Below are 109,712 nucleotides of genomic sequence, written 5' to 3'. Positions count from 1 at the left end.
CTATAGTATATGTGCATTTTTTTTGGAATAAAAACACGAGAGAGCATATCTAATCATTAATGCATGGGTTTTCTTAATGCTAGACTCCAAATGCCCGCGAAATATATAAATTCAAAGTCATGGTGGAATTAGGTTCTAACGCAAGCAAGGGGGACAATGTTGAAGATGAATATGATACGGGTAGAGTTAGAAGATTGGCGCACACGAATAATTTCTAACATAGGCATGCTAAAGGTCAGAATAAGTTCGTCATATGCAAAGCTCAAAAGGACAACTTAACTTGAGATGGGGTTTCCTAGTGATAGAATCATAAAGCGTACAAAAAATATAATTTCAAAGTCGTAGTAGAAATTGGCTCCACTACAAGCAAGGGGAGCAAGGTTGAAGATGAATAAGATGTGGGTACAATTAAAAAGACTTAGCATATATTAGAAATGATGTGCTGGGATTTCATATCTAATACAAGTACACTAATATAAAGTTAAACTATGAGTTCATCACATAGAAAGTTCCAAAGTCAATGATGCTTATAACTTAGGCATTATGGCATAATGGATATTGATTGCTACATGGGTGGATAAAATAATGCCTTGTACAAGTTGATTTGAGGCAAAGTTAGAAATAAAGAATGTAATGTTGATATTTGGTTTTGACTCGAACTCTAAGTGAATATACACGAGCAGATCCCCAAATGTTCATATTACTAAAGGGTGTTTACCTCACTTGATGTTTGACATGGGTGGACGTGATGCTGAGAGCCATCGTAATGACTCTACCTCAGGGTCTATGCAAATACTCACCAAATCGATATTGGATGGGATGTAGTGGTTGTGGTGTTTCCAGGTCTCATGATCTCTTCATGATAGAGGTGCATTGCTCTAGATCAACATCCATAGAAAAATGATCAAATAGAAAAATGATCAAACTTACTATCATAAATAGATAGATCCATCACAAGCATCAACGCAAGAGCAAACACGATAGATAGATAGATCATGAGCATGAATGAGAGATAAATGGACGAATGGTGAGGATCAAACTTCATCATCTTAATTGTACCGTATATATAGATATATATATATACATTATCAAAGTCGACAAGAGATAGACATGGCCGAAGTGGTGGGGTCGGGCCCATGGCGAGGATCAAGCTTGGGTTCTCTCAGTTTTTTAGGTGTAAAACCACGAAGCCCTCAGCCATAAGACACTAGAGACGGATGTAGACCCATAACCCGAGCCAGTCGCAGGGTCGGGGCGAAAGCTCCCAAGCCTAAGGTGGGGGCATAGGCCCTTACCCATGGGGAAGATCCAAATGGGGAGAGACACTAGGAAATATGCTCACCTTTTGGTTGCATTGCAGAATACCATGTTGTCATGTTTGTTTGGAGGAGCCCCTTCTTTTTTCTGACAATTCTAATGAAGAACAGAGCAAGAAATGTGGGAGGAGATGCTATTGCAAAGAGGGTTTTTGTCAAACTACCCTGTTTCCAGAGATGTTGTTTACTCTCTTTTGCAAGGCTATTACAAAGAGTGCGACATTGCCAGTGGAAGGAACCTTCACTCCCTCTTGGTTATGAATGATTTGGATAAACTTGTTGTGTTGGGAGACCATCTCATAAGGCTTTTCATAGCATGCGGTACCTTGCTTGAAGCAAATATAGTGTTTTGTTCACTATCACAACCGAGCATACACACCTGGCAAGCCATTATCTCAGGACATACCGTTCAGAATGAACATGGAATGTCCATCCAATTGTATGAAGATATGCAACACGAAGGTATATGTCCAGATGAGTTCATTTTCTCATCAATACTCAAGGCATGTAGTAAAGTAAAGGATATATCATACGGAAGATGCTTGCATAATGACATTGTTTTGATTGGTTTGGAGAGTAACGTAGTTCTTGGAAGCTCATTGGTTGATATGTATGTGAAATGTGGACATATTGTGGATGCTCGTTCAGTGTTCGATTCTATGCCGAATAAAAATATAGTGTCATGGGGTGCTATGATGGCTGGATATGTGCATTACAATGAAAATGGTTTAGCTGTACTAGACCTCTTTAAGTCAATGGAAGAACAAGGTATTCAGCCTGACCAAGCTACGATACTATGCACATTGAATGCATGTAGTGGTACCAGAGAAGTTACGTGGGGCCGAATCGTACATGCCAAGATTATTGAGAATTCTCTCTCTTCTGGCCCTGTGCTTGGGAATACATTGGTAGAGATGTATGTCAAATGTGGGAGTATAGAGGAGGCTCAAAATGTGTTTGATAAACTCTCTGATCGACGTGTAGTCTCATATGCTGCAATTATTCGAGGATATATTGAGCTTCGAGAAGTAGCTATTGCGATGCAACTATTCAGGGACATGTTACTCGAGGACATTGAAGGGAACGATGTCTTGTTTTTGCACATAGTGAAAGCATGTGGTCAAGTAGGTGTTACAGGTGTAGGGAGGCTCTTCCATTCACAAATAGTTGAGAATGGACTTGACATGAATCTTATCATTGGGAGTGCTTTGATTGATATGTATGCCAAATGTGGGAGCCTACAAGAGGCCCATAACTTGCTTATACTAATGCCACACCGAGACGTTGTTTTATGGGGGATTATAATCTCAGCGTATCTGGAACTTGATCGTGGAGATGTCGTACTTCACCTTTTTAAGGAAATGCAAATAGAAGGTATCAAAGCGGATGAAGTCATAATGTTAGGTGTTGTAAAGGCAAGTGGTGATACCAAAGACATTGGTTATGGTAGGTCTATGCATGATCAAATCATCAAAAATATGTTGGAGTTGAAAACAACTCTCGGGAATGCTCTTGTGGACATGTATGTTCGATGTGGTAGCCTAGACGAGGCCATGAACACCATTGATAGACTGCCTAACCGAAACGTGGTAACTTGGAACGCTCTGATAGCAGGTTGCGCATGTCATGATAATGATGCTTTTGCTCTCAATATTTTCAAGAAGATGCAGCAAGATGATGTAAAACCAGATGTGTTTACGTTCTCAACTTTGTTAAATATATGCAGTCGAATAGGATCGATTCAGCATGGTGAAATTGTGCATGAACAAATGCTAAGAAGTGGAATCAAACTAGATGTTGTCATTGAGACAATACTAGTTGATATGTATGCTAAGTGTGGATACCTCAGGGATGCACAAAAGATTCTAGAGGCAATGCCACATCGAGATGTAATGTCATACAATGCATTGATTTCAGCATATACTCAGCATGGACATTGCAAAGCGGCCATTGAATGCTTCAATGGCTTGCGGAATCGAGGGCTGAAGCCAAATGCAGACACATACGCCAATATTCTAGCTGCCTGCAACCATTCTGGTGCACTACTGGAAGCTCATTCTTTTCTTAAGTCCATGAGAGATGAGGAGGACATAGTACTGGGTATTGAGCATATTAACAGTATAACTGACCTTCTTGCACGTTTAGGATTGCTTAACGAGGCTGAAAAGCTTCTCGAGACGATGCCTGTTGTAGCTGGTATTGTTGGTTGGAGGTCTTTGCTTGCTTCTTGTAAAACTTATGGAAATCCCATGTTAGGTAAACAATGTTATGATGAAGCAGTTTCAATTGAGGCTGAAATTCAATATTCAGCGCTAAAACCTGCATGAAGTTTTTTTTAATTCCGAAGATCTTGATGAGACCATTCCCAAAAGGAGAGGAGCCATTTTCCACAATCTTCTTTTCTAAGTTAAAATTACTGTGATGCCTCTAACAATCTACACGACAGACATATAAGATTGCTTTCATGTGAAAGACATCTACACGTCAGACAATATGAAGAGAAAGAATCTGCCTCTGTATATGGCATGTTTACATTACTACACAAACCTTCATGTTGATCGCCGAGGGAGAAGAAAACAATGAGTTTGTGCTTGACAAAATTATCCCCAGACAAACCTCAAGGTAACTATTTCATGTATAAAATTTAAAGGGCAGAACAAAGAAATAAATCTTCATGTATCAAATTGGTTTACTAGTTTGATTTCAACTATTATTTGTGTAGTTCTCTTAAGCCAAATTTTGTGTTATGTTCTAAATTTATTTTCGTCTTCATGCAGTTATTTTTCCGATCCTGAGCTTTCAGAACTGCAATCAATATGCTCGGAAGGATACACAAAAATCTTAGTAAATAAGCGATATACTGATTTCCCCCTATGATCTGCATTAGAACCTTGTGATTATACCATAGAACATGTTGAATTAAATATTTCACATTTCTTCATGTAATTTGATGTCCAATGTCATTTTATGAGTTATTACTGGCTTGGTGAATCTAAATGCAGTTGTTCATTCTTTTTTCATCTTTTCCTCATTATGTATCTATATTCATATTTTCCATGGATTCATGAAAGGTATGAGTTTCAAACCTCGATTGGTGGTGTGCGCATTATGTTGAGACAATTTATTTGTTGAAGTTTATTTTTGTTATTTAGTAGTCTGCCTTGTTTTGCGAAAAACAATAAATAATAATTATTGGTTATTGATGTTTTTCACCCTGTCACGATCGAAATAACTTACACAAAAATAGACAACCATTAAAGAGAAAGGCTCACCAAATTGTTATATTTTTGTTAGACTTGTTGATATAGATAATATACATTTGACTACTACATTTATTCTGCACTGAATGCTGTTGGAACTTCTTGTGACTTTGGTTTGTATTTGCCACTGGATCTACATCCATTTCTGGTCAAGCCATCTCATAACTTATAAAAGACTTCCGGCCGTTGTTCGTCAAGAGGCTAATTTTCAAGGATTTCAGTTTTATATTCTATAACTTCACTTCGCTTCGCTTCAATCATTTGTATTATATTTCAATTGTAAAGAAGGTATTCTATATGTCAATTTCTTAATTAGCCAAAACAAATCATCCTAGCAAATTAATCCTGAAATTTTGTAGATGGCTGTTAACAAAAATACAATATCTTTTTCTATCCACTCATTGATTTTAGCAATGTTTTTGTGATTATTTACTTGCAATTATGCAGTGAAAAGAGCATTACGAAGAAGAATTGATTTCAAAGATATAGAAATTACATTGCTGGCAACAAGGTTTTTTCAGCATTGTTCTATTTAACCCAAAACCAATTCATAAAGGCATGAGTAGATTGAATATTAGTTCTTGAATTTGTAACCCTTCGAAGATACGTTTGCAAGGTAATATTCAAGTTTGGAAGCTATTAGGAATCTACAGTGTAATTTTATCCAATTTGCCACAAATTTTTACAGACAATAAGAAACAGTGGTGTCGCCACCATATTGCATCACACCTATAAGCACCCTTGGTACAGAGATTTAAGGGTGGCCAAATATGGCTCAAAAAGGAAGTGGTTCATTTATCCACTTGCTGAGATTTAATTCTCAGCAATTTGCAATGAGTTATTAAATGAGACTCATTGAACGTACAGCCCTTTGAAGTCCACTACTCAAACTTGCAAAATGCAAAACTGAACAATGTGTGGGGATTCAAATCTGTCTTCTTTGAACAAGTTTATTAAGATCACTTCAGGATGTATGGGTTAAGAGCATGGTCTTTTGGAGTCTAGCAAACAATTTCACAACATAAATACCGTGCAGTTCTACAAGATTAAGATCCCTGAGGATATTGATTTATTTACAGATAACCATTTAGATCTTTCCAAACAGTCTTGAAATCCAAGTAGTGAGAAATTTGATAGAATTAGGACAATGAAGCGACCTAATATTTTATATATGGATGAATCATAGTTATGAAGGGAATCAATACTTTTTCCTAGAGAGGTAGCAAAGAATTAATAAATTTAAAAGGCTTAAATATACAGAATGAAGTAAAGTACAGATCATTTACCGCTAGTAACGTATGGATAATTTAAGACTTCTGATTGCTAGTTATTATAGCAAGTAGTAACTATTAGTAGTGTGTACTTATTCAGTAGATATTCAAGTCCATTTACCTGAACTCAGAATAGTGCAGATATAAGATAGCAATAGATGCGCCTCATCTGAAAGAGTTAGTACAAAAGAACTTGAAAGGGCCTAATTTGCTGTTTGCAATCCATTACATACTAATATTTATGATGAGTGTGTTCATGTTGCCATGAAATTAAGCAGGTTACTAACATGATAAAATTTGTCTAACCTGCTGATTGAGAAACACCAGATATATAATATATCCACACATCTGCCAATAAATAACTTAAAAGAGTAAATATCAGGTGATGCTCCATAAAGCACGAACATCACCATTGACCACAAATTGAATGTACATGGGCTAGTTATTCAACGTGATTGCGTACAAGAACACATTTACAGACTTTTAAAGATTCTTACTGCATACTGTTAAAGAAGCTTTCAACATGAGGGAGTGGGACTGACCTATGCTTCAGTTAACATCTCTACCAAACAGCATTGTAAAACCGAGCCATACATGAAAACAAATTATTACACATCCTATAAAATGTTTTAAGAATATTATTAGCATTGGATCATTGTTGCATTGATTCTACCCTGTTCGGATACCTTTGACCTCATCATAAAACCCAAAAACAAAACTAAGCATGAAAAACAACTTGTTATTGATTATAAAACCAGGTGACAAGACTAAGCATGGAAATAACTTGTCTATGCTCCAATACATGTAATCCCAGTGGTAAGTTAAGCATGGAAATGAACTTGCTAGCACATCATACGCTTCAAGAATGTATACAATCAGTGTTGATTAAATAACATCTGACAACACTGTGTATCAACTACGCTCTGATGCTTTAATTTCAAGCATGGGAAAGCAAACTGTTAACACATCATGGAATGTTCCAAAACAATCATTGTTAACATTGAAGCGTTAACATTGAAGCCATTGCATTGATGGTGAGACAACTATGCTGCAGTACATATAGACTCGTTGGCAAACTAAGCATAGAAAAGAAAATGTTGCACATTGCAGCATGTATCAAAACCACCTGCGTTAACACTGGATACAGGACAACGGATACTTGCAGAAGAGGATCGTACTGTATAGGAATGATGCTAACTGGCATGATTTGGAAATAAATAATTTTCAATCCCTTATATAGGCATACACATCCAATGGAACGTTATAATAAGTTTGCTTTCACTACAACAAGCCTCGGTAGATGACACCCTCATAAGTAGCAATTATACAATGTGAACTACAACACAACTAAAGAGAGACAAAGCCTTTGAAAGTAGTAGTTAATACAATGTGAACTACAACAACATGCCTATATAGTAGAGAAACAGATCAGTACCTCAACCATTAAGCAAGATTAACAAGCCATGACAGCACAATTGAAGAGGAAATTACCAGTTCCAGTGACCCTTGAATTGACAAGTTTCCATTCTGGAGCTGAATCACTAGGACGAGGTCGCCATGAAAACACGGCCACTCCTTCTCTTTCTTCATTTGATACACGGTGCCCACCTATCACAAAAATCTCATCACCTAAGGCTTTGAAAGCTAGACCCCATCCATTGCAAAAATCTGCCCTAACCGGAACAGATCCAAGAACTTTCCATGTAATACTTTTCTTTTCATAGACTTTGAGAAGATTGCTTGAGCTATCTATAGCATAAAGCTCGTTTCCTGCAACTGCAACCAAAGGTGGTGAAGGTTCAAAAGATGGAGTAGACGGTGGTATAGGATACATATTCTCAATTGTTCTCCAAACATTCTTTTCAGGGTCATACTCTTCTCCACTTGTAAGAGGTTCATGTGTAATAGATTTACCCCCGATGACATAAAACTTCCCATCCATGAAGAAACCAGAGCATTTATGCCTAGGGGTAGCCATAGAAGCTAAAGGCTCCCAAATTCCTTTGATTGAATTGTATCGTTCTGCTGTATTGAGCACATTAAATTGCATCCCACCAACAGTGAAACCACCCGCAACGAATGCATATTGACCACAACTAGCTGATGCAAATAGACATCGAGAATTCACCATAGGAGGACCTCGATCCCAACTATTCAATATTAAATCATACCTATAGCAAGCAAAATCAAAGGCTTCTCGGCCAAGCCATAGCAAATGGCTACCTGCGGATAAAGACTCCTTATCTGAGAGGATAAAATTTGGGTCTACATTCGCATGATGAAGGTTTCTCCATGTATTTTGCTTCGGATCAAAGGCAGCCCATCCATTGTTTCCACTTGTATATATGCAAATCCATTGCTGCAGAATCTTATACTCTTGTCTGAGTTTAAGAAGCAGAGAGCTATGAACTAGATCTTTGTGCCTCCGAGATACCATGGAAAGCTTCCAATGTTCTGTTACAGGTAAAAAAGCAAGGCACCTCAAGGCAGCAGAATCATCCATACCTGGAAGATAGGATGTATCTGAAGCTTCTCCATTACTTTCAACATTTTCAATGTGTTGTCCTGAACTTTCTTGGTATCGGCTAGAGCTATTAACTTCCATATTTTGCTTTCCTTTGAGAGAGATCCCATGGATTATCTCAGTCAAAGTTTCTACCAATGAAAACAGTGAATCTGATTTCACCGAAACTGTGTCGACTTGGCTCGTCTGAGATCTTTTTCTCTTGCAACACTTCCTACAACCCTCTATTTCATCCCTTGATTTTTCATTATTTTCATCATCTCCTATGTGTTTACCAGAAACTTCTTGATGTTTGTCATAAGATATATACATGAGAGGACCTATTTGATCTATTCCATTCCTAAATTTTCCATTATTTTCACAATCTTCAGCATGTTTTCCAGCATCCATTTTATGTTCATTATTAAATGTATACACTTCCATGAGAGACCCTTCTTGGCCTCGAACATCCACTGTATTGTAAGACTTGAACGAGATTACAAGGATAATCTCTCTTAATATTGCTTCAAACAAACCTCCTTTCACAGCAACTGTAAAGATCTGATTTAATTTAGACCTCTTTATCGTCTCCTTCTCTCTTCTAACCATGGACTTTGCTTTATATTCATCTTCATCATCATCTTTTCTTTCATCATTACTGTGAGGATCATGCGTAATAAAATCTGTGTGAGAGATGCCATCGATTATCTCTTTGAAGGAACTTTTTTTAGCTAAAACTGTACACATCTTGTTTTTCTTGTACCATCCTTTTTGGGAACTCTTCTTACAGTCCTCTACTCCATGGATTATCTCTGCCAGTACCTCTTCAAAACGACCTTTTCCATCAGATAATGAGGACATGTAGTTGATACTAGACTTTCCTCTCTCAGAACTCTTTTTAAACTCCTCTATTGAATGGACTACGTCTGTCAATATATCTTCAAAAGAACCAGCTTCTCCATAAACTGAAGAGATCTGTCTGACCTTAGGCCTTACTTTGTCAGAACTCTTCTTAAGGTTCTCTATTCCATATGATACCCCGGTCATTATCTCTTCAAAAGAACACATTTCTTCAGAATCTGAAGAGAATTGTGTGCTCTTGCACCTTTTTCTCTCAGAACTCTTCCCGATGTTCGATATTCCATGGATTATGTCTGTCAAAATCTCTTTGATATAATCTATTTCTTCAGAAACTGAAGACATATGTCTGGTACTAGATATTCCTCTCTCGCCCTTCATAGAATCCTCTAATTTTTGGATTATCTCTGTCAATATCTCTTCAGAGGGACCTGTCTCTTCATGAACGCATGAGATCTGTCTAGTCTTAGGCCTCCGTCTCTTGCATAATCTATTTCTATTCTCTCCCTCTACTCCATCCCTTGTTTTCGTCTCACATGCGCGTTCTATTATCGCTTCTTTTCTACAGATCTGTGGTAGAAGCAAGAATTGAACTACAGAAGGCAGTTTACCTTGCAGCAAAAAGCAATGAAGAACAGGAAGGAAACGACCTTTTACTTTGTCCATCATTGAAAGGAGAGTGTCTTTAGGGGAACCGGAAAGTCCAGGGTTTTGAAGTTCGACAATTCGTTTTTCTGGGTACACGCTGGACCTAGTGTTGAAGCGTCTTCATCGCCATATCTGTGCTATCTCGGTTTCGCTCTGCGATGTCTGCTAGGGTTCTCAAAGTCCTAGTTGAAGGTAGATCTCTAGGCTTCATCTTCTTGGCTTAGAATCAAAGAAAGCCAGAATCGGATTGTGCACAGCAGACCTAGAGTTTCTGATCAGAAACCCCAAGCATACTCACAATAATATAGAAAGAGGAAACAGATCAAAGGCTTCTTCACATCATACTTAGGATTTCTCCGCATAAACCTAAACACCCCTCCGGGGGGAGGGGGGGGGGGGGGGGGGAGAGAACAGATCCAGGGTACTGCCGCAGATCTAGGGTGTAGAAATCCTAACTTGTAGTGGGGGCGGCACACGGATGTGATAAATAAATCAAAAGCAGAGGGCTAGGAATGCCGAGCAGATCTGGGATTCTTGTCCGAGGAGAAACACGGGGACACAGAAACTGGGCGGGGGGGAAGAAGAAATCAAATCTAGGGTTTCAGAGAGAATCTAGCGTTTCTCTGAGCAGAAACCCTAACTAGACTCTAGAGGAGGAGGAGGAGGAAGAAGGGAACCCTAGAAAAATGGGCAATAAAAGAGAAAAGAGTAGGAGAAGAAGGAAGAGAAGGAGAGAGAGAGAGAGGTGGAGATGGGATTGGGAAGGAAGACTTGAGAGAGAGAGATCTCTCAAATGGACATGGGCACCATACATACATAAATGCATACATACATCCATCCATCCATACATACATACATACACATACCTACATGCATGCATACATATGTACATTACCAATGTGTTCTTCTGTCTCGCTTTGGTCTGGCTTTGGGTCTCATCCGTTGAAGGCGGCCAGGCGGCCATTGTATTGCCTCATTCTACCAAAGCTCGATGACCCTTCTGTCACTCGTTGTGCTCTACCACTTGCCTTTATTGCCTTGACGCAAGAATAAAAAGTTTGCCATCCCTTCTCTTTTGCGTTACTTGTACTATAAGTCTATGACATTATGTCGTTGATTGCACCGCGTTAATTGTATCGACGTAAAGCTCTGTGGTCGATCGTGTCGTGTTAATTGTGATGGCTTAACGAAGCTTCTGGCCCTGATTGTACTAACATGATGAGGTTTCATTATTGATGTTATTGTGCTAGTACTATTGTACCTCGTGATTTATATTCGTTGATTGTATTGTGAAATCATTTTATTGATCATATCGACTTTATGAAGTCCTTCCACAAAATATACTTGACTCTTTCATTGCTTGTACTTTCATGAAGTCCTTTTGTTAATCGTACCAAGTTCGCGAATTTGTTTGATTGATTAACTACACAGTGCACACATGCAAAGGGGGGGATGGGGGTTCCATTTTAGTTTTAAAGTTGAATGCCATCAAATTATTGTCAGGAATGAATTTAAAGCTGAGATGAATGTTCGACGAGTTCTAAGATCGACGAAGTTTTCCATATCACATCACTCTTTTCATATCTGATATTCAAGAAACGTTAAACAACATCTCAACTTTGCTTTAAATTCATGCCTGGCCATAATTTGCTTTAAATCCAACTTTTAGGTGGACACATCGCCGAGACCACAATAAAGAAAGTCGGACAAATTAATCGGGTTGCATCCATTCTCTCAAACAATCATCGCTTTGAGTAAACAGCATAGATAGTTGGACATTTTAGTCGGGTTACATCTATTCTCTTGACCGATGTCTCCCCTCCCCCTCTTCAAAGAAAAGAGGGAGATGCCCTCCAACGCCTACTCAACATGCATGTGAATCGCACGCTAGTGACGTTATTGAGTCCGTGTATTTACATTCCTATGTAGGCACTATCTAAGTAATGCGCGAGTGAACCAGAAGTCCAACTAAACGCGACTAGTTGTCCTCGTTGAAATATATGAAGCTCAAGCTTAGTAGTAGCAATAGCCAAACACTGTTTGTGTGTTTTACATTTTTGTTATGTTTAGAAAGGACAAACTCTACATTGTATTGTATGCTATATGCATATTGCCTAAAACCTTTAGCACACAACATTGCCAAATGTGTCCTTCGTTTATGAGCTATTGTGGATCAAGTTTCGTTTAAGATAAGTTGTAATAGCTCTTATCATAGATGGGCTAGTGTTTTTTCAAGATTGGAAGTACTCTTCAGTGTAAAGAGGTATTTAGAGGATGTGACCTTCCATTCTTTTTGATGCAGATAATGCAAATCAATTGTGTATGTCACAAGAACTAGTAATCAATTATCCTTATGCTATCACACACAAGATAAGGGTAATAGGACACAATGATCGCAAATGGTATATTGATCCACCGATAGAGGACATAAGGTGACATTGGAAGTTGCGGGTGTTGGCAAACGACCTTTCTTTAGATTAGGTTGGGACCCATTTGATTATTAGTGGATATATCCATTTATTGGTAACAACTTTAATTGCTTCCAAAAAAATTTACAGTTGGGAAGACATGTGCCCTTGAATAGTCATGATGTGTTACCAATTGCATTTCAATATTGGAGTCAACAAGGTATTCCTCGAAGTTTCTTGCTAAGTTTTGGATTAACATATGGGAAAGAAAACAATCACAAAGAGATATTCTGTGTGCAGTGGTTACTCGTGCATCAGGGCTTTGCTTGTTGGTACATGGCTATGTAAGATGGCGTATCATCTACTTGTGCTCATTGTCATTTACAAGTTCAAACTCCCAGAAACATTGTCCATGGGCTTGCATCGAGTCTCGACTGGTATGACAACGCCTCCTTAGAATATTTGCTTACTATTTTTCCTCATCGGTATTCACATGGGGCATGGTGGTTTGGATGTCGCTCGTCCGCTTTTTTTTCCATTACGACGCCAAATCTATGGACCATGGTTTTCGCACCAAATCTCAAAGTGTACGTGCACTTCCATTAGTATCTTCGCAATTTTTAGGGATAAGGAAGGAGATACAACCATATTGGGAGATACTGAGTCATACTACTGCATATTACATCTGGAAGGCTCAGCGGTTTCTCATTTTTCATGAAGTAAGAGCGTCACCAATTGAATCGGTAAAAATTATTTGGTGGGACATAGCGTCGATGGGATTTGTACCGTTGGAGATTCTGACAATAAAGCCGCCATCAATTTCTTAGAATGTGGACAACTACTCCACTTATGGCCTCAGAAGAATGGCACTCTTTTATTTGGCACTTTCAGCCACCAAAATGGCTGTTTCGTCCGGCCCCGATCACATACGAATCAAAACTTTGTAAATTGTTTACACTAATGAATGGACATCTTTTGTGGGGATAACGAAGAAGAAGAAGAAGAAGAAGAAAAGCTCTAGTAGGATTTATTGTGTTTTATATGCATCTAAACAAAAAAGAGTTTCTGGCGGGAAAAACGACTCTCTCTCTCTCTCTCACACACACACACACACAACACACACACACACGCACTCTCTCTCTCTCTACACACACACCTATCTCCTCCTGCTGCTGCAGAGAAGTCTCCATCGCCATCGCCATCGTTCATCGTTCATCATTCATCGTCTCTTCTCCTCTTCTTCTCCTCCTCACCCTCCTCTCTTCCTCCGGCGATCCTTCGCAAGGAAGCTCGAATAACATACGGTCATCACATCCATGAAGAAACGCTCATCTTCCTCGTATTCTTCAAGAGCTTCAGGAGCATAAGAAAGACTGATCTTCTGTGTCCGAGCTTTCTTGCCTCCTCCTCCTTTCGTTTTCTCTCTCTGCAGAGCTCCCCTCCTTTTATTGCAGCGTCTAGAAGGAGGCTATGGCGGAGCTCGAATATCATGAGCAGATAGTAGAAGAAAGTAAGGCTTTCTCGTATTCCCCAGGAGCCTTTGGAATTCAGCAAAGACTATTTGGCATGGTTATGAACAAAACAGATCAATCGATTCTGCAAGCCATGGAAGATCGATTAACGCACCCATCTTCATCATCGATTTCTTCTTCTTTGACAGAATATGTCAGAGCTCTCTTCTCAGGATTAGCTCCGTCTGCTCGTCGTGATGATTCTTCTTCAAGGCCCGTTTCTCTCCTTTTCCAAGTCGTTCTGAAATTGCTCGATTTCCTGCACGAAGCAAAGATTTCTGCGTCAGATCACAATGTTATTGAATGTATAGACTTCATAGTGCAAGAAATCGACATTATTCCTCAGAAATCATTGCCTTCCGTGGTGGAGAAAATCATAAATCATATGGAAAACAGTAACGATGATGATGGCCCGAGATCTGATGAAGTTCTTTCTATGAACCTTCTTCCACGTTGTTTCTCTATTTTAATGGCTTCGACTTCGTCTTCTGACACAAGAAATGTTGAAGTACCTGATCGAAATGGTATCAGATTTACTTCTGTGTTTGGACCAGATTATGTTCGTTGCTGTCTGAAACGTATCATACTATCATCATCACAATGTTCAAAACCTGTTCTTGCAAAGATAACAAGTATGCTTTGCGACATTCCTCTAACTGATAGTGATTATATGGAGCTCATTGATTCGATCTTTGTACAAATGAAGAGTGTTGAACCTCTAGATCTTCCATCACTTGTTTATCAGCTCTTACTTCTCGCATCAAAACAAAGCAAAAGGATCATTCTCCTCGGAATTCTTTCATTCTTCAGTCATTGTCCTCATTCATCAAAAACCTCTCCATTGACACAGAAATTATTATCTGGAAATAATAATAACTATAAGACAAAAATATCAGCCGAATCATTCCGACAAATTGAAGGAACCATTATTCTTCACATCAGTTTTGCAGTAAAGCAGAATCCCTCTTTGGGTCAAGAAATACTGTCTCTAGTAAGAGGTCACGTTCTTCCACTCAGATCTTTTGTTGTTTCGGTGATTCTTTCAATTGCTCGCATACAAAGATTTGAAGAGATTGCTTTGAACCTCTTGAAGAACGCTGTAATAAGGTCATTTCAAGATTCAAAATTGTGCAAGTAGGTAAATTCAGACTTAATAATGATAACACATGATCAGTCTGACATAGTGTTTTAATCATAGAATTTGGTGTGTTTTAATCATAGAATTTGGTGATTACTCGTATATACACATATCATCATCGATATGATTTTGACATCGTTCTTTTCTTCTCACTATGCGATGATTATGCAAATGTACTAAGTGATTGACAAAGTACCTTTTTTCCCCCTATAGTGTGCTGAATTTGTTATTGCACATACGAAATTATATTACTATCAAATAGGACTTTTTCCTTTGAACGTCATGTTTTTCTTCTTACGATGTGTGCATGAACATGTATCATCCTGCAGTTTGATTATGATAGCATTATTTTTTTCTTGCAGTGTGGTGATTAGATAAACATTTATCATCATACAATATGATTTTGACACATTACTTTTCTTCATAGAGTGGAATGATTGCACACATGAACATAACATCATCATGCAATATGATTGTTTTGCATATGTGAATATATATCATCATACGATGTGATTTTGACTTGGTACTTGTCTTCTTACCATGCGTAATTATACAGATGAACATATCATCATGCAATATGGTTTTTTGACATAAGAGTTTTCTACATATGTAATCATAAAATATGAATTATGATAGTACTTTTCTTCTTACAATGTGGCGATTAGACACATGAACATATTTTATCATACAGTGATTGTTCACGCAGAACTTTCTTCTTTACAATGTGGTGATTGCGCTTTAACATCAGAAAATGTGATTTTCGATTTAGTAATTTTCTTCTTACATAGTGCTGACTTCACATTATAGTCAGACTGCACTTTTGACATGGTACCGTTCTTCTAGTGTGATGATTTTACACAAATACATTTATATCACACTTTTATCATGCTACAGATACTCGGTGTGTGCACCAGAGGAATTGAAGAAACAATGTATGGATGATGTCCATATATTGGAGAATTCCTTCATTCAAACAGTAAGTGCAACATTCCTTCACAAACATTAAGGCTTCAGATGAAAGATGCTTATTATTGCATAGAACAAGAAATCAATACCTTAAACAATATTTTTGACCTTTGATTTAGGTCCGGAACACAGCATTTGGGTGGGATCACGTGATACCTAGCCTTGTAAAATTTGGATTTATATTGATTGAGAGTACAATGCCAGGAGAATCTTCTTCATCTGATCGTGTTATCAAACATCAAGAACAAGTTTGTGGCTGTCATTATTTGGGAGCTCTTATCTTGCAAATTTCTTTTGAAGTTCATGACATATCAAGGGATGAGGTGATTCTTCTTTTGAAGTAGTAAATATGCTCATATACATGTCTAATTAGGTATTGGTGTTTGTGTAATGATTAAGATGAGGAGATTCTTCTCTTAAGCTGTATATACACACATAATTTTAGTATAAACTGATGAGATGAGGTGATTCTTCTCTTAAATGGTATACATGCACTTACATGTGTCTATACTGCCTTACAAATCCATTATTTTCACATAAACTAGTGAAGTGAGGGGATTTGCACCCACAAGCGTCTACACTTTCCTATTGAGAAATCATTTAAATATAAACCAAAGAGATAAGGAGATTCTTCTATAAATAGTATTTAAACCAGTGATATGGTATGTCTATACTGGCCTGCTGTCACTTTGTTTTATATACACTGATGTGAATGTAATAAAAGATAATCTATCTCTAGTAACCTCATTTTTTTGGGCAAAATTTCAGATTATTGAACAAAGTAAATGCCGAATAATTGGTCTAAAGCCTGAACTAAGCTCACCAATCATAAGGTTTGCATTACTGAATGTCATTTCGTGATTATTTTAATCAGAGTGAAGAGATCTCTTATGTACATATGTGTATTTTTTGATGAACATTAGAATGGTGGGTCAGCTAGTGCAGAAATATCCACATCTAATGCTAGAGCATGTAGCACGGTTAAAGGAATGTCTTGATTATTATACATTTCTGCATCCAATTGCGGCATCATCTCTTTTACATAATATATGCCCACTATTTCATCTGAGTTCTGATTTACAGGTTAGACTTTGTAACCTCATAATTTTGTTCAAACTTTTCTTATTAAAAGACAAATTAGTGCTCATAAATACTACAATTTTTTGATGCATTACAGGGATACACTGTTTTAGTGCTTAGAAAAGCCATGTTCGGTAGAGAAGTTCTGACCAGAATGACTGCGTTGCAAGGGCTATTTGACTTACTAGTTGCTGAAAGAACTTCTCGAGCACAAAAAGATTGTGATTCGTTTCTGAACTTTTCGAGTGAAGCTAGTTGTAGTCAACAAGAGACTGTGTATAGCAAAAAGAGTTTTAGTTTACTTCACGAAATGAAAGGATTGCTTTGCAGGTGCCTTCTTCAACAGGTTAAGTCCTGCAAGAAACCCTAGTTATGTCTTTTATGGAACAATATATTAGTGCAGTGATACACCAGAAAAAAAACAATATGGATGAAAGAATTTAAGGATTAAAGAATCAAGAGATATAACATGAATGATCAAGAGAATGAATAGATGATTTCTTGAAGCCATTCTTCTTGTTTTGCAGTCGAAAATACGAGAAGGCGTGTATAGGGGTCTTATCAAACTTGCCTTAGTAGATCCTATTACTGTGGACAGTGTATTGAATCTGCTTTGGTCACACTTCTGTAGATACTATAACACTCATGAGGTTAATTCTTTACTCTGTGTTATGATTTGAGTAGATATTGTGAGACTCATCAAGTAGATTTTGACTCGGTGTAAAGATTTTTGTTGATATTGTAAAACTTGTGAGATAGGTTACTCACTTTTCATCCTTGTCTGATCAATTTGTCAAAAGTTGTATCATTTCATCTACATACGTGGATTTTCCAGGATGTGGATCCCATACTAGATGTGGAACGTTGTGTTAGAATCCACAACAACAATGTTATTGTTGAAGAGCCACTTGATCGGATGGTTTTTCTGATTCACAATCTGCTCATACTTCAGCCTCATGAGCAAGAGGGACGTCAATCATTTACTGAAACTAGTTACGACTTCTCACTGTCACAAGATCATGAAGTAAAGATTTTAATGTTCTCATTTAAATTTGGTAAATTTTCTCTTGAATTCTTGAATATGGATTAACATTATAAGGCTATGACACATTAGGTGAATCGGAAGTCTGCTGATTCTTCCTTTAGGGATTCTTTTCTCAATCTTCGTAAGAAATTGCGACAAAGTTCACTGCTAGGTACGTCTAATTCTTTGATAGATGTCCTACTCATTCATATCTCAAACAGTGCTGAGGCAACAATTCATTCAATCTTCCCCTGTTTGCATATTATTCAGATTTAAACATTGACAATTCCAAGAATTTTGCACCTGAGACCACAGAAGGGAAGCTTAATCTGGAAAAGGTCCGCATTTTTCTTGGAATCTATGAAGTGCTAATAGATGCAGTAATCAATGAAGTGACAAACTTTGAAAATCACCTTGATGAAGAAGTAGAGACAGAGTTGCAACAATATATTTCTTTATATGATGCATTAGAACAAATAGTACAGAAAAATGGAAGCGGTTGTAATAGTAAATCAAAGCCGTTTGATGCTGTGAATCAAAATATATCTGGAAAGCAATTTTCAGGTCTTGTTCAAAACCAAGTCGAATTAAGAACACCATTTCTGAGTATTACAAGTGCTTCCTATCTTCTTCAGCATGTACAAAAGCTTAATGCTAGTGGGTTCAATAATAACACTGCAAATACATCTCAGAGTGTTGATCTGCAGCAGAATATAATGGCATATAAGTACAAACTTGCTTCTTTGGCAGTTAAGACTTCTCTCCGACACATCAAAGCAATAACCTCTAATACTAATGATCCAGATCATTTTCTTGTTGGATTCAGAGAGCTTAGTGGGGATTGGAAAATGCTAGGAAAATCCATCCTAGATACTCTTACTTTTGCTGTGACAGTGTCATCTGCTGCATTTTCTTGGCCAGTTGAGAAAAAAGAAAAAGAAAAACAAGGAAGAGGTCGAAAGACAACCGATGAAACTCGAGATGGATTGATTTTGATCTTGGTCAGATGCTTAGATGAGATCTTTAGATTAGCTGTGAAAAGTAATTGTGTAATGGAAATTTTGGGTTGCATATCCGCTGATTACTGTGAGGGAAGAGTGATAGAATCTACTGATTATGATAACTTCAATATTGCAAATGAAACTTTGAAGGAAAACAATATTTTACATCATTTCTTACTTGAGAAAATACAACCGATTTTGGAGCAACTTCTACATCGATCACAATATCGCGAGTTTGAGGTAACTTAAAGTTCCATCTTCATCTTTTCCTCCATGTTCTATGAAGTATGTGTACGACTTTAGCAATTGATACTTAAATAGCATGTCTGCGTTCATATTGCATAACTTAAAATGCTTGGAGATGCATGAATATTAGGGTGAAGATGAGCTTGCATGGGATAGTTTTTTAGCATTCTGAATTATTGCCTAAACAATACTTATTTTTTCAAACCTGTGATTTTATGAAATGGAATTTGTAAATCCATAGTTTAATTGGATACTATTGGTTTCCATGTTCTCATTGCAGATATCTCAATTAATAAGGGTTTCTCTGGTTCAAGGCATTGCATTTGCTTTGTGTTTTATCATGTAATGTCATGTTGATGCATTCTATCAGTGTCTGAAGTAATAAATCCATGTCCTCTCTCTAGAAATAGGAAACACTGAAGTGAGAGAGCTTCAAAGTTCAATCATTGTATTGTGATCAGGTTCTCTCTGGAGTATTGCTATGCTTGGGGAGCATACTGGAACCTCCTAAAATGAAGGTTCATGGATTATGGGCCCAATCAAATTCTAAATCCTTAAAGTTAACACATAATGGGGCGGCCAAAGCTCTGATACGGTTATCTGTCTGCCTCCTACCATCTCTAGATGATCTAGTTTTATCACAGACTCTCAGTGAAGAGCTTGTGAAGGTGATGGGAACGGATGAAGAAGAAGCAATAGAGATTTCTGATATATACCACAATATAAATTCATACACAAAGAATTGTATTGCTGGTTTCTTACTTCAACATGTTGAAACAAACTTGAGTGATATTGAATGGATCATCTCCAAGCTTAAACTACATCCTACAATAAAAACCTCGGATCTTTCGGAGAAATTAATTCTGAAGAAGCATTCTGAATCTTCTCGTTTGAAATCTGAAGCTGCATTACACACTAGATTAGAAGCCCTTGTGATGACGCTTTCAAATTTTGCACAAATGAGTCCAAGTGGTAAGCTAGCTGCAGTTTTCTAAATGTTCTAAATAAAAAGGACCAAAATACCCTTAATTTGCTAAGTATGTGCCAGAACACGAGGTTTCAAAAATAATCAGAATATCATGTAATAATTTTTCTGGTAATTTTTATGGAAAAACTCTCAAATATACTTAATTTTCTTTATTTCCATAGGAACCCCTAAGTTTTCATTATTCCTCCTAATGCTGCTTGTCAACCCATGTGAGAGAGAAGGGGGTGAAATTTGCTGTATAATTGCTCTTTCAGGGGGATGCTATTTTTTGTCTGGGAAATAATGAAAACTGAGGAGTATTGTTAAAATAAATTTAAAACTCGGGATTATTTGGAGTGTTCTCTAAAATTTCGGTATTGTGATATATACCCAATTAGTTTGTTGTATATTCGTATTTTCCTCTAAAAGAAATCAATTTTTAATAGATTTAAAAACTCTCATGACTAATACTGGGAACTATATAGGTGCTGTGGCCGATCACTTTCTCAAGGTCACAATGAAGCTCTACAAATGTCTAGCTTCAGCAGCAAAGGGTTACATTGCTCCAAAAGGATTTAATCAGCCTATACCAAGCACCATATTTCAGATGCTTGCAGAAAGAACATGCAAAAGATTAACAGCTCCTCTGTACAACTTCATGGCAGTTATGCAAAGGGTATGGCATAAATGTATTTGGGTTGGGTTTAGAAACTGGTTTTGTTTTAGGAATAAAGTGTTAACTAAGCACGCGATAGTAAAGTCACAGTAATAAGCGTAATGCTATTGGTTTCTGGACATTGGGGTTGACTTCTAACAGGCCTTCAAAGTACACAATATCAAAGTAAAAGTTTGACGATCTCGAAGACTTTGAACCGAGAACCTCAACTTTGTAAACCACAAAATGTACTACTAAACCCTAAAGGACCCAAAATGATTTATTCTAATATTTTATTTGTAATTATAATATATAGTGACATATAAAGGCAATGGACTTTTTGGCATCGTTAAAGATGGCTGTTTTTTTAAGATTAGATCATATTCTAGAACACACAATCTTATGTTTTTATAAACCGTCACATTCATATATTAAATTTGACGTAATAGGATTTGAATGGATGTTTGTAAGCAATGATGCTTCCATGTTGTGCCATACAAATTATAATTTTACATATTGTTTGTAATTATAGTGTTTAATGTAGATATGTAGGAAATGCTTGTACATTATGGCTCAGCGTTTTGGAATTGGTATTTGTGGTTTAATTGATTAGAATTAATGTCATGGTGGGAGCTCTGATTACTGCTTTCCCGTTGATTTGTATCAGGAGCAACAGGAGAATAACCAAGGAAAAGGGTCTGTAAGCAAAATCAAACGTGAAGTCAGAACAATACCAAATCTTGTTTTTCATATAGAAGACTATGAACGCTATCTTATCCAACTCAGCAAGCTTACAAAGGTGAATTTACTAAGGCATGCGAAGAGAAGTACCGCAAGGGATTTTAAGATATTGGATAAAGGAAAGAAATGTAAGCAGTCATCGACAGATGATGTTAAAACCATAGAAGAAGGGATCACCGGTGGAGAAGTAGAAGTAGAAACACTACAATCTGAGAGGGGTGAAGAGTCTGAGGTGCAAGATGAGTCACATGATGAGAGTGGAAGTGAAAATGGAGAAGACGAAGAACATGAAAGACCCACCATTAGAATCAGGAAGCCTATGGAGAAGAGGGCTAGAAAAGTCATTCCACAGGATTCTAATTAAGATCAGATCAGTCTGTATTAGGTTCCGAAATCCTATAGAAAAGAGGGGTCCAAAAGCACCTGTGTAAATTTCTGAGTGTAGGGTTAGAAAGCAGCATGACAGAATTCTGATGAAGAAATTCCCTTTGTGTAAGTGTCTATCTATATGAGATTGAGAGAACCCCAGGAGAATTGGGTCAGAAAAAGCAACAGTATAGACTTTGATAGACAACCTTAAATCTGTCTGTATCTATGTATATCATAATGACACGATTGAGAAAGCCAATGGAAAAAGATGGCTAGAGAAACAACAGTGGATCATTATAATACTCTCTATTAGTAGGTCTGCATAATAGAATAGGGGGTTCCATAACACTAAAGGTTCATAATAATTATCAATAAGGCTGGCAAAGAGTTAGCAATCACATGTGGGAAGCTTGTGGAGAAGAGGAGGGCTTTTAGACCCTCTGGCTGATGCTACCAATCACATCATTGATTGGGTTGAATTCCCTTAGTTTGGACTATGAATCATGATTTCAACAAATGAGTAGAAAGAACGTGATATGAAATAGCATCAGAATTAGTGATATTTAATCAAAGAGTACTCAAGGTGAGTTGTAAAGTAGGCAACCTCTATAACCTTCTGAAATTGGGCTTGCAAAGGACTACCACAATTCTGGCGTCGAAAAGTGTTGCATTCATATACTATTTACAATCCAACATACTTGTAATAGTTATTAGGTTAGTAATTGGTCTTGCCCCCATATATTGATTTTTCGCCTCAGCCGAAGTCACCATTTTTTATTGTGCTCTTAAGTAAATAAATTAAAAGCTTAGCAATTTCTATATGTTTTTGGGTAGGGTTGGATTAGATATTTAGGAAGTTTCTTGACGTAATGTTAATTTACCATCGATATGAGGGGTCTTTTGGATATTTTTCCTAGGTCCTGATAACATCATTTAACTTTTATTTTCGACCATTGAGGATGTAATACAACATTATTTGTATACTTTGTTGAACACAGTTGCTCTTTTAATTGCATAATAATGAGGCTTTGTGTGTTCTTGAATCATGTTAAATTCTTTTTATGGGATACATACCAAAATGGATGGTATATTGGCTATTCTTACATTGCTTTGCAACCAATGTAATAAGCTCACACAAATTGCCTCATTGTTTTGTGGTCTTTGGATCCAACTACTTGCTGGACATGAAATTTCAAACTTCGTGGCAAATTTTTATAAATTTATGGAACTAAAAACACATTCTTCCCTTGGATGAACATTCATGATTGTTTACCAATGTGTCTAGTACAACTTTAACATCTTGTAAGTTCTAAAATTAATTCCTCTGACTAATGCATCATGTGTTGACTATACTATTTGTAGTCTTGATGCAACAACCATTCTCCTCTTAGAGTAATGTGGACGTGGAGTAAGAGGAGATTGGTTGAAGATGTGCTTGTTAGAGTGGTCAATGATGTGACCAAGCCAACATATTTTTGTAAATATGCACAGATACAATTGCTCATTGGCCAACTGAATTTCCATGTTTTGGAGTTTGATTTCAGTCCATAACTCAAGTGAACACAACTCAAGTGTACCCATAATGATTAAATAAAGTTACAAAAGGTACCAAGCACATATACCACTTGATGAATGAAATGTACTCTAACCATAGATTCATTGTAAACCTTCCCCTTTATGCAATAGGTTGTTGGGCCTAAAGCCTAATTCATCTACTAAATTCAATGCTCACTATTAACAATTGGCAACGGTTCGGTTCGGCTCAGTTTGAGAGTGTCCAAATTGAACCGTTAGGTAAAAATCCAAATTGTTAAACCATTAAACTGCAAATTATGAAATGTAAGAACTGGGCTTAAAAATGAAAAGGTTGTTCTAAAAAACAAAATTATGAACCAAACCAAACTATTAAACCAAACTGTTAGGTAAAAATTCAAATTGCTAAGCCATTAAACCGCTAAAATCGTAATTTCAACTTAGGTAAAAAAATTTCATTATTTAAAAATTAAAGATTTTTCCTAAAATGTAAGAATTGGGCTTAAAATGATAAGGTTGTTTAATAAAATTAAATTATTAAAAAAATTTAAAAACCATCAAACTATTCAAACCACGGTTTCAAACCGTTAAAACCGAACCGTTCACCCCCAAACTGAACCAAATTATTTAAAACAACTTGAACTTGAACTAAACCATTTTAATCGTTAAACCGCAGTTTCATGGTTTAGTTTAGTTCAAACCGAACCATTGTCGATTGTTATGAGTCACTATAGGGTTGTTGGCACATGTTCCCATCCAACATTTCTTCTAGCAATGTTGCATTGAAATGGACATTTTAAGGTGTATGCGTAAGAGTGAGTGAGAGAGGGGTATGCGTCAATACAAATACGAATGAAAACAAAAATGGAGTAAGTTTGTTTTTTTCCGAATACGGCAAAATATGGACATGATGGTACTAATGGAATCGAAGGCTTTTTTATTTGTTTATTTATGAATATGATAAAGGAAGAAAGCAAAAAGGAATAGAACGGGAGGGGTACATGCGGAAGAATGGCGACAAAAATTTGGCTGAACGAGACAAGTGAATGTAAAGAGCTTTCATTTTGTGTAAAGAGCAAAGAAGTAGCAGCTAGAAAGAACTAAAAGCAAAGAAACAAGAAACATAGGGAGAAGAAGAAGAAGAAGGAAGAAAGAATGAGAGGGGGGGGGGGGAGGAGGGGTATTTCTGATAATTAGGAAAGGCAGAAGGAGGAGGGGTATTCTGCAGAAATACAGAAAACCATCCACAGTTTTCTGGTTGATGTATTATTCCTCCACACCCAGCCACTCAGAGATCCTTTCTGTGTGGCTATGGCGATGGAGTGATTATCCACGCCCTCACGAAAGAAGAGAAAAGTAGATAGATAGAGATAGATAGAGAGAAAGAGAAAGAGAGAGTGAGTGTGCGCGTGCCTGCGTGGTATCACTGTAGTGTCATGTCTCTCAGATACAATCGATTTATTTAGAGAGAGAGAGAGAGAGAGAGAGAGAGAGAGAGAGAGAAACTCAGACAGATCATCATCATTCTCTTCTTCACCATCTTCATCATCGGTATCGCCATCTTTATTGATTCCATGCAGAACTTGACCTTACTAGATCAAACACAGAAGAGATACAGAAAAACAGAAAAACGACGGCTTTACAAGGAAGCCCTCTACTTCACATCATCTTCTTCTGATTTACCAACATTGTCGTCGGCACATACACACACAAACCAGAAAACTAACCGTCTGGCGAACAAACTAACAGACAAGAAGAAAAACAATGGATTGTTCCTCTTATCTTCTCTTCCCTCTTGAGGCGAGATTTAATGAAGTTCTTCGAGGTTGCCTCTACTGTTTGGGATTAGCTTATTGCTTTCTCGGTCTCTCTGCCATTACGTCTCGGTTCTTCCATGGAATGGAAAGCATAGTTCAACAAACACGTGAGAAAATTGTCTTTGATCCAAGGTCTGGAAGGAAGTTATCAGTGAAACGAGAGAATGTGTGGAATTTTACTGTTGCAGATATTACTCTCTTAGCATTTGGGACGAGCTTTCCTCAGATCTCCCTTGCTACTGTTGATGCTTTCTTAAACCTTGGGAATGCGTATGTTGGAGGTTAGTTTATCCTTCCATCAAACTAGTTAAAATTTACTGTTTTTTACATTTCTCTATTTCTTTTCATTATCTTTGTCTGACAACGGTGCAATATTCTCATGTAAGATATTTGAAAGAATGAAAATGTCTTTCTTGCCACCATCAGTGTCTTTCTTAAACTTCAGGAAGTAAATTATACCATCACCCATTATTAGTGCATACATTGAAGAACTACATCTCCATGTTGAAATACTTCAATAGGTATTAAATAATCAATCCTTAATCAGGTGATGATATCGTGTTGTACACATGTCAATGTATGGTGTATAGATAATAGGAGAATGGGACACTGATATATCCCATAAACAAAAATTCTATATATTTCTTAGTATTCCTTATCATTGGTAATGACACGGTGGGTCACAAAGAAAAATTTGATTAATAGGATGCTGATGTCACTATATACCCTATAATAATTTATGATACTGTATATCTCCTAATGTTTTACCTGATTGTAGCCACCACAATCATTCAATTACGTTAAATTTGTGTCACCTTTATAATGAGAAGAAACAACATTGTAAATTCAGAAATGAAGGGCGGATGCATTTGCGTGAATTTGGAGTGTCTATCTGGTGCACCAATCAGAACAACAAGAGCTCATGAGAAAATTATTATTGTATGTGTATATGAATTGCCTTGTGTGAAGATTTATTGAGCCGTGCATTTTGTTTATGATATTATATTATGTAGTCCTTACCATTTGTTTTATGAATGAAGTTTATGATTCTTCTTATATTCAATCTTTTTTAGGCGTTGGACCTGGCACTCTTGTTGGTTCTGCAGCATGCGATCTTTTTCTAATACATGCTATGTGTATAATCATACCGAAGAGAGGTGCAATCAAGAAGGTGGCAGATCGTAACGTTTGGGCAGTTGAGCTCGTTTGGTCACTCTGGGCTTATGTATGGCTTTATATCATACTCTTGGTTAGTGTCTCATTGTCTCTCCACATTTGAGTCTGTTTCTCATGTTTTGTGTGGTATCATGAGAAAATTGAAGTAAGTTTTTAGGGGAGATTTCTTCCTAAATGTTTTCTGTTAGATGTGAAAGGATGTTATATAAGAGTTATTTATTTGTTATTTCATAGAAACTCTCTGTCTCTGCAAAAAGATACTTTAGAAAACATGTGAACCAAACGTCTTTGGATTTTTTTCTTATGTAGTAAAAGGAAATTTCAAGAACCCATGAATGCATGTTTTCAAGTACCTTTTTCTGAAATAGAATCGGAAAGTAGGATTTCTAATGGGATGACCTCAGCCATGAATAGAATTCACTAATGAGGATGAGGGATAGCCAATCAAATTGAAGACAACACCCTAGGCAAGAAGTATTGTGATATAGTAGTTCAGTTCAAATTGAAGATAAACTTGTATGTAACAATCGGCAACAGCGAACCGAACCTTGAAACCGCGGTTTGAACGGTTATTTATTTTTATTTTTTAAATTAAATTTTTTTTAAAAAAAAAAAAATTTAAAAAAATTGTTTGTAAACAATATTTTCATTTTTAGACCTTATTCTCACATTTTAGGAACATCTTTAAATTTTTAAAAATTAAAATAATGAAATATTTTAAATTTTAAAAATTAAAAATAATGAAATATTTTAAAAATTAAAAATTAAAAATAATGAAATATTTTAAATTTTAAAAAGTAAAAATTAAAAATTAGACCTAAGTTGAAAACCAAAACCGAACCACGAAACCACGGTTTTAACAGTTTAATGGTTTAACGGTTTGAAAATGTTCTAACAGTTTGGTTTAACGGTTTCGTGGTTTGGTTCAGGTTTTAAAAATTTGAAACGGTTCGGTTCCAAATCAGTTCGGTTTTGACCCTCTCAAACTGAACCGAACCGTTGCCGATTGTTACTTGTATGCAAAACAGTGTAATAAAGTAGTTGAACAAAAGGCGAGACTTTGCTGATCATGTTCTCTAATATAATAAATGCAGTTGACATATTCTAAAGTGGTAGTAATAGGCTTATCATTCCTCAAAGGGTTACATTAATTTGGACACATATCTTCGAGCCATGTTAACTCAGGGTTTTCTGTTATTAATTGCAATTGAATGAGTTATTGCATTTGTTCATCTCCTTAATTTTATATGGATTTGAGTTTGGCTTTGATGACGAGCAAAACAACACAAATTAAAATATTAATTTTAATATGTATGTTTTCATGAAGGTTTGGACACCTGAAGTAATAACCATTTGGGAAGCAGGATTGACTGTCATGCAATTCTTCCTGCTGGTATTACATGCTTATGCTCAAGACAAAGGCTGGCCTTTTATATCCATCTCAATGTAAGGGTATTTGTTGGTTTTTGGAACATCTAAATCATCTTTCAGTCTCATGTTTATTATGGTTTCTATTGCTAGCTATAACAAGTTGACTTTATGATTACAAAGGAATCTCTTGCTGCAATAAGAACACTCCCACAATAGTTTGGTAAAATATAAAATATTTAACAATAAAGAATATAGAGCCCACATTTATATGCTTTTGAGCTAGTGAATGGAGTGCTACATTGTGCTCCAAAATCCTTGCATTGGATATCACCTTGGATTGAATGGCATTTAATATTTTTCACGGATATGGAAAAGGAAAAAGGTTTGCTATTAAAAGAAATGGTACTCCAAGGTGACATAATATATCTACATGAAGATCTCACACCAACTCATGTAGCACACTAAGGCATTTAATATTTTTCATGGATATGGAAAAGGAAAAAGCTTTGCTATCAAATGAAGTGGCACTCAAGGTGACGTAATTTATCTAGATGAAGATCTCACACCAATTCACGTAGCACATTGCAAAGATAACATACCGCAAGTGTTTCATACAACTAAGAAAGGAAAAGGGACTGTTTGTAGAGATGGCAAGGTTATTATTCCATAGAAGAGAGCTGTGTGACAGTGTAGGGCCTATGAGACCTTACACATGACAATATGGAATTGTATTGTTTATCTCAGGACAGATATAATGTGTTTATGGCATAAGCCATTGTTGTGCTGTCAATAAACACATTATAATATAACGTGTTTATTTCGTAATCCATTGTTGTGCTGTCAATAAACACATTATATTGGCATTCGCTCTTCCCGTCATGTTTATTTATGTTCTTATTTATGATTTTCATTAGACATTGGCAACAATAATGTTAGGAAATTCCAATTTTTCTTATGCATAGGAGAACTCCAAATTTAGCTTTTTGTTTATTTTATACCTTGAAATGATGAAATTCATGCAGAGGCTTCTAGACAACTGTATACCTTTATGTACCTCTATATGTCATCATAATTATTGTAGGCATTTGTAAAGAATGCCAGAATTATTTGGAAATTGCACATGAATGCTAATATTTAATGTAGAAACTTACTAAATAGGCAAACAATTCTGTATTTCTAGTGAATCTGGAATCTTGAACTGGACTTCTAGACAGTACAATCAGGTCCGAATGTGAATGTTAATTTGCAATAAAGGGATACTATCAACTGATCTAATGTTTGGCAAAATTAGATTGGATCAAAAGAAGCGTGAGAGCTGGATTTCTTCTGATGCTGGACAAGGTAGTGAATTTCTTAATCCACCCAGTGAAGATAATTCAAGGGATCCTTCTGGTATTGAAGAACCTACTCTTATACCTACTGGATGCTCTTATGATGTATCCATCCATGAAGGTAAGCGAGTGCTTTTATGTAAAGATCCAATTTGTTGTTCTTAAGGCAAATTCTGTGACCTTCATTACAAATTAGATATATTATAAATGACTTTTGACATTATGCAGAAATCACAGATAAAAAATCTTTACAAGGTGACAATGCATTTTCTCTTTTAGTCGATAAAATCACTGAAGCCACTAATGTCGAGGATGTGCATGGTTGGACGTATACAAGATTTCTGTGGAAGCAGCAATTTTATAATGCTCTCACTGTAAGTAAATACCATTAGCTGATCATTTCGTTTCCCAATATATGCCATTGTACATGGTGATTTCATAAATTTTGTATATTTATGATTAAGATTGGATGTATATTGGTGATTAAAATTTTCTAATGTGGACAACCAAGTACAAGGACCAATTACAAGATAAGGCTGCATCCAAATGCTATTTCGAATGGATCCAAATGTTCAGAACCATTTGGAAGCGTTCCTAAGTTTTCCATGTCATATATAATATATGGAAATTATCCTGTTTGGTTTATGGGGTAATACATATACAAATTTCATAACCCTATCTTTGCCCAGTTTGTTGTCTTATTCAGACCAATCTTGATTGGCATGTACCACATGAATGCATATTGAAACATATTCACACTTTTTAGCAATGCTTCATACTACTGCGAAACCTTAAGAATAAGATGAAAACTAACAAAGAATATTTGCATGTCTGATTAGAAGTTCAAAATATAGGGCATAACGATGTCTACCAATGTCATGAGAGACAACAAATGGAACGGAACTGTGGGAGGGAAAACCTAAATAAATGATGTAAATTGGAAGTTGATTGTTCAAATTTCTGCTGATAACAGATAGTTCAGAGTATCCATAGAACCCAATGTTAAATCCAAAGAGGTCTATAGACACTGTACAGGCAGACCATGGCAAATGGCTTTAGGTTCCATGGAGAAAAGCCAAATATAGGGCATAACAATGTCCCCCAATATCATGAGAGACAACAAATGCAAAGGGACTGTTGGAGTGAAAATGTAAATAAATGATGTAGATTGGAAGTTGAGTCCTCCAATTTCTGCTCATAACAAAGAGGCCAGTTTTGACCTATGGGACCAGCGAGAGAGAGAGATAGAGTAGTGTGAGGGCTCTACGAGCATTACTACTCATATTGTTAATGAGATAAGGTTAGATACGATCAATAGGCATTCTTGTCTTATATTGAGAACAACATTCAAGGTTGACATTTGCAATGTATTATTCTAGCTTTGTCCTTTAGAATGATTCCACCAACCTTTCCTCAATCATTACATAATGCATAACATTGCCCGAAAGCTCTAGAAGATCCACACTCCATCTTTTGAGCCATTTTCTTACGTCAACAACCCAACCGGATGAGAGAATTTTACTTTTTATGATTCTTTTGTAGCTTATATCCAATATTCGAAGCAAGATGTGGTAATCGATGATGTGGCATATTCTTGACTTTTGTAATGTATCTATATACTCTTTGGAGTGCCAATATCTCTATGGGCAGAACACCTATTTCCAAGAGCATAACCTGGTAAGAGGTAGTCATTTAACTCCTAATAGCCTCCTTAAAAATGTCTTTTGAATATCTCAATCTCATTCCATGGATTAAGAGAGATGGTGCCACCTCATACTTGAGTTACCATGGCATTGAACAACAATAGTTTTACTTTCCATCCACAAGTATCACTTTGGTTGCATCGGTTCTCCAAAGGTAATACGATTTACGTAGAGAGATAGAGAGAGGGGGGGGTGTGGAAGAGAGGGGGGGGGGAGAGAGAGAGAGAGAGATATTAACGTCTTTTAAGAGGTCAAAATGGCTTATAAGACCAAACATGGGATTACATTGTAAGTGTTGTCTCGTCTTTGAGAACAACAAATCAAAATAAAATAAGTATTACTCAAAAAATATAAAAGTAAATAATATGAAAACAGATGAGGGAATTTGGTTTTCGACAGATGTGAGATTCTCAAGTTAGATATATTGTAACTTTTGTCTTCGAAAGATCTCTAGCATAGGTCGATACAGAATGGAGAGGTCTCTTAAGCGAGGGAAACACCTGCGATGGCTGGAGATAATGGCCTTTATCTATCGATGACAAGGGTGCTACGGAAGTGGTCCATGGAGCCGGGGCCTACGTGCACGACAATTTGCCATTGCCCGATCTATTGTAACCCCTTTGTTATGTCCTGGTCGGGAGGAGCCCATTTGTGTATCCCTTGATTGACTCGTAGCATTAGTAGGAGTGATGGGTCTAAAGAAAGTTGTGATTGTCCTTTGTGGATGATCTTGTGTGGCTGTATTATTGTCCTTCAACAACTTTTCCCTATATTTCTTGAGTTCGAGCAAGAAAAGTCGTAGGCACCGTTGGTCCTCATATTCCATTACCTTGTGTAGTGGGCCAAAGCCTTGTTTAAAGAGGCAATGGTATCTCCCTCTTATTTCATAAAAGACACTACAGTGACAAACATAGTGTTGTTCAGATTCCACTCCTTGATGACACAATTGGCAAATTCTTTCTTCTACAGGTATACGTGTATATCGTCCTATCTCAATCTTTAACTGATGTGATGAAGTTCTTAGATGTATGTCCATATAAGGTGGCCTGATGATGAATCCATCCTCTGATGTGTGTAAGAAGTGTGTCTTGTAATGGGCCATCTTCGTACCAAATGAAATCTTGGAGCTGATCCATGTTATCTTGTTATCCAAGTTAATAATATCAGTTCGGATCACTCTATTCTTTTCCACTTTGGTCATATTTTAGATGGGGAGAGTCCAAGGTATATTGGAATGGGGGTAGTGCATTTATACTCATGCCACGTGACTCAAACCATTGCTACATTTGATCATACCAACAATGAATGTCTCCATTTTTGGCCAATTGTCTTGATGACAAGTGCCAACCTTGGGTACCTTCGTTTCGGGAGTTCCCAAAGATGGTGGATACATTTCAATGATCGGAACAATGCCTCGGTGATTATAGGTGCTGCACCCATCTCTGCCCGGATTATATCATGCGGCATCGATGCTTCACTCCTTATCATGTGAGCAAGCATTGAACCTCGTGGTCTCTCTAAATCTTTCCAATGATTCGCCTTGTTAAGACTCGGTCCCCATGTTTCTACTCAATAGAGAAGAGTTGGTGTGACAAGTGTATCAAATAACCACAACTTAGTTCGTGGTTATTGGAACTGTTACAATAATTGATATATGTGTTCATTACTTTAAGGAGTTGATTGGCCCACAATTGTTAATGAAAAATAAGGTGAGTAGAGCACATCATGAGTTTTATAATGTGGTTTTATGTGCATGACCTCATTAGTCATGAATTGGATGCGGATTTCACCGAGGATGAGGTGAACATAGCTTTAAGGCATCTTCCTAGTGGTAAGAGCCCTGGTTGGGATGGCTTGACAAATGAAGTTTTTCAGCGATATTCGAACATTTTAAAGGGGGCCTTAACTTTGATGTTTCAACATTCGTGGGATTTTGGTCATATGCCTCGAGCTTGGAAGGTTGGTCTAATTAAATTAGTTCCAAAGGTGGCGTCTCTTGAGTTATTTCATCAATGGAGACCTATTTTCTTTGATGGGGGGGTTGTATAAGATATTTACAAAGGTCTTGGCAAATAGATTACAAAAGTATTTGCCAAAGTTGATACATCCCGCCCAATATGGTTTTATTGCAGGTAGGAATATATTGCATAATGTTTTGAAACACTCATCAAGAATTGATTATAGTGCAATGCTTATGATGATGTTAATTGGTCCTTTGTTTTTGGGTTAATGCATACAATGGGCTTTGGACCTCGTATGTCTCTCATATTTTTATTAGGACAAGTGTGGTGTCTTGAGTAATGCTTAATGGGGGAGTTACATCAGATATTTCCCTCACAAGATCCGTTCGTCAAGGATGCCCTCTTAGCTCATTTTTGTTTGCTATTGTTACTCATCTCTTCTTACTGATGTTATCAAGGCTTGCAACAAATGGTGACATTGTGGGTCTACACCTTTTGTCTGGAGGGCAGCTAGTAGCACAAGATGTGGTGTCTTGAGTAATGCTTAATGGGGGAGTTACATCAGATATTTCCCTCACAAGATCCGTTCGTCAAGGATGCCCTCTTAGCTCATTGTTGTTTGCTATTGTTACTCATCCCGTCTTACTGATGTTATCAAGGCTTGCAACAAATGGTGACATTGTGGGTCTACACCTTTCGTTTGGAGGGGAGCTTTGGTTGATGATTCTTTTATGTTTCTACAAGCTTCACGAGAAAATATTGAGAAGGGGATGTTTGTATGGAACAAATTTGCATTGGCTTTTGGGTTACATATTAATTGGAGGAAGTTTAGTCTCATATCATGTACTGAAAGGGATTTGGAATATTTAGGATGGCAAGGATTCGTAGTGAAGAAAGGCTCTATTTTTCGACACTTGGGCTATCCATTAGGAATGAATGTTACAAATGGTCAATTGATTGAATGGATGTCTAGTAAGTTGAGGGATAAGTTCATGTATTGGAAGTCACAATCTTGGCCATTTCATGTACGCTTGAAGGTTGTACAATGTATTATGGAACCCATGATATTATATTAATTGCCATTGTTGCTATTGACAAAGAAGGCTTTGCATTCTATTTTGCAACCTCTTCGATATTTGTTGTGGAAGAAGAGGGATAAGATGGGAATCACTTGGGTTGCGTGGAATCATGTAGCAACCCCTAAGCGCTTGGTGGAACTGGAATATTGAACTTATCTAAGCATATGATGGCTCGTAGATTTTCATTATTACAAGACATGTGTTCAAACTCACAAAATGGATATCTATTGTTCAATATTTCATTGAGAACAAGGGTTTAACACATGGGAGGACAACGATTAAGGCTTAATGGTGGCAATTACTGAATATATGTATTTCACTTAGGATTCCGGGCTCTACATGTGTTCAACACGTGGTTACCTCATGGCAAGAAGCACTCTTGTTATGTGTATGGAAACCATCATCTAGTAGAGAGCATTGTAGTTCTTTGCAAAAAGAGTTGCTTGTGTCTTCTCAGTTATTATGTTGGCCAGGAAAAGAGAGATTGCGCTCTCAATTTAATCGTTTGTTTCGTTTGGGGGTCAAAGAGGTGGGAGATATAGTTGAGGCTACATCTCAAAGAATTTTGGAGTTTGTTGAAGCGCGACAATAACAACGTCAGGTAACTAAGTTGGTAGGGAAGAACCAGGTTAACTCGAAGGTCCTAGTATTGAGAGGATTATTACGCATTCCGCCTAATTATGGGTTTATTTGGCAACAACTACAAAATATTCCATTGATACAAGGTCCCTTACCTCTACAAACAAGCGAACAACTGTGGATTGATTGGTGTTTAAAGGGTCAAACGTTGTTGTTACAAGTGACTACCAATTTTTTGTATCATTGCTCTGTTGAGTCTCTTGGATGGTTATCATCTAAGGCTGAAGAAGAATGGAGAATACGCAAATCTGATCATGGGTGGTGGCAGATCTTACAACGTAGTTGGCATTCTAAATTTCCACTTGTAGCAAAGCTCTTTATTTGGAGAGTTTTGATTGGAGGATTGGCTTTGGGATTAGCTCTAAAGCGTCGTGGACTAGCAACGGGTAATTGGTTTGTTTGCACTGTTCAAATGGAAGATAGTACTCATCAATTTATACAATGTCCGATTACTTGTTAGATTTGGAGTTATATTTCTCAAATTTGGCAAGTCTTATCACGATGTTATTTGACACCTAGACAGTGGGTGTTTGCACAATTTACACAGGTTGACCCAAAATCAGAGATGGAGATCGTTTTTCTATTTCTGAGATATTGGGGATTGCGTCATAATTGGAATACGCAACGCTTTTGTATTCGATGGTAGACATGGAGTGAAAGCATATCTATGAAAGTTGAAGGGAGTACTAATGTAACAATTTTCTTTATTGGAGCAAGTGGAAATTCTTTCCTCGGTGGAGTGTTCGACTTGCCTATTGGCAATTCAACATGTTCCATAACCCATGTAGTGTAGTTAGTGGGTGATCATACTCCATTGTCACACCCATTGTAAGTAGTGTTTTTTACACACATTTGTTAACATAATTGTGTGTTTTCACCGAGAGAGAGAGAGAGAGAGAGAGAGATTCTTTTTGTTACAGCTAAATGGAAGGATAACTAAAAACCAGAAAATGTCACATGGTCTAAAATTCATGTATGACATATTGGCATTTCCATGGGTATTACTCTTCGCATTTATTCCCCCTGCCAGTTTGTGTCATGGTTGGGCCACATTTCTGTGCTCGTTAGTCTTCATAACTGGCATCAGTTATGTGGTGACACAACTCACTAATATGATTGGATGTGTGACAGGTAAATGTTATAATGATGATGTATAATCTTATACTTAAGAATCAATTCTTATAGTTCTCTGTTATAGGGATCAGTGCCTATGTGATAGCTCTAACTGTGTTGGCAACGGGAACTTCATGGCCTGATCTTGCTGCAAGTATGATTGCAGCTTATCGCCAATCTACTGCTGACTCTGCTATTGCAAACATTACTTGCAGGTTCATGATTATTTTAGCTTTACCATATTTTTCTATTTGAGCAAGAAACACCAAAATACCCTTGACATTTTGGATACTTTATGTTAGAATCACCAAAATACCAAATACCAAAACACCACAACAGTGAAATACCCTAATTTGTGGATGAATTGGGGTAGAAACACTGAAACATTGAAATGCTAAAATGTCCTTAAGTTTAAAATATTACCAGAATACTGTATGTAGCACAAAGTTTACTGCTATAGATGGGTATTCTGGTAAATATTGGAAAAACTAGATTTGGTGTTTTGTCCTTTACTTTATCTTAGTGGTGGAACATATTCCCAATCAAGGGAATTGAATTCAACACATGGAAAAGCCCAGTCAATTCCCCAACTCCAGTAGAAGCAAATTTTACTATTCTAAAATGGGAAATAAACCAAAACTTAAGAGTAACTTTTTCTTTCTTAAAGTTGGCCTATGCATAACCTTTCTTTATTGTTGGAACACATAATGCAGCAATTCAGTCAATATTTTCATTGGAATAGGACTGCCATGGCTCATCAGTAGTACATACAACAAAGTTGTGATGAATGATGTTCTCCGCGTTCCTTCGTTGCAGTTGGGTTTCATTTTGTCGGTTTATTTTATCACATCTCTTTTATGCATAGCTGTATTGGTTGCAAGAAGGTATTTCATAGGTGGTGAACTTGGTGGACCTCGGAATTGGGCATGGGCTTCTTGTGGCTTCATTCTTCTTTTGTGGGTTGCCTTTCTTTTATTATCTTGTCTTAGAATATACAACATTATATAATATATATGTATGTATGTATAGAACAATTCAAAAGGCATGTTATTTTGCAATGCTTCTAAAAGAACAAGAAAGTGATTGTCAAAATGGCTGTTACTTTGAGCTGAATGGTGTGAATTAAATGTTATGTTGTTTGGAAATGTCAATAAAGTTTTTTGTGGCTGCGGTGTCACACATTATGAGTTGATTGGCTAAGGAGAAGGTCAGTGGATGCAAATATATTGTTGATGAATTTAAATTGAATTGCAATTGTATTCTTGGATTCATCAATGAATATATTGTTGATGGGTTTTATCACCAGTTATTATTGAGGCTAGAAGAGAAGTCACTGAACTAGGTAAGTAGCAATGTGCTAGATCTTCACCATAAAGAGAGGATTATTAGACCATAAAGAGGATTTTCTTGTGGAAGAAATTTTTGAAATGTCAACAATATGTTTTTGGAGGGGGCCTCGTGGTGTATGAGCTTTAGTGGCAGTTTCATAATGTATGGAGCAATTTTGCTTGTCTTGTTATTAAACAGGAAACCTGAACATCTTGGATATCAGTTTTGCTGCTTATAAGGAAACATTGGTCAAGACTGGAGAATACCCTCAATGAACCTTCTGTATCCCTTGGTTTAATTTCAGATTTTCCTTTGTAGACGAGTTCCTTCTTATCTTTAAGCTCTTTATGTTTGTCTCTGTTGTGGAATTTGTTTTGTAAATAAACAATTCTGTTTCATTATTCAATGACACTTGAGACACTCTTGCAATAAGAGGCTTGTGATGTTCTGTGGAGGTTTTAGAAATACATTGGTTACTACATCTAAGTTTAGGATTTCGAATTGGCAAAATTTACATTGATGTAAATGAATTATCCATATATGAAGGTTCATATGGATGATAATTGAAGCTAGACTTACATTTAATTAACTTCTATTTCTTACACTTGCTTTTCTTTTCTTTCCCTACCCTTGTTTGGAGGTGGAAACAAATAACCTTTCATTTATTAGTTTGGGGATCCTTACATTAATGGCGAAGAGTCAATACTTTTGGGCTTCCACCTTGGACCTATTGAAAACAAAAAACCATCAATAATTGGAAAACCACAAATTGTTAATGAGCACCATAATTCAAATTATAATTTCCACTTACAATGCGAACGACCAAGGTATCAAATAAGAATCAACATTGGGAAGGCATATGAATGATATTAATTTGATGCATATTGAAAGTCCTCAAGCTTTGTCACTGGTTAATAATTTATAAACACAACCATTAATACAATATGTTAAAAAGGTCAAATTGCTAATGCATAAACTTTCAAAAGAAAAGAAATAGATTGTCTTTATTGGGGCAATGTGAAAAAGAGGCCAAGTACTGAAGGAAGATGATTGAAAGTACTATTATTAACTTAATTCATAAACTTAGCCAAGCCTGATATAATCAAGGTAACAAAGCAATTCGACAAGACCAAAATACAAAAACATGCATAATTATAGACATTATGATAAAGGGATAATTATTGGATTGATTTGAGCCCAATACCCAACAAATGAAGGCAGGACATTAATAAACTTAGACCCTACTATACTCAAGAGGACTTAATAGTAGTGAAGGTGAAGATGGGTACTTGCTAGTGCTATTGATGGTGACTAATATGGATAGGGTATTGAGACATAAGAGTTAGAATGTTCGGTTTTCCACCATGGCACCACACATTACATAACCTTTAGGACATATATGGTTTTCTAAGTCTAGCAACTTGAAATTTACTAGCTTTATTTCACTTCAAACACCGAGCATGGACCTATCTTATATATAGTCGGTACGTTTTACATTAGTATGGTTTGTTTCTTGGTTGCATCAACATGATCTTGGTACATCACTTATTGTACTGCTAGGCATTACTATGAATAACATGATCTTCGAACCTTGCAAATATCCTCACACATGCGGGCACATCGGTAGTCACTCCATTCATATGGCATTTTTGTGGTTCTATTACTTAGGCTCCTCTGGGGCGACCACGACAATAGGTGGGGAAGTCAAGAGTGTCGGGTAAGAAGAACACAATCACTCATTCACACACACACACACACACACACACACACACACACACACAACGTTTTTGATTCTTAAGAGAAGCCTTCCTTTAATTCAGGGTAAATCAAATCCTTCTTCATCTTCTCATTCTTCTCTTTGTTTACTTGAAGTGTGAGGAGCAAGTTATATTATCAATCAAATACACAGAGAACACAACACACACGCGCGCACACACACACACACACACACACACACACACACACACACACAGCGGACACACAGAGAGATGTTTGCGAAACGAGAAGGAAAAGACGTGATGGACAAGTCTATGGCAGAGAATCAGAAGACAGGTTTCTCCTTTTCTATGGAGACTCTGTCTGATTTACAGAAACAGATGGGCAAGAAGCAATCTTTTGAGAGCTCTGTCATTTCTCTGTCTCATTTGGTCCTTGATCTATACCCTTCTTCATCTCCGTCTGATAAAAGACTGGTATGTGGCTTTTGGTCCTCCTATGTTTTTTCCATGCTTCTCTTTTTCGCTGGTATTTATTCATTTATTGCATGTTTGCTTTGGTGTTTCTGTGAAACCTATGGAAATCTGTAAATAATTTAAAAAGAAATTTGACTACGTAGTAAAAAAGAAAAACGTTGTTTAGCATAGCTCTCTTAATGTTAGAATTTGTTTCAATTTGTGATTAATTTTTTTGTTCTAGTTTCTCTAGTGTGCTCTTCCTTAGTCATTGTTTTGCTACTTTTATTTACATTTATGATTTAATCTAGTCAAAATTTATAATCTATAAAGTTTTTAAAATAGAAGTATTTTCTCGCCTTTCTTTCTTTTGCTTCAGTCAGTTGTTTTTTTTTGTGTTACTATGTGCTGAACTACATTGGTCATTACAAAAATTTAGAAATGCTCATTCATAAAGTTTTGTAAAGTGCTTGAGCTATCCTGAGGCACAATGCCGAAAAATAGGACATTTATGACAAAGAACTTGCATACAGAGTAAACAGTATTTGCGAAAAAATTGTTTAGATAACTCTTATCAATATAGGCATCAGAGGCATACAATCGTGAATTTTAAGCTCTCTAACCTGATATTATTTTATCTCTATCATGATTTTGGTTCAATGCTCTTTTTTTTTTAATGATTCAATCCAACAGTAAATTTTTATCCTATGTTTCTTTGATATGAAACGATCACAATCACAATCCTGTCTTTGAATCTCATATCTTGTCTTCCTTAATCAAATTCTGCTGGAAAAAGCAGGGCCAAAAGAAACAATTGCTTAGTTGGAAACCCGTCTAGTTTGAGTTTTTTGGGTCACTTCTTGAGAACATGTGCCACTTGGACACAACCCAAAGGCAGGAATTAGAGTGAAGTTATGGATGCATGTATGATGTGGCACAAAATCTACTATATGGACTGAGGTTTGTAGAGGTAGTCAGCAAGCTCATGGAATGAAATTTCGGATGTACAAACGAGATTTCTATGCTGCCATCCTTAAGAGCAGAATCTCTCTTCTAGAAACTAGAAGAAAGGAAATAGAAATTTTTTCCTCTGAAAAGTTTACAAGTACATATTGAAAGTAAGAGCTATGCCTCGAAAATTGTCTCCCGAAGGCTGCATGAAAAATTGGATGATTACTACAGAAAAACCACATGAGCAAATTCCTTTCATCTACCTTGGTTGTAGATTCCTGTAAATGCTTTGCAAGATGGCATGTCAAAGATTATTTGAAAAGTTTAAAGCAATGATAATGACGTGAACTGGGAATTCTGTTTTACAAAATCCTTGATTCAAAATGAACATATGATTATTGATGATGATGATGCTTCATCCTAATGAATAAAGAAACTCAAAATTATACGCACCAAAGATAGGTTGAGGATTGAAAAAGACTTTAACCTTATGTCTTCCCCAAGTATGATGTTAAAAAAGGAATGCAAGAGGAAGAAGTACTTTATACTGTGTAATCACTCATGTAATATTCCTTAAAAGATTGGAATGATGGCTATATCATCTATTTGACATTTATAAAATAATCCTAATTAAGAGGCTTTCTGTGCTCATCATTTTCTCAGACAAAAATAGACAATAGATATGGGGATGATCCCTTAAGTTTAAATGAAGTATGGATGTATTGTACTATCTAATAAGCTGGTCAGATGGAAGAAAAAGAAATGCATACAATATTTTGATTCTTCCTCACACAAGGATACAATGGTTTTTTCATACTAAAAATGTACGTATGACATAATGATTCTAGAAAATTAAATATTGAGATGTGATGACATATATTCACACAATATTATCCATCTGATGTTCAGAGGCTGCTATCAAAAGTATGCTTTGAGATGTTTTGCAATGTATGTGCTCCTATGCCCTTAGCTCTAGAATTTCGTTATGTAACAAGGTTGTGTGCTCACATCATTGATGAAGCCTATAATAAGGCATGCCTCTTGTCTGTGATGTCCATTCTGTACCATCAGGCACACTTGTACAAACCATCGGTAATCTCATACTAATCTTTTAATGGTAAAATGGCTACTTTCTTTTTCTTCTTTTGTAAGACAGAAAGAAAAATATCTCTATACAATGCAGATATATTCTACAGTTTGCAGAGCAGGAACTCTATTGAAGACTCGATACACTGGTATAGGTTTTTGGATGGCAGGTTTACAACTATTTGAGGCAACCTTAAAGGTTGCAATGAACAAAGATGAAAAGGAAAACATGAAGTCCCTCATTGCAAAAGCTCATGAAATAATTGGAGATTCCCAAGAGAATGCTTCCATGCCTCGATCAGTTAGGGGTGGAGGTATATACATCCTCATAACCTAAAAATAAAGTAAATCATCGTCAGCATCATCATTATTTTCTTCTTATTAATGATTGAGGGGCTAATCATTAATGTTTGGATGGAGATAGTACTATTAAAACTGTATAATTAAAAAGAATTGAAATTTTACTAGAATACCCCTCAATTTTCATACAATACTCCTCGTATTTTCAACATTCCCAAAATATTGTTCTTTCATGAGACCAAAGTAGAAACTGTAGAGGGATGGTGAAGTGAATTTTGAACATCTTTAAGAGTGTTAGTGAATGGTTACATGTTAAAATTGCAGAGAAAGCAATGACGTGTTATATTATGAACATCTTTTAAGAGAGCTAACAAAAGGCAACATCTTATGGCATGTTATATTAAGATCTTCAAAAGGCCAAAGTTAATTATGAGGTCGAAATTTACATCTATGTGGATCTCCCTGAAAATTTCTGAGAGAGGCTCTCAACAGTAAGAGATATTGTCAAGAGGGGAAATGTAGAGAGGAGTGTTTTGGAGATTGGACAAATGAAGTGTATTTTGGTATTGAATGCTTTGATTAAGAAAAAAAATATATATTGATTTTGATTAAGGAACTAACCATTAAATGCTTTTTGCAATTGAAGGATTTCTTTTTGAGGGACAATTGACAGTTGATCCTGAGCCTCCTCGCCCGACATGGATGGTTGCTCAAAATGTCCTTGCAGCACTAGCATCTGAACAAGAACGAAGAGGTGCTAATCTTGGGCAAACTTCAGAAACCGAATTGCCGCAATTGGAAGAGTTGTTAACTCCAGAAATGCAAGAGTTGATGGAAAGAGTGAATGGTGTTAGTGACTTTGGTCCTGAGCTTGAGGAAGTTATTCAAGCTTCTCTCCAGGTAAGCTCTTTTTTTGTGTACAAATGATGTATTTTCCCTCTCCGATGATTTAAGTATCATTTCTTCGTTTGTAGAATAAAATCTCTCCAACTGAAACAAGGAACTAGAAGATTAGATAGATTTTATTATTGCCTTTGGACATTACTTATGACCTAAGGGAAATGTACGGTTTTGTCCCAAGGGATGGGAAGGCTTTTGAGGTGGGTATCATTTATTAATAATGTAAATCAGAGCACATCCGCACAAATTGGATAGAGCATTTTACTAATGAAAAATGCTTAGATTGAGGAGCTTAAAACATGACAATATCCATGGACTAGTGATTGGAAACATTGAAATAAATCTGGTCGTTATGTACATGTAGATCATCCAGAGGATGGAATTAGTGATCATCTAAATAGGCTAATAGCACTTCTGTTGGCAGACCATTTAAGAAAGATAGATTGTAATATACACAGATTGAATAGGAAACTAGTGCATTTTACTCTGTTTGAATACATGGATAAGGTTTTCTTGCATACAATACTCGAGGCATGTGATATAGATAGAGGGTTTAATTGTAGTGAAGCGTCCTCAAGCTAGGAGCATAGAATAAATTACCTGAATTGGCTGTAGTTTGGGTTTTTTATGCCCTTCTCTTTATCTTTTAACAATATTTGCATTCAGTAGGGATATACACAAACATACATATTCAATAAGAAAAGTATGCTCATGAAAATAATCACCATAAGGGGGTTTTAAAATAACTGTTTGTTCTTTTAATAGCCAATGAAAACGCATAGCATATAGAGGATTTTTACTTGAACTAACTCTCTTTAGCTCATTCATTCTGCTGCTTGCAAAAAAGTCTAGGAGGTTGGCCTAGCACCGCGTGGAAAGCCACCGGCTTCGAAAGAAGAGGTAGCCAAGTTGGTTGTGAAAGATGTGACAGAGCCATTGATAAAGCTACTCGGCGAAGATGCTGAGTGTGCCGTTTGTAAAGAACACTTTATACTAGGTGCCAAGATGCAAGAAATGCCTTGTAAACACTTATTTCATCCGGAATGCTTGAAGCCATGGCTGGTATGAACCTTTATTTGACACGTTTTTTATTCCTGATGTAATGTGCATTATTTAAGTTGTGTGTTTGTGATGGATGGCAGGATGAGCATAATTCATGTCCAATATGCCGGTATGAACTCCGGACTGATGATCATGACTATGAAAGTAAGAAGGAAAGAGACAAGGAATTTGAGGAGGAGAGAAAAGGTGCCGAGAATGCACTCCCAGGTGGAGAGTTCATGTATATCTGATGATATGCTAGCCCAATTAATGTATCTACTCTGCATTCATACATATGTAGAGATGGTATTTCTATATACATTCTTTAGGTGATATTTTTACAAGCACTCTTTAAAGGGGTGTTTTTCCATACATTCTTTCATCCTAAAAGCAGAATAATCGCAGATGTTTTCTTGAGAATTGCCTTTGCTTTAACTTGCTACTCTTACCGTGTATCAAATCTTCTGAATTGCCCATCTTTTTGTGTGACTAGGAGCACATAAAGGCTACATTAAATTAACAATGCTCGGGTGTTCTGTGAAGCCAAAAAATTCATCATATATGGGGAAGATTGTAGCATTTCCATCACCTTTTGAGCAATCATATGTAATACAGCATACATGCGTTTAGTCGCTAAATTGTTAGTTATATCTCAGAAGATCAAACTACCCAACTTGCTGAAAAACGATTTTGTTCTTTTTTTTTGGAGAGACAGTTGGAAACTTATAGAGAAGCCTTATTTAAGGCAAGTATACTCCCGTGCAGAATTTATCAACATAAGACCAAACCATCCATCTACTCTACTTACAAGATAATTGTTGCTTTGTCTGAACTGCTCAAGGATGAAGTGAAAATACTTCGACTATCATGTGGTAGAATTATAACTAGAGCTCCAATATATGTGCTTTCGGTTTGAAAACTCTATTACTTTGGTTTTTTAATGCCAACTGAAGTTGCTAATCAAGTAGCTAGAGAGAGTAGAATCATAGGTGTCACAATCTGAGACACATTTTTCCATGAATATTGCTGAAGTTCCCATTGAATGCTCGGTGACTTCCGTATATTGATGGACCAATGTCAAACAAGTTTTCACCCAACGCAAGAAAGTAACCATTCTTGGAGATTATAAAGTCATAATTGTGATCATTTTAGGTAGGTTGTAAAGGTATAATTGAATTTCCAAAAGTAGTATCTATCCGCTCTGACATTCGAACCTAGCAAGCTCATTAGAATTCTACTTTGCACCTCTAAATTTTTCTATGTAAGAAGAAAATGTAGATGTAGATAAAAATGTAATTTCCTATTCAATAAAATGTTCTTTACCTTGTAATGGTATCTCTAACGAATGGGAATTTTAAGAAGATATTCATTTCCAGAAGAGGTCCGTAAGTGGATGTTTGAACTAGGTATAGTTTAGTTGAGTTATACCAGAACATGACTTGTTACATTAATATGTTTGTGATCTTGGAAATATTGGACAAAAATAACAACGGTAGAGGATTGATTAGAAGATGATATCTATAAGTGGGTCGACTCTTATAAAGTCCTTGGGAGTGCAATGGCTTAAGGTGTGGATTCCTACATGAAGCTTGAGTGTCTTCAACCTCTATGACAAATTGTCAAGATGCCCCTTGTCTGACTTTCCGACCTTATCCGAATGGTGGTGCTTTCGGTGTGCTTACATATACCTATGCTCCATTTTTTATATATCGTTTTCTAGCCTTCAAAAATTAATGTCTACCTCTACATGGAGAAGTGCTAATAAAACCAAGCTAGTTTATTTCTTTGCATTGGTTTAAGTATACTTTTGTCCTCATTTCTAGTGGTTGCCACCCTTAGTATCATCTATTTCATCTATGGAGGACGTTTTCTTTATTCCGTCATGACCAAGGTCAATTGGAACTTGTCACATGCCTTTCTCTTCCAACATTGTATCATATATTGTGTACTTTAAAGGGGAAGAGTTGTGAACTTAATGGGAGGCTTTATGAGATCAAATATAGGTTTGTGAGCTTATGAATTTGAATCTCAATCACATGTTTAGTATGGGAACATGTGTTGTGTTTTAGCAACGTGTTCTATGAACCATTTGATTTGTATTTTGACAATGTGCTAGATGGAGCACATGGTTACTGTTTGAAAAACATGTTCCAAGAGCACATGATATGTCCTAGAAATGTGCTCTATTGAACATTGTATTGTCTTTTAAGTTGCATGCCATTAGAGCACATGATAGACAACTTTCTCTATAGGGCACATTGTCTAATAGCAATCTTTGAGGGTGTGTGGTGTCAGGATATTCTATTGATCGTGTGTTGGGTTTAATTGGTTGTGTGGTTGGTGGAGCACGTGGTCATTTCAATCCCTCACTCACTCTCTTTCTCTCTTCTATAGTATTGCACTCCTCTTTGAATAAATAGCTCATTGGTACATCGGTGATACTAGTGCTTTTCCATGGGGTTGAAGTATGGAAAGAATATTAAATCATTTCTTTATTGATGTTTCCCCAAACAAGATACAAATTGCATACATACATCATACATGCTTCTATTTCTTGAGATCAAACCATTTGACTACATGATCACATTGATTTCCATATCATAAAAAAAAAAATCATATATAATTCTAAAATGTCAAAACTTTGACACAAAACCACATATAGTTTTCTTGTGACACTATTGACACAATAACTTGAAGTTTTATGAGTAAGTAGAATGGCTAACAACATATTTTGTCTTGATGTGTTTTAGCAAAAAAAACAGAAATGGAATGGCATGAAAACATTAAAAGGGGGCCATAATAATTTGAAACATGAGGAATATACATACGTCTACTTTAATAAGTATTAGGGGGCATGCTAGAGTTCACAAATGTTTTTCTTGTTTGATGCGTGAGCCACAATTTGTGTCGATATGTTTCAAGCCATTATTTCTTGTTGACATGTTTTAAGCAACAACTTGCTTTGATATGTTTTCAATCGACTATTTGCAATGTCTCAATCCTATTTGTGTTGATTTGGTTAAATCCACTCTTGACGTCAATATTTTCAACCCACTTGTTGTGTTTATATGTTTCAAGCCACTGTTTGTGTTAAGACATTTCAAGTTGTTATAATGCTAGTCGTGTTGATATGGTTCAAGGCATTTGTTTATATTGATATGGTTGAAGACATAGTTAGCGTTTGATATGGTACAAGGCATTGTTTATATTTGATGTAGTTGGAGACACTGTTTGTGTTTGATATGGTTCAAGACACTATTTGTATTAAGATTGTTCAAGCCTATATTTACACTAATATGATACAAACCTACTTATGTGCTTAATAGGTTTTCAAGGCACTTTTCGTGTTGATATGTTTCATCCATAATGTAAGCTAATATACTTTCATTTTGATTCTCTTCTCTTCTCTTTACCAAATTTACTTATGTAAACAAAACAAAACAAAAAAGAGGAAAGGAATCAAAGAATCCAAATTGTTTTTTTAATGGACAATAACTTGTGTTCATGTTGCATATATTTGTTGATAAAAAACTCCAAGTTGCTTCAAAGATTTATCCGAATCCAGCCATTATCACAATTCATACGGGATCGTGTGAAATGATCTATCTATCATAAGTGCATACATGTTAGTACATATATGTATGAGATATAACACCACAATAAATGCAGCATATAACTCACAATCATACAACATTCCCAAAATTAATCTTTGGTTTCTCGAGAAATAGTTCTAGCATGGGACGTAATAATAACAAGGCCACATTCATGTCTACATAGATGAGACAGAGGACAAAGATGACAATGGCCATTTGGAAGCATATAGCTTTTGAGGATGCATTTGACAATGGAGTCAAAAAATAGGAGGTCTACATTGAAAGCTAACAAAATAAGTTATCCCAAAGTTCTACTTACATTAAGTAGAAAGTAAGAGACGATATGTACGTAGTCTCATATTCTTGAACTCAACCAGGAGGTGATTCCCCAATTTATATACTTGTGTAGTCTGTTTGTAAAAAACTCTCCTAACTAATGGGAATGTAGCTCCTTTTTTGGAAAAAAAATTGTTCTCCCAAAGTTTTTGATGAATTCCGAGTGAAAAAGGTTGGGGCAAATCATGGCGTGAGGAAGCTGCATTATTAAGGCTTAGATTCCTAAAATTTCTCCTAGAGGTGTTAAAAAGATTGGTTGATCAATATCACTCGCTTTCACCAATTGTAATTCCATTACCCTAGTAGTAAGTTATAACCTCGGGCTACTAGCCAAGGTCTTGGCTTCAAATCCCAGTTTTCTCAACTCGCTATTACTCTATACATGTCCTCTTAATTTATTAGATGCCATTGTAGAATGTAGGGGGTTATAACCTCGGGCTTACTAAATCAAATAAATGATTCTTCCATGCTATGAATTATGGGAAGGATGACGTACTTGTTGGGGTTATCTTTCTAATTTCTCTCACACTAGGAATCAATGCCGAGCCTCAAGTACCTCCATCAATAGTCCCGGGTATCTCTAGAGGGATCAAATCCATCAACTATGTCCATCAATGGAGGTATAATTCTCTCCTAAATTATCAAATACATCGACTATCTCCATCAATGGAGGTTCATTTGTCTCCTAAATGACCAAATACTTCAAACTTTGTCCCTAAATGGAGTCTCAACTTTCTCCATCAACAGAGGATTCCCTCCATCAATTGAGTAGGTTTAATTATCTTTGAAAGGATCAAACACACTGCCAATATAGTAGTCTCAAATATCTTTGTCAATAAAGGAGGCATTGCTTATGCATTTATGTCCCTTTGCTTGCTACAAATCTCGTTTCTTCCTTAAAACATACATTATCTCGATCAAGGGAATTTGTTATGGGTTCATTTCCATCATTTGACACAGAACAATTGTTTTTTCTTAGCAGTGGATAGTACAGAGGAGGAATCATTTCCATCATCTCACTCAGAATCTCTCAAAATCTTGATTCTACCATAACCATGCATTCAAAGCTAGATCGAAAAGAATTGGGTCTAAATGAAGAGGATTCAACCCACACTCACTTTGATCTAAATGAAGATTGGATACATGAAATGAGTACCTTGTATACCTTTTAAGGTTTACATGAGTACAAGGATGATGACGGTGATGATAATTGAGCAATCTTTCAAACGTGGCAAATCATTTTGATTTAACAGTTTCCAATCAAAGATATGGTTGAAAATATATGCACATTTGATTTCTCTAGGATAATATGATTTTTGCTTTGTTAAATGTGAGGATATCCGTCTAGCCAACCACATGGAACTTGATGAAAACGTGGTTTTCGCCCTAACCAACCACACGACATGGACATTGGCGATAAAGAAAAACCTTTAAACCAAATAGAATTAACATTTGTAAGCTTAGTACATAGAAGGAACTACACAAGGTGAATCATAGGTTTCATTGCCATACGCAAGACTTTAAAGTGTAGTACAGTAACAGAGTAGAATAATTTATTTTTTTAACTTGAATTATCCTTTGGAAATCTTCTGATACTCTTTGGTTAACATTTGAATATCTTCTTTTATTACTCCCATTACAATATACACTGCAATCAATTCTCACTTTTTTAAGTAGGGTATGTATATTATATTTTTGTGCTTCGCAAATGCTTTGTGTTCATGCAAACAAGCATCACATTCATAAGCAACCATATAGAGAGTTACATTTGCTTTTCTAATTTTATTATATATAGTTGGGTGATCAAACTCATGAACAATCAGTGTCATTGGCTAGGAAACTGTTGCTGATATCATACAAACTTATGGTGATCAAATTCGTGAGCAAGGTCTGTTGTCGCTAGAAAAATTACCATCCATATTCATATGGATGCCCTATGTGGACAGCACTTGAATATCAAAGTTTTTTATTTCTAATCAAGAAACTAAAAAGAAATACCTGTTAGCGTAGAAAGGCTCAAAGAACTATCACACGGGGAAAGGGCATCCTCTAAACTAATCAACAAAAGAATCCTTAGAGACCTAAATAAAAGCTTAAATCTTAAATATGCTGAAAATTGTTGGAGAGGAGTGCTCATAAAACTCAAAAACCAAAGTGTTAACTCATCTTCGCCCAATGATGTACACAAAGAAGCTTCTCAACCACAACAACAAAAAAGCTTCTCAATAACATTTGGAAAGAAGACACCTTTATCTTTAGAGTATAGCTGTGTGTGTACATTTCTATAATCTTTACAGATTTCAAATGCAAAAAGAAAACGAAAAAATCTTTTCGTTGAAACGTAAGAAAATTTCCTATTATCTGGAAATTCATACCTCAGAAAGTTGGCACACTAGTATGTAGAATTGTGTTCAAGGATTCTTCTTTCTTTCCTTTTTCGTTCTACAAAAAAGTTTCCACAAAAAACCCTAACAAATTCTGAAGTCTTTAGAAAGAGGTTGGTTCTGATAAAGTTCTGAAACAATGACCTGCTATGCCCCTTAGTTGCTTATTATGTGTGCCCTTTTCCAAGAAGGAATTGAAGTCCGAAACCGAGTTTTCAAAATCAGACTCTGTTGTTGCTGCTCTAAATTTGGCATCTACAGCTTCCCTTTTTAGGTAACTATGTGGTTCTAAAGATGAGTTCTCCCCAGCAAGATCTAATGATGAACTTGTGGTCCTTGATAGAGCTTCCCCCGATGACGATGGCGTTCTGAAGCTCAGATCAGCAACAGGATTTCTATACTTCATACTCCCACTTGGAAAGCTATTGAATCTTCTTGAACCAGCAAGAGATTCTTTCAATTCATCACGCACTGATTGCATATGCACAATACCAGAATTTGACGACAAATGACTCTCTGATGGTGGTACAGGAACATCCCTCTTTTTTGAAAAGAATTGCCATCCCCCCACAAGAATAGCCATGATTACAAACAAAGGACTATTCCAAAACTTAGTACCCGAATGTGCATGCTTGTATACAGGCAAATTAGACTTGTAGATACCAACGTAGCCACCTCCAAACCCTAAAACTACCAATCTCTCTCTATTGCAAGCCATGAGCAGGTGGTTATTACGCCTTGGAATCTCTGTGCTGAGGAAACTGAGCACTATCTCATCTATAGGAGTTGTGAAAAGCAGCTTTGGTAGATCATGCGAGGTGGTATTATAAACAAGAAGCTCCTTGTTGGTTGCTACTAGAAGATATCCTTTGATAGCTTGAGGAAACACCTGTCCTTCTACTTCATGTCTCCTTCTGAACCTCACATTGCATTGAAAGCGAAGGGTATCACCAGACAAAGCCACATGTATTATGGCCCCTTCAACAGTGAAGCCATGAGCTTTTGGACGGCCAGATGCATCAAATGCATATGATAGAACTCGGGAAGCATTCAATCCTTCACATTGCCCACCTTGAATGGATAGACTTCTCAAATCTACAGATGCAACACCATTCTCTGTGAGAAATAGTAGCCTTTGTGAATTGGGAGATCGTAAGAAAGTAAGGGGTCTGCTTGATGCCCTTGCAGCCCCATAAAATGTACCATTTTCTCTAAAAACCCGAATATTCCCACCAGCATCTGTGGCTAGAACATAACGCATTTTTCCAACTCTATACACCTCAAGAATTGTGACTGTGCTATTAACTAAATCATCTTTAGATCTATGGATTACACCATCTTTCCCTTCCCCTTGATCATCAGATGAGATCAATGCTGATTTTATATCATCCTCACTATGGGAGGTAAGTGATTTAATGTGTACAATACAAAGGTTATTCCTATCATCTCCATGTGAATGGACCCTATGTGGATCTGTTTGAGAAAGTTTGTGTATGAGCACAGCACCATCAGCATGGCCGGTTAGGAGCACAGTTTCATTTCTTCTCGTAAAAAAAGAAAGCATAGCTGTGATGGGATGAGGAGACATTGTCAAGAAATCAACCAATAAATCTCCATGCAATGAGAAGATATAAACTCTCCCTGTATTCACACCCACAGCAACGTACTTACTTAAACCCTCTTCTCCTTCATGAGGGAGAACATGCAAACAAGTTACATCTCCTTCAACTTTTACCGCTGATAGGAATTGGAAATGCTCAGACCAAGCTGGTTTATATCTAGCAATAGTCATTCCTCCATGCTCGTATTTGTTTTTCTGCTTTATAGCTACCTCCATTGAAGATGACATAGAATCCACTATTTCTTTACTTGTTTCTTCATTACCTGCATTTTTATCATTGACTTTTATACCTGTTTCTTCTCCACTTGAATCTTTATCGTTTACTTCTACACCAATTTCTTCATCATTCGCATTCCTATAAGAGCTTGATGCTTCTTGTACTTTTCTCTTTGTATGAATAGAAAAGCTCTTCAGGGAATGAACTTTTTGATCTAATAATGGCAGAACAAACTCGTTCTCGAGCCTTTCAGTCACTTGTTCGAGTTTTCTGATGATTCTCTCAAGATTTTGAAGCTGGTCCCTCTGCTTAAGTATCAGAATGTTCATTTGTTCAATGCTTCTTCTTTGTTCCATACATGCTTGTTCATTATTAGTTTCATGGAAACCCCTGGAATCATCAAAATATACACAACCATCGGAACCAGAAGAAACCATTCCTGGAGCTCTCCCTGTATCAGGGCTAGGTTTAAATCTCACGCCATCTCTTTCATCATCAAAAAATGTCTTCTTTTCATTATTAGTTGGGCTAAATTTCACGTCATCCCTTTCATCCATATCCAACCCATAATCAAAAAGGGTCTTTTCTCCATCATAATTACGGTTAAACCTCACATCATCCTTCTCTTCTCTGTATAGAGCATCAACATGTGGCTTTTCTGGCATCACTTCTACACCATAGTCAATAGACCCAAATTCTGAAGAAGAAGAAGAAGAAGACCAAACTGACGCAGTGAAGAGGGACAGCAAGATGCCCCCTAAACATATCATTTTGATGGTCATTCTTACCATAATCTGGTTGCAGCGGAAGCTCAGAACACAAAATCTATGCGTTCTTTTTCATCTATATATAATAGCCATAATCCATCTTTTCTCTGCATATATTTGGCTTCAGCTTTGACGGTGGAAGGATCTGTTATACAATCAGAGGCAGAAGGTGCCATGGCCAGAACGGAACCGATGCTCTCTCTCTCTCTCTCTCTCTCTCTCTCTCTCTCTCTCTCTCTCTCTCTCTCTCTACCTCCTGCTCTCATATCTCTCTCTCATAGACACACAGAAATTGAAAATAAGGGAGAAAGGAGAGAAGAATTCTGACCTAATTTAGGGAACCCATATCTGTTGCCGAAGGAAATTGCTAGTTCGCCATCGCCCACCAGCAGCCATAAGCGCAGAAATGGAGATCCAATTCCATGTTACAAAAGAACAAAATGAGAGAGAAAAGATGTTCCTGGTTTGTTCTCCCTTCATAAGGTTTTAGTCTTTAACTTTCACATATTGATATGTACATATATGATTATCTATCTATCTATCTATCTATGTCTATCTATGTCTATCTATGTCTGTATCTATCTATGTCTATCTATGTCTATCTATGTCTGTATCTATCTATCTATCTATGTCTGTATCTATCTATCTATCTATGTCTGTATCTATCTATCTATATCTATCTATCTATGTCTGTATCTATCTATGTCTATGTATCTATCTATTTGCAACTACCAAGCTGTGATCTCCCCCCTCGCTTGCGAAAGTCACCCTTGGATTCGCCCCACAGTATCTAGGATTGATGCCGTAACTCTGTTTATTCATGCCTACTTTGTTTCGCTTTCAAAAGGATTCCATGTAACTCCTTTGTTCGGTCTTGGTATTTGGGTTTTTCAAGTCCTCATGTATTAATCGGAAACGTGGAACATGTAGAACTAGGTGATGAGAGTTGAAGGTTTTTGTTGTGTTCGTTCTAAGAGGAATATCGACGCACCACATAGTTGTTGCAGTCCGAGGTATTTATTAATTAGTCTATTTTGCACCTTTTTTAGTCTACCAATCTCTGATAAACCCAATACATGCAATGGGTTGTATGGACTTACATTCCGCACTAGCCAAATGAGGAGGTACTTTGTTGTATAGATGAACATGGCTACTCTCTAGGTGTCTACCTTTGAGCTCAATGATGGTATATGAAATGAATGTTGGAATATTAGCAATTGTCAATGACCCCAAATACATTCCCTTTTATTATGCATTGTCAACAAGATGGTGTGTTAACGTATGGGCATTGTCACATTGTTCATCTAAAGAGGGTACTTTGTCAACCCAATGGACTCCTTAACACATCTTTGCAAGGTGCATCCATTCCTTCAATATCCTTTCAAATTGATGATAAAGTGGTAAGTTGAATTGACCATCTTTATAATCTAGGGTGTCAAGAGATTGATACAGTGGTTATAGACAACCACGTGGTTGGACACAATAAATGAAAGAATACCCAACTATGCTAATAGAACTCATATCACCCATTATTCATGACATGGATAAGGGCGAAAAGGTAAAGGAGTGGTTCATATGACCATCAAACCTTAGGTTCATTCCAAATATCATATTTTTTTATGGCAATCTTTAGCAACATAGCAAGCAAGGGATAAAGAAAAACACTTATTTTACTCACTCTCTTTGTTAATAATTTGGGCAAAGGATGTGCTAGAAACAAAAAAAAGCTTGGAGACGCTTTAACAAAGACCTCTTGCTTTTCCTTTCTTGACAGTAGTCACGATGAGTTGGAAGCTAGCTTGTTTAAGGTGAAGAAACCCACAAAACCCATCATGTCATCTGGCATGATGGGATTGATAAAGGGTTCAAATGCTTGTCCCATTCATGTGGAAGGCATTAAAACATGGTTGGGATGCCCTCTTAAGAATTTCCCTTGTAAATATCTAATAGTTAAAATTACCCTTAAAAGTTAATATCGTAAGTTTAAAGTTGGGGATAACAAATCTGATAAAAACTATTGTGTGCTAACTTGTTGAGCTAGTGTGTTGGAGCCAAAAAGGGAGGAAGTGCTAGAACTACAAATGAATATTATGTTAAGATGACTATCCACTTTTGTATTGAGTTCCAACTACATATTGTTGAACTCAATGTATCACATATATTCATTTCAGGAACAATAGCTCGACAATGAAGTGGTATGAGCTAGACGTGTTATGAACTCAAGGGGGACAACATTGCAAGAGATCAACCTCCTCTAGAGACACATTCATGTGTACCTAGAAGTATTCCCAAGCTCTAGAGCCAAAGTAATTTGCCTTCAAAATCTTTCAAGAGTCATCTAGTTGTCATAAGAAACTAAACCATAAGCTACATTAAAGCATACGTGCACTACAAAACATCCTTGGTGTTAAACATTTCGATATGCTTCGTGTTACAATTGCCCAAAAGGGTAAGAGCCATCTAGCCATCAAAGTCTTAACTCATAAGAAACTAAATTATAATCTACCATTTCACTACACATGCCCATTATCTAATGTCCTTGGTGTTAAAATTTGGATTTGCTTTGAATTACCAAAAAGGGCCTATATACTAAATTATAAGGTACCATTAAAATACACATATGTATTATCCAATGTCCTCAGTCTTAAAATGTCAATGTGCTTTGAAAAGTACGTACGTGTCCCATGTTAGACAATATCTTTGGTGCCAACTTACACCTGTTTTAAAGGAAAGGAACCCATTTCTCTAAAGAAGGATAATTTTCTTGATGATTGATACAAATCCAACTCTTAAAGAATTTCAAAAGTGGACATACGGATCTCAAAACAAAGGAGATTAATAGTGTGACAAGTGAAGATAATAATTATAAATTATAATTGGTGAAGTATCTTGAACATTAGACATTTGCTTGAATGTAACAATAAGAACGATAATGCTAAATGAGATAATGAATAATATTTTCCTGTTTCCACTTTGAGTATAAATATGGTAATCAAGTTGATAAACCACGTAATCAAGAATTGACGGTCATGTCTTAAACTAATTCCGTGGAGCATGTCTGTAGGTTGTTTTCACGTTATCCTCGTATGTTGAACACATTTGTACGTTATCCTTGTATTTGAACACATTTATACTAATAATGTATGGACATTAAAGATTATTAGCAAAAGTAGAACAAAGAACCAAGAGAAATGGAGCTTAAGAACAAGAACAATCATTAAAATAATGAGAAAGCAATAGCTCGATGAAATAAAGAAGCGCACATGGTAAGTGACTATGAACAAGCTTGTAGCGTGGAAGGCAGAGGTTGTGATTTCATGGGACGATTGGCAACCTTGAATTGTCTTCTTAAAATATCACTATATATTCAATTGACCAAAATGCCCTATTTCCTAAGTCTAGAAACAAGTATTAGGTACTAAAGAATTCCCAAATTCACGAAGAAAAAGTGTTAGAAAAAGTGTTACATGTCATATAATGAGAAGACATTTTGCTTAATTTAATAAAATCTATAAAACACACAATTAAACTCATGAATTAGAGAAATATGTTATATGCCATATAATCGAAAGATATTTCATTTGATTCAACAAAACTTCATGTTTGGAGACTTTATGATAATTGTGTTACTAAACTACATAGTTCACTAATCTAACATGATACACTCAAAGATGCTATTAAAAATATGATGACAAGTGATTATATGCTATGTGTGAATGCATGCTAATGCAATATCAAAACAGAACACGAAATTATTGAAGAAGCTTAACCTACACATGTGCGAGATTTCACATATCATAGAATACCTTTTGGATGAAAGCAATTTGTTAAGCTAAAGCCATCAAGGCAACATATGCAAGATATTAACAAAGGCCCTTTTAAATAAAAGCAATTTGCTTATTTAAATCCATAGATGCAACAAGTGCACAACTGTTTGAGAAGATGATCTAACAAAGTGCACAACCGCGTGGCACTCTACATTTGATTGAATATAACTTATCAACATTATGTTTGTTTATTCAATTTGCCCATCATTATGTTCAATCAATCGTGATAACCTAGTCCTTAATTTTGTTTTTGTTTTTATTCCAAAGAAAATTATGCTTCATTAGTAGAACTTGTGCATACATGACGAAATCATTAAACTGAAAACATTACAATGGCTCTAGCCATGATGACCTATAACAAATCACAAAGAAGCATTGTGAAAGACTAAAAAGAATGACATTGGTCATCCTATATATAATGAACGTCTAGCAAAACCCTTTTTTTGAGGATGATTCCCTCTTTTAACACTATTTGGACCAGTTATTGTGCAATGAAAGTAGAAAAGAGTAACATCTTTGAGCTTTGAGCTGCGATAAAATAGTGGAATTGCTCCACATGATCATATAACATGACAAACACAAAAACCATGAGTTTGGGAGTAGCCTAGGGTAGTTATAAAGAATCTTGCTCTACAACCTTGGGTATGAGGTTTAATTGTTCTCGATTTGCTAAGTTTAGCCTAAGTATAACCCAAAGTATGTGTGCACCATTACTATTTGAGCAACCAAAGAAGTCAAGAACTCCACACTAGACATCCAAGAGTTTCACCATAATTGGACACAGAACAACTAAATCAATTGCCACACATTCCATGGTGAGAGCTACAAGAAATGCACGTTTCTTCCACCTTTCGGACTGCACCTAGCATTTCACAACAATCATAAAATGTCTCACAAAGTTTGAGAGCTGTTGCCCTTGATCTTGTAATGCATAAACATGTGCTGATGAAACGTTATTAGAACAATATCAAAAACATTTGTTTCACAACCAAAGATAAACTGAAAACTCAAATCCAAGCTCCTAAGGCAATAAAAGGTCATTAGAGACTATAATTACAATATTGAAGAAAGTTTCTTAGAGAGTTTATACACCTACAAGTGGTGACATTGAATCATGCATACATACATATACATATGGCATGTGTATGCACATATTTGAAATTCATTCTATACATACAGATATGGCATGTGCTTGGACATAAACTCATCCCATACATACATGACATGTATATGCGTATGTCCATGTTAAATCCATCCTAAGCATGCATACACACATGTGCCATGAGTATGTCAAAGTGAAGTTCATCCCATATAAATAGGTAAAGATACATACATATGTGGCATGAGTATGTCCGTGTGAAGTTCAACCCAACATACATACATATAGGCATGTATATGTATGTACATGTAAACTCACACTAAATCAAGAGTGATCAAAAACTTTAGGGCTTAGTTCATATTAGAATAGTGGGTTTGCCTTCATAATCATCAATGAAACCTTGTTGTGATTAATGCCTTAAAAACAAGACTTTAATCACATCCAAAGACCCATTCATTCATTCCATTCATATGTATTATGTTATATAAATAATATATGCGTATACATAGTTTAACATCATGTATGTAGCTAGCTGTTCTTCCATCATCATCATCATCATGTATACATGTGTGTGCACACATCCATACATTCTACATACATAAATACAGAATAGCCATATTGGATTCACATACCATAAGATGTTGATATATGTGCATAAGTTGTGTCCTTCATTTTGGTGGATTGAACAAAAGATGTTTGATTATGGCTGTCATAATCGCGATCCTGTCTTGTTGAGCTCGAGGTCGAACAAAGTTGGAGCGATCGAAGGAAAGATGCCGATTTATATCTATATATCTATATATAAGATATATATGTTGCCTTCTTCATTGATGGATTGATTGATGCTCAAATGAATGTGATTTCAATTGAGCCCAATCTCAGCTTCGACCAAAAAGAGAGAGTTGAAGTGTCGAAATGAGAGGTTTCGAGGCCGAGAGTAGGCACGATCGATGGCATTCATGTACATCATGTACAACATTAACAAAACAAAAAAATCTTTACATCTGATCTTTGCATTATCTACATAGTAGTTCCGGGATCCCCGACATGTAGTGCCATTTTGATTTCCATGGACATGTTAGCCACACTGCCATGCCGAAGCGGCAATGAGTGGTCGGCTATGCCATCCCAAAGTCAGACAACCCCTGTTCTCCTCAACCGTATAGCCGTCGCCCGTGCGCAAGCTCACTAGGAGGCTCGCTTTCTTAAATGCGTCCGAACCTAGATGGAACGGCCGGAACCCGGCATTAACCATCCTATGCCGCCATTGCGAGAGCATCTCGTGCCTTTCGACCCTAGCCGCGCCTTCACATGCAACTATGTTCATTATCTCTCTCCCCAGGTAAAGCTCCGCGTAGGACAGCATGTCAGGAGTGCATGGTAAGCTCGCCTCGATCGAGTCGAACATGGTGGAGTAATAATGCAATGCCTCCACGAACCTCTTCGAGAAGACGGGGCTATTGTGGTTAGCCTCTTGCTCGACGATGGTCACAACTTTAGGGTTTAGGCTCTTGATGGAGCCTAGGACTAAATCAATGGGCGACAACACACGGTGTCCGGCATTGGAGGAGCCGGAGCCAAAGCCATCTTCATAGAGGAGCCGGTGTAATTGGAAGATCGTGTTCACAGCCACGGCTTCTTCGGGCCGAGCCTCGAACATCCATGGTTTCACATCTTCGAGGCGGGCAGACACGACCTGCCCGAACGAGAACCCGAGGCCGAAGGACTTTGCCATCTCGGCCAAGTTCGATCCGACCTCACAGAATGCATCCCGGCCGTCGGATCGGGGCGGGGCGATGGCCGTGATCCGTAGATGGGTGGGCGGGCCCTCGGGCCGAAGGGCTAAGGCTTGCATTAGAGGGGGCCATTGAGAGCCTTGCATTAGGTTAAAGTCTATGACATGCACCAGTGATTGGCCTTTGAAAGCCTCCAAGATGGCTTGATTTGCCATGAAATGGGAGAATTTGAGGTAAGGGCAGAGCTCATAGAAATTGTGGTAAAGCACATCATGAGGATCCATTGCACCTGTGCTATTATTCATGTCATTACTGTTGATGCCATGGTTTCCCTGGTGTTTGATGTGCTCATCAAGGGCCTGGGCAAAGTAATTAGCAACTTTGGCCATGGCCCCACTAGAATTAGAGGAGTTGATTAGCCTCTTAATCTCCTTCACCATGGCCATGGCAGCTGTAAGCTCTTTCTTTTGTATAGCATCTGCACATGTCATAAGAAGCTGAACAAGCCATACACCATCATCGCCATCGCCATCGCCATCACCATCACCATCACCATCACCATCATCATCACAGTCATCGCCATCGTCATTGTTACTGTTAACGCCATCATCTTTCCTGGAAGCTTCAAGAATGTTACCATGCATGGAACCTTCTAGAATGATGTTACCATACATGGAGGGTTCTTCTAGATCACGAAACCCTAATTTGGTGGTCTCCCCCTCGGACAACTCTGATTTCTGCTGCTCCTCACCAAGGCCTAATTTAGGGTCTTGAGGAAGCCCTAATTCGGGTTCTTCAACAAACCCTAATTTGGCTGAAGAAGCTGATTCCATACTGCTGAAGCTTCCTTCTTCTCCTGCTCCTTGATGAAACCCTAATTTGGAGGTGGGTTCTTCACCATAACCTAATTTAGTAACCTCCTCATAAAACGCCAATTTCGGTTTTTCACCAAACCCTAATTTGGTGGAAGAAGAAGAATCCATACTACTGAAGCTTCCATGGAAGCTTCCTTCTTCACCTGTTGCAACATGGCCAATTAAGCTTTCAACCCATCCTGCCATATCTGATGGATCATACAAAACAGAGGAGAAATAAGTAGAGAAGTCAGGAGCATCTTCTGATGCAAACAGAGACTCAAGGTGTTCAATCTTCTCTGCTAACAATGGTAGATCTGACGATTTCACTGTGTAGCCAGACTGAGCCAGAAGCATGTCTATATCTGTCCTTTCGTAGCAAATAGGGTTAGGGGTAGAGTTTTCTTTAGGGTTGATGATAGAGATAGGGTTAGGGTCGATGTTGGAGTTAGGGTTAGGGGTACGGTTGGGGCTAATGTTGATGTTGGAGTTGAGATAAGGGTTAGGGTTAGAGCTCACTCTATGGTTCATGTTAGATGTAAGGGGGTTAGGTTTAAGGTTCATGTCAGAGTTACGGTTAGGGTTGGAGTTGGAGTTTATGTTAGGGTTAGGGTTTATATTAGGTTGAATGTTGAAGTTAGGGTGGTTAGAATAAGGGTTGGTGTTAGGGTTTGTCTTTGGGTTATGTTTAGGGTTAGGGTTGGGGTCAGGGTTAAAGTTAGAGTTAGAGCTAGTGATGGGGTTTGAGTTAGGGTTTGGGGTTGGGTAAGAATTAGTGCTAGGGTTAGTGTTAGGGTTACCTTCCTGAATCTGCATCTGCTTAAATGTGGAATTAGGGCTAGGTTTGGGGTTTTGGTCACCAGAGAAGGTGGGTTGTGGCAAGGTCAGGCCGTTAATACTATGAGTGCCATATGGATTATTGCTAAGCTTTCCATGAATGCCACTTCCATCAGAGGGAAATGGCTTCTTCTGCCTCTGCTTCTGCTTCTTCTTCTTCTTCTGATTGATGTGATGATAATGAAGGTCCATGGCAACCTCGAATGTGATTAGGATAAGAGGAGGAGGAGGAGGAATCAACTAGATGTGGAGAGGAGGATAAGGAGGTGTGATTAGGAGTTTGATGAGGTGTGATTAGGAGTTTGATGAGGGGTGATTAGGAGTTTGATGAGGGGTGATTAGGAGTTTAATGAGGGATGATTAGGAGTTTGATGAGGGGTGATTAGGAGTTTGATGAGGTGTGATTAGGAGTTTAATGAGGTGTGATTAGGGAAAGTGGTATGAAGAGAGGAAGGCAAGTTATGGGCTCCTGAGAAGGGGCAGAAGATTAAATAAAAAAGGAAGGTTCTCCCCTTCTTCTTTTCTTCTTCTTCTTCTTCTACTTGTTCTTCTTGTGGGTGGATTTGGATGTGAGGATAGAGAAGAGGAGGAAGCCATGAGAGAGAGAGAGAGAGAGAGAGAGAGAGAGAGAGAGAGAGAGAATGGATTGATTGGGTGTGTGTGCCAAAAGGAGCCTCAAATAACATATATCTATGTGTGTGTATGTATATGGACATATGGTCTATGTAGCCCTTAAATGGTTATTATTATGAAACCTAGAGGGGAGGTTCTTCCTTTTTTCTTTTCTTTTCTTCATTAAATTATTGGTTGGAAGTCAACAAAACAAAAGAGAAAAGATGAGGAGTATTTGAGAGAGAGAGAGAGATAGAGAGAAGGAGAAGGAGAGATGATAGATGATGGATAGAGAGACTTGTGGAAAAGAGAGAGAGAGAGAGAGAGAGAGAGAGGCTTGGGAGGGCTTTTGGAAGGAGGAAGGGGGGAAAGAAACCTTTGTTTTTGCCCCCTCTAACATGGGGCATTAAGATCCCTTTCCCATGCTCGATCTTTCTCACGTTGCTTCTTGTGGTCGCGTGTGTGTATTTTTTGGGTTGGGGGGGGGGGGGTCTTTATGTAGATTGTCTCTCCTTCTGCTCTCCTCATTCTGTGCATTGACTCGTGCCTTGTGTGCCCTTTCACCAGTGTGTTCCCAGTGGCATGTGCCCGTTCACCCTCATTGGCAAACGCACTACCGAGGCTAAGGCCGAAACATGAGCTTTTCTTTGTTTAGAAGCCAATTTTCCCTTCAAGGGCAAGAAGAGCCTTGCTTATTTGCGATCTTCCCCTTCCCATATGTGAGTTTTTATGGCGTCATTCGTTTCTCCTTTTGCTTTTGTAGATGCTTGGAAACTTTGAGGTCGTTAGTCCCCCCCCCCCCCCCCCCCCCTCTGAAGTTTAAGTTATCACTTCAAATTTTCCTTGACCAAAAATATTTTACCAATCAAAACAAGGATTTGGGGTTTAGGGTTATCTACAATTTTCCAAGAGATATGTATACCCTTGGGTGTTTCTTTTAGAACATTTTGTAATCGGGGAGAGACGTGTACATAGACCACTTTGTGGTGGCCATGAGAGGCCAATTGTATTTAGATATCTAATATCCCATCTTGGAGAACATTCTGTTCAAGTGAGTATCTAGTTTGTGAGTATGCGAGGAGGTAAGGTCCCAGTTGTAGGAGATGTGAGGCCACTAACTTTGATTACTCCTCCAATATGCATTTGATGAAATAGGTGTGAACCCATGTCGGTTTCTATTAATTTACCCCCACAACACCATTGTAACAATTAGATTAAGTGATAATAGAGAAGTAAGGACAATTAGCTCTGGAGCGAAAAAGGTAATGAAAATGGTTGCTAAGGCAATGAAACATTTCATCTTTGGGGGTGATGTTCAAAGGATCTAGATATCCGATCATGCATGTTTTGTAGACTGTCACCACTTGAAAGTAGGTGCCCCAATGGGAAGCCAACTAACATGATGACAAAATTTGATGTATTGAAGAATGGTTGGTTCATTCACTGCATTACATCAAAGGTGGCATAGTGGTATTGCCAATTCTTGTGTGTATTGGATAATGCTTCTAAATGGATATTGCAAGCTCCTAACAATTTGACAAATATACAAGGGTTATGAATAAACGTCACAAAGTATGTATAGGCTCAAATTTCTTAGCATGAACAAAAGGGTGAAAGATACAAGTCACTTATGAAACAATCAAGGGGTATGATCTTTATCAATTAATTAGATCAACCCAATGAGCCTCACAAAAGACCCAAAACCTCAATTTAGAATAAGAGGAAAAACCCAAAGAGAGAAGTGTGTGGAAAAAGAACAGGAATAGAACTGTTGTGACCTAGGTTAAACTTATGGTTAAAGCCGATAACAAAGAAAAGATAGGTTAAACATACATAAATGTATGGTGCAACAAATGCGCAACTTATGACCACCCATAGAATGAGTGCAAGGCGCCTTTGAGATGTGCCATATGCATTATTTACACTCCAACTGTTTTGAAGATATAACACAAAGGGTTTGTTGTTGGCTCTAAACCAAATAAAGGCCGAAGATCCAAATTCCAATCATTCTAATAGGATGCCGATGAAGTATATGGGAGGTCAAAGAGGTCATACAAGGCCCAAAGTAGAGAAACAAGTGATCTTGATGGAAAGGAATCAAGAAATAATATGCTTCTATGGTGAGTGACTAGGAGTGAAAGTGTATTGAAGTTGAGAACAACCTAGAAATCCAAGCGAAAGCAAGGGACTTCCTATGAATTGCGAGTGTTCTTGAGACCATAAGGATTTGTATGGCCTCATCTATGGTTGCAATATGGTTTATCAAAGGGGCTAACCTACGATTTAATTAATATGATGCACACAAACTTGAACCTCATATGACAACAACCCCAACATTTCCAACATCAAAAACTCACAAATTAAACACCTTTCAATCATTTAATATCTCTTTGCACTCCTAGTTATGCATCAAATACGAAAGCATTATCAAAACATGCTATAAAGCCTAGAACCCCAAGAAATGAAACAATCTCAAAATGCAATGGAACTGACATAGATTAGAGCTTTGGAAAGACGAATAGAAAAGTTGTTCTTGAAACCTTGGTAATGGAAACTTGCATTGCATATATGAATGTCCAAATAAATCTTGACAATAGACAAGTTATACAATGGTGTACTATGTTATGATGACAATGTGCAAAAAATTACAATCCAAAAGCAATATTCCTCTCCTTGAGAATGTCTCTAATGAGTAATTCCCCAACCAAACAAATCTCGATAGTAGACAAGTTATACAATGATGAGTACTATGTTATGATGACAATGTGCAAAAAATTGCTGCCCAAAAGCAATATTCCTCTTCTTGAGAATATCTCTAAGGAGTAATCCCCCAACCATAACCCTCCATTTGAACACCTTAGCTCTAAATGGAAGACAGGAATGCCAACCCATTCACAACACACATAGCCACTACAAGATATATTTTCCATTATCATTATTTGGCTAGCATCATAATGTCTTGCACTAAAATCAATCGATCCCTTCCCATATGATGAAATTGAAGTTTGAACACATGCTTACCCTCCCAACCTAATGGACTTCATGTCTCATAATCAGTCTTGCATAAATATTAAACAAATCTCTATGTCTCTTTCTCCCCTTCTCTCTCTAAACTAAAATCTCGTAGAGGGGGATGCTTACCTTAGAACTCTCTCTCTCATTTCCTCACATAATTAACAAGTCATAGACCATACAACAATAGTTCCCATTACTTTAAACACATAGAATTACTCCCATAATTAATGCTTAATTTCTTCTTATTGCAACTTTCGTAGACTTCTTAGCCTTGTCTAGCATCCCTATCTCTTGTTATTATTTCCTACTTTAATTCTCGATTTACTTCTCTTGGCCTTGGTTGAATTTTACCTCACTATTCAAGGCAATTGAATTGGTTTACAAGCCACTCTTTTCCCTTCTAGGTAGAGGTGTTTTGTCCTTTTGCCTCTAGGTATAATTTTGAATGATTTCTTTGATTTGGATAGAGAAACTCTTGCTTTAGGCAGTTATTTTTTACTTAGAGTAGATGCTTTGGTTTGATTGGGCACATTCCAAACCAATTATTGTTTGCTTCAATCATGGATGGGTATCAATGTGTCTCTGGTCCTCTTTCCTCAATGTGATGGGGGAATCTCTATCGAGTGCTTGAAATTTCATCATGTTTCATTTTGTTAAAGATGGTTTGTTAGTTTGTGGTTCCATTTTTTATGAGAGTGTTGCTTTTGTTTTACATCGCTCCCAAGATCCACAAACTTAATGTAGAACATGTGACAACATCTAAGAATATCAAAGTAAAGGAGGATTCCCAATGCATCTCCCAACCATAGGGCCAACACAAGCTCTCTTGTCTAGCATGAAGTAGGATGACCTTGTCTCATATGTTCACTACCACAAATGACCAATTGTACCTATCAAATGTCAGAATGTGGGTGAGTGGATAACTTCGGGAATTGAACAAGCCGAGAGTGTGGTGATATTGCATGTTTGAATTGGCGGTATCAAAGGAACAAGATCCAAGGGGCTAAGGAAGACGGAACAATCTTCCAACAAGGGTGTGAATGAAATGAAGGTATAGATAATGAAACATGGAAATTCTTGCATTTATGATCAGTTGTGGAGTGGATCTAGGACTGTCCACGGGGTAATCAAGAGTCTCCACATTGAGGCAAATGCATGTAAAAATCACACGAAACGGGGATCTTCTTGCAACACATTATCATAAGAGAGGACTCCAACTTGAAGACCATGGAAAGAGTTAAACGAACATGGGGGGGGGGGGGGGGGGTGGGGGTGGGGGGGAGGGGTTAGGAAAAGAGAGAAACTGAAGGCATGTTTATGATGTCGTATAACTCATTGTAGTTAGGATAAGATGTCAATGGTAAGAGCATGGCTTTTATATGAGCTATGGTGTGTTGGGCATAATAAAACCTATCTAGATTTAGGTATTCTGTGTTGATTGAAAAGCAAACTTGTGTATGTGAGAAGTATCATAATGGGAGGTTCCATGTTTGTGCATGTGTTGTAAGAGTGAGAAAGAGAGTGAATGAAAAAGGGCACATATAAAAATAAAGTGAGAGATTAATAACTTGGTCCATGAGCGTAGTTGGCAAAGTTGTCCTACAATGACCAAACAGTCATGTGCTCAACCTTTACATTCCATTTTGCCATCTAATAACTTAAGAAAAAATGTGTAGCCTAAAATCGGTACTCTAATTGCAAAAGAATGGGAGAATGTGTGTGTGTGTGTGTGTGTGTGTGTGTGTGTGTGTGTGTAACAGTGTGTCTTAGTTGATAAGGTTATATGGCAAAGAAAAGAAGGTCATGCATGCATCAATAAATTAACAAAATATGTATGGTGTAATGTAGTTAACAATCTTTGCCTAGTGTGATCTAACAAAGATAAAATAGAAAGTGAGAGCTCGTTTTTGCCTCTTCTCGACCACCTTTAAACTTCTCCTTCTTCTCAAATAAAGTGATGTTAGGTGTGAAGCTTTATTGCTCGTCCGAGCATCGTCCGAACAATCCCTAAACATCCCCTTGTTTCTTGTGAGCAAGGTTTGTTGTAGGTTGAAAATTGAAAAGATGCATGTCAGTGTTACATCATTTATACCATCCCTAATAGCTTTGCTTTCGCCCTTTGAGAGAAACTAATATACTAACAAAATGAGGGATCATCGTGCAAATTTCAAATGATAAAGTTGTTAAATAAATTGTGTAACTTGACAATATATCCTCAGGGATCATCATGCAAAATTCAAATGGGCGATCATCATGCAAAATAGTTTAGATTCTTAGAATCGAAACTCTTATTACACATTTTCATGATTCCTTTTTTAGTTTTCTTAGAGAATCAAGGTTAGTTGGTCATGTTGGGCTCATTAGGGTTAAGATGGAATAGTTTGTACAATCATTGGAGAAGTGACAATGTCCATGTTTTCTCCCTAGGCCACTTGCAACTCCAACTAGATTGAATCACTAAAGGGTTTGTGTTAATTGGTGGTGATAATGGGAATGAGTCAACTTCCCCTTTGATTGTGGTTTTCATGCATTAAGTCATGGGTTACAATTAGGGAGGTGTACGACAATGACAATCACCTCCACATACAAACAAAGAAGCACACACCATGGAAGCTACGCCCCATGAAGGGAAAGAGAAGATATATAGGTTTCTCTATGCCATTAGGTGCTATCTAGCTCAACTTGATACTTCAATGGCAATATGACCAAAACACAATTGCAAAGAAGCATACTTATCAATCAAGCAAATAGAAACATAATTAATGCTTAATTGAAGTGGAGAGACATGTTGTTTATCCCTCAGTTAGACAAACACATAATTAAAACTTAATTGAATCAGAGAGGTAGGTACTAAACAAAATAGGTAGTGATGCATCAATTACATATTTTCCTTCCTCAAGCTTGATACACAAGTTGTTATTCTCTAGGGTAATGTGCAATCATTTGCGGCCTCTCAAAAAGTAAATGGATGTCCTCTAATGATCCTCACCTGGCTCATAATTCGATCATTAGATTGTAACTTAAGTTTACATGTTATCCTATTTACTTATATATTCTTTTTGAGTTTTTTTTTTCAAAACAAAATATCCTTCCAATAGTTTTCAAAAAACATATCAGCTACAAACTACAAAATAGATGGAAAAGAAATGACTATCCCAATGGCTAGCCCTGGATCCTTCATTTAATTAAGATCCATCTCAACATCTAATTACATTTCAGTATGTCCACCAATTCTCCCATGTTACCAACATCTTCTTTTCGAGTTTTATATGTCCTTTATTGGACAATCGACATCAATCCCAAACGATGAAAGTTTTTTGTATGACTCTAAATTCTAGGTGAATCACAAGACATGTTCATGTGGACTGATAAATTCTTTAAAGCACTAAACCTTGTATGGTCTTTTTCATATCCTCAAGATTCTTAAAGAGTATGCAAGAGTTGTTAGCCTTTCTCAAAAATTCAAGCTATGCATCATTTCACCAACTTGCGACATATATATAATAGGGTCATCAAGCTTGGTCCTAGGACTTTTGAATCCTCTCATGCACCATACGAGATCCTTATCACTTTCCACTTTTGGAGCTTCGAGATAACACCTAACCCTCAACAATTCTTTCTCACAAGTTTAGATAATCAAAGATACTTACATGGCCTAGATTTTAGTAGAATCACTAAATCTAACTCTACGCCCTTTCAAATGGTCTTTGTACTATATTTAAACTAAGGCCCTTAACATATTGACCAAGTTTCAAAATTGCACCATTCCTAAAAATTACATTCACAATCTCAAAAATTCTCATGTTTTTGCCTAACCCTTTCTTCTAGTACGGTTTAGAGTTAAATAAAATGGGCCGCATACATGATGGGGGTATTCGATGGCACACAATTGGTGACATATTTGATGGCCACGCACATGATCTGAGAAGTCAATTCAAAAACCACATTAGCCATGAACTCACTTTTTGGAGAATATGTTTACAAGAATATTCATTTGAACAAATAAAAAGCATGGGCATTTCTCTGATTTGGATAAAAGACAAATATGATAGTATTGCTACACATATGGATTCTACATTGTTATTAAAAATTTCTTTTCAGAAGCTTTGAAGTTGTATTCTAGTTTTTCGATGAGTAGATTGTAAGATGATCTAGCAGTTTCCCCCCCCTTTGTTGGTTGTTCTCTGTTGTAAGTTGGGATGTATATAGATCCATCTCCTTAGCCTCTTTAGGGAAGGATCTATGGTTGCCCATTGATTTTACAAGAGGGGTTTAGGAAGTATCTTGGCTTTCTCTCCACATACTTTGTATGTTGTAGCAAATTTGGTTTTCTTATCTAATGGAAGGATATTCTTTTTTGGAAAAAAAGAAAAGAATATTCAAACGCCAAGATTCCAACATTTTGAGGGAACCTAAAATCATCCATGAAAGGCAAGGTGCCTAAAGTGATGCAAATATAGAAGACAATCTTTTTCATGGTTCTAGTTGTATTATTGTAGGAGAAAACAAAAGCTCGGCAAATCAATACATATAAAACTCACCAAGTTGCCTCCACTAATTTGTCTAAAGTGATATATATATATCAAAGGGTTTAGCAACACTAGGAAAACCTCTTAAGGGACCAATGAAGGAACAAACGCATAATATGGTGTGGAGTCAAGGAGGTAAAGGAAAGGACACATGGAAGTTAATGCACACACTTGGAAGGAGAAACATTGGAAGAAAATCAACGATTATCCACACACCAATCAAGGGTCCTCATCTTAAAGCCAAGTCATGTGAATTAATGAGGTCAGTGGGTCTCCACATCATCAAGGAAAACTAGATCTTGGAAATTACCCTATCAAAGGTGCTTGGAAGAAGATGTTGTGATTAGCACTGCTTTGATGGACATGTATGGAAAATGTGGTGAAGTGGAGAAAGCCAATGAAGTATTTGGCGAGCTCACCATCCGTGATCTCGCATGTTGAACCACATTTATTTCAGGATATGCCCACCAGAAATTGGATGAAGGAATGCTGAGCAATATATGTGGTAGAGACTCCGGTGATAAAGGCCAAAATTCTTGAACCCAGTGTTGTTGAAACTATTAAAGCTGCACGAGTGTTCAATAGTTTTCTAGTTAATTATGTTGCAATTTTCTTTGTAATACTGAATTGTTTTGTATATTGCCTTTGGCCACTTTATGTTAATACTGTTGTGTGCATGTGTTCACAATACCGATGGAGGATATTTTTATGGGAAGAAAAAAGAATATCCAAGGGAAGAATTAAGGGCCAAAGGCATGTCACAAATTACAATAGGCTAGAAATTCCCAAGTTAGGCTAAGCCACAAGTTGTAAGGGCATGAACTCTACATTGATATCGTGACACAACTATGAGCTCTGGTGTATTCAACAAAACAAGTTTTTTTGTGTCAAGTATTTTTTGTTGAGATACACAAAAAGTGTGTTTAAGCATAAGAGGCATCCCATTACTAGAGGTCCATATTTGATTTGTGCCCCTATAAAGAGAGTCTGGGAGAGGGTAATGTAAGAGTGGCGTGACTCAAAATCAGAATAGGAAATGTTTTTAGGTCCTTCTCTCATGAATGGATGGGTGGATTTATCGTTGGCATTAGCTTTGTTTTGGTGGTGTTGTTGTTCTGACCGAACCAACCATCGTGTTTGAAGCAAAAGCAGAATTAAAAATGTTTTTAGGTCCTTCTCTCCTCATGAATGGATGGATGGATTTATGGTTGGCATTAGCTTTGTTTTGGTGGTGTTGTTGTTCTCACTAGGGATCGGCTCGGCTCAAGCCTAAACCGTTTAGCTTAGCTGGCTTAAAGCGGCTCGGCTCGGTTTAGGCTTGAACTTGCCTTAACGGTTTGATCTCGGCTCGAGCCTCGCCAAACCGGCTCAAGTCGGCTAAGCCGTTTATAAACTTTAGAGAGAGGGGGAGAGAGAGTGAGGGAGGGAGGGAGAACTACACAGAGAGTGAGTGAGTGAGGGAGAACTACACAGATGAGGAGAGAGAGAGAGGGAGGGAGGGAGGGAGGGAGGGAGACAGCAGATAAGGAGAGAGAGAGAGAGAGAGAGAGAGAGAGAGAGAGAGAGGAGGAGAGAGAGAGAGAGTGTGTGTGAGTGAGTGAGGGAGGGAAACAACAAATAAGGAGAGAGAAAGAGACTACACAGAGGGGGGGGGAGAGAGAGAGTCGAGGCCACAAACATGAGAGAGAGAGTGGGATGGGAGAGATAGAGAGAGTGAGAGAGGGGGAACTACACAGATGAGGAGAGAGAGTGAGAGTGAGTGAGTGAGTGAGTGAGTGTGGGAGACAACAAATAAGGAGAGAGAAAGAGACTACACAGAGGGGAGAGAGAGAGAGAGAGAGAGGGAGGGAGAGGGAGAGGGAGAGAGTCGAGGCCACAGACATGAGAGAGAGAGTGGGATGGGAGAGAGAGAGAGAGTGAGGGAGGGAGGGAGACAACAAATAAGGAGAGAGAAAGAGACTACACAGAGGGGAGAGAGAGAGAGAGTCGAGGCCACAAACATGAGAGAGAGAGTGGGATGGGAGAGAGAGAGAGAGAGTGAGGGAGGGAGGGAGACAACAAATAAGGAGAGAGAAAGAGACTACACAGAGGGGAGAGAGAGAGAGAGGGAGAGAATGGAGACCACAGACGTGAGAGAGAGAGTGGGAGAGCTTGTACAATGTATACTATATAGTATATAGTATATAATGGATCATACGAGAGAGAGGGAGGGAGGGAGGTTTCCAAACCGTTTACCAAAACGGTTCACAAAACGGTTTAGCCTAAACCGGTTTGTGAACCGGTTCGGTTCAAGTTTGAGATCCCGTAAACAGTTCAAGCCAAACCGGCTAAGCCTAAACTGAACCATTGCCGATCCCTAGTTCTCACCGAACAAACCATCAACTTTTGTATTGCTAATGATTTTATAATACCAAGGTGTATCTTCTATTTGGAAAAAAAAAGAGTGGCGTGACGCAATGCCTCTTACCTAATATGATGACATTTTCTGGTATGTTGAAAGCTTTTGGCAACATGGGAGATATACAGAAAGGGAACAACTTCCATGTTCAAATGTCCTCGCAAAACATGGAGGTCGCAGAAACAAGTGCCCTTATTGAGAAGTATGCTTGAAGCTTAACAATTCTTTGCCAAAAAACAAGCAAGATATGCTTGAAGTCTTTTTGAATGGTCTAGTTTAATTTTGAGATATGCTCGAAACGTAGAAACTGCGCAAAAAACATTTAGCACAATTATGGTTTCAAATATCGTCTCATGGAATGCACTCAAAAGAGGCTATAAAGACTATGGATATGCCGAGGAGGTGTTGTATTAGTTTTGAATAAATGCAAGACAATATATGTATATTGTTTCCTTTAATTTTAATACCAATGGAGGATATTTTTTATGAAAAAACAAAAGAGTGGCGTGACGCAAGGACCATGTGTCACAGTATGGTATTTGGTTGGGGGTTGAATCAACGTGTGGGTAATCACTAAACCACGACCAAAAATTACATTAGCCCTTGCTACATGCTTATGATTGCCAACTTTCCCTTGAAAGAGCCATCATGAACTCTAAAAGGTATATGTATAAATGTTCATGATTGCCAGCTTTCCTTTTTTTGTGAAAATTGGTATTTTATATACATGTTCATGACAATGGTCATTACCAACCAATGGAACTCCAACTAGAAAGAGAATATATATATATATATATACAATGTACATACGTACATACATACTAAAAATAGTTAAGCAATTGGTTGAGGTGAGTTCATCACAACAAAAGGAGGAACATAGGGTGGTGAATGTCATTACCAAGAAAATATATCAAATACCAAATTCCCACCATAGGAGGAAAGATTAGGTCATATAATCTTGCAAATAAATCTCATGCAAAGGGTCACCACATGCAACAATATCGTATGGTGCAAGGAAAAGGAAGTAGGGAAGGAATTGAAAATGACAATGGAAGTCTAAGGTGTGAAATTCCTTTTGGGCAACTTTAGCAAAAGTCGGTTGTCCACTTACCCATATAAAGGAAATGATGATCATGACACCTATCTTCTCTACATTGAAGTGGGTAATGGACATACATCAAGTCTTTATGCATTGTTAGTCCTCTTAGTGGAGTTATTCATAGTGCTTCCCCAAAAATAACTAATAAGTTCAAGCCTTTAGTCAAAGGTGGCCGTTAATCAAGATTCAATACTATGGTTGGGTTGTTTTTCTATTGCAGTACAACATGAAAACCTGAGAGCAAGTTCCATTTGAGGCCATGCTCCCATGTCCCCCACCCCGTTCGAGTACTATGTATAGGTGCATAAAGAAACTCTCACGTGTCACTTCCTCTTATGTTCCCTTGTGTTCCCACCTCACTTGGCAATCGTTTATTCCTTTCATCTTAGGGCCCAAGGGGTTTCCTTTGACACTATTGTATATTTGCAAACAATGCACAAAGAAGAGTTCCATACAAATGTGAAGACTTGGGATTCTATTTAGGTTCAAATGTCATTGCAAATAGAGGAGTTGTAACAAAAGTTAGAACAAACTCAAGAGTTTCTACTAAATGATTAGGAGAATAAAAGTGGTTAGAAACCATGACATAATGCTAGTTTGAGAAAAGATTGAGCGAGAGGCTTTGGGATTATGTAAACCAATGAAAGGATTTTAATTGGTAATAAGGTCAGAGAATGCAAGGAACCCAAAGAAGAGCGTGAAATCATATGATGCCTACCCAACCTCAAGAACAACGAGGAGAGACTCAAAAGTGGAGAGGAACTCCAAAATACCTCTTGCATATGATAGAAGTCATTGTGAAAGCCATATGATAGACACCACCTAGAAGGTTGATCTCATATGTCCATACCATACGTGGGCAATATGATGATCTGCAGGGTTTGACTAATGCTCAAAGGCAACGTCAAGTGGACTTTAAGAAACTGCCATACCTTCTTTTTTATTGCATAGCTTGTAGATTGTGCACCATTTGGTTCTTATATGATATCATTTGTTTGATCAGAAGTTGGTATTAGCTTTTGTATTACAATAGAGGTGAGATGAAATGTATCCTTCTGTTTTCTATATATTTACATTTCTCAAGTAATATACTAAGGTTGAGCTCATATGTGTATGCCTTATTCATGCATAGAGACTTTGTGATTCAATGTATGAATACCCCTTTTTAGGAAAGGGGACAATATCAAGAACACATGTATAATTTGGTTCTATATGTCAAAATTGGCCTCTTTATGGACGATAAAAAACTTCTAAATTCTAAAACACTAAAAGGAGCATACAAACCTAAAGAAAAATAATATGGCAAAAGGTGATCCAATCATTTATGGCAACAACTCCCACCAGATCCATGTCCTCTAATGTTGTCATACAAGCCAATGTCATGATTACTTGGTAGATTTCTAGTCTAATGCAATTAATCATGTGTAGAAATATTTACCTCATATGGGGCATTTCTAGTAAATAGGTGAGAGTGGTTAATCAAGTATAGTAGAACTTATCAAACATTGTGCCAAATTCCAAATTTTAACTAAGTGCAAGTAAACACTAAACGATATGGTACAAATAACCACAATATGTGTGTTAATATATATACACAAGAGTTGACAAAATCTAAATTGTTCTTTGCATAATTAGTGTGCTGAGGCTAGATGCAATTATGTCACCCTCACTATATTCATGAGCATTTTTTTCTTAAGTTAGGTTTGATAGAACATTGTGTTAAAATTTATCGTTATGGTTTTTACCTCAAGTAATCAATAAATGTTATTTGGTTTGAGCACATAATTGGTTGCTAATCGATATATATATATATATATATATATTTATTTATTTATTTATTTATTTATTTATTTATTTATTTATTTATATTTATATTTCTATATATATATATATATATCAAAAGCCAACATGTTACTTGTGTGCATGTAACCTAACTTGAGATGCTTGTGATGATACAACATGCCACCTTTAGTGAATAGGCAAGCATGGCTCCTGTACGAGAATTCTAAAGGAAACCCATATCCCATGACAAAAAAATGAACCACGAGTAACCAAGAATTGATATTTGAGACAATCATATGCTATGTGCACACATTTATATCCTTAACAATTTCATTCAAGAAGTATATTTGTTTCTTGCACGTACATCTTCTCAAAGATAAGCTTCAAACGATGCAACATGTCATCTTTGTGTTCATGGGTGAGCATGGTTCTTCTAGAGTATTTATAATGCCAAATGTTATGCTAGATGCCAATTTTTGCATTGATCGTTCCTAAAATAACCGATTAATTATACTTAGGCAAGTGGCCTATCATATGGTATAACTTGTTTCTTGCACAAATGTCTTCTCAAAGATATGCTTCTAACAATGCAACATGTTGTTTTTGTGATGGCTCGCTTAGGGTATCTATTGTCCCAAATGTTATGCTACATGACAATTTCCGCATTGATCATTCCTCGAGTAACCAATGAATTATATTTAGGCACGTAATCTATCATGTGATACAACACACAATTGTTGCATATTCTAAGAATTTCATAAGGGTAGCGTGTTGCGTTCACACATGTTTGATCACACACCATGCATTTGATGATGCAACATGTCGCCTTTTGTGTATTGGTAAGCACGTTTCTCTGTGGATAACTTTAATGAAACATTGTGTTGCCATGCTAGTTTCTTAATAGTTTGTAACTTTGAGTAGCCAATGAATGTTAGTCGTGTCGATAACCTGCCTATGGGTGCAATGATACATACTCGAATAGTATACAAGTATACTTCATGATAGGATATACTTCTAGTAGCACAAAATGTCGTTAAGTATTATTTATGAGTGATAATAGCATAAAGAATATGTGTAGCAATAGGTCAAACAAAAATCCCCAACTTGTTGTTATATTCACATGAATTGAGAAACAATGTAGTTCACATATCCTACTTTCAACCTCATCTAAGGTGTATGCATACATTGCAAACATATGCTAAAATGAAACTATATGGTGCAGATTAGGCTACAACCACGACATGTTGACAAACAATCTACTCCATGCAAATTACTTGGAGCTTCTTCTATGCCTTCTCATACATGCATGGTGTACATATGCAAATATGCACAGTAAAATAAAACTACATGGTTTAGAATAGCCTTTAGTAAAATGGCGCAAAGAGCTATTTTATAGGTTGGATATTTCAAAGGCCACTCTAGGAAATGATTGACATTTTGCATAATGACTAGGAGAATGATTACCTTTTTATTGGTGCCAAGTAAAATTTCCTTAAGATCGGAAGCATCAATATATAAATAGAGTGGGTACAAAGTGCATATGAATGGGTTTAAAATATACAAGCACGATGAAATTTAGCGCGACCATTTTATAATGCAAAGAGGATTGCTTCAATAGAAGCCTTCCACATAATGTGTGGTCCTCCCCATGATTTCGACATGTGCTTTCACAATAACCAAAAGGTATCGCATAAAGATTGAAAAGGAAAACAATGACTTCTAAACTGTTGGAATTGGACAGAAAGTGCATCCTTTTACTCACATTTCAAGTATGACGCTTATCTCTTCCTTTAATACCTTAGAATGGTCTCAATAAACTAAATATATCCTCTCAAACCTACATTTCCACAATGAAACAAAAAATTGAATGAAGGGAGTTGCCTCCTACCTTGTGTTATTTGATTTATAAGATTCAAACTTGGCATTCCAATGTGTGTGTGTGTGTGTGTGTGTATTGCATATACTGTTATACATATATGTGTATTCACTATCTACCATTATGATGTGGATTCTTTGCATATAATGAAGTACATATCCGGTGTTTATGCTATATCCCAATACTCAGAATTATGTAGCCACCTTTCATTTTAGATTAACTCTCGATGTACATGGAAGATGATTGGGTATTGCCACCAAACAAGGAAAAAGTTAGGATGGAAATGTAGACGTCTTTCATCACACACTCATGAATGTTTGTTGATATCAACATAGTGGAGGAAAAGTTATATTTACCCAAATATTGAAAATATTGGGATGATTGATGTGAACTGATGGCTTTAGTGATTGGCACTTATACGTATTGATATAGTCATATCATGAATAGATATAGCTGTGGATGTGAGGCGTAGTCATAGTATTGTAGATGTGCATGCACCCACGCTTAGACATGTGCACATATACAAACATTAATGGGGTAGCGTAGATCATCGGTTCATCCAAGGGAATTACCACAATTCTCGGTCTTACCCAATGGTCAAATACCATGCCATTGATTCCCTATGGGTTTTGCATCCATCAATGAACCGTGACAACTTATAAGGTCTATTTACTCCAATTTTAGACAAACCATTTTAGATTTTGCTTTTAACATATGTGTTCATCGATGACACATTTTTCGTGCCGATTGTGTTTAGCGCCTCAGAAACAAAGTGTTTCCATGATTCGTCGTAAGTCTTATCAACATAAACTTAAATAGGGCCTCATTGACATTAAACATAAATTACTAATTAAACACATCATCATGTTTTCCCTGTGGGCTAATGTGAGCTAACAATGCCGAATACCCATGAGCACAAGAACCAACATAAAGTAACATTGTCATACACTCGATGCAAACTTTAAAGACTCGTAACAACTTTCTCCAAGATCCAGACGATGTTTACTTTTCTTCTTTCGGCATACTTTATAATGACAACAAAGAAAAAGGTAACACTAAGTTGTACACTACATAAATTTTTGAAATAAAGATGGTCTCTTATTTATTGTACAACATGAAATATAAATGACTTTCTTGCTTAGGTTTTGTTTCTAATCTCTTTGGAGATTAATAGGGATGGGCTCCATATCTTAGCATTTGTTTTACTTGTAACTATCCAAGGTTTCGAGTGGAGGAATAGATCTGTTGTTTCTTAAGGGTTAAAATGGTGGCAAGTTATGATGTGCATTATTGTCACAAAGATAGACGGGATGTCTCAAAAGGCTCGCCAATGGTGTGGGGCATAGTGCAAAGTGTGATTGCAAGATAACGTAATGAAAACGTCCCGAAATATCATGTATGTGACTATCTCTTTCTTAGTTCCTCAACTGATAGCACCCAGTAAACAAGAAAGGAAAAAATGTCAAAAGAAAGCATTGTTTTTGAAGCAAAACTAATCTTATCAAACTATCAAATGGAATAAACTTTGATTTAGTAAAGTTATAAAAGGCATACTTCTTTATGATTACTTTTAGGTGTTTCATGTAAATATTATTCTTCAACTAGATATGCAAGCAATTGCAAGTGGTTTTAGCGTCCATGATTTTCCATTACAAAGTTTATAAAAACCAAATAAGTAATCCATGTGGTTACCAGAACACGTTCATCATAACTTCCACCTCAACTGAAGGGGAATCACACTTCTACCAAGGAAGAAAAGGTTTGCAAACTTTGAGCTTGCTATTTGAAGCATTTGTACACATGTTGTAGCAATGTTATAGCTTTATCACAATGTACAATTGTAAGTTTTGATGTACATTTAGAATCAATAATATAATACTCAATTACAAGACCACGTTGTAGTCACTAAAATGTTACAAGAGCCGGCCCTTTAAAATAGTTTGTGCACGTTGTCCATAAATTGTCAGTTCAATCGAGGTCATCGTTTAAATCTCTCGACTTGTTAATCGAGGTAACTTGCATTAATGTGATTATTATGATCATTTTCCTCATGGAATTGAGGGAAATTAAAGGTATTTCCATCCATTAGCACGAAATCTTGTAAAATGTTTTGGTAAAATCATATTTCTATTGATGTTTATATGATCTAGAAGATGCCCTATTGTTTATCACCTACAAGAAAATGGCATATCGATCGGCTCAAATTAGGCTTTCGTCGACTTTCGCAAATTGTATTCCATCAAATCTCTATTTCATCATATACATTCTTAACAAATTATAGATTTGTGACTCGGTTAGTCTATTTATGAAGGTAGGCTAATGTTAGAATCTTTTATACTTTAGATGATGGTGTCCTTTTGACACACTTTTATGTATTGTAACATATGCTTATGTAGCAAATGCAAAATACTATCACAGAAGCGATAGAAATGACGAAGAAAGTGGAAGAGACGCCTCAAAAGCTTGCCAGCAGGATCCTCATTTAACGTCATCTAGATAAAAGTTTTTCGAATTTATTTCATGTTTCACTATAATATGCAATCCTATACATCTGATCGTAAATGGAAATCGATTACAATCAAGTTGATGGAAATTTAATATTTCAAAATTTTCCCATATTTGCAGTATAATCTTACTGCAGAGCTGAAACTTTACCACATTGATATTCTCTAATATCTTGTATGTTCAAGTTCTATCTCAAAATTGCTTTAGGTATAATTTCTTAATACAATCCTTTCTCTACTTAGTCTATGCATGCTTCTTCATAACACATCCTTGAGTCCATGGGAAAGAAAAACATTTGAAAAACCTTCTTTTTGTTGAATTAACATGTTATGCAAAATCAAGTTGAAAAATATTTTAATCACAATCCTAAAAATTTACTTTACACGAGTAAACCTTGAGAAATGGAATTCCGACTATCAATGCTTCAATGAGACAATTCAATCTATAGTTTTAATGTCCCTCAAAAGTAAATTGACGGCTTTAGGTTCAACTTTTAATAAAAGTGAATCTAAAGCACAAGTTTAAAATTTAAATTGAACCAAAAACCTACCCCAAGTTTGGTTTTTGTTAAGCCTTGATGTGACAATGCTGAAAGCGAAAAATAGATCAATTGTATCCGGAGTGTGGAGAGAAGTTTAGAATGCGAGACATATGTTCACTATGATATAGCCCTTGCAAGGGAATGGCAATGTTGGTTAAATAACTTTCACATCGTTATCATATCCCAAAAAGAAAAGCATATATTCTAAAAGTTTTGTTCATCTAATGAGGTTTAAAACTGTTGTAGGTTCAAATTTTTACAATCGAGCAATGGATTGAAGTATTGGAATTTTAGAGCATACAATGAGAGATAAGAATTCTAATTACTTTCCTTTCCTCGTGTTAAGGTTAAGAAAACACTTCAACTTACTAACTTGTTGTGAGTATGAGAAGATCGAGCAAATGGAACCTTCAATGTTTCCATTACAACAAGATTATATGTTCTTCAAAATGTACAAATTGACATGTTGGAAGACTGATGCTACATGTGAAACCTACAAAAGATTTATCAATCGGTGAGGTAATGGGCTTTGAAAATAATAATAATAATGTTTAAGGGCGAGTATGTCAATGATAATGCAAAGGAATGAATCATGGATTACAATTGAGATTCTTATGTGGACAAGATGTCCTAACTCGAACAATTAAGATTCAATGCTATCTGAAATAATGTACGCAAAAGAATATTTGCAAGAAGGTCAGTCACCATTAATAATACTGGAATATATAAAGTAGCTTTCAAACTATTATGAACATCCCCTCTTTGTGGTATATCATGTAAAGAATTAGAAGGCAAACGAACATGTTTAGTGCAACAGTATGTCTAGCATATAATATATCTTTCATTAGTGCAACAAAGTGAATCATATAGTATGTCTTTCCGAGTTTAGTTGATTTCTTTTTTGACTCACATTCATCTTTTTTTCGAGATGTTAGTTGGAAAAGGCGATTCACTATTCTCCATGACAACGCATCGATATGCACAAGCTATGGGGGACATCTTGATTCCTAAACACTTAAAACACAGAGTGTCACGATAATATAGCATGGACCACTTAATCTTTAGAGTGTAGTCTATTATGTTTAAATCAAGAGCTTATATGTCGTAGACAACTTTAAAATGAGAAAACAAGTGAAAATAATGTAGCTAGATCTTCATCATAACTTATGATTTCATGAAATTGGAATGCAAGATTTTGCACCCTTCCCAATTTCTTTTGCTTCACATCTTATTTAATTCAACTAAAGGTTTCAAGTTTACATATATTGGTGTAGAGACTAGGAGCCTTTCACACAAAGAATAGAGTTACATTGAATGAAATACATAATCAGTATGAAAGGACCCCATGTTTAGACCAGACATATGCACACATTTATCTGCCGCTATTTAAGATAAAACCATTACTAAGCCACATTTACTCATAAGTTCTTTCTCTAATAACTTTGATGATGTGTTAATTTCTTCCTCTCACAATTTTTTAGGCAATTCTCTCTTGGAAGGATTGCTTGGTATGTTCTAAACGACACCTCACATATATCGGGTTTTTTTCAATTAGAATTGAGGCACTTATGTGCTTTTTGTTTTGTCGATACTGGTCATGACATGTGATCCCCATAATTGATCTTTATATTTGCAAATAAACATTGTGGGGGGTCGTTTTAATCCCCTCATCACTAAAGAAATTGGCAAAAAACTTTGACCAGATCCCATTAGGGTTTAGGGTTTACTGAAGAAATCATTCAAATCTTTTTCCATTGATTGGAACACTTTTTTAAGGGGAACCCCTAATTTACCTTTTGTAGTAAACAGTTGTGGCCTTTTCAAGATATTTGAGTCTCTTGCCTCAATCTTTACCCAGAAGGCATTCATATATACATACATATTATTGCCAGGACAGGTTCAGTCCATTCACAAGTGGTGAAATGAGGAAGAATCAGTACTAATAGTTGTACTAAACTGACAATAAACATTAAGAAAAGCATGGCCATACTTGAAAATTTAAAGGAGCCTACCACCTTGGAGAAGTCAATGGAAGATCCAAGGTAGCCGATAACTATGGAGTTCAAACTAGAGAATATTTCCAACAACTAGACTCAACACTTGGTGGGTCAAGTAGACCAAAAGGTGATCAAAACAATACTATAACAATGTTGATAGATCATATGATAAATATAAGGTGACACTTGTATAGGAAGGGTATTTGTAGAGATAAGAGTTGAGCATTGAGGAATCCCTCACTTCGACAACAATGCTAAAAACAATCTAGAGAGTCCTCATAGTGTTTGTGTTAGAGTTATGATCTAAAGTAAGCATATGATAAGGATAAAAGATAGATAGATAGAAAGGAGAGAGAGAAATGAGAGAGAGAAAGAAGGGTGTCGATCCACCCGACCACCCCTGAGCGAAGGGATCGAGATGGACTTGAGCCTCGATCGGCGTCCCATACCATAGCCATGGCGTGGAGTCGTACTTGGTGCTAGCGCATTTGCTAAAAGAGTTGACCCACCATGAAACAAAGTCTCAACGTAGTCAAGATATGATGAAATGAGGGTAGCTAGGCCTCATATTTATAGCGATACCCAAGGCCCCCATGCAAGTTCACACTTGGCCTAATGGGTTGTCTCAATCCCGAGGATTAAAAGTAATCATCCCCTTCTTTACACTCTCGTTTAACCCTCACACTTATCCACGTGTATAGAATACTTACGGTAAATTCTCACCACGGGATATTATATAGTCATGCCCCTAACAGTTTGCAAAGTAGAATACGCCGACATACTATAAGGATGTCAATTCTACCTTTTTGTATGTTATCTCAAGGATGAGGTTTTCATGGAGCAACAACTAGGTTTGGAGCTACTTGGTTCAAAAACATGGATTTTAAGGTTACGAGAAGTTTTATATGGGGTTCACGCCAACAAAATGGCCTAATACGAGTGAATTGATGGATTCCTCATGGTGGGAGCACTTAGGAGATGTCCCAACAGACGTTGCAATTGATGTCAAGATAGAAGGTAGGAAGATAATGATCCATGTATTGTATTTAGACAATATCTCATCACGACCAATATTAAAGAAGTTTTGATTTCCAATAAAATAAGTGGACTTTATTTTGTAGATGATATGCTTTTTAAAACTAATGGAAGGATATCTTGTTTAGGAAAAAGAAGAAGAAGAAGTTTTGATTTGGACCAAGCACAAACTAAACTCTTAAGTTTGAGATAATAAATTTGGTCTTGCTCCACTCCACTCTAAGTCAAATTAATTAGACTAAAATCTAAAGATGGATGCTACAATAGTTTGAAAGGTTGTTCGTCGTACAATAGATAAAAATGGAGACAAACAGGACCAAGTTGAGAACCTCCACTAAATGCTTAATTTTATCATAACTTAGGGCCAATCAAGCATCTCCCTCCTTGCTCTAGCTATACTTTCTGTTGGGATTTCGGTCTCTCCGGATGGGATCGTGAGAACCGGATGATGAGTACCCGGCAAGGAAGACCCGGTGAGAACCAGATGATGCAGGCCCAGTGAGAACCCCTCACCGGATGAAGGGACATATAGGTAAATAGTCCTAATGTCATATTAGTATAAATATGATCTAGGGCAAACACTTAGTATAGGTGCGTTGGTCATTCTTTGCGTTGTTGTTGTAACTGTTGTATAGAGAGAGAGAGAGAGAGAGAGAGAGAGAGAGAGAGAGAGAGAGAGAGAGAGAGAGAGATACAGAGTGATTCTCTGTTGTAACCGCCGTCAGGCGAAGAGTGTGACCATGAGGTCATTGCCTCTGTGCCCCCTGTTGTATTCGTTGACATAGTGATAGTTTGGAGTCTATGGGCTCCCGTGGTTTTTCCCTCTCCGAGTTTTCCACGTTAACATCTTGTGTACTCTCTTGTTTACAGTGTGTGTGCATTTATGTGTATTTACCCTCCATTCCCATTCTCGGTGTTTCGATTCTAAACAACACGATTTGGGACTCGGTTGTGGCCGAGTAATATTCCGCATATTTCACGTCAAACTGGTATTAGAGCAAACAACACAGAAAATGAAAGAATCTTTCGGCGGCATGTTCAAGCTCACCAGCTCCAACTACTCAGTGTGGAAGTCGAAGATGAGGGACATGTTGGTGGTTAAAGATCTTTGGTTGCCGATTCAGTTCGGCGACAAGAGACCGTATAAGATCGACGCTACGATGTGGGAGGTGATGCACATGAAGACGACAACATACATCCGGTGCTTCATCGACATGAGCCTGTACAACAACTTCAATGAAGAGAGCAAAGGCTCATGAACTCTGGGAGAAGATCGACATTATGTTCCAAAACAAGAATGCAGTTAATCAAGTTTCGGTATTTCGGAAGCTAGTGAGGCTCCGGTACCAAGACGGCTCTAGTATGGCGGAGCACATGAATGCCTTCCAGGGGTTGATACACCAAGCAACCTCGTTGGAAGTACCTCTCGCCAATGAGGTACTTGCTCTACACATGCTCGGTTCCCTCCCGGATAGCTGGGAGACGTTAGTTGTCACGTTGGGCAACGCCAGGCCGGAAGGAAAACAACTATCCCTAGCAAGAGTCAAGTCGAGCTTGCTAGATGAGGAGGCGCGTTGGAAAGACAAGGAGGTGATCTCCGACGCCAAAGCCCTCCTTACCAAATCGGAACGCGGAAGACAAAGGAATCGGAGTCACCAGAACCGGGAAAAGTCAGGGACATGGTCAAAGTCAAGGGGGAGGCCCACTTGCTTCTATTGCGGCAAGCCGAGGCACTTCCAGAAGAACTGTCGGCATTTTCGGAATGACAAGGGAACCGACAATACCGATTCGAAGAAGTCACTGAACCGAAACGGTTCAGATCGACGAGGCTCGGATCGGAAGGGAACGACGACGATCGCGGCAAGTGAAGAAGAACTAATGCTCATCACCAAGGAGAGTGAGTTGAACCTTGCCGTCGACGACACAACGTGGGTTTTCGATTCCGAAGTGTCGTTTCACTTGACCCCGGACCGGAAATGCTTCTCATCCTACACAACTGGTGAGCACGGCTGTGTCCGGATGGGGAATGAAGGTACATGTTGAATTATTGGCATAGGAGATGTGTTGTTGACGACATCAATCAGGTGCAAGTTGTTGTTGAAGGATGTCCGACACGTTCCGGAGGTTCGACTGAAGCTGATATCAGCGGGTCGACTAGATGATGAACGCTACACAGGTAGCATCCGGAACGGTGTCATGAAGTTCTGCAAAGGGAGCCTAATAGTGGCTCGAGCCCAGAAGGTCAACACATTGTACTTGATGAATGCCCGGATATGCCGAGGAGAAGTGAACGTAGCATCTGACACTGCTGGTGAGCTGTGGCACAAAAGACTGTGTCACATGAGTGAGAAGGGGATGAAGAGGCTTGCCGTAGACAACCTCATTCCGGTGAAGGACGTGCAACTTGATAAGTGCATCGATTGCTTGGCCGGCAAGCAACCCCACACCTCCTTCCGGTCAAGACCGCCGATGAGACGGAATGCACCATTGGAGCTGGTGCATACCGATGTGTGTCAAGTGGACACGAAGTCACATGCCGGATCGCAGTACTTCGTGACATTCATAGACGATCACAGCCGGAAGCTGTGGGCCACACCATTGAAGACGAAGGATCAGGTGTTATCCACCTTCAAGGAGCTCCACGCAAGAGTGGAAAGAGAAATCGGCCGGAAGCTAAAGGCGGTTCAAGCAGATAACGGAGGCGAATACCGGGGCCAGTTTGAGGAGTACTTTCTTTCGAAGGGAATCCGGATCGTATTTACCATGCCGAAGACGCCAGAACTAAACGTGCTAGCCAAGAGGATGAACCGGACCATAATGGAGAGGGTCCGAAGTATGCTGGCACATGCAAGGTTACCCAAGAAGTTTTGGGCTGAGGCGTTGGCGACAACGACGTACGTGATAAACAAATCACCCTCACTGCCCTTGGACGGAGACATGCCGCAGAGAGTGTGGACTAGTAAGGAAGTGTCTTACCGGCATCTGAAGGTGTTCAGGTGTCTCGCTTACGTGCATGTTGCAAAGGATCGGAGAGCAAAGTTGGATCCAAAGTCCCGGCCTTGCATATTCCTCGAATACGGCAATGATGAGTTCGACTACTGAGTGTGGGATCCGGTCGACAAGAAGGTTTTCCGGAGTCAAGATATTATCTTCATGGAGGACAAGACCCTTGCCGACTGGGAGTCGGAGAAAAAGATAATGAACTCTGAGTTGACCGGTAATTATCGGTTCGATGAGATACGAACCTACCCGACTAAGAGCCGATTGGCACTCGAAGAACCGGTCAGTTACGAAGAGGAAACTGAACCGACCGAAGAAGAAGAAGAAGTAGAAACCGGAACCGGCCAAGACCCCGAATCAGATTCGGATGAAGAACAAACAGAGGAGCCGGTTGTCGAAAGCCAAGGATGCATATATCTCTAAGAGAGAGAAGGGTCCCTCGGAGATTTTCAGATGAAGAGCGCGTGGTGCTAACCGATGAGGGGGAGCCGGAAAGCTTCAAAGAAGCAAAAGAGGACACCCACAATGGCAAGTGGTTGAGTGCCATGCAAGACGAGATGGATTCCCTGCATGAGAACCACACATATGAACTGGTGGAGTTGCCGAAAGGAAAGCGGGCACTCCAGAATAAGTGGGTGTACAAGTTGAAACCGGGAGATGCCGGCAACCCCCCAAGGTTCCAAGCTAGGATCGTGGTGAAGGGGTTCCAGTAGAAGAAGGGAGTGGACTTCGATGAGATATTTGCCCCGGTAGTGAAGATGACTTCCATCCAGACGGTGCTAATTATAGCGGCAAGCATGGACCTCAAGGTAGAGCAACTAGACGTGAAGATGGCGTTCCTTCACAACGACCTCGAAGAAGAGATCTATATGCAGCAACCGGAAGGATTTGTGAAGAAAGGGAAGGAGCATCTGGTTTGCTGGTTGAAGAAGACCCTATACGGACTAAAGCAAGCTCCCCGGCAATGGGACCAGAAGTTTGACTCCTTCATGACCGATCAAGGGTACCACAAGACGCAAGCCGATCACTGCGTGTTTGTGAAGAAATTTGACAGTGGAGACTTCCTGATACTCCTATATGTGGATGATATGTTGATCATCGGACAAGACCAAGCCAAAATACAGATGCTGAAGAAGGCCTTGAACCGGACTTTCTCAATGAAAGACTTGGGTCTGGCAAGACAGATATTGGGGATGCACATCATCCGGGACCGGTCAAAGAAGCTATTGTGGTTTTCACAAGAAAAGTACGTGATGAAGGTGCTTCAGCGGTTCAACATGTCGGATGCGAAACTAGTCGGATCGACACTCCTGGCAAACTGCAGATTATCGGTAAGCAAAGCCCAAAGACGAAGGCAGAGAAGGTGGATATAATGAAGATACCATATGCCTGTGCCGTCGGGAGCTTAATGTACGCAATGGTGTGTACCCAACCAGATATCGGATACGCAGTAGGAGTGGTGAGCCGGTTCATGAGCAATCTCGACAGAGAGCACTAGAACGTAGTGAAGTGGATACTCCGGTACTTGAAAGGCACCTCAAGTATGTGCCTCCGATTCAGCTTCGGTAAACCCCACTTTACGGTTTCACAGATTCGGATATGTCGGCTGATGCGAATACCAGCCGGTCAACATCCGGATATGTCATGACATATGCAGGGGGGGCCGTTTCGTGGCAGTCGAGGTTGCAGAAGACGGTTGCGTTGTCAACCACGAAAGCGGAGTACATAGCAGTTGTGGAAGCCGGCAAGGAAATATTATGGATGAAGGACTTCATCGGAGAGCTAGGGATCCGGCAAGAGGAATACCAGCTCTACTGCGACAGTCAAAGTGCCATCCACCTTGCAAAGAACATGGCATACCATTCCAGAACGAAGCATATCCAACGCAAGTACCACTGGATCCGGGAGTGAGTTGAAGATCGAGAGTTCGTGTTAACGAAGATCCACACGGAGGAGAACGGGTCGGACATGCTGACCAAAGTGCTGACACCCGACAAGTTGAACGCATGTCAGACGCGGATCAGGCTGACGAAACAGCCCATGCCGGAGTGAAGGGGGAGATTGTTGGGATTTCGGTCTCTCCGGATGGGATCGTGGGAACCGGATGATGAGTACCTGGCAAGGAAGAACCGGTGAGAACTGGATGATGTAGGCCCGGTGAGAACCCCTCACCGAATGAAGGGACATATAGGTAAATAGTCCTAATGTCATATTAGTATAAATATGATCTAGGGCAAACACTTAGTATAGGTGCGTTGGTCATTCTTTGCATTGTTGTTGTAACAGTTACTGTTGTATAGAGAGAGGAGAGAGAGAGAGAGAGAGAGAGAGAGAGAGAGAGATACAGAGCGATTCTCTGTTGTAACCGCCACCAGGTGAAGAGTGTGAGCACGAGGTCGTTGCCTCTGTGCCCCCTGTTGTATTCTTTGACATAGTGATAGTTTGGAGTCTGTGGGCTCCTGTGGTTTTTCCCTCTCAGGGTTTTCCACGTTAACATCTTGTGTACTCTCTTGTTTACAGTGTGTGTGCATATACGTGTATTTACCCTCCATTCCCATTCTCGGTGTTTTGATTCTAAACGACACGATTTGAGACTCGGTTGTGGCCGAGTAATATTCCGCATATTTCGCGTCACTTTCTTCTATTTCGCTCTCCAAAACTCTTCCCTCCATCTAGGTTTCTTTGTAACTTCTCTAATTTTTCCTCTCTCTCTGTTTTTCAAGAGAAATACCCTCCATTGGTATTAAAAGTAAAGTGGCCAGAGGTAATATATAAAGTAGTCCAATGTTACAAGCAATGTTGTGAGGTTGTGCTGAACGACCCTAGCCAAGCTTTACTAGTAAAGATAATGATAAAAATCCTCGTAAAGTACTGGACAAGTAAAAAAAGTACAACCAAGCCATATCATTCTCCAAAATAACAAGATGAAGAAGAACGCAATATGAGTACTCCTATGACTTAAGTCAGACAATCTTCGCCGATGAACTCCTATGACTCGAATCGGAAAATCTTCACCGAAGACAACAACCATTGTTTGTGAATCTTTCAGGAATTCCATGTGATATAACACCATCTTTCAACTGAAACTCTTCTTGATAGGCATTTTATGAAATCCACTTTCAGTGTAATTCCGACGTTGTAACAAAAAGAAGCATTGTGGCAATTTCTGTAATCCATGATAATTACACAAATACAAATTGTTCAACAACTATTTGATTTCCAATGTAAAAAACAAATGAATTCAACACCTTAGACATCACTTTGTATGAATTGCATCTCATCACTTTGTTCGGCAAGTTTATCGACATCTCTTATAATCCCCACTGCATGGCATGCCTTGGTAATTTTTCCTCTTACCGTTCTCTATTTTTCCATAAATAGCTCATATAGTGGACTTTTGAACTGAATGGCATTGGCATTTCGACTCTACTTACACATTGAAGCTCAAGCATGATTCTCATCTATGAGCCATGTCAAGATCAAGCACTTTTACATGTCCATCCCGTATGGCGTCCCATGTGAAGTTAGTTGCATTTACACACATGGAACTAAAGGTAAATAGAGAATATTTTGTTGAAGTAGAACCACCATCCCAAGTCTAAAGTTATGAGTCTATTAGTGAGGTTCCATCTTTATTAATAACATAGAAATGTTTCTGTCATGGGTTACAATTCTTCCGAAAGCATATTCGTTCCAGTTCTTGTCTTAATAATGGTCTTTGACAAACTATTCTCATTTTGAAATCAAGCTCATTAAGAAATGAGTTGGCTTAGATTTCTACATAACACTCAATAACTCAATAAACTCAATAACATACAAACTATTTATAATAATATACATTAATTACCTTAATTCTTATGGGCATAACTTGTCAAGTATGAATTCCCATGGATCATTTGCCATCCTACTGGTAAGAGGGAGGCTATATAATGTCAAGCCCAACAATACTTCGATGTTTTGCACACCACCAAAGAGAGGCAAAAGGAAAAGTTTAACTTCCACATCATTGTCAAGTTCTTGGATTTTGGTCTTACGAGAGTGCATGATCTCATACATAATTGACCAATTGGGTCTTTGACACTTGGTTATTGGAAGAACATTGTCATTTGTACCTAAAATACCTACCTAGTATACCTTATTAGGATCTTGTTTACTCTAAGGGGCAGACATTTTCTCTATGCTTCATTATGTGACTTCTACATTCATGCTTTATAAATTTGGCGGTTTCAATATCATACTTGTGAGAAGTGACAACATCAATGATGATCATGAAGGTCATGATGGTGACAATGCCTACAATAGTTTTCATTCCTATATACCATCTATGATGCCCATCAAGTAAGCAAAAGGAAAATAAATGTTGACATTTGAGCAAAGGATAAGCATATCACAAATTAAGACCACAAAGGATTGTCAATAGTGAGACTAACCACGTCAATATAAATTAATGTAATTTGCACATGATGTGCCCTATTTGCTTGACTTATATAGTAAAATAAAAAATGTTGAGCAACATGGCACTATGCGTCACATGACAAAACACCCAGTAAGTGTCACTTTGTCAATTATTAGGAAACCTAATGGAATGGCTCATAAAATAGGCATAAAAAGAGTTTATTAAGGTTGAACAACATAGCACTATGGCTTACATGACAAAACACCCAATGAGTCACTTTGTCAACTCTTCAAAAACATGATGGAATCATTACTTGTAAAAATGACATAAAAACAATTATGAAAGAAAAATCACGAGGAAAGAAAAGAAATATCTACATTATAGTTTCTAAAGTAAGTTTTACTCCACATGTGTACGTCTTGTAAATATGTTGGGATAACCAAGCGCATGAAGTTCCACCAAACTAAAATATATTTGCACTTCCTTTGTTTTCCTATCAACAAATCAAAGGAGATGGCCACATCATCGTAACAACTTGGATGTGAAGATAAGATGACCTGGATTTGCAATTTGAATCATGACCTTCAAATTCACATTTTATCACACCTTTTGATTGACATTTTGCCCTTGGCCTCATGTTCAAACTTCTCTACGAAATTTTCATGCTCAAACTTTTGTCCAAACTATGTTCGGATGAAAATTAAGTCACAATGAATATTGGACACTATGTCCCCGTGTGTAAATATTCACTCTAACATAACAAATTGGGTTGAAATGCTCGAAAATCCAACAAATGGCCATAACTGATTGGTTACACCTTCCAAATATTTCATTTTGCTTAAACTCTTGTGCTAGCAACTATTGTAGTCTTATTAGTAGGTTTATATAGGCCAATAGGTTTTGTGGCATTTAGAATGTCTTGATATGAAACCATATCAATCAACTATGTCTTAATGTCTTAATGTCTCAACTCGCCACTCTTTCGCTTCACAAGTAAGAACTTTATATACTTTTGACGGTATGCCTAATTCAAGCATGTGATTTGGAAGCAATGTGACAATGGAATGATTAGAAATCGTGAATCATGCTCAAACTACCTTAAGAAGGGGCATTTCAAGGTGCCTCAAACACTCGAAGAAGACATGTGCAAACAATATTAATGGAATTCCACACTTGTATGCTACAATGCAAATACGTATAGAAGTTAGGATCAATCTAGTACTAATAGGAGAGCTAGTGGGATATTTAACCATTAGTTCAATCGCGTCAAATAAAATTATCTATCTTTGCAACATCCAACATTGACATGGAAAAACGCCTTTCCACTTGCCCACAATGTTTCAAGAACCTCTCTTTGCTTCTAGATTTTTTCTTTCTTGTAGGCTTCAAGGAGAAATCCTCATTTTTAGGCCTAGCACAATGTCTTTGGAAATGCCATGTGCTAACCTTCTCAAGCTTTCATTCACAGTGACTCTAGAGCCCAATCGTCCCAAGGACAAAGATATGACATGAAAACTTTATCAATATGAATTTGCACACTTGAATGATAGAGAAGAATTACTTTGTGGGGACAAGATGGCTCTACACTTGGAATTATGATTAAGTGAATTGCGTTTCATTTCAAAAGCCACTAAGTAGAATGACTTGCATGGCAATTGTCAAGTCATAAGCCACCCATATAACCACCACGCCATAAATCTAATTCAAAAGCCATTAGGCGTCTAAAACCTAATGTCACATGGAATCCAAAATCTCTCATTGATTCATACAAATATTGGTTCTTCTTATGAGTTTCTAGCATAAGCCATTGGTTTATTAGTTTAAGCATGATACTTATAGGAATCTCGAGCCTACATTGACATCGGCTCTAAGACCTAGTACTTAGGAGCCACCCCACATACCCAACTTCAGTGGGACGTGAACCATAAAAACTGAGGTGAACTCAATCACTGGATTATACCCATCTAACCTCTTAGGTAAGGCTAACTAACTCATTTGCAGTGCAAACATAAGCCACATAAACTAAGGAGGCAAGCAAATGCAAAATTCAAGCATTGGTTCAAAAACGCGCTTTTTGCACCACATACCTAAGAAGGATGTGAATGCTTATTCGTATTGTTTATAATAAAAATAAAATCTGTAAATGAAGTCTAAATGATTGATAGACCATGTGTTATATTCATGACATGTGCGAAAAACAAATTAATAATAAACTATTACTTTAGTTTTCCATGCTAACCAATAGAGGGCAAATATTTTTTTAAATAGAGAGCCAATCCAAAGTCATCCATGAGTTTAGTCACATGGCATATTAACATGAGGCATTTAAATCACGTGCTTTTTTTGGGATATGAACCTCCCCCAAAGAGTCAAGAGTCAAGACTCCTAATGTGTGAACATTCATCTTAATTTTATGAGACTATTCTTCACCTCCTTTTCCCCTTTTCTTTTTCTCTACTTTGATGTGGATATGTTACCTCACTCTCGGCCATGTAAATCGAAAGCTCCTGAAATTTCCACGTGATCAATTGAGACTTTGGGTGTTCAATGTGGGCTTGACATTAGATGATGATGAGAAAGTAATATTTAACTTTCCTCACAATGTAATTGGGAGATTTCTAATGTCACATCCCAAGTGACCACCCATCTGCTATTTGGAAAAGTTGTGGCACTCACTTTGGATATAATCAACCTTGCCTACTTAAGACATAAACCAAGGTCCAATTGAGCTTTATGTGGGCTCTTGACAACCAAATTTATATCTAGAAAATAGAATATTATGCCACAAACACTAGAAAAAACATGTTAGAGAGAAACCATGTGTTCACAACATATGTGATGCCCATCTCGTAAACTGGGGATATCCTCAAGTTGAAGTTGAACATTGCACTATTTAAAGTTGCCTAAATCCTTCAAAAAGAACTTCACCTAAAATCCTTTACGAATACCTATGTGACCCATTCGTCGAGTCATCAATAGTACAAGCCTCCTACATCATAATAGCAATGTTTTTTTTAAAGGTTCACCTTGGTATCAATGGCAGGATGCCCAAAGGCTACAAAGAACTCATACATGAAAACATAACCATCATACCCTCACATTTCTCACAATTTCACCTATAAATGTCTATGAAAAACAACGTGAAATGTGCGTAATGCTTGCATGTTATTTTTATTGGTGGTTGAAAGATTAGTACCTCATATGATAATCAATTAGAAGAGATATGACATCACAACGTGAGAGCATTGCTTCATACATCCCAATAATTAAATGTCGCCGAAATTAGTATAGGTGGTGTTGGAAAATCTTTTGGTTTGTGAATGTAAGTTCGATCAAATGATCACGACTCTTCCTCATTTGGCCCAAAAAATGGTTTAGGCTTTAGGCTTTAGTGCATGTCAACTAAAACCTTTTAAATCAAAGGCAATGGCAACGAATCATTTAAAAATTAAAGTTTTCACATTAGTCTTTGTGTTCCGATTTGAGAATTGGGTATAAACTTTCACAATTTTAGGGTTCTAATGCTTATTGCCTCTGAATTGATTTTGATCTGGACACTTGCCAACTCTTAAGAATTAAGTTAAAATATCCCTAAAACTCAAGGGATATAGGGTATCCTCTAAAACTCAATGGATATATTTCTACAACTTCTTAAATTAAATTGCCTGCACTTTATTTGAGGATGCCATTAAGCTTGAAAAAGGTCTCCATGGCAGATAGAATAGAAAAGAATTTGGAGATCATTACATACATGGAGATTAAACACACGGGAAATGGAGGTTTGCCTTGTACAAAGGGATCGTTGCAAATGTATGTCGAGATAGATACATACATATCTTTTTATTGTCCATGGGAGATTGATTGTGCATGAGTGTCACAATAGCATGATGGATATTAAGTTTACTTTTCAATGAGATAACTCGCTCCACATGTTGGCATCTAATGGCTTTTGAAATCATTACATGGATATTAGACCTACTTTTCTTTGAGAAAAATAACTATTGGTATCACCAACTAATGGCACCGTAGACCTAAACTCAATAGAAAGAACCATTCACTTTGGGGCGAATTTAAAATCAAATAGACATACAATGGAATTGTATGATGACTTTGTGGTTCCAACACATGTGCACTCCCTTCTATAACTTCTCAATATCTTCATTTAATTCATGTCGGCAAGGATTCAACTATGACTAGAGTTTTGTAGGCGTATTGAAAACTTCACCCTAGTTTTCACCCCAAACTTTTACAGTAGGAGAAAACTTCTCTCCCATACGATCATAGTCTTGACAAGTGGGAAAGAACTTTTACCAAGGCATGAAACCTCCGTGTACAACCTTGCTTTGCTGAAACGCAACCCATTGCTCTTATTTGGATGTCACCTCCAAAACTAGCCCAACAACCCATGTGGAAATATATGCATGATGCAATTGGTGGGGCTTCAACACAAACTGTAATCACATTCTTCATAACTAGATAATAATATAAAAAACTTATTCTAACTTTTTGACTCTATATTTCTTAATTTCTCTCCATAGACTACTTTGAGTGAGCCGATGCTTTTTTTAGTACTAACATTATTTAAGGACTCCATGATACAATCAAGAAAACATGTTGGGATAGCGATGCAAATTGTGAAATTTTTTAGGACAATGGCATAGATGGAGAAACATAGTACACACGTGATTCTTTTGAAGGGCCAAAACAAGACTTCTTGTCTATCAAGGAGAGGAAGAGCTTGCAATTATGGAAGCAAGAGAAACAAAATATCAATAGGAAACTCTTGCCAGCTCACACTAAATGCACCAACAAGAAAGCTTGAATTGATTTTATTTTATTTTCAACAAAAACTTCAATGCATGAGGTTATCTTGCCCATGTCTCTATGTCATGGCAATAAATATAGGCGGAAAACATATGCTTGAAAATGGTTCAAGATCAACTTGAACGATTACGAGAAAGGACCATGATGCACACATATGCTACCAATGGTCAAATGTACATACGCATGATACATAATGACATGCTAATGCTACCTAATCAAAAGGGAACAAGAAAAGGCAACACTACCACATCATCATAACAACATTATTTGATAAATATTCCTACTTTATGTACAAAACTAATTAAAGTGCCAAACATGGAGTATATTGAAATGACCCAACATGGAGAATATGGAAATGTCCCAACATGGATGTAAAAGACCATAAATGACTATTAAGTGTACAATTGCAACGTAGTGACAACATAATCATAACAAAGGCTTCTTATGAAAATAGAAAGTAACAGTTCTCTAGCGCAACAATATTACTTGATGAAAATTCCTAGGTTTTTCATGTATGAAACAAGTGCCAAAATTGGAGTACATGGATGGACGACCATGAGTGATTGTAGGTGAGCCATCATAAAATATTGCCTAGGGGGAGAATTTAAAGGAATCATCATTCAAATGTTGCCCTATATATTTATCAATCCTTCAAAGTTGTACAAATTTCAAGTTACATCCATGTTTCAAGACTAAATTGCAAGTGTACATGTACAATACAAAAACTAAGGGAAGAATTAAGTGAAATGCAGCTTAAATAGTGCCCTACATATTCTCAATTTCTAACTAAGTCATTCATGTTCACAGTCTAAATTTTGAATCATTGTTATTCTTATTGTTGCTTCAACTCCTTCTTAACTAGTATGTAAATAAACTAGGAACATTCCATATTCTTAAACCAGTAGTCCTTTACATTTCAGCATTTACAACATTTATACATATAGCCACCTTACCATAAGGCATACTTTTAATTTAAGTTGCTAAACCAAGCTTACGATCAAATTTACAACCACATGCCCACCTTGTTATGATCATCACAAAACTCTCAAATTCATCAATCTATAACAACCCAAAGTCAAGTAGAGGCAAACAATATTGAAAATCATAAGCAAATATTAATCTTAGACAAGTAGAAGCAAACAATATTGAAAATCATAAGCAAATGTTAATCTTAAAGTCCTCAATAAATCTGCTGAACACATCTAGTGTATGTAATAACCTAGTGTTGCACCACTCTATCTGAGCTCTCTAGAGATTAATATTCTCTCAACATCATCCTGCCTAAAGTATTTAGACAATGCTTACCTAGTGGGTGTGAGAGACCAACCCTTTTCTCACTTTCTAAAAATGCCATATTCACAACTATGAAACAATCATATAGTTTTTGTATAGACATGAGCATGTTTTGTCTTGCTGCCTATCAATGCTTGTGAATTATTATCAGTGTCTAAATTATATATAAAAATTGAATTTGAAATTAGTTTCTACATAACACCCCACTAGAAACTAAAGATTTGCATACATCATCTAAACAAATATTTTATGTTTGTTAACAATTATATAAAGATAAATCTCACAAATATTCCATCTTGAAGCTAGGAATGAGAATGAAATATAGGAACAATTATCAAGATACTACCCTCTGCGAATTGGGGAAAGTGGAATGACATTTTCAACTTTAGGAAAAGTCTAGTGGCATTGCAGGATTTAGGTAAAGAAGAGTCGCATTTCAATGATGTTCCCTAAAATTTAAAAGCAACATGCGTAATAAAATCCCAGGGCATTACAATGCACGACCCACATGGGTATCGGAAATTTGAAATAAGAATAAGCAGAGAGAATCGCCCCCTTTATTTGTTATCTCTTCATGTTGGAACTTAAGAAGACAAGTCCTGACTAGACACCTGCCAATGCCTATTGAAACAACATTCAGAGCTTCATGGTTGGCTGTATTGTGTCTCTTACATCACAGTGGATGCATGCCCCGCAATATACAAGATTGCTCTCCATTACACATGGAGGCAGCTAGGGAATCAATATATTGGGCACACATGTCCACATTCTCTAATGACATAATCTAGGTTTATGGTTCTATCACAGGTCTGCAACATCATCCCAATGCCCAAGATGGTCTTTTTCTAGCCAAAAAGGGTTCACAATAAACCATGAAAGGCTGTGGCCATGACATTCTACACATCTGCATAGATTCACCACCAAGTTTTTTTTACCTTGTTAGGAGCTGCAAGGATCAATAGCCATGCTAATACAACAATGCCACCAGGCACATTTCTAGGAGCCTTGTATTAAACTATGGTTATTGAACACCATGGACACTGTTGCGCTCATGTATTCTGCCACCATGGCCCCTATGTCTATCTAGGCGTCCCATTTAAAAGCACGATTGAGTATTTCTCTATGAGCAATCCATGAGGAATCGATTCACTCAAAGGCTACGCAACTTTGTCTCCATAGGTCAAACCATTTTTGGAATTTTCCTCTCGTGATTCTTCGATATTTTACATCCATCATTCCAAGCAAGACATGGTAATCTATGATTTAGCATATTATTGACTTTTATAATGTATATATACTCTATTATAGTGCCACTGTCTCTATAGGTCAAACACTTGTTTCCAAAAGCATAACTTAGTAGGAGGTGGTAAACGTTTCCAACCAGCTTGAAGCATATAATCTATTTATTTCTGGTAGGTACATCAATAACAAGATACATAAAGCTTTGCACAAATTCTACATGTTCTCCCTTATATGTAATTGTCGGGTATCAATGGCGTTGCATGGTTCACACTACCATCATTTTTGTTTTATCCACATTCACAGTTAGTCCATTACTTAGGCAAAATGCTTCTAATGCACCAAGCAAATGTTGCATACCATCAACATCATATAAAATGAGAACTACATCCTCCACATATGAAAGCAATAAGATAACTTGTGGCATAAGTTTTGGAGCATCTAATCCATCTTCTCTTGCTGCCCAATTCACCACTTCTTCCATACCATAGATTGTAAGTGATAGTGGACATCCTTCCTTAACCCCTAGGTTACTTAAAAACTATTATGAGAATCCATCCTCAGTTTTTGGTTGCCATCCAACTTGCTAATATGATCATCAATGGAAACTCAATACTCTAATGGCATGCCAATTTCCACCATTCAATTCCAAAGCTCACTATGTGTTATTGCGTGAAAAGCTTTTATTAAATCAACAAAACAACAATGAGTGTTTTTCCTTGTGGCCAACTTTCTTCCACAATTACTCTAAATGTAACCAAATGAGCCACAACGGAGTGTTTTGGTCTAAAACTTGCTTGCCCAAGGGCTACTTTCAGCCCATGCACTTATCTTTTGCTCCATGATTGTGCTATATAATTCAGAAATAGATGAGCTCACCATGAGTTTGTGATCATTTGATTCTTGCCTCCTGCTTTAAATTTTGACTTAATCCAACTCATGAGCCAATCATTCAGCAAAGCTTGTTTAATGGTTCATCTTTAATAGTGTTTATCCGATTACAACCATGTGACACTGTCCATTTTAAGAGCTCACATGTAATGAGCATTATATCTGTTAGTTTGCAATTGCCATCCTTTTTGTTCCTTATTGACATACTCAAAATCAATGCCTGTAATACAAGGTGTTTCAATGTTCTCAAGTGCAAGAGTCATTCCCTCATGCATATATAGCCTTGGTACATATTCTAGCATCTCTTCATTTGTACATTCACCTTTGATACAAGGCCATGAGCCATACATACCATCACCAAATCATGGAGACCATTGCTCACCATGTCCAATCTGCACGAGGGCACCCAAATGCACTTGGTTAACTTTATCATCGCCTCACTCTATTGCACCAACCAGCCGATACATCCCCTTACCACGACTTGAGCCATACATATTAGCTATCACTTCATGCTTGTGAACCATCTCCATTATCATTACCCGTTTCTTGTTCAAAAAATGCATAGCATAGAGCATGAGTTGCTCCTAGAGCTCATGTTCCTTTTCAGATGCACGTTTCTTTTGGAACACATGTTGCATAGAGCACACATTCCTCTTGAACCATGTGTTACCTGTTCAAAAAATGCATGTTGCCTCCCAATGCATCCACACCATTTTGAACCCATGAGCACATTTTGCTCTCATCAGCACATGTTGCTTACTGAACTTCATTTTTACCCCATGAAAGCGTGTTGCAAAAGTGAGCACATGTTGCAAATTTTCATACAACCACATGAGAGTTCAGCTTGCACAAAAATTGGCATAACAAGGGATATCTCCATTTCCCCATTTTTCTCTTCAAATTACCATTTAAGCATAGGTTTTACTAGGATACTCATCACATGCCAATATACTCTCCTACACAATTTACCCTTTGCGTATGAGATAGATATCTCTATTTTTCCATCTCTCTTCTTTTAGCAACCTTCAAATTACCATTTACGGTGAGGTGTATGTTTTGCCGAGATGGTCGTCATGAGACAAATGCATCACAACACTGCCTCCTTCTCTTGATGATATTCTTTCAGTACTTGGAAGGTGCTATCTCCATGGCTTATCACTGATTCCTTATCCCGGATCCAATATTCGTCGCTCAGGCGCCTTCTGCATATCTCCTACTCTTTTACATTCTTTGTCTGCACTTCGCTGGGCCTCCTCAGTTTTCTTCACCTTTGGAATCTGATTCAAAAGGTTAGCATGTCCTGCACTTTTTTTCTCATCCTCTTCCAGTGCCTTGATCCACAACTCCATTTTGGCTAGCTTGTCCTCTAGGTCTCTTATCTGTTGCCATGATTCGGCGCTTTCCACATGAGCATGCTCCTTTCTGAAACTTCCATTTTACTCCACTCATGGTTGTCACTAAACGAGGGAGTTTTGTTAGCACTCCCCTCAGCATCAGTATGAGTTCAGCCAATATTAGCTTTAACTGAGTAACCAACACATTCAGCTGTACATCTTTGATGAAGATATCTGAAGCATTGTTTATCACAGATGAACAATAATCCAGATGCAAATCTCTAACAAGGACTCACTCACACACATATTGATACTGCACCAAAATATATTTGGCATCGCCGTGATGGTCCTGAGAGATGGCAGGGAAGCTATTATCACACCCAAAAAGAAGAGCAATCAGCTCAGGAGTCAAATGTCGTGAAGCTGCTACACATGCAATAGTCCCCAATACTCAGCTTGATAATAGAAAAACCATAGTTTCCACGTATCACTCGATGACATGGGACCATAACTGAGTTAAATATCACACTTACAGGTAACTGATGAGTTCTGGGTTTCCTAACTAAATTAGATTTAGATCATGTTGAATGAGTGCATCCCACACCATGGTGATAGAAGATCATATCAGGAACTGTATCAGAGACGTATCGTAAGGCAATCTTTTTTGGTACTGTCATTGATTTCTGAGACTTAGAGTACAGAGAGATAAACATGTTGAAGAGTGCATGCCAAACTATAGTGATATAAGATCCTATAAAGAATTGTACCAGAGATGTATCTCAAGACATGCTTGATGGCCTTGTAATTGATTTCCGAGAGTTAGAACATAATGACCTAAGCACGTTGATAGTGAAGCAGATATGTGAGGATAGGTAAACATCACAGGGCAATCAGTAAGACCACGATCATTCCCTTAACCATTGAGAACTTTGTGAATGTCAATGGTTGCATATTGATAAGCCACACAAGGCCATCTGTAAGACCACAATAATTCCCTAATCTTTGAGAACTCTATGGTGATGAAACACTCCCCCAATCAGAGAGAAATACAGAGACATCTTTTAGCTGATGTTAAATGGGTAAAATCTGGTTAAGAAAATGACTAGGGAAGGGGGCTTTATATAGAGACCTCAGAAAGAGTGGTTGTATGGCTGTAGGCGGCCATAAAAGGGGGACATTTGTGAGGGTATAAGCTGCAAACTAACTCCCCAAAATGACAGAAATTGATTATATTATGCCCAACCCAACTCTGTAATCAACCAACTATACTAGTAACTAATATGGCAGTAAATACACCAAACTAGCTGGCTGTTGTAGCACCCTAACTACTGGGCTGTAAGTGTCTAACAGCTGCAACTCAGAAGTACATCGCAAGGAATCCCTTGGATGGGTGGATAGCCATATTTATATCAATGAAAGCCTAATTATGGGACCAAATTCATAAATATTTACATTTTTGCAACCTTGCTCTTCAAGTTCAAGTTACATCTTCTTAAGATGCAAAGGTCAAACAATAAACATTAATAATGATGTTTCTAGTAGAGGAAACAAACACATAAACTCATTTATTGCATAATAGATCACAAACATTTACACCTATTTGTGAGATGGAGTGGAAGGACACAAACCAAAAGTTACCATAGTCCTATACAAAATGTTTACTTTGGGCATTCCACTGCTCTATACATACACTTTGGATGGACTACAGTGCCAAATATGAATGCAAATAAAACAAAAGTAAACTAAATACCCTTATAGATTCGAATCTACTTATGTACAGCACATTCAAGTATGTCCATGTTACCATCACCCGCCTACTCTTGAGTCTGTGTACTTTTGTTCTCTGTATTATTCTCTGCTTGAATACCAGGATTTACTTTCGCCTTTTCTTCCTCTCTGGCATCACTTATGCTATCCCTGAAAACCAAAAGAAGTTGACATCATCATCACGATCATTATCATCATCATCTATGATCATTATCCAATGATTCTCATGATTTAACACCATCAATCATCGTCAGCATTGTCAACCATAATCACCATCATAATCATCACTAGCCATAAAAAATTAGTCATCATCCCTACCATCACTAACATCATTGTCCACATCACCATCATAATCATCCAAATTTTGCTACACTCAATGACATAAACCACATGCGCATGTGATTAGCCTCTGATGCAAAAAAGATGTATAATGTATTAAATGCATGATGTACATTTTCTTTGTTTGGGGGCTGGAGTTGGTTCTTCTCTCTCAGGGTTTTTACTTGCCTCATATGATGTTTTTAAGGGTTTCTGCCATTATGAATATAAAGATAATCAATTTTATGATATTGATTTTTCTTTTCTTTCAACTTGCTTACAAGATGTGGTCTTCAGGTTTTTAAGTTTTTGGGGTTGTTTTATTTTACTCAACTATGAAACAAAAAAGAAGTATCGAGAAATAGCTGATGTGAATTTTTCTCTACCAGGGCTTTATATGCAATCGAGTTTTTCTTCTTACATGCTTGCTTGTATGACTGTGCTCTGTGCTTCTTGGAGTTTTTTTAGCACGATGTGCTTTCACTGTTGATAATAGTTTATACATGTACATAAAGAAAATGCATACCTTGAACGTGCTTCACAAGAGTGATTTGCATGATGGTGATGGTGATGGTGATGAGGATGATGAAGCATGGCGATGGCGTTCATGGACTGCTGCTGTGCTTCTCCTCTGAATCGTTGGATCGTCTCTAATGGAATCTCCTCTCTCGGTTTCTCTTCGGATGATGCCATGATTCTCTCTGTCTCCATGTTATGATAGTGGAAATGCGACCTGTGAGACCGGACTTAAAAACCTTCCTCCCGAGATGATTAGCGACTCTCCGAGAAGATTAGCCACTCCCCGAGATGATTAGCAACTCCCAGAAGATGATTAGGGACCCTGTGACATGATTAGTCACTCTCCGATATGATTAGCAACTCCCATAGATGATTAGGGACCTTGTGATATGATTAGTCACTCTCCGATATGATTAGGGACTCTTTGAAATGATCAGGGGCTCTCCATCCATGTTCAAGAAATTTCTACTCACGAAAGTGCAATCGAGAGGAGTGCCCATTGTATCCGAGACTTATACCTGCACGATAGGCATGAAAGTTTCGACACGAGAATTTGACTCGGGATAAAACCATGGGTTTGGTCAGTTGCGATTGTTACTAGATTCGATCACCTCAACTTCCCTACTATCTATGAACCACACTCACATCAAAACTGCATAAAGTTCTGTATCTAAAATTGTGGCGTACCCCTATTGTGTAGGCAATGCATTGATTGCCTTATATGCTCTCCTTGATTATTAAAATTAATCATGCCAAGCTATCGGTTATTCAAACATAGTGAATTAGGCTAATGATATGACCTCATACCAATCTTAGATCACGATCATTCAATTGTTTGCAATCACGACAGGCTTGACGACATAAACAAATTTCTAAGCTATGTTTAATTGTTACCCGACGCTATGCATGTTCTCTCACCATAACAATCATCAACCATACTCGTGTGTCACCTCAAGTTCTTGACTCCATTGACTAGAGCTGCTCACTTGCCCCACTTTTAGCTTGTAAACAATGATTAGATGATTACGATTTTGATAACTAGGCTCCATATGTATGCTCATGGTTAACTAGCACATACAGCATCAGTCTACGCCCTCGAGCAGACCATCGTCAAGATTGCCTCGTGTTCTAAACTATTGATTAACTGAACTTTCATGGAACCTTCTTAACAATCAATTTGAGTTTTTTGACGATCAATATAGTTTGGGAGAGATGCCCGAATTGAACAAATAGCCAGTATAGTTTGGGAGAGATGGCAATATGTGTGGCAGGGACATGAAAAAACCCAGGAGAAACTGGTCGCGAAGTTGTTCGACAAATTAAGCTCTCGAATATGAACCACACGATTCGAAGGGGGGGGGGGGGGGATCATTTGGGCAGGTGACCTCCCGACAAGCTTGTCATTGACAGGGCATACGGGGGCCCATTCCATACCATATGTATACATATATCACATTCACAACAATCAATCGCCTCATCCCAATCCGAGACAACAGAGAGACAGAAAGAGTTGTGTGTTTTCCGCGATTTCAATCTTAATGTTGTAACTTGTAACAACTTGTATCCATAGCAAATACAGAATTTCTGGTGTGAACAGCCCCAATTGTCATTCATCATCATCAACAGCATCTTCTTCCTCTTCTTCTTCTTCTTCTTCTTCTTCTTCCAAACACAAACAAGTGGTTTTGCTCAGAGTCAGAGCCATCGCCATAGCCATAAGCTATGTCTGCCTCAAATCCAACCGCGACCCTCCCTATCCACTATTCTTCCTCCTTCGTTCGCAATCCAGTCTTCTTTCCCTCGATAACCAAGCTCGGACTCATCACAGACAAAAGGCCAAAGAGGGTTTTCCTCTCCATCTCTGCGCAGATCAGCGACGGTGGATCTACTATTCTAGAGAGAGAACAAGGATCTTCGCCTCCTTCACCATCTTCCCCCTCGAACGACGCGATACAACAGTTTCTGAAGAGAGATTACAAGTGGGGTTTTGTCTCAGACATAGAATCAGTCTCTATACCTAAAGGTCTCTCTGAAGAAACCATTAGGCTTATCTCAGCGAAGAAAGAAGAACCTTCATGGCTTCTCGAGTTCCGGCTCAACGCATACAAACAATGGTTGAAGATGAAAGAGCCCACATGGTCTGACAATATGTATCCCCCCATTGATTTTCAAGATTTTTGTTATTACACGGAACCAAAGCAAAAAGAGAAGAAACAAAGCTTAGACGAGGTTGATCCCGAACTTCTTAATACATTTCAAAGGTTAGGGATTCCGCTAACTGAACAAAAAAGACTTGCGAATGTTGCTGTGGATGCTGTTTTCGACAGTGTTTCCATAGCCACTACTCATAGAAAGACTCTAGAAGCATCTGGAGTTATTTTTTGTTCGATTTCGGAAGCCGTGCGAGAATACCCTGAACTAATCAAGAAATACCTTGGGAAAGTTGTTCCGGTTGCCGATAACTTTTATTCTGCCCTGAATTCAGCGGTTTTTAGTGATGGGTCGTTTTGCTATATACCGAAAGACACTGTTTCACCTATGGAAATCTCGACTTACTTTAGAATCAATTCACTAGAAACAGGGCAATTCGAACGAACCCTAATTGTAGCTGATGAACGAAGCTTTGTGAGTTATCTAGAAGGTTGTACTGCCCCTTCTTATGACAAGAACCAGCTTCACGCAGCAGTAGTTGAGCTGTATTGTGCTGAGGGTGCCGAAATTAAGTACTCTACTGTACAAAATTGGTATGCGGGCGATGAGGATGGAAAGGGTGGTATATACAACTTTGTCACCAAAAGAGGTCTTTGTGATGGGCAAAACTCGAAGATCTCTTGGACCCAAGTTGAGACTGGGTCAGCTATTACATGGAAATACCCTAGTGTTGTGCTGAAAGGAGATAATTCCAAAGGAGAGTTCTACTCGGTGGCCGTGACCAACAATAGGCAACAAGCAGACACTGGCACAAAAATGATCCATGTTGGTAAGAATACCAAGAGTCGAATTGTTTCTAAGGGTATATCAGCTGGTCAATCAATGAATTGTTATAGAGGTCTTGTTCAAGTTCAACCGTCTGCTCATAATGCGAGGAACTTCTCGCAATGTGATTCAATGCTTTTGGGCGATCAAGCGGCAGCCAATACATATCCTTATATCCAGGTGAGCTGATTTTTGTTTATACTTCAAGTAGTGGACGATTGAGAAAATGATACACATGCAATCAATGATAGAGGATCTAGAGAAAATGCCTTTATTCATTTCACAAAATGATGATTGAGAGAGATGTCATTGTTTATTTTGAGAAGCTAGATGATTGAGAAAAAAGTGTGTATGTAGTAACAATAGATGATGAGAGAGATGATCACTGGTTCCAGAAGCTAACCGATTGAAAAAAAAATGATGGGCAATCATATCTTTTTCAACAGTGTGTCATTATTTATTTCAAGTTGTTAGATGATTGAGAGATTTATATGGTTTAATAATAGCCGAATCCAGGATATGTTATTAAGAAGCTTGGCTGATTGAGAGTGTGCCCTGATGATAGGAACTCAAGAAATGTGCATTACCTCTTTTCCAAGATAGTTTTAAAGGTTGTGAAGCATTTTAGGTGTCCCAATGCAGATGGGAAGGTATTAGAAATGAGATATCATTGGATCTTTAGGAAAGAAGATTAAGATGTTCTGACAAGTAAATAAAGCTTGCAATAGATTATGGTTATGCTGTTTGGAAAACTAGGGTCTTGTGGTGTAGACCTATAGTTAATTTGGTGTATGAAGGCCTTGCTACTCAATTGTGCCTCTGTTGTTTGATATTTAATAAAGAAATTACATACAGCGAGAGGCAACCTTCCTTCAAGGTGACCCACCAAGAGAGAGGGCAAATGACCTGATTCGGATCAATGGTTTGATGCTCAAAAGAGTTTCTAAGTTTACATTAATCATAGCACAGAGATTGATAAATAGGAGGGAAACTCTGTTACAGTAGCCATATAGATTGTTCCTTTGGAACATTTAATTTTAACATGATTTCTCTCTCTTTAAGCATAAGATTGAAGTTACTAAAAATGCATGAGCCAGATGCGTGCTGTTCTCTTTCTTTTGCATGGGGATCTCTTGTAATACTATGATGGTTCCATAGTTCATGATATGGTCTCGTGAGGACAATATTGCATTAAGACAAGAATATCTCTCATTCATTAAGTTTGTTATCATGAACTTTTGTTTCTAATTCATCCATATTTGTAGTCATGATTTGTCTTCTAGGCGGATTTCAGCCTCTAATAGGCGTTATATATTACTTTTCTCTTGCGTTCACTCTCTTTCTAGTGGTATGTTCCATTACTAGCTTCCTAAAGGTTAACAGTTTGAATCCCACTTTCCCCTTCTCTACCATTTAAAAATCTCCCACCTAATTACTGGGGAGAGCAGTGCTTTGTAATGTTTGCTGGTCCCATGTGGATGTTAATATATCATCAGCACTATTATCACTATTACCATCACCTCTTATCATTCATTATTTGCAGTGAACACTTGGTGCTTATTTGCTCTACATATTCTCCCATTGACATTAAAAATTTTGGACTGCTCCAAGATTGTGAATTCCTGAACAAGTGTTAGAAGATCACTTAGCAATTGGACATCATGCACAACTTTTGGAGTTTACTTGCAAAGATTCAAAAATTCTTTTCTTTAGATGTGAGATAAGCTGTTGCTCTCCCTATATTGTATTAATCCTTCGGGATCCATGCATCATACTTAGCCTCTAGCGACGGTAACATTCATCCATCTCTTTCAAAACTTTTATATTCTAGTCCTATTTCCATTTGGGCTCAAATGCCTGAGCTGCCAAGGGCATATGAAGCGGATTAGGAATTATACTGTTGTGCACATGATTATGAATGTACTGGGTTTTGCATAGTGCTATTTATGGAGTGAATGATTTGAGCATATCACCTATGATTCTATTATTTATTTTTGTTGATTTTATCAATTTGGATCTATGACCTTTTATATGCTGTGCCATCTTTGGTTCAGACCTAGAATTTATGATTTCTATCCTCTTTTTTGTTGATTGTATCTATTTGGATCGATTAGCATGATAGAGTCTATATGGATGTGCATTGCAACTTGTTTAAAGTTTACTCAAGTTTTATTTGTTATATGTATGCTAACAGGTGAAGGATCCATCTGCCCGGGTTGAACACGAAGCGAGCACTTCTAAAATCGGCGAGGATCAACTCTTCTATTTCCAGCAAAGAGGCATAGATCAAGAGAAAGCGATTGCTGCCATAATTGGTGGCTTCTGTCGAGAGGTTTTCAATGAACTCCCTCTTGAGTTTGCATCCGAGGTCAACCAATTGATGAGTATAAAGCTAGAAGGAAGTGTTGGTTAGTGTTGGTTTCTATGTGATAACTGCAACCACCAAAAAGGAATAGCTGGATGCTTCTCCCATGATGTTGTTATAGCTATGCAAACTTGTTCATACGAGTACTGTGTATATTATTGCAGCTTGTAAGACGAATAAAATCCATGTCAGACAAAAACCCCAAGCCCTAAAACACTCAAGAGCTAGTGCTTATGTATACTTTTTTAGTCTTAAAATCTCTATTAATGTTTTTGTTTAAAAGGCTCTCGACTGCTGTTTTGAGAAGCCTAGTTGAAACATGATTGTAAAGCTATATGTTTCAGATGAAAAATATAGTTGTGCTTTATTACTATTATTATTATAAATAGATCGGCTTTTTCAGTAAACCGTCAATTAATGCATTCTATTATTGGTCATATTAAGTGTTTTCTTTGTCATAATTTTTTTTGTTGTGTCAGCTCCTTCAATTGCGAGATGTATCTATGTCATGGACAATTCAAACTTTGATAGAATAGCCTTATATCTATCATTTGTCTTCCGTCAACAATCAATTGTCAATATAAAACACTTGGTGCTCATACATTGTCCACTTAGGTAATTGGATTTCATGGCACATATAGGTTCTTGGTTTGATTCCCTAGTGTCATTCCCAAACTTGGGTGAACCATATTGAATCATGTAAGTAATTTTCTTTACATCAACTATTTGTCTTCATACTTTTGCTATTAAAGACACTATGGGATGATGCACTAGTTAGATGGGAATTTCCCCATCTTCATGTTCCAGTAATTTTCTTTACATCTACTATATGTCTCCATACTTTTGTTGTTAAAGACACTATGGGCTGATGCACTAGTTAGATGGGAATTTCCCCATCTTCATGTTCCATGGATGTATGGTGTAGGTTGAATCCCCCAACTCATCTCTCTATTGGTCAATATTGGCCTCTCTATGGATGCTAAAGAAATATCTAATATAATCTAATGTTGCCCCAAAATTAGAGGAACTCACACTAATGAGAAGGGTGCTCATTATTCTCTAACTTATGAACAACCTCTACATGTTCTTCGAAAACACCCTCATTCTCTTGTTGGTATTTGCTCTTTCATGACAAATATATAGAATTTTGAGATGTGGAGATGCTTAAATTGAAGAATAGGAAGTAGTTGTCATGCTAGTTGTGAATGAAGTATATATTTCCTCTTTACTGATTGTATTTTGCCTTTAAAAAAATGAAGGGAAATAAGGTCGAGGAGATTATTTACACTCGGTGTCAAAGTTCTTATCAACGTTCAATCTAGAGGTTTGCTTCCTTAAGCACTTAGTGTCGAAGTTCTTGTCAACATTCAATCTAGAGGTTTTCTTCCTTAACATGTTAAGCTATTCTCTATTCCGAAACTTCCAATTGCAATGCTCACTAGTAAGAATTTTGAGCATCGAGATTCACTTAATACACATTACCTACCTCTTCACACAATCCAAAATGTTTCTTTTGGTTCCTCTCAAACAAAGCGATGTCACAATGTATCTATGTTTCTTAAGCATAAACTTTTAATATAGAGCCATAAATTTTATACATTTCCCAAACACAAATATCTAGCTTAGCCCCAAATTTGGTGCGTCTTAAACAAAGCCCCAAATATTTATTTGAAGGGTTTATGATGTTCGATTGTAGCCTAAATTGGGAAGAGTATATGGCGAAGAGATAGAGGTTTATTATGGATGGATAAGAATCATACCTATTTTTATAAAGTTTTCCCCAAAAAACAATGGATAATGGATAATCTACTTTTACAATGGATGGATGATAAGACATTTACAATTGATAATGGGTGTCCATAAGAGGTGGATAATAGACTTTTTCTCAAAGCACGAGAGCCAAACAATACATTCACAAAACAAATATCTATGAGTGGCCCTAAATTTTGGAGGATCTCTAAATAGAGCATCGATTTTGGATGATCAAATTGCAAACAACAATATAGTTCAACCATGGACAAATCTCTTTTCTTCTTAAACATAGTTACATACCCTTATCATATCTTTACAAATTCCCGAAAGCAATGGATGACAAACCTTGCATTATATGTATTATTTGAATCTTCATTGGTATATTTTTAGAAATCTATTGAAAAACAATGGGTAATAGGCATCCAATGTAATATAGTATCAGAATGTGTTTTAATAAATTTCCAAAAAACACTAGATAACAATATTTTGCCTCATTTTCTTCACAAAGGGTATTATTGTAATACTTAACAATAACAATGATGAATGTATAATATTCAATAATACTTTTCATCGACTTTGCGAAACATGGGATGCATCACCAACTTCTTCCATAGGTTCACATCTCTACTCATAATGTGTCCATGAGTCACCATAGAGCACATGGAGGAATGTTAGTGCTAATCGAGACCATGAATGCATGAATACAAGGGACAGGGGGGACATATCATCGCCAGATGATGGAGATTATTGCCTAACATGGCTAATTTGCATGCAGACACCCAAAATGCCCTCGCTGAACTCCGCTATAGTCTGGTTGCACCACACCAACCCACTTTGTATACCTGTTGTTCCCCCACCATTACGCAACCCCTACGTATTAGATTACGCACTTATTAATGCTTGCAAATTGTATCC

At 37.5% G+C, this 109,712-nt stretch overlaps 8 protein-coding genes and 1 long non-coding RNA gene across 9 annotated transcripts; 5 read left to right on the top strand and 4 right to left on the bottom strand.

The window, feature by feature from the left end:
* The first annotated feature begins 1,313 nt into the window (after window positions 1-1,313).
* Window positions 1,314-3,655, top strand: LOC147863767 (pentatricopeptide repeat-containing protein At3g09040, mitochondrial-like). The gene has a single exon (XM_087320589.1). It carries the CDS (start codon window positions 1,436-1,438, stop codon window positions 3,641-3,643), a length of 2,208 nt encoding a protein of 735 aa, XP_087176715.1. The 5' UTR covers window positions 1,314-1,435; the 3' UTR covers window positions 3,644-3,655.
* Window positions 3,656-6,467: 2,812 nt separating this feature from the next.
* Window positions 6,468-10,563, bottom strand: LOC147863766 (uncharacterized). Its single transcript, XM_087319459.1, has one exon. It carries the CDS (start codon window positions 9,875-9,877, stop codon window positions 7,301-7,303), a length of 2,577 nt encoding a protein of 858 aa, XP_087175585.1. The 5' UTR covers window positions 9,878-10,563; the 3' UTR covers window positions 6,468-7,300.
* Window positions 10,564-13,508: 2,945 nt separating this feature from the next.
* LOC147863765 (fanconi anemia group I-like protein) lies at window positions 13,509-22,716 on the top strand. The gene is made up of 13 exons (XM_087319598.1): window positions 13,509-14,909; window positions 15,808-15,889; window positions 15,999-16,202; window positions 16,648-16,712; window positions 16,803-16,962; window positions 17,057-17,305; window positions 17,487-17,609; window positions 17,795-17,983; window positions 18,074-18,155; window positions 18,254-19,224; window positions 19,692-20,202; window positions 20,683-20,873; window positions 21,520-22,716. Exons 1-13 carry the CDS (start codon window positions 13,735-13,737, stop codon window positions 21,955-21,957), a joined length of 4,440 nt encoding a protein of 1,479 aa, XP_087175724.1. The 5' UTR covers window positions 13,509-13,734; the 3' UTR covers window positions 21,958-22,716.
* A 2,274-nt stretch (window positions 22,717-24,990) lies between these two features.
* Window positions 24,991-36,777, top strand: MHX (magnesium/proton exchanger). The gene is made up of 8 exons (XM_087319856.1): window positions 24,991-25,593; window positions 26,386-26,561; window positions 27,816-27,934; window positions 29,151-29,311; window positions 29,419-29,564; window positions 35,493-35,703; window positions 35,771-35,900; window positions 36,399-36,777. The coding sequence occupies exons 1-8, from the start codon at window positions 25,260-25,262 to the stop codon at window positions 36,691-36,693; spliced, it is 1,572 nt and encodes a 523-aa protein (XP_087175982.1). The 5' UTR covers window positions 24,991-25,259; the 3' UTR covers window positions 36,694-36,777.
* A 2,147-nt stretch (window positions 36,778-38,924) lies between these two features.
* On the top strand, window positions 38,925-43,883 carry AIP2 (RING/U-box superfamily protein). Its single transcript, XM_087319595.1, has 5 exons — window positions 38,925-39,206; window positions 41,320-41,536; window positions 42,169-42,422; window positions 43,275-43,484; window positions 43,565-43,883. Exons 1-5 carry the CDS (start codon window positions 39,003-39,005, stop codon window positions 43,712-43,714), a joined length of 1,035 nt encoding a protein of 344 aa, XP_087175721.1. The 5' UTR covers window positions 38,925-39,002; the 3' UTR covers window positions 43,715-43,883.
* Window positions 43,884-49,528: 5,645 nt separating this feature from the next.
* LOC147863762 (uncharacterized) lies at window positions 49,529-52,831 on the bottom strand. The gene is made up of 2 exons (XM_087319457.1): window positions 52,710-52,831; window positions 49,529-52,526 (listed from the first exon to the last, which is right to left on the bottom strand). Exon 2 carries the CDS (start codon window positions 52,403-52,405, stop codon window positions 49,880-49,882), a length of 2,526 nt encoding a protein of 841 aa, XP_087175583.1. The 5' UTR covers window positions 52,406-52,526; window positions 52,710-52,831; the 3' UTR covers window positions 49,529-49,879.
* Window positions 52,832-57,203: 4,372 nt separating this feature from the next.
* On the bottom strand, window positions 57,204-61,195 carry LOC147863761 (DELLA protein RGL2-like). The gene has a single exon (XM_087319455.1). It carries the CDS (start codon window positions 60,924-60,926, stop codon window positions 58,386-58,388), a length of 2,541 nt encoding a protein of 846 aa, XP_087175581.1. The 5' UTR covers window positions 60,927-61,195; the 3' UTR covers window positions 57,204-58,385.
* A 39,448-nt stretch (window positions 61,196-100,643) lies between these two features.
* On the bottom strand, window positions 100,644-101,947 carry LOC147863760 (uncharacterized). The gene is made up of 2 exons (XR_015529827.1): window positions 101,712-101,947; window positions 100,644-101,017 (listed from the first exon to the last, which is right to left on the bottom strand). It is a non-coding gene; the product is annotated as an uncharacterized LOC147863760 (long non-coding RNA).
* A 1,421-nt stretch (window positions 101,948-103,368) lies between these two features.
* Window positions 103,369-107,419, top strand: ABCI8 (ATP binding cassette protein 1). Its single transcript, XM_087319454.1, has 2 exons — window positions 103,369-104,860; window positions 106,875-107,419. The coding sequence occupies exons 1-2, from the start codon at window positions 103,427-103,429 to the stop codon at window positions 107,091-107,093; spliced, it is 1,653 nt and encodes a 550-aa protein (XP_087175580.1). The 5' UTR covers window positions 103,369-103,426; the 3' UTR covers window positions 107,094-107,419.
* The last annotated feature ends 2,293 nt before the right edge of the window (window positions 107,420-109,712 follow it).

This window comes from Azolla caroliniana, unplaced genomic scaffold (genome assembly GCF_043228905.1).
Source record: "Azolla caroliniana isolate FFs.n. ecotype wild unplaced genomic scaffold, voAzoCaro1.0.p SCAF_5, whole genome shotgun sequence".
NCBI classification, from domain to species: Eukaryota; Viridiplantae; Streptophyta; class Polypodiopsida; order Salviniales; family Salviniaceae; genus Azolla; species Azolla caroliniana.
The sequence above is the reverse complement of the archived record's forward strand: the minus strand, read 5'-3'. Positions and strand labels throughout refer to the sequence as shown.

Coding starts and splice junctions, on each gene's coding strand:
- LOC147863766 (XM_087319459.1), bottom strand. CDS start 9,877: ATGATGGACAAAGTAAAAGGTCGTTTCCTTCCTGTTCTTCATTGCTTT.
- AIP2 (XM_087319595.1), top strand. CDS start 39,003: ATGTTTGCGAAACGAGAAGGAAAAGACGTGATGGACAAGTCTATGGCA. Junction 41,537..42,168: donor TCGATCAGTTAGGGGTGGAG/GTATATACATCC, acceptor TTGCAATTGAAG/GATTTCTTTTTGAGGGACAA. Junction 42,423..43,274: donor TTATTCAAGCTTCTCTCCAG/GTAAGCTCTTTT, acceptor AAAAAAGTCTAG/GAGGTTGGCCTAGCACCGCG.
- LOC147863767 (XM_087320589.1), top strand. CDS start 1,436: ATGTGGGAGGAGATGCTATTGCAAAGAGGGTTTTTGTCAAACTACCCT.
- LOC147863762 (XM_087319457.1), bottom strand. CDS start 52,405: ATGGTAAGAATGACCATCAAAATGATATGTTTAGGGGGCATCTTGCTG.
- LOC147863765 (XM_087319598.1), top strand. CDS start 13,735: ATGGCGGAGCTCGAATATCATGAGCAGATAGTAGAAGAAAGTAAGGCT. Junction 16,203..16,647: donor ATGACATATCAAGGGATGAG/GTGATTCTTCTT, acceptor GCAAAATTTCAG/ATTATTGAACAAAGTAAATG. Junction 17,610..17,794: donor GATACTATAACACTCATGAG/GTTAATTCTTTA, acceptor TGGATTTTCCAG/GATGTGGATCCCATACTAGA.
- ABCI8 (XM_087319454.1), top strand. CDS start 103,427: ATGTCTGCCTCAAATCCAACCGCGACCCTCCCTATCCACTATTCTTCC. Junction 104,861..106,874: donor ATACATATCCTTATATCCAG/GTGAGCTGATTT, acceptor GTATGCTAACAG/GTGAAGGATCCATCTGCCCG.
- MHX (XM_087319856.1), top strand. CDS start 25,260: ATGGATTGTTCCTCTTATCTTCTCTTCCCTCTTGAGGCGAGATTTAAT. Junction 26,562..27,815: donor GGCTTTATATCATACTCTTG/GTTAGTGTCTCA, acceptor GTTTTCATGAAG/GTTTGGACACCTGAAGTAAT. Junction 27,935..29,150: donor CCTTTTATATCCATCTCAAT/GTAAGGGTATTT, acceptor TGGCAAAATTAG/ATTGGATCAAAAGAAGCGTG.
- LOC147863761 (XM_087319455.1), bottom strand. CDS start 60,926: ATGGACCTTCATTATCATCACATCAATCAGAAGAAGAAGAAGAAGCAG.